The sequence below is a fragment of the Heterodontus francisci genome, unplaced genomic scaffold (genome assembly GCF_036365525.1).
Source record: "Heterodontus francisci isolate sHetFra1 unplaced genomic scaffold, sHetFra1.hap1 HAP1_SCAFFOLD_43, whole genome shotgun sequence".
Lineage (NCBI taxonomy): Eukaryota > Metazoa > Chordata > Chondrichthyes > Heterodontiformes > Heterodontidae > Heterodontus > Heterodontus francisci.
The window spans coordinates 17,775,608-17,919,786 of NW_027141852.1; the positions used below are offsets into that span (position 1 = coordinate 17,775,608).

General features: G+C 46.2%; 6 non-coding genes across 6 annotated transcripts; 3 read left to right on the forward strand and 3 right to left on the reverse strand.

Annotated features, from left to right (window-relative positions):
• Positions 1-8,271: 8,271 nt before the first annotated feature.
• Positions 8,272-8,354, reverse strand: trnal-uag (transfer RNA leucine (anticodon UAG)). The gene has a single exon. It is a non-coding gene; the product is annotated as a tRNA-Leu (tRNA).
• A 33,237-nt stretch (positions 8,355-41,591) lies between these two features.
• On the reverse strand, positions 41,592-41,673 carry trnas-gcu (transfer RNA serine (anticodon GCU)). Its single transcript has one exon. It is a non-coding gene; the product is annotated as a tRNA-Ser (tRNA).
• A 24,287-nt stretch (positions 41,674-65,960) lies between these two features.
• Positions 65,961-66,033, reverse strand: trnaf-gaa (transfer RNA phenylalanine (anticodon GAA)). The gene has a single exon. It is a non-coding gene; the product is annotated as a tRNA-Phe (tRNA).
• Positions 66,034-72,381: 6,348 nt separating this feature from the next.
• Positions 72,382-72,472, forward strand: trnar-ucu (transfer RNA arginine (anticodon UCU)). The gene is given in 2 exon segments: positions 72,382-72,418; positions 72,437-72,472. It is a non-coding gene; the product is annotated as a tRNA-Arg (tRNA).
• Positions 72,473-100,382: 27,910 nt separating this feature from the next.
• On the forward strand, positions 100,383-100,465 carry trnal-uaa (transfer RNA leucine (anticodon UAA)). The gene has a single exon. It is a non-coding gene; the product is annotated as a tRNA-Leu (tRNA).
• A 3,715-nt stretch (positions 100,466-104,180) lies between these two features.
• On the forward strand, positions 104,181-104,263 carry trnal-uag (transfer RNA leucine (anticodon UAG)). Its single transcript has one exon. It is a non-coding gene; the product is annotated as a tRNA-Leu (tRNA).
• Positions 104,264-144,179: the final 39,916 nt, after the last annotated feature.

Here is a 144,179-nt window from a genome sequence, read left to right on the forward strand (position 1 = left end):
CCCACCCGGGACAGTTTGAAAGCGATTGTCGAATGAGTCACAATTTAAATAACATTTTACAAGTTGAATAAAACAAAATCAAGAGATGGGACTTTAAATCTTTGACTAAGGATGACATTTATTTTAATCCGCTCCTTTCCGACAATGAAATTGGCGGGCTTTTTGAAATTGACAAATTCTCTGCTTCTGATGTCGTGGCGGGTAAATCCCGCCCTTTTGTGTTGGTCAGTGACCTGATTGGTGAAGAAAATAGGCAAATAGAATTAAGTACCGACCATTGAGGAGAGTTCTCAGTCTTTAAGTAAAGTAAATGCTGCGTAAATTATCCATTTGTGAAAGTATTTGTGAGATTGTGGAAATGTCTGGAGGAAAGACCGGCGGGAAAGCTCGGGCCAAAGCCAAGTCTCGCTCCTCCCGGGCTGGACTGCAGTTCCCGGTGGGCCGTGTTCACAGGCTCCTGAGAAAGGGCAACTATGCTGAGCATGTGGGTGCTGGAGCCCGGGTCGATCTGGCTGCTGTGCTCGAGTATCTGACCGCTGAAATCCTCGAGCTGGCCGGTAACGCGGCCCGGGACAACAAGAAGACCCGCATCATCCCCAGACACCTGCAGCTGGCCGTCCGCAACGAGGAGGAGCTCAACAAGCTGCTGGGAGGGGTGACCATCGCTCAGGGCGGGGTGCTACCCAAGAAAACCAGCGCTCAAAGCTCCCAGAAAATGTAAAGCAGACAAAATGTCATCTAATAAACCAAAGACTCTTTTCAGAGCCACCCACAGTCTCTGAAAGGGCTGATTACTGTCTGATTCAAGCATGTCAGTAACAGAACAGAATAGGAACTATTTAAAATGTTTATGAGCAACTATTTCAGTGGCTTCTCTCTGTCCCCCTGATCCCTGTGTGAAGGGGAATTACCAATAGTCTAATTTATTCCTTTCCACACCGAGTTTGAGTTATTGGTCCCTTAAGGATTGCTGAATGGAGTCTTCCACCGCCGGTTACAGATAAGAAGTGGGGGAAAAAATGACAGGTTAAAGCTGTGCGTAAAATAGCGCCAGGAATTTGTGGCGATAATAGCGGAAAAAAGAAAGGTTTTTAAAGGTTGGTGGAAAATATTTTACGAACAACTTTAAATAGATTTTCCAGTAATTCGCTTTTTGCCGACACTGAAATTGGCGCCTTTTTCGAATTCAAACGTTCTGCCAATTTCGACAATTTAAGCCAATGATTTGCTGCATTTTCCCCAATTCGAGGCTCTGCGATTGGTTAAGAAATGTGAATGGGAAGAGGGTGACCAAGCAGAAGTGAGCGCGGGCTCAAGCTGTGGGAATTCCAGGTCCCTGAATGATTGAGCTGAAACTGACCAGTTTCACAAACCCTGTCAGTTTCAGTGCAGGAAACACCGTCTCGGGGGAAATAACATCACAAGTGGGTCTGGTTCCAGTGACCGATTCAACGGCTGCTGCAAAATTCCCGGATTCCCTCATTGCAGCGAAATCATTTTGAAATTCTATGAAAACAATGAGTGATTCTGGAGGAGTGATGTGGCTTTTCACTGAGGGCATGTGTGGACTGGGGAAATAACTAATTGTAGAGTCTCGGGCACTGTTTACACAGCCCGTTTAGAAAATCAAATCCACTGCACATCCTTGCTGCAACTGAAATGTCAATTTCGGGGATTCCAGTTTTCTACCCGAACACAGCACAGATTTATTCCAGTCAGTTCTGAACAGCCTATCCCATCGGGATTTTCGCTTGTCTCTTTTACCTTGTTCACCTTCATTGCTTTCTATTTCCCTCCTGGTGTTTGATCAGGTATCTACCAAAACTCGTTTTCACAGCCACATCTCCTTCCTCAGTGATTGCCTGTGCTCCGTGACCTTTTGGTCAGCGATGTGGCCTGGTCCAATCTGCACCTTCTCCTTTGTTATCTCTAGCCCAACCCCCACCTCACTTGTTTATAATCTGTGACTTTTCTAATATTTGTCAGTTCCGAAGAAGGGTCACTGACCCGAAACGTAAACTCTGCTTCTCTTTCCACAGATGCTGCCAGACCTGCTTAGTGAATCCAGCATTTCTTGTTTTTGTTTCAGATTTCCAGCATCCGCAGTATTTTGCTTTTATATTAGCCTATCCCATCTCCCGTTTCCAGCTCACTGCTCTCTCTGTGAGATGGTGGGTGGCTCTTCGAAGAGTGTGTGTTTGCTGGAAAGGGTCGAGTTGTGCGGCCCTGCCGTTTCAGAGCGTACACCACATCCATGGCAGTGACCGTCTTGCGCTTGGCGTGCTCAGTGTAGGTGACTGCATCCCTGATCACATTCTCCAGGAAAACCTTCAACACCCCGCGAGTCTCCTCATAGATCAAACCCGAGATCCGCTTGACCCCGCCACGGCGAGCCAGGCGGCGGATTGCTGGTTTGGTGATGCCCTGGATATTGTCAGGAAGCACTTTGCGGTGCCGCTTTGCTCCGCCTTTGCCCAGTCCTTTCCCTCCTTTACCTCTGCCAGACTTTCTTTTATTAACTTCCAAAATATACTTTATTGATAAAAATCTGTAAAAAAAAAATACATTACAAAACAGTTCCAAAAAGCACCAAGTCAAACAATACAAAGAGTGGAAAGGAGATCAGTTTCCTTCAATCCAGGAGTGAGTTGCCTCACAACCCTTCCATTTCATTTCTCATGCCATGTACATTTGACAGCAAACAAATAATTTCTGGCTACAGTTCGAGGGGTTTCCCATGGATCCAGCCCCTCAGTTCACTATGGTGGGGGGACCTTACACTGTGGTCTTTCCCCATTGAGCCTTTGCTGCAGCTGCCCCAAGCTTTAGTGCGTCCCTCAGCACGTAGTCCTGGACCTTGGAATGTGCCAGTCTGCAACATTCGGTGGTGGACAACTCTTTGCGCTGGAAGACCAGCAAGTTTCGGGCAGAGCAAAGAGCATCTTTCAACGAATTGATAGTCTTCCAGCAGCAGTTGATGTTTATCTCGGTGTGCATCCCTGGGAACAGCCCGTAGAGCACAGACTCCTGTGCTACAGAGCTGCTTGGGATGAACCTCGACAAAAACCATTGCATCTCTTTCCACACCTGCTTTGCAAAGACACATTCCAGAAAGAGGTGGGCAACCGTCTCTTCCCCACCACAGCCACCTCGAGGGCATTGTGCAGAGGGGGTGTGACTTCGGGCATGCAGGAAGGATCTGACGAGGAGGACTCTTCTCACCATCAGCCAACCTACATCTTGGTGCTTGTTTGAAAGTTCTGGTGATGGGGCATTCCGCCAAATGACTTTGGAAGTCTGCTCGGGGAACCATCCGACAGGATCCACCATCTTCTTTTCCCGTAGAGCCTTGAGAACATTCCGTGCAGACCAGTGCCTGATGGATTGGTGGTCAAAGGTGTTTTTCCACAGAAACTTTTCCATGAAGGATAGGTGTTACAGCACAGTCCAACTGGATGGAGTGTTCCACGGCAATATGACCAGGCCCATCCTTCGCAACACCGGGGACAGATAGAACCTCAGCATGGAGTGACACTTGGAGTTTGCGTACTGGAGGTCTACACACAGCTTGATACAGCCACACACAAAGGTAGCCATCAGGATGAGGGCGATGTTGGGTACATTTTTCCCGCCTTTCTCCAGAGGTTTGAACATCGTGTCCCTCGGGACCTGGTCCATTTTGGATCCCCAGATGAAGCGGAAAATGGCTCAGGTGATCACTGCAGTGCAGGAGTGCAGTATGGGCCAGACCTGCACCACGTACTGTAACCTGACACAATGGAGAGAGATTGCTGCTCCCACATGTTCAGCTTATGTTGTACCCTGGCTACTCGTTCCTCCCAGGTTTTGGTGCACGCCCCGGCCCTTCCGAACCATACCCAAGCACCTTCAGGTCGGCTGCCCTAATGGTGAAGGGGACAAAGGATCGGTCAGCTGAGTTCCCACAGAACATGGCCTCGCTCTTGCTGTGTTTAACATTGGCTCCCGATGCCAGTTCGAGCTGGTCACAGATGCTCATCAGTCTGCGCACAGGCAGCGGGTTCAAGCAGAAAACGGCGACGTCATTCATGTACAGGGAGGTTTTAACCTGAGTGCCTCCACTGCCTGGGATTGTTACCCTTCTGATACTCGCATTCTTCTTAATAGACTCAGAAAAGGGTCCAATACGGCAAACAAACAAGACAGGGGAGAGAGGACAGCCCTGTCTGACTCCAGATGGGATTGAGAAACTTTCTGATTCCCACCCATTGATTGAGACTGCGCTACTGATGTTTGTGCAGACCAGTTTGATGCAATTGCAGATTCCCTCCCCAAACCCCATTTTGGAAAGTACGTCCATCATGTAGGTGTGCGATATCCTGTCAAAAGCCTTCTCCTGGTCCAGCTGATGAGGCAGGTGTCCACCCTCCTGTCCCGTACATAGGTGATCGTATCCCTGAGTAGCGCGAGGCTATCAGAGATCTTCCTGCCTGGTATAGTACAGGTCTGATCAGGGTCAATCACCAACTCCAGAGCAGACTTGACTCGACTGGCGATGACTTTTGACAGAATCTTGTAGTCGATGTTAAGCAGTGAGATGAGCCGCCAATTTCTGATTTCTGCCCCCTCCCCCTTGTAGATGAGGGTGGTGATGCCTTTCCTCATGGATTCTAATATGCTGCCGGCCAGGACCATACTCTGGGATACTGCCAGACTTTTTTTTTTAATTTCCAAAATATACTTTATTCATAAAAATCTGTAAAAATTACATTCCCAAACAGTTTAAAACAGCATCAAGTCAAAAAATACAAACAGTGCAAAGGTGATCAGTTTCCTTCTATAAAATCACGAGTTGCCTCACAACTCTTCCATTTCATTGTCATGCCATATACATTTCTACATTTACTGCACACAAAATTTTCCATATGCGGTTCGAAGGGTTTCCCATGGATCCAGCCCCTCCGCTCAGCTTGGTGGGGGGACCTTACACCATGGTCTTTCCCCATTGAGCCTTTGCTGCGGCTGCCCCAAGCTTTAGTGCGTCCCTGCCCACGTTGTCCTGGTCCTTGGAATGCGCCAGTCTGCAACATTCGGTGTTGGACAACTCTTTGCGCTGGAAGACCAGCAAGTTTCGGGCAGACTAAAGGGCGTCTTTCACCGAATTGATAGTCCTCCAGCAGCAGTTGATGTTTGTCTCGGTGTGCGTCCCTGGGAACAGCCCGTAGAGCACAGACTCCTGTGTTATAGAGCTGCTTGGGATGAACCTCGACAAAAACCACTGCATCCCTTTCCACACCTGCTTTGCAAAGACACATTCCAGGAGGAGGTGGGCGACCGTCTCTTCTCCACCACAGCCACCATGATAATTCTTGCCTCAAATCAGTGCACAATAAAAGAGACTGATTTCGTCAGCTTCCTTTTTTTTGCAGGCCGCCCGGACCTGGCTGAGAAAGGCAGAGTGAGAGCAGGGAGGGGAGGAGACAAGAGTGAAGATTAAACAGAGAGCGAGAATGAAGGAGACACCCAGAGTGACAGACAGAGAGAGAACGGCACCTTATCTTTCAGCTCCACCTCCAGTTTCCTCCGGGCTGCCAATTTCAAACCCTTTATTAACAGTAGAACCGAAACCCAGCTCTCCACGCAAACCCTTCCAGACTCGACCTTCATAGTCAAGGCTTTCCAGAAAGCCGGAGCTTTTAAATATGATCCTGCTACAATTAACACTCAGTAATATTCCCACCAAAACACAATCCATTCTATAACAAGGAACCTCCTCAGTAACATCACCATTTCCACACACATCCGCTTCCAACAGTTTACAAACACCCTATTGCAGCTGTTTGGGGAATCTCCTGTGTTAAGATTGGAGTTGGAAAGCGGCCTTTACCCGGCAGTGTTATCGTCTCACACTGAATCTGCCAGACATCCTGTTCTCCTTATTGCGAGAGAGAAAGCACGGATTTAGGAAATGTTCATTTGAAATGATCTCTATTGAGAACGAGCCCGGCCGTGGGACAGGTATTCCAGTGCAAAGAGCTGTCGATGACCGAGTGTTGCAGACTGGCACATTCCAACATTCAAGACTATGTGCTGTGGGACGGCATTAAAGCTTGGGGAAGCCACCATGGAGTCTCAATAGAAAGGCGACAGACTAAGGCCCTAGGACAGCGAGAGGCTGGAACCTGTGTAAAACCGCTCGGGCTGTTTGCACCAGAGAATGTTTGATGTGTAATGTAAATACTGTAAATATAACCTGTGCAGGCAGGGATAGTGAGATACCTCATGTACTTTATTGAAGGAAACTGATCTGTATTGTACCTTATGTAATATTAAAATTGAACTGCTTAGCAATGTAATTGCACAAATTATATGAATAAATTACATTTTGTGCAAAAGAAAGCAGCTTTCCTGTCAACACACACCTTGTCTCAGGGCACAACTTTCCTGTGATCTTGTCACACCCAACTTCGCTCTATATCTTCTGACACACACACTTTACAGTCTGTCATTTCCAAAAACAAGCATTCTAAAATCAAAAGACCTTTTGTTTATTTCTCCTTTCTTTTCATTTCTCCTCTATTCTTCTCAATCACTCCCTTCAACAGTCCTATTCAGATCAAGGTGGAATGTGAATAGTGTCACAACTCACCTCTGACACTATTATTACCCTTCTCTTCTCTTGTCTTATTCAATGGGAAAGTTTTATTCACCAGTCTGTTGCTGTTTTACACTCTTGCCATACCATCTGGTATTGCATCCATCTGAATTATGTGCTTTCATGGCCTTATATTTCTTTTCCACTTCTGGATGATTTGTTTGCTTCAGTTCCATTCAACCAGGCTGGACCACAGGGAAGCTTAGAACAAAGAACAAAGAACAGTACAGCACAGGAACAGGCCATTCGGCCCTCCAAGCCTGCGCCGATCTTGATGCCTGCCTAAACTAACACCTTCTGCACTTCCGTGGCCTATATCCCTCTATTCCCTTCCTATTCATGTATTTGTCAAGATGTCTCTTAAACGTCGCTATCGTATCTGCTTCCACCACCTCCCCTGGCAGCAAGTTCCAGGCACTCACCACCCTCTGTGTAAAAAACGTGCCTCGCATATCCCCTCTAAACTTTGCCCCTCGCACCTTAAACCTATGTCCCTTAGTAACTGACTCTTCCACCCTGGGAAAAAGCTTCTGACTATCCACTCTGTCCATGCCGCTCATAACTTTGTAAACCTCTATCATGTCGCCCCTCCACCTCCGTCGTTCCAGTGAAAACAATCTGAGTTTTTCCAACCTCTCCTCATAGCTAATGCCCTCCAGACCAGGCAACATCCTGGTAAACCTCCTCTGTACCCTCTCCAAAGCCTCCACGTCCTTCTGGTAGTGTGGCGACCAGAATTGCACGCAATATTCTCAGTGTGGCCTAACTAAGGTTCTGTACAGCTGCAACATGACTTGCCGATTTTAATACCCTATACCCCGACCGATGAAGGCAAGCATGCCGTATGCCTTCTTGACTACCTTATCCACCTGCGTTGCCACTTTCAGTGACCTTTGCCTTGGGTGGGTCCACGTTGATCCATTACATTCAGAATCACCTCCTTGAAATAACTCCATAGTACAACGACAGTAACCACACAGAATCTGCTTCAAACACTCCTCCACATTTTATCTGTTCTGACTGTCAACACCTCCAGCTCTTTTGTTTAAGTGGAACCCATCAGGTTTGTATAGGCTCCTTCTATTCTGAAAGCTGTAGCACTGGTTCAGGGAATTCAGCCCTGTTTCTCTACTCTCAAGGCTCAGCCATGCTTGATCTGCGTGGTATTTTGCTTTTATTGCAACGTTACAAGACCTCCAATCCTCTCGAAAACGATGGTCAGACCTTCCACTATTTCTTCCCTGGCTTCATTCAACAGCCTGCGGTACATTTCATCTGGTCCTGGTGATTTATCCACATTCAAGGATGCTCATCCCATTAAGACTTCCTCTCTCCTTTGGTTATCACGTCCAATACTTCACACTCCTCCTCCTTCATAACAATATCTGCATCACCCCCTCATTTGAGAAGACAGTAATGTATTCATTAAGGATATTGGCAACATCTTCCACCCCGATACAAAGGTTACATTTTTGATCTTTTATGTGCCCTGCTGTTTGCTTGGTTGCCTCTGACTCGAATGTTTTGATGCAACATCTTTGGGTCCATTGTTATTTTGCTTGTCCATGTTCTTTCCTGTTCTCTCTTTGCTCTTCACCGCTGCTCCCAAACGCCTCCAGTGCAGTCAAAACGCAAGGTGTTAGAAGTGGGAGTCGAACCCACGCCTCCAATAGAGACTGCGACCTAAACGCAGCGCCTTAAACCGCTCGGCCATCCTGACCGCCTACTGGCTATCATTAATGTTAAGGAAATTATTCATTCTTTGTGAAAGTATTTGTGAGATTGTGGAAATGTCTGGAAGAGGAAAGACCAGCGGGAAAGCTCGGGCCAAGGCCAAGTCTCGCTCCTCCCGGACTGGACTGCAGTTCCCGGTGGGCCGTGTTCACAGGCTCCTGAGAAAGGGCAACTATGCTGAGCGTGTGGGTGCTGGAGCCCCGGTCTATCTGGCTGCTGTGCTCGAGTATCTGACCGCTGAAATCCTCGAGCTGGCCGGTTACGCGGCCCGGGACAACAAGAAGACCCGCATCATCCCCAGACACCTGCAGCTGGCCGTCCGCAACGACGAGGAGCTCAAAAAGCTGCTGGGAGGGGTGACTATCGCTCAGGGCGGGGTGCTGCCTCATATCCAGGCCGTGCTGCTGCCCAAGAAAACCAGCACTCGAGCTCCCAGAAAAAGTAAAGCGGCCAAAATGTCATCTCAGAAACCAAAGGCTCTTTTCAGAGCCACCCACTGTCTCTGTGAAAGGACTGGTTACTGTCAGGAGGGAATCAGTGATGGAGTTATTGTAACAGTGGATTGACCTGTTTCACATCTGTCCAGGTGTGTTTTCAGTTCCCTCTCTGGATTTCGCTCTGTTTCTCTGCTCACACATCTCCCCCTCTAGTTAAGTGAAGAACTGAACGACAGGGTGTCAGAATCAACAATTTAATACATCCCGCTGCCTTCGATTTGATAAATCCCGAGATTATCCCGGTACATTAACGGGAACTGGTTCGGAGCTGATGAATTAATTTAATAATGGAAGTGTCCGGGTTAATTCTCTGTTTTTCATTTGGACAGTTTGAATTGTGTTTTTTTTTTTCTCTCCGGTGATCTGAGCGCCGCTTCTCAATGAGAATCTGCTCCCGGAACAGAGTAAATGCAGGAAGGAAGAGGCCATTCTCGGGCTGTGTGTCTCTCTCCTAACCTGATCTGTTTAGACCGCACTGTTCCCAGAGGATGGAATCAGTGAGAGTTGTGCACACACAGGAGCTGAGTCCATTGCAGCGCTTTAATATGTGCCTTCTCCCCGGCCCTCCCTATTCTCCGGACACAGGGCTGTCTGTTTCCCCCGGTGGCGGGATAGAGTCGGGGATTCTCTCCCCGCAGTGTCAGGGTCTGCAACCCCGGGGAACTGGCGGTTTCAGTCAGAGTGACCGAGCTGCCTTTCAGGACTCTCCCCCTGAATTTGTGAACTGAGACTACACCGAACACATCTCCAGTTAGAGTGAGGGCCGGACATCCTTCTGTTTTATTACAGAGAGTGGGGAAAGGGCTGGGTGGAGGGGATGTCAGCGAGTCACCAGGGATCCTGGATTTACTCCAAATCATTTCCATGTGGAATCTGCAGGCGGGGCCGGGACAGGGATCATTTGATCAGGGGATCAGCTCTTTCCTGAGAGATGTGGGTGGCTCTGAGAAGAGCCTTTGTGTTCAGATGTTCACAAGTTTCCCGCGCTCTTTCACTTCTTTCCAGACCCTGCTTTCTGAGCCTTCGCTGCTTTCGGCTTGACCTTGCTCTTCCATGTCTGCACTTTCTTCAGCGCCTTTCCGCCCGCCGCACTCTTACCTTTTTTGACCTTCCTCGCAGGAGACTTTTTCTGAAGCACTGCTTTCTTCACCGCCTTATTTGGCGTTGCCGCCGCCTTGCTGCTCGTTTTCTTGGCTGTTACTTCCTTTGTTGTCACTTTCTTGGCTGCTGGTTTCTTCACCAATGATTTCTTGTCTGCTGGTTTCTAACGAAGGATTTATTGTCTGCTGGTTTCTTCACTAAAGATTTCTTGGCTGCTGATTTCTTCACTAAAGATTTCTTGTCTACTGGTGTCTTCACTAAAGATTTCTTGTCTGCTGGTTTCTTCACTAAAGATTTCTTGGCTGCTGGCTTCTTCATGAAATATTTCTTGTCTGCTAGTTTCTTCATGAAAGATTTCTTGTCTGCTGGTTTCTTCACTAAAGATTTCTTATCTGCTGGTTTCTTCACTAAAGATTTCTTGGCTGCTGGTGTCTTCGCTAAAGATTTCTTGGTTGCTGGTTTCTTCACTAAAGATTTCTTGTCTGCTGGTTTCTTCACTAAAGATTTCTTGTCTGCTAGTTTCTTCACCTTCTTTCCCACTTTTCCCTGGGTTTTCCTTCTTGCTGATTTTTTAAGGAGCCGGAGGCTCCCTGTCCCTTGCTCTGCACCAGGGAGCCTTTGTTCACATTCCTCTTGATACTTTGCTTGATCTGGGTCCTGAGCTTCTCCACATCGACACCGCTGCTACCCAGAGCCTTCTTTATGGCGGCCAGGGACATCCCCTTGCGATCGCTGAAAGCCGGCACAATCTTGAGGATCTGTTCGCCCAACGGGAGACCGGCTGGCTTGTTCCGGGGAGCCGCCTTCTTCTTCTTGGGGGTCTTGACTTGGGCGGCGGCGGCGGCTGGAGGAGCCGTTTGGGCTGCTGCACTATCGGTCATGTCCGGGACTCTGCACAAATTCTCACTGTCAGTGTGAACTGGGTCAGAAATGAAGCCGGTGATGGTGGCACAGAGCAACTTCAAGGCAGAGAGAGGACGGGGCGGAGACAAGCTGCTGTCAGCTCTCGGCCCCTGCTGTCTCTCTGTGTTTCTCTCTCCTCACAAACTCTACAATTCCATTGAAATTCAGAGACTCCAGACTTCCAGACTAGATCTTTCCTGTCTCTCACTCCAGTATGTTTGCTGTTGAAAAGCTTTCACTAGGATTGAGGACTCCATTTTCCATTTAACCTGGTTTTATTGCTGCACTGACCGCCCTCTCTCACCCCCTGCTGACATGTTCTCTACTTTTCAACTGAAATCTTGAAATTAAAAAAAATGATCCCGAATTCCCACTTTGGGGCTGAGCAGGGAGCAGGGCGGTTCTTTGACTTGAAGATCATTTGATTTTACACAAGAATGACTCTGAAATCCGGCGATGAGAGCGGACCCACAAACACAGTGGCTTCAGACTAACCCGCCCTCCCCTTTAATACAATCTCTCTTCCACAATATTCACATCTGCATATTCACAGGACAAACTGTTCCCTGAATGTAGAGTTCCCAGGACAAGTTTTCCCCTCCGCTCGGTCTGTGCTGCGGATTCTCGGGGGTGAGTTGTATTTTCTCAGCTCAGTCAGTGTTAAACAGTCTGGGGCCGGCGCTCCGAATATTGTCTGTTAACCAGAGTCTGCTACAAGAGCCAATCACAATTGTGACTTTTTTTATTCGTTCATGGGATTTGGGTGTGAGTCCAGAACCAGGGGTCATAATCTAAGGATACGGGGTAAACCTTTCAGGTTGTCCTTTCTCTCTCTGCCCCTCTCTCTGCCGACACCCACCCCCGGTCTCCTCTTTCCCTCTTACTCTCCTCTCTCTCTCTCCCTCTCTCTGACAGTTGCAGAGAGCGAGAACTCTCAGCTTTATGGTTAGTCTTTTTTTAAAAATCGCAGCCGTCAGTTTCACAGCTGACAGGTGCTTTGAGCAGAGACAGCACTTCCGAAACTCGGACAAGCTCGGGTTTTTCTGGAGGGCTTTTAAATGAAATCAGAACTGCCGGAAAGCTCCGAACTTGTCCGAGGTTCTGAAACGTTGTCTCTGCTCTCAGGACCTGTCAGCTGTGAAACTGACGGCTGCGATTTGATTGAAAGTCAGACTGGTCTGGAAGAAGAAGCCAATGGGAAATTTCTCATCCCTGAAATTATCAGTCACGGACCGAACTGTTTTAACGTGGACACTGGTGTCCATGTACAGACATGTTGCCAACCCCTGTTCATCACACAGACTTACCAATCACACACTGATCAACGCCAACAAATAATTTGACTTTTTTATTGAAGACTGACAATACTATATACAATTTACAGGAGAGTATTACAGGCACATCTTACCGGGGATCATCCCATCTCCTACTCTGTCACATACTGTATGACATCACTTCCTGAACTGATGATGCACACACGAGTTACCAATTCCTTGAAACAAAGAGTAGGCATAAATGGGCCATTTTCTCATTGGCAGGATGTGACTGGTGGAGTGCCACAAGGATCAGTGCTTGGGGTTCAATTATTTACTATCTATATTAATGACATGGAGGAGGGGGCAGAGTGTAATATATCCAAATTTGCTGATGATACAAAAATAGGTAGGGCATGTTGTCATGAAGACATAAGGAATCTCCGAGGGGATATAGATAGGTTGAGTGAGTGGGCAAAAACTTGGCAGATGGAGTTTAATGTAGGAAAGTGTGAGGTAATATACTTTGGTAGGAAGAATCAAAATGCAGACTATTATATAAATAGACAGAGACTCCAAAAAAGAGGGATCTGGGTGTTCTTGTGATTGAAACACAAAAGGTTAGCATGCAGGTGCAGCAAGTAATTAAGAGGGCAAATGGAATGTTGGCCTTTATTGCTAGGGGGCTGGAGTTTAAAAATAGGGAAGTCTTGTTAAAGCTGTACAGGGTGTTGGTGAGGCCACACCTGGAGTGCTGTGTACAGTTTTGGTCCCCGTATTTAAGAAAGGATATATTGGCATTGGATACAGTCAAAAGAGATTCACTCGGCTGATTCCTGGGAGAAAGGGGTTGACTTATCAAGAATGGCTAACAAGTTAGGCCTTTATACATTAAAGTTTAGAAGAATAAGGGTGATCTTATTGAAATGTATAAGATTCTGAGGGGGCTTGACAGGGTAGATGTTTCCACTAGTGGGGGAATCTCAAACTAGGTGACATAGTTACAGAATAAGGGGACAGTCATTTAAAACTGAGATGCAAAGGAATTTCTTCTCTCAGAGGGTAGTAAATGTCTGGAATTCTCTACCCAGAGAGTTGTGGAGGCTAAATCACTGAAAGCATTTAAAGAGGAGGCAGATAGATTTTTGAAATATTGGGGAGTTGAGGGCTATGAGGAGCTGGCACGAAAGAGGAGTTGAGGTCTGGGGCAAATCATCCCTGATCTTATGAAATGGTGGGGCAGGCTTTGGGGACTGAATGGCCTACTCCTGCTCCTATTTCTTATGTTCTTATAAGGGGGCTACAAAGAGATGTAGATCGGTTTAGTGAGTGGGCAACAACCTGGCAAATGGAGTAAAATGTGGGAAAGTGTGAAATTGTCCACTTTGGCGGGAAGAATAAAAAAGAAGCATATTATCTAAATGGTGAGAGATTGCAGAGCCCTGAGATGCAGAGGGATCTGGGTGTCCTCGTGTATGAATCGCACAAGGTTAGTATGCAGGTACAGCACGTAATTAGGAAAGCTAATAGAATGCTCGTGTTTATCGCGAGGGGAATTGAATACAAAAGTAGGGAGGTTATGCTTCAGCTATACAGGGCATTGGTAAGACCACATCTGGAGTACTGTCTACAGAACTGGTCTCCTTATTTAAGGAAGGATGTGAATGCATTGGAGGCAGTTCAGAGAAGGTTTACTGGACAAATACCTGGAATGGTGGGCTGTCTTACAAGGAAAAATTGGACAGGCTTGGCTTGTATCCACCAGATTTTAGAAGAGTAAGAGGCAACTTGATTGAAACACATAAGATCCTGAGGGTCTTGACAGGGTGGATGTACAAAGGATGTTTCCTCTTGTGGGAGAATCTAAAATTAGGGGTCACTGATTAAAAATATGGGGTCGCCCATTTAAGACAGAGATGAGGAGAATTTTTTTCTCTTAGAGGGTTGTGAGTCTTTGCAGTTCTCTTCCTCAAAACGCAGTGGAAGCAGAGTCTTTGAATATTTTTAAGGCAGATGTAGATAGATTCTTGATAAGCAAGGGGGTGGTCAGGGGTAGCTGGAAATGTGGGTCATCAGTTCAGCTATGAAATTATTGAATGGCGGAGCAGGCTGGAAGGGCCCAGTGGCCTACTCCTGCTCCTAATTCATATGTTCGTATGCTTGTATGTTTGTATAAAGCCCAAGATGCCATATATTTTACTACTACTCTCTCAATATGCCCTGCTACCTGCAAAGATCGATGCACATGCATCTCCAGGTCCCTCTGTCCCTGAACACTCTTTAGAACTGTGCCATTAAGGATACATTGTCTCTCCCTATTCCTTCTGTCAAAATGCATCACCTCACACTTAACAGTATTAAATTCCATCCGTCACCTCTCTGCTCATTCTGCTAGCCTATCTATGTCCTATTGCAGGCGGTTCATATCATCCTCACTGTTTGCCTCACCTCCAAGTTTGGTATTGTCAGCAAATTTTGAGATTCTGTTCCTTATTCCAAGATCCACATATTTTATACATAGCAAGAAAAGCAGTGATTCCAGCACTGACCCTCGGGGAACACCACCGTCGACCATCCCCTAGTCTGAAAAGAAACCTTTTACTACAACTTGCTTGTTTCTGCCCTTAATACTATTTTTTAACCAATTGGACACTGACCCTCCTATTCCATGAGCCTCAATTTTGTTAACCAGCCTTTTATGTGATACCTTATCAAATGCTTTCGTAAAATCCATAGAAACAACATCCACTGCATTTCCTTCATCAAACTTCTCTGCTCCTTCATCAAAAAATTCAATTAGATTAGTGAAGCATGATCTGCCTTTTACAAATCCATGCTGGATATCCTTAATTAACTCAAACCTCTCTAAATGTCCATTGATATTTTCCCTGATTATCATTTCTGAAACCTTACCCAGCATTGATGTTAAATTAACTGGCATGGAGTTGCTTGGACTGTCCTTGCACCCTTTCTTGAATAAGGGTGTCATTTGCCACTCTCCAATCCCCTTATCCAGGGAAGATTGGAAGATTATGGCAAGCCCTTCCTGGAGGAGTCTAGACATGCAAGGACTCAAAAACCAGCAAGCGTAGAAAGCAAGACCCAGGCTCAGGGCTTTCAGTTTCCCCTGGAGGGGAGTCGGAGAGGCAGCGGATCCTGTGAGGAACCACAGTTCAGGAAAGATGAGAAGGTCATTGTGAGGGGACAGAGGAGATTAAGTTCAAGGTTTCCCAGCTTATAAGCAAGTGCAGAGACAAGGAACGGTGCTGGGGCAAATAATAGGAAGCTGTGAACGGTTGGAAGGCAGGAGTGATTAAATGACAGAAGAGATGATGGTGCAAGGCAAAAGTCAGGGAAACAACAAGTAACATTTGGCCGGCACAGATACCAGGAGTGGGGTTTGAACACACACAGACATATATTCATTGGATTTTAAGTCCAACACCTTAACCACTCAGCCCTCCTGGTTCATTAACCCGTTGCTGAAAATGAAATTTAATGTGATCCGGGTGACATCTGGCCTTTTACAATATACAATTATGACTCCTCTCCCATGCCAAATTGGACCCTTCATTACTTATGAACCTCAATTGGATCACCCCTCAATCTAGGTTTCTCTAAGGTGTAGGGTTCCAACTCTTTTAGTCTAACTTGATAACGAAGATGTCATACACTGGGAATTAGTTTAATGTCTCTCCTCTGTATCCTGTCAAAAGCCTCAATAGCACCCATCATGTGAGGAGACCAAGACTGGATACAATATTCCAAGTGAGGCCTGACCAAGGTTTCATAAAAGGACAAATTCCGGACATCTCAGATACTGAAGGAGTCCGTGTCCAGAAGCAGCAAGACCTGGACAACATTCAGGCTTGGCCTGCTAAGTGGCAAGTAACATTCACACCACATAAGTACCAGGCAATGACCATCTCCAACAAGAGAGAATGTAACCATCTCCCTTTGACGTTCAACAGCATTACCATCGCTGAATCCCCCCCACCATCAACATCCTGGGGGTAACCATAGACACAAGCTTAACTGGACCATTCATATAAATACTGTGGCACCAAAGGTAAAACAGACAGTGAGAATTCTGCAATGAATAATTCAGCTCTCGGCACGAGGTGAAATGCTCATTTGGAGAGCTGGAAAAATGGACTGGTCAGGTGTGCAGAAAAGTGGCAAATGGAATTCAACTTGGAGAAGTGTGAGGTGATGCCTTTGGTGAGGTCAAACACGGCAAAGGAATACACAATTAATGGGTGAATACTGAGAGGTCTAGAGGAAGTGAGGGACCTTGAAGTGAATGTCCACAGATCCCTGAAAGTAGCAGGACAGGTTGATAAGTTGGTTGAGAAGGCTTATGGAATCCTTTCCTTTATTAGCCGAGGTATAGAGTATCAGAGCAGGGAGGTTATGTTGGAACTGTATCAATCATTAGTTAGGCCACAACTTCAGTTCTGTGTGCAGTTCTGGTCACCTCATTACAGAAAGGATGTAATTGCACTCGAGAGGTTACAGAGGAGATTTACGAGGATATTGCCAGCTCTGGAAAAATGCAACGATGAGGAAAGATTGGATCGGCTGGGGTTGAATAGAGGAGGCTGAGGGGAGATTTGATTGAAATGTATAAAATTGTGAGGGGTCTGGATAGAGTGGATGGGAAGGGTCTATTTACCTTAGCAGGGAGGTCAATGACTAAGGGGCATAGATTTAAAGTGATTCGTTGAACGATTAGAGGGGAGATGAGGAACCGTTTTTTCACCCAGAGGGTGCGAGGGGTCTGAAACTCACTGCCTATAAGGGTAGTTGAGGCAGAAACCCTCAACTCATTTAAGAGGAGTCTGGATGTGCACCTCAAGTACCTGAACCTGCAGGGCTACGGTCCAAATGCTGGACAATGGGATTCCGCTGGGTTGCCCGATTTTTGGCCTTCCTGTGCTGTAAACTTTCTATGTTCAATGATTCTATGCAGAGACAATGGGCCGAATAGCCTCCTTCTGCACTGTAATAATTTTGTGATTTTTGACTCTCCAAAACTTGTCCACCATCTACAAGGCACAAGCCAGGATGAGTGCAGCTCCAACAATACTCTAGAAACTCGACACTGTTCGGGACAAAGCAGCTGCCTTGATTGTCACCCCATTCACCACCTTAAACATTCACTCCCTTCACCACTGACGCACAGTGGCAGTAGTGTGTCCCATCTACCAGATGCACTGCTGCAACTCACCAAGGCTCCTTCAAAAACACCTTCCAAACCGAAGACCTCCACCACCTTGAAGGACAAGGGCTGCAGATGCATGGAAACACCACCATCTGCAAGTTCCCCTTCAAGTCACACACCATCTGATCTGCAACCATATCGCTGTTCATTCACTGATGTTGGGTCAAAATCCTGGATCTCCCTTCCTAACAGCACTGTGGGTGTACCTACACCACATGGAGTGCAGCAATTCAAGAAGGCAGCTCACCGCCATCTTGTCAAGGACAATTAGGGATGGGTAACAAATTCTGGCCTTGCCAGTGTCGCTCACATCCCATGAAAGAATATGCACCATCTTATATGCAATTATCCTCTGAATGCAGCCCAACCCCCTATTTGCTCCAGCTATCACTTCACAGCATTGCTGCTGTACCTTTCGAGATCTGTGCACTAGAACATCCAGATCTCTGCTCAAAATTATTTTCTTTCTCCACCTGCTTTAATGTTTTTCCCTGAAGGGTGTATGAATGTTGAGCATTCGCCCTGTCCACATGAATAACACTGCACTTACCCAAATTAAACATCATTTACCAGTCCTGAACCCAACCTCCCAACACATTAAGATCAGCCTGAAACAGTCGAGCATCGTCTGCAGTCTGAACACTCGCACAGATCTTCAAATCATCTGTAAATTTACAGATGGTGCCCCCTACACCTACATCCAGATCATTAATAAAAATAATAAAGAGCAACAGACCCAACACCGATCCCTGTGGGACACCACTGGTAACTGGTCTCCAAACAGATCCAGATCCATCTGTAACTACTTTCTGCCTACGTCGTGCCAGTCAGTTCCCAATCCAGATCAATATATTACCACTGATACCAGGGACTTTAATCTTATAGAGAAGCCTCTTGTGTGGAACCTTATCAAAATCTTTTGGCTGAGATCCGCTAATTGAGCACAGGCCGGGGATGAGGCCTAAGCCTGTCCTGCTCTGTGTGTGGGTCTCAGGAAGGCACAAGGTGAGATCAGCTCACTGAGCACAGGCCCTTCCTGCTCTATATAGAGCTCAGTCCCTCACCAAATGAGAATAACTAACACACCACAGGCCAGGGAGCCTCGGCCCATCCTCCCCTGATTGTGGTTCAGTGCCAACCAGGTCAGATCAGCTAATTCAGCACAGGCTGGAGATGGAAGCTGGATCTTTCCTGCTCTGGGGGCTCCGTACCATACCAGGTGTGATGAAGTAAAATACCACAGGCCGGGGATGGAGCCTGGGACTTTCCTGTTCTGTGTGGGGCTCTGTACAACACCGTGTGAGATGAACTATCATCCCTCAGGCTGAGGAAGGAGCCTGGGCCCATTCTGTTCTGTGTGGCTCCTACAACATTGGGTGGGTTCAGTTAACTCAACACAGGCCATGAATACAACCAGGCCCTTTCCTGCTCCATGTGGCTCAGTATCACACCAGGTGGCATCAGCTAACACAGCACAGGCTGGGGCTGGGGCTGGAGCCTGGGCTCGCCCTGCTCTGTGGGCTCAGTAACAACCCGTAAGATGAACTTTTTTCAAAAGACTTCAGTGTATTTAACTCTGTGTCCAACACTGTGTTTATAAAGAGTGTAATTTATTGACTGGTCCCTTGGATCTTGGAGCAAACAGGGTGACAGACAGAGGTCTGTGTGCAGAGGGTTTGGGGGTGAGCTCTGATTCCTAACCCTTTCTGGATTGTGAGGAATAAAGAATGAATGAGAGAGAGAGAATGTGGGAGAAGGGATGATAGAAGAATTTGTCCGTGAACCTGATTAAAAGTGGCTGAAACGCAAAATAATATGAAGATATCAAGAGCAGAACATTCACATAATCTGAGTTCCGCGATCTGGTCGGGTCCCATTCCCCTCAAGTGAGGAATGAACGGGTGGGGAAATTCCGCCTGGGGTTATATTTGTCTCCAATGAAGATGAGCTCACAGTGAGGATGGAATAGCTCAGTTGGGAGAACACTAGATTGAAGAACCAGAATACAATCCCTGGTTTGATCAGTTTTAATTTGGTGTCTCCATCAGCTTAAGTAGAGAGAATCAGAGGGGAGATTTTCCACTCTTGACCCCATGGGCTGAATTTTAAACTAACGGTGCGGCTCTCGGCAGAGGCACCGGAAGCGGGTGTCGTCACCACACGAGTGAAATGTGGACGACCGACTCCGATCACGGAGCAGCCGACAAATTAATGAAGGGGAGGCGTGGGGCCTATGTAAACAAGGACCAGAGGTAGGGAATGAGGTGCCGATGACACTGACATCTGAAAGAACGGCAGGTGCAGGCACCATATTTAAAGGGCTGCCAGCCCTGCATTCACTGCTGCCTGGTTTAAAGGAGTGTCTTCCTGAGAGCCATCTGCTGTCCCAGGACCAGTTCTGCTGCCTCTGATGCCCCAGGACCCGTTCTGCTGCCTCTGTTGCCTGATGGGTAAGGAGCTGAATGCGAGCCTGCAGTGACCATGATGCCACGGTTTAGCGATGCCTCCCTGCAGGTTCTCCTCCAGGTGGCAAGAGAAGGGTGCAAGATCCTCTTCCCCAGGGATGGGAGGTGGAGACCTGTCCACCTGACCAAGCAAAGCTGGCTGGAGATAGTAGGTGAGGTCAGCAGCCATGGGTTCACCCCCAGGACATGGATCCAGTGCAGGAAGTGGGTCAATGACCTGATCCAGGTTGCTCAGGCGACAACTCAAAACACTTTGGACCCTTTGGACATTGCATGTGGCAGAGTGAGAGGGAATGTTTAGTGGAAAGGGAGTGACCACCCAGTCATGTGTATTGGGGAAGGGCAGCAGGAGAGGGACACGTCAGTCATTATATAACCTCACACTGTCCCTCGAGAGGGGCCGCATGCAGGAGGCATATGTGTGTCCACATCATGGACTGCTGGACTATCACCATCAGAGATGTTGGGCTTGTCCCCGCTGGGAGACTAACTTTGTTCATCATTGTGTCTGCAGGAGAAGACATCCCACAATTGGAAAGAGCGTGTCAAGACTGGCGGTGGAGTGCCTTATCTCCGTGTCCTCATCCCGATGGAGGAGGAGGCCATGGAACAGGCAGGGCAGCAAAGCAGCAGCTCCATAGCTGATGGAGAGACAGGGGCATCTACCCAAGCGAGTGAGTGAACATCTCCTGGGGCACAAGTGAGCATCCGCTGCAAAGGAGCCACACTGCTCATCTGTTCACCACTGCATCAATGGAGCTGCACAGTAGGGGTGGTTGGAATGTCACGATGGGCAGACCGTAACCCTTCAATGTCCCTGTTTTCTCATGAAGGCCCGGATGAACGACAAAAGCAAAGCGCTGGAGAGACTGGGAGACAGCCGGACACGTCTGAGGAGGAGGAGGGAGCCTCAGATGGTGCACCATCACATCATTCCCCTGCACCCTCCACCAGAACAGAAACGCTCACGCAAACTGATGAGCACATCACAGACAGGCCTGGGCAGCTGACGGAGGCTGTGACAGCCGAGGCCACTGACAGTTGGTGGTCTGTGGGAGGCCAGGCCCACACTGAGCCTCAGGCTGATGACATGCCTCGGGTGTCACCAGCAACACGGGAAATACCGCAGCTGCAGCGAGAGGTCAGGTAACATCTGGCAGAGTTGCCAGAGGCTATGTGTACCCAAACAAGGATGGTGGAGGAGTCCATCCAGGCCTTGGGTGCTGCACTGTCTCTGATGGGGGTGTGTATGGCTTCCTCCATTGAGAGATTGGTGACTCTCATGGAGAGCCAGATCCAGCCGATCAAGCAGTGGCTGCCAGAGATGTTCGCAGACCTGCACTCCATCACTTTGTCCATGAGCTCCATCCAGCGGTGACAAGGTGAGAGGGGGGACGAGGCACCTGAATTCTCCACCAGGTCCACGTCCCTCTCAGGTCAGCAGGGAGGTACAAGTGTGTCTTATAAGGGGGAGGAGCAGCTGGCTGCTACATCTGGGGTCTCCTCTCAGGGTGCTCCTGGTGTGGACAGTAGCTCGAAAGTCCCTCTGCCAGTGACACCAGTGATGCCAGTGTCTCCATCATCCTCGATGACAGAGGGGGGTCCCTGTACCTGTGCAGGAGGCCCTTAGTGTGCCGGGGCCCTCCAGGCCTCAGGCAGCCAGAGGACGGCCACCAATGTCATCCCAAGCCATGGGGCAGCAAGGTCAGCAGCCTGTCTCCACCTCAGCTGCCAGAGCAGGGGGAGCACCACGTAGGAGCACCCGGAAAAGATTTAAGAAGAGCACCTAGATTCACTGAGGGGTTCACGGGTGAATGTACATTCCAGATGGATAGGGTTGTGTTTGGTGTCACACAGAATAAAGAAATGATGTTCTCTCACTCTGTCTCCTTCTAATTGTTGATGCCCTTTGGGACTTCATTTAAACCCTTCCTCCCAAGGGGCTGGAAGTGAGGGACCAAGCCCTGAGTTCACAAAGCTTCGGCCTTGCCACTGTGCGATGTGTACCTGGGCGCTGTAGTGCAGAAGGAAGGAGGTGACAACAGGGCTGATCAAAGCTAAGACTTTATTGACTTGGTTCCAGAAGGTGGTAAGGCTCAAAGGAAACGTGAATGTATAAGGGTGTCTCATGTCTCCCTTGTGTGTATCTCATGGTGGCTTTCCTGCTGTGCCTGAGGTCCTTCATCTGGCACTGCCTGAGTAGCATCCTCCTCCACATCCTCACCATCAGAGGAGATATCACACTCCATGATCTCCTCACGAGTCAACACCTCACCCCTCTGTAATGCCGCAGTGCACAGCAAACCACCGCGATATACGAGACCCTCGCCGGGACATACTGAAGGACTCCACTGGAACAATCCAGGCGCTTCAATCTCATCTTCAGGAGACCAATGGCCTCCTTGATGGTCACTCGGGTTGACCCGCAGCAGGTTTTGTACCTCTCCTCTGCATCCTTGTGTGGATTCCTAACAGGCGTCAGTACTCATGTCCTCACTGGGTTGCCCTTGTCTCCAAGGATCCATCTCAGAAAGCGCATGGGGCCACGGAAAAGTTCTGGCACCTGCGACTGCCTTGGTATGCAGGCGTTGTGGCTGCTTCCCGGGATTTGTGCACACACCTATAGGATCCATTTGTGATGGTCACAGACCAGTTGCACACTGAGCAAATGGAAGCCCTTCCTGTTGAAGGGTGCTGGCTGGTCTGCAGGAGCCTTGATGGTCACATGGGTGCAGTCAATGACACCCTACATTGAAATCCAGCGATGGCCCTGAATCCTATAGCCCTCTTAGCGTGACTGTTTGGATCGATGTGCACATAGTCACCGGCCCTCCTGAACAGGGCATTGGTGATCTCCTTGATGCACTGATTCACCACAGACTGTGAGATTCCACACATATCTCCAGTGGATCCCCGCAATGATCTGGTCATCGAGAAGTTCAGTGGCACAGTGACCTTCAGTGACACCGGCATCAGGTGCCCACCAAGTCCCATGGGGCACAGCTGCATCATGGCAGAGAGATCAGTGACAACCTCCGTGGAGAGGTGCAGTCTGTGGAGACACTGTCACTCGGACATCTGTAGGTAGTCGAACCTTGGCTGACGTGTTCCTCTGCCTCCTTCTCCAGCCTCCTGTTCGAGGCTGGCCTTCCTGTGGGCACCCAAGCTGCTGTGGTGTCCCTGCTGGTGCCTGCCCTTCCCACCCTCCCTCTCTACTCCTCCTCAATGGGAGCCTCGAATCCAGGGTGAATGAGGCCCATGACAGGTTGCCCCTCCCTGAGTGCAAGGCCTTCACAGTAAACAACACCCAGCCACATTTACCTCACTCTTTACCCACTCACATTTACCCTCATTGAGGTGGCACTGCCTCAATGGCACCCTGGTGTAGCTCCTCCTGCAGAGCTGGCACATTGGCCCCCACTCCTGACAGTGATTCCGGATGCCCTTTCCCCTTCCACCCTTGCTGCCAAGTTACGCTACCTCACCCGACAGCTTCCCAGTGAAGCCAACACTCAGCTCCCACCTCCCAGTCACCTCCTTTAACCAGGCGAGGCTCTGAAGCCCCGTGGTTCCCTTGTGCTATTAGTTCAATTGGATTCAGTGAATAAAATTGCTGACAATTGGACTCATAAATACTTGAAATGCCTTCTTGCCGTGTGGATGTGCGAAGTCTGCCCTCCATGTCAGCCGCCGACAGAAAAATCCATTCCAATGTATTCCATTCCAATTGGCCGTTCTCAATAAAGTGTCAGGAATGAAGGTCAGAGGAACAGACCAGGCTGGAAACACAGAAAGAGCGAGGAGAAGCTGGTGTGAAAAACAGAGATTAAACAACAGGCTTGTTCAGTTGGTTTGGGTCTGGTGTTTAGAATACCCGGAATCTGGGTTCACTTCCCTTCCAACTCAGCGAATTGTATCAACATTATGTTCATAAAACCATAGACTGATACCCAAAGAAGGAGACGATTTGGTCCATTGTGTCAGTGCTGTCTCTTTGGTTGTGCTATCCAATTAGACCTGCTGCTCAGCTTTTTCCTGTAATCCGTACATTTTTCCTTCCAGTATTTATCCCAATTGCTTTTCAAAGTTACTACTGAATCTGCTTTCAAGTCCTGATCAGACAGTGCATTCCAGATCACAACACATCACTGTATAAAAAATCATTCCTCATTTCGCCTCTGGTTCTTTTCTCAATCACCTGATAAATACATCCTCTGGTTACTGACCCTTTTGCCACTGGAAACAATTTCTCCTTATTTAACTTACTGAAAACCTTCTTGATGATGTCACATACTAGACTGCCAGTAAAACTGAAGCCCATGTAATAAAAGGGACAATGACAGCATGCATATGAAGTTAGCAGACTGATAGGAATATAGAAGCAGGAGTAGGCCATTCAGCCCATTGAGACCACCCCGCCATTCAATATGATGATGATTGATCATCCACTTCAATGCCTTTTTCCCACACTATCTCCATATCCCCTATGTCATTTGTATTTAGAAATATGTCAATCTCTGCTTTAAACATACTCAATGACTGAGCTTCCACAGCTCTCTGGGGTAGAGAATTCCAAAGATTCACAACCCTCTGAGTAAAGAAATTTCTCCTGGTCTCTGTCCTAAGTGGCTTTCCCCTTCTGTTGAAATTGTGTCCCCTGGTTCTAGACTCCTCAACAGGAGGAAAAACTTCATCTACCCTGTCTATCCCTTTAAATATTTTGTAAGTTTCAATGAGATCACCTCTCATTCTTTGAAACTCTGGAGAATACAGTACCAGTTTCCCCAATCTCTCTTCATAGGACAGTCCTGCCATCCCGGGAACAAGTCTGGTGAACCTTCATTGCACTCCCTCTATGGCAATGATATCCTTCCTAAGGTAAGGGGACCAAAATTGCACACAGTATTCCAAACTGCAGACCAACCAAGGTTATATACAATTGAAGCAAGACTTCACTATTCCTGTACTCAAATCCTCTTGTGATAGATGCTAACATATCATTCGTCTTCTGAATTGCTTGCTGCACCTGCATGTTCGCTTTCAGTCACTTATTGACAAGGACACCCAGGCCCCTTTGTACATCTACACTTTCTAATCTCTTACCATTTAAGAAATAATCTGCACATCTGTTCCTCCTACCAAAGTGGATAACCTCACATTTTTACACATTATATTCCATGTGCCACTTTCTTGTCCACTCACTAAGTCTGTCCAAATCCCCTTGAAGCCGCTTTGCATCTTCCTCACAACACACATTCCCACCCAGTTTTGTGACATCTGCGAACTTGGAAATACTACATTTGGTCCCCACATCCGAATCATTGGTTTATTTTGTGAACAGCTGGGTCACAGTGTAGTGGTGAACAGTTGTATTTCTGTCTGGAGGAAGGTTTACAGTGGGTTCCCCATGGTTCCTCAGGAACGGTGCATCCGTCTCCAGCTCCTATCAGACCGTGTTAGGGAACTGGAGCTGGAGCTGGATGAACTGAGGATCATTCGGGAAGCTGAGGGGGTGATAGATAGAAGCTACAGGGATGTCGTTACTCCACAAAACAAAGGCAGCTGGGTAACAGTTAGAGGTGGGAAGAGGTCAGTGCAGGGATCTCCTGTGGTCGTTCCCCTCAGCAACAAGTATACAGTTTTAGATACTGTTGGGGGGGACGGCCTATCGGGGGCAGGCTGCAGTGAACGGGCCTCTGGCACGGGGTCCTGCACTGTGGCTCAGAAGGGAAGGAGGGAGAATGGGAGAGCACTAGTCATCGGGGACTCGATGGTGAGGAGTACCGACAGGCGGTTCTGTGGGCGCAAGCGAGACGCACGGATGGTTTGTTGCCTACCTGGTGCCAGGGTCCGTGATGTTTGTGATCGCGTCTTCAGGATCCTTAAAGGGGAGGGGGAGCAGCCAGAGGTCGTGGTGCACATTGGCACCAACGACGTAGGAAGGAAGGGTGGCACAGATGTTAGAAGTGAGTTTAGGGAGTTAGGCTGGAAGCTGAAAGCTCGGACGGACAGAGTTGTTATCTCTGGTTTGTTGCCGGCGCCACGTGATAGTGAGGCTAGGAATAGGGAGAGAGCACAGCTGAACACGTGGCTGCAGGAATGGTGTAGAAGAGAGGGCTTCCAGTTCTTGGATAATTGGAATGCATTCTGGGGAAGATGGGACCTGTTCAAACAGGACGGGCTGCATCTGAACCAGAGGGGCACCAATATCCTGGGAGGGAGGTTTGCTAGTACTGTTCGGGAGGGTTTAAACTAGTTTGGGAGGGGGATGGGAACCGGACTTGTAGTCCAGGGACCAGTGGGTCCACTCAGAAAGACAAAGAGTGTAGTGAGGTATTGGGGAAGGTAGCACTGTCGCAGAGGACAGATGGGCACGGAGAAGGGTTAAAGTGCGTATACTTCAACGCAAGAAGCATCAGGAATAAGGTGAGTGAATTGAAGGCGTGGATGGGCACTTGGGACTACGATGTTGTGGCCATCACTGAAACGTGGATAGGTGAGGGGGAGGAATGGTTCTTGGAGGTACCTGGTTATAGATGTTTTCATAAGATTAGGAATGGTGGTAAAAGAGGTGGGGGGGGTGGCATTGTTAGTTAGAAATAGTGTAACAACTGCTGAAAGAATTTTCGAGGAGGATCTGCCGACTGAGGCACTGTGGGTTGAGGTCAGGAACAGGAAAGGAGCAGTCACCTTGATGGGAGTTTTCTATCGGCCCCCCAATAGCAGCAGGGAGGTGGAAGAGCAGATTGGGAAACAGATTTTGGAAAGGAGCAGAAGTCACAGGGTAGTAATTATGGGGGATTTCAACTTCCCAAATATTGATTGGCAACTCTTTAGATCGAATAGTTTGGATGGGGTAGTGTTTGTGCAGTATGTCCAGGAAGCTTTTCTGACTCAGTATGTAGACTGCCCGACCAGAGGGGAGGCAATATTGGATTTGGTACTAGGTAATGAACCAGGGCAAGTGATAGAGCTGTTGGTGGGCGAGCACTTTGGAGATAGTGATCACAATTCTGTAGCATTCACTGTGGTAATGGAGAGGGATAGGTATGTGCAACAGGGCAAGGTTTACAATTGGGGGAAGGGTAGATATGATGCTGTCAGGCAGGAACTGAGGAGCATAAGTTGGGAGCATATGCTGGCAGGGAAGGGCACGGTCGAAATGTGGAACTTTTTCAAGGAGCAGATAGTAGGGGCCATTGATAAGCATGTCCCTGTCAGACAGGGAAGGGATGGTCATGTGAGGGAACCGTGGTTGACAAGAGAGGTTGAGAGTCTTGTTAGGAAGAAGAAGGATGCGTATATAAGGTTGAGGAAAAAGGGCAAAGGCATAGCTCTGGAGGGATACAAGATGGCCAGGAAGGATCTGAAGAAAGGGATTAGGAGAGCTAAGAGAGGGCATGAAAAATGCTTGGCGGGTAGGATAAAAGAAAACCCCAAGGCCTTTTACGCGTATGTCAGAAATATGAAGATGACTAGGGGGACCGTAGGTCCGGTCAAGGACAATAGCGGGAGACTGTGTGTTGAGCCGGAAGAGATAAGTGAGGTTTTGAATGAGTACTTCTCTTCGGTATTTACGAATGAGAAGGGGTGTATTACTGAAGAGGACGTTGTGAAACAGACTGGTAAGCTCGAGGAAGTGCTCGTTAGGAGGGAAGATGTGTTGGGGTTTTTGAATAACTTGAAGATAGACAAGTCTCCCGGGCCTGACGGGGTATATCCAAGGATGTTATGGGAAGCAAGGGATGAAATTGCAGAGCCGCTGGCAATGATCTTTTCATCTTCTCTGTTGACGGGGGTGGTACCAGGTGATTGGAGGGTGGCAAATGTTGTGCCCCTGTTCAAGAAAGGGAATAGGAACAACCCTGGGAATTACAGGCCAGTTAGTCTTACTTCGGTGGTAGGCAAGTTGATGGAAAAGGTGCTGAGGGATAGGATTTCTGAGCATCTGGAAAGACACTGCTTGATTCGGGACAGTCAGCACGGTTTTGTGAGGGGTAGGTCTTGCCTCACAAGCCTGATTGAATTCTTTGAGCAGGTGACCAAGCAAGTGGATGAGGGTAAACCAGTGGATGTGGTGTACATGGATTTTAGTAAGGCATTTGATAAGGTCCCCCATGGTAGACTTATGGAGAAAGTCAGGAGGCATGGGATAGTGGGGAATGTGGCCATTTGGATTAAGAATTGGCTAACTGATAGAAGGCAGAGAGTGGTCTTAGATGGTAAATACTCAGCCTGGAGCCCAGTTACCAGTGGCGTGCCACAGGGATCAGTTCTGGGTCCTCTCCTGTTTGTGATTTTTATTAACGACTTGGATGAGGAAGTCGAAGGGTGGGTCAGTAAATTTGCAGATGATACAAAGGTTGGTGGAGTTGTGGATACCGAGGAGGGCTATTGTCGTCTGCAAAGGGACTTGGATAGGTTGCAGTGCTGGGCTGAAAAGTGGCAGATGGAGTTTAACCCTGAAAAGTGTGAGGTCGTCCATTTTGGAAGGACAAACACGAATGCAAAATACTGGGTTAACGGTAGGGTTCTTGGGCATGTGGAGGAGCAGAGAGACCTTGGGGTCTATGTGCATAGATCGTTGAAAGTTGCAACTCAGGTGGATAGGGCTGTGAAGAAGGCATATGGGGTGTTAGCGTTCATTAGCAGAGGGATTGAATTTAAGAGCCGTGAGGTGATGATGCAGCTGTACAGGACCTTGGTAAGGCCTCATTTGGAGTACTGTGTGCAGTTCTGGTCGCCTCATTTTAGGAAGGATGTGGAAGCCTTGGAGAGGGTGCAGAGGAGATTTACCAGGATGTTGCCTGGAATGGAGAATAAGTCTTACGAGGAAAGGCTGAACATTCTAGGCCTCTTCTCATTAGAACGGAGAAGGATGAGGGGTGACATGATAGAGGTTTATAAGATGATCAGGGGAATAGATAGGGTAGACAGTCAGAAACTTTTTCCCCGGGTGGAGCAAAGCGTTACAAGGGGTCATAAATTTAAGGTGAAGGGTGGGAGATATAAGGGGGATGTCAGGGGAAGGTTCTTTACCCAGAGAGTGGTCGGGGCATGGAATGCCTTGCCTGGGGAAGTTGTTGAGTCAGAAACTTTAGGGACTTTCAAACGACTTTTAGATAGGTATATGGATAAAGGAGAATGATGGGGTATAGATTAAATTGTCCTTGGCAGAGGACAAAGGATCGGCACAACATCGTGGGCCGAAGGGCCTGTTCTGTGCTGTATTTTTCTATGTTCTATGTTCTATGTTCTAACTTCAGACTGGAAAAGCTGGGGTTGTTCTCCTTGGAGCAGAGCAAGTTCAGAACAACTTTGACAGAGTTAGAATCAAGGAATCAAATGGTTACAGTACAGAAGGAGATCATTCCATGTCCATCATGTCCATGACAGCTCTTTGCAAGAGCAAATCAGCTAATTCCACTCCTCTGCCCTTTCATTGTAACCCTGCAAATATTCTCTATTCAGGTGTTTATCCAATTCCCTTTTGAAAACCACGATTGAATCTGCCTCCAGCACTCTCAGGCAGTGTAATCTAGATCTGAACCACTCACTCTGTCCCGCACCCCTGGTACCATTGCAGAAAATCTCTTCTGTTCATTTCATCCCTCATAAATAATTGTAATGAAATGTTTATTAGGAAATGCACAATATAAAAAAGAGAGAGAAATAAATGCTGAGAAAAATAGAAGTCAATGTTTGGAAGGTAAAAAGAGCAAAAGATGTAACTTTTATTCTGGTTGAGTGAGAGGAATATATCACACTTTGGGGCTTTTTAAGAGGATTTACTGATAAACCTGGGATTTGAGAGGAAGCTGGTTCATGGTTTACAGAACAAATTCAGTCCCTGGGGTGGAGGCAACAGCTGCACCGTCCAATAACAGACAGGACGGGGACACTGTCTCAGGCCTGGTGAGCTCAGTCGATGAAAGCATGAAACTCTGAATCTCAAGTTTTTGAGTTTGAGCCCCACAATGGGTGTTTTTTATTTCCTTTTTAGGCTGATTTTACAGGCATTCTCCAGCTCTGAATTCCTCGGCAGAGAGTTCAAGGAGTGTTTGAAATGAAATTCAACAGCAGTATGAGAAAGTCTCTCCTTGATTCAGGACTCTTACCTCTCTGCAGCAACTCGCTGCTGAAGATTGAAATTTATCTCATTTCATTTTCAGCTCATGGTCAGTGTGAATCAGTGAGACTTCTGGCTGTCTGCCACTTCACAATCCATCAGTGCTGAGAAATCAATGGGGAATATTACTCACATGTTACAATGTTTTATAAATACTTGAATGTATTTCACACTGTGTCTAACAGTGTGAATCTCCCCTGGTATATCAGCTCACCAATACTTCAACAGAACATTCACATAATGTGAGCTCTGAGATCTGTTCAGATCCCATTCCCAAGAACTGGAAAGTGGGATTGGGCTGGATCGCTCTTTTTCAGCTGGCACAGACACGATTGCTAAATGGTCTCATTCTGTGCCATAAATTTACTCCATTTTCTATGTTCTATGAAGTGAGGTGTGATTGGGAGGGGCAATTCCACCAGGGTTATATTTTCTACCAAAACAATGACACAAGGGATACTTCACTTTTTCATTCATTCATTCATGCGATGTGGGCATCGCTGGCGAGGCCAGCATTTATTGCCCATGAGAAAGTGGTGGTGAGCTGCCTTCTTGAACCATTACAGTCCATGTGGGGTAGGTACACCCACAGTGCTGTGAGAAAGGGAGTTCCAGGATTTTGACCCAGCGACAGTGAAGGAACGGCGATATAGTTCCAAGTCAGGATGGTGTATGGCTTGGAGGGGAACTTGCATGTGGTGGTATCCCCTGCATTTGCTGCCCTTACCCTTCTAGGTGGTAAAGGTCGCTGGGTTTGGAAGGTGCTGTCTAAGGAGTCGTGGTGCATTGCTGCAGTGCATCTTGTAGACGGTACACACTCTGCAACTGTGCGTCGATGGTGGAGGGAGTGAATGTTTGCAGATGGGGTGCCAATCATGCGGGCTGCTTTGTCCTGGCGGTGTTGAGATTCTTGAGTTGGAATTGCACCCATCCAGGCAAGTGGAGAGTATTCCATCACACTCTTGACTTGTGCCTTGTGGATGGTGGACAGGCTTTGGGGAGTCAAGAGTCATGGATGAGTGAGAGGAATACATCACACTTTGGGGCTTTTGTAAGAGGATTTATTGATAAACCTGGGATTTGAGAGGAAGCTGCTTCATGGTTTACAGAACAAATTCAGCCCCTGGGGTGGAGCCAACAGCTGCACTGTAATTACTCGCCTCAGGATTCCAAGCCTCTGACCTGCTCTTGTCGCTACGTTATTTGTATGGCTCCCCATGGTAACCCCTATAATGTTGATAGTGCTGGATTCAGTGATTGTAATGCTATTGAATGTCAAGGGGAGATGGTTAGATTCTCTCTTGTTGGAGATATTCATTGCCTGGCACTTGTGTGGTGCGAATGTTACTTGCCACTTATCATCCCAAGTCTGTGTGACTGAAATAGCTCAGTTGGGAGAGTGTTAGATTGAAGATCCCTGGTTCAATCTGGGGTTTTGGCAGTTCTCCTTTATTCTGCATCGCCATTTGGTTTTGACTCTTGAGCTGCACAAAATACACTGAAATTATTTACCCAACTCTGAAGGTTGGATTGGAATAGAGAGATATCAAGGATGGGAAATATTTACATTGTCTGCTGTAGCTTATTCTCTATCTCTCTGTGTCCTTTTCCCCAGTTTTTGACTCTCTCGGGGCCGGGTGAACATTTGATTTGCTGCATTTGTCCCAAACTGAAGCCTTTTCCACATCTCTGGGTGGTCAGACTCGCTCTGTCTGTTTTTGTTGCTCGTGACCATTAACGAGAACAGGCCACGAGTTCAACGTTTATCAGCAAACGGAAGATAATTGGAAAGAATTCTGTGTTACTCCAGACCAGTGACAAAGATACAATGGATGTTATTCAAAATAAGTTTCCTCTGACATTTTATGTAAACTTGTTTGTATCTAAAAGTTGGATTTTAAGTGTAACAAAAATGTGTCAAATTATTGACTGACCATGTGACAGCACACATGGGGATCAAATCCACAGCCTTGTTGTTATCAACACTGCGTCCTAACCAACTGAACTAAGTGGCCTATAGACAGAGCCAGGTATGGGCTTGAGCCGCACGCTGGGCGGTTTGTGTTTTATTTCTCACACTGGGTGACAGAGCAATTGTACAAACAATGGACACATCACATCCCTGGAACATTGTTCTGATATAAAACAGTGTGAAATAAGAACTGAGCATGGAAATGGAACGGAACCAGAAATCAGGACTTTAATCTGTTAAAGTTGATCTTGAAATTCAACCATTCACTGAACATTCCAAAAGATTGAATTCTCTCCTGATATAAAATCCAGGAACTTGAGCTGCTGTAAAACATAACTGAGCCTGATGTGATTTGAACACGCAACCATCTAATCCAGAGTCAGACGCGCTACCGTTGTGCCACAAGCTCACAGACAACGCAAAACATTCCATTCCTGGCAGATTTACTTCTTGTTTAGATTCAGTGATTGAAATTAATTCAATCCTCATCTGACCTCCACTCTGTAAAGGCCTGCCACCCGACCTGAACCCGACGGGACCTGACGACCTGTGTCGGGTTCGGGTCATGTCGGGTCGCTCTTCCGGGTCTGGCTTTTGGACTCGGGTAGGGTCAGGCCAGGTTCAGGTCAGGCTGGGTCCAGGTCGGGCTGAGTCCGTGTCGGACACACACAGTAAGTATTACATTTAACTCTGCTGGGAAGTTGAGTTTAATAAGTGTCAAAAGTTGAAAAGCCAACCAAAGCCGGGAGTCCGGGTCATGAAGGAGGGAAACTCTGAGTCTGCTCAGTGAGCAAGTGAGCATCTCTAGGACGTCATTGCGCTCATGCTGCAGCTTCCTGTGGATTCGAAATCTGGAGGTAGGTCAAGTGAACATTCCGGTGGTCGGGGAAGGCTCGGGTCGGTTTGGGCATGGGAATAAATGGAGATACTCGGGCCGGGTCCAATGTGGTTCTGTCGGGTTCGGGTCGGGTATTTTTTCCTGACCTGAGCAGGCCTTTAGCGCTCTGTCAGTTCAGTGCCTTATTTAAACTATGACTTGGAGTTCTGTTTTACAGGGTCTCGGCTGTTTACGTGTTTCCCAGACCCACTACTCTGATTAATCAGACATTTTGCTGCTAACTGCTGCTGCTACAATTGAAATGTAAAAAAAGAATTTCCAGTGACCTGCAACCAATGGACAAATACATTTCAGAAAGATAAAGCTCATTCACCAATCCACAAATGTGTCTTTCTGCTTATATTTATAAACAACTCCTTCTCTCCACTATGAGAACTAAACAATCACTCCAGTTATTTGAAAGTTAGTACAAGATGTTCCAGTTCATCAATTTTAAAACTGCAGCAGGTATTTTCCAGAAAACTTCTCTGTTGGAACCTCAGTCCCATTTAGATTGAAAGTGGACAATTAATGTATTCACTTGTTCATTGTGGGCAGGTGTCTGACTTTGAATAAATCTCATTAACTTTCAATGAGGTGGCAGTATTTCTGTGCTCCCATTTTACACAGTCTGTCCTGTTCATGCACCATGTTTTTATTCTCCTCTCCCATTCTCCACAGGATACAGATTGCAAGCATCATCAATCTAGCTGTTGAAAAGCATTGGAAGAATCTGGTCACACAGGTATTGAAACATTCATTATCTGCCATTTTACAAGTTGGTTGCTTTAAACACAGTACAATGTGCAATCATCTTGAAAAGAGATTCTCTTCAATATCCAATACAAATTGAATTACAAACCTGACAGACAAACACAGGAGAACAAGTGACTAGTGAACACAAAGCTCATGGTGCTCATTTTCAGATTTCTTGCAGTCCCTTACAAAACAAGTGAAAGAATATTACAGTGAAATGATTTGGAAAGTAGGTGTGACTTTTGTTGGTGCCTTTCTTTGCTCTGTTGGTGAAACTTTATTGCACCTGACTCCTGTTCATGTCTCTGTTTCCTCTATTGAATGAGGAAGGAGGTATTTGATCAGAAATCAACTGGATTGTGTACCTTTGAGAGGGGTTTTCAGCACCGTCAGGGCTGGAAACAGGAGTGAGTGAAAGACAATGTGTGGAGTTTGATTTTGTACAAAGGGAGAGCAGATCTAACAGGACTGTGAGATATTGGCCTGGATTTTGCAGCCCAATAGTGATGAACTCTGAGACTTTCACTGCTATTGAGGGTCTGAACAGCACTGCAACTGCCAGTACATGCACACACTAACACCAGCATCTGGAAGTTGTGGTGGTGAGAAATGTGCTTAGAGGGAGCCTCTGATCATAATCGCACCAGCCCACTCTTTAAAGTGACAGGGACCTGTAGTTCAGCAATTTGGGCTCATTGCCCACAACGGACCCTGATTTTTACCTGGGTTGGATTAGAGCCGGTACCAACAGGCTCAGGGGTGCTCGGGAAGGACTTTTCTGTTGACACAACAGCTCCACTATTCCAGGAAGACACCGGCAGCAGCAGGGGTCAACTTTCAGAGGGAGTTGAGACATTTTAAATGTTGTATTTTGTTTCTTAATTGTATGTAACTTTTTAGCATCGCCTTATCAGAGTTCTAAAATTTACATCTGACTTTTTATGAACAAGATTGAAGGGTTTTTAAAAGATCTCTAAATATATATGACTTTTTATCGAGATTTATCTGGCTTCTTTGTAAAGACTCGAGTAAGATTGAAATGACTTTTAAAAACTACATCTTATCCTTTAAAATCCTGCTTACATGTCGATGACATTGGAAGATGGCTTCAGAATAACTTAGACTATCTTTCTAACAGGTACTGCAACAGCTTCAGTCCTACTTTCTGCAAAAGCTGGTGAATTACAAAGAAACATTGTATTGAGCATTTTATAAACTGTTGATGCAGATGGGATTCAAACTCATACATGTAAAACAGAAGGAATTAATAATCCATCATCTTAACCTCTCAAACACTTCATCACCCAGCTTTGTGCCAGCAACCCATCACATGTCTTTTTTGCCTCTATGGAAATTTGGGCAGGATGGTCACCTTCAGCTCAGATCCTGACTGTGCATCCAGATGTGCAATGATGGAAATGTAGCTTCTTTTAGTAAATGACATTTCCATCACATCAGGTCATGGCCTGTTGGGAATGGAGTGGTGTGAAACATTTCCAGACCATGTCCAACACGTTTCTACTCAGTGTGAAAATCCACCACGGAAAGACTGGAACATACAATCATTTGATCACATCATGATTAACATCACTCAGACACCTGAACCATTAGGTCACTGACGAAGTCATGATGACTTCGAATTTCTCATGAAATGACAACTGAACTAACTGACTGGAAGAATTGCTTTAACTCCACGTGATCAGAGAGGCAAAGCCTCAGACCGACTTGGCAGATGAATATTGATTGAATAATTTCTGTGTGAGGAATGTTCCAGCATCATAAACCAGGGGAACGTGCTGACTGAGCTGTGTCTTCATCTCTTCTGGGCAGTCGGACAGTTCACCCTTCATTCTGCTCTGATTCACTTTCCCAAAGCGGATCTACAGATTCTCAAATCTGGAGACGGGGTTTTCTTATTTTGTTCCTTTTGATTTTTCTTGCTCCTGAATGATAATATATTCTAAACCTCGGATCAACCCTCCCCTTTGCGTCGTGTTATAGTCTTGGTTAAAAGAGACACAAAATGGCACAAACACTCTGAAACATACAACACGGTCACACTTTCCTTCAGTGAGATTAATGTTGAGCTGTTTTCCAGGTTAAATGCAACTGCAAACACATTGCTCTCAAAGAAATTGTAGGGGATTGAGTTGCCGTTGTATTATTAGCACTGGACATCTGTACGAGCAGGAACAGCCATTTCAAACTCACATCCTTCACAAAGGCAAGCACTGAGCTGTTTTCTTTTGTGAATGAAATTCATAAGAAAAGTTAAAGTTCACAAGAAAATGGATGTAAATGATTGATAGCTGAACTTTTGAAGCAAGGATATGAATCCAAGATTTTCTGATTAGAAGACAAACACTCGAACCAATTAAGCTACTGAGCCAGATCACAAGTGCTGTGACAACTAAGGGCAGAGGAGGGCACTCTTTATTCTCATCCCACTTCTCCACAGGTCACAACATCTATGTGAACTTTTCCCACATACTGATACAGTCAATCATGTACTCTATTTTTCCCAGAATAGAAGACACTGACCAGGTTTCTTTAATGAACAACAAAATTATCCATTTATTGTCGAACAAGTTTTAACTAGTCATGAAGTAAAGCAAAAACACACAGGTGGAAATTTTAAAAGTTCCTTTTTCACCTTTACCAACTTTTAAAGTCCTTTTTTTTATCTTCGAGCCACATGCACACACACACACACCGGATAGCTGAAAAAATAAAAGGGATTTTAAAAAAAATTCAGCACTCTGTTACAGACAAAAACAACCTCTTGGGCTGTTTATTTGCTCATTTTTGAAGAAATCATCAGATGAGATATGTTGCTCCAAAACTGGAATACAGTCTAACTTCCGAGTATACGTAGACAGGTCACTAGGGTATTTTAGAACAGTTCTTTTCAGAAGGCATTGAGAATTAATTTTAGCAGGCCTTCTTCAAAGACATGCGACAAGATGAATTAACTCAGTGGACTTCTCAGGGTCTTTTAAAGATTTTCTGGAAAACAAACTGGGTTGTGGTCTTCTCTCCTTCCTTGACGATTCTTCAGGCTAACTTTATCAGCTGCTCACTCCAGCAGGCAAAACACACTGACTGCTACAACCAAAGGTTGTGAGTTTTCTGCCGTCTTAGGTTTGCGCTGCTGCTGCCAAGCTTGTCCAATCAAGGGGCATGACTGACTTCTCTGTCCACATTTCTCCCTGTTACCAGAGTTTCTGTTCTATACTTAACTTGAATCATGTGACAACCAGTAAACATAGTTGCCAAATTGGTTATTTTGGTGCCCTCTTGAAAAAGAACTGGTCCTACACTTATTCAGTTTGATTATGACTTCTTCAAAAAATATTTAACAAAAGAAACAGAATCCCTTCCATAACATCATGTACTTTCCCTGAGCTACAGGTTATTGCAAGTCTCTCTGGCAATGTTTATTTTAGGTGATTTTTTACTCAGGTTCTTTTGGAATCCATGTGTTTGCAGATCTTTGTGAGTGAGAGATGTGGTAATATGTTTAAAAGATTTCCCTGTAAATTATTCATATCTCCATCTTTCCCCGAACTTTGTACAAACACATTAATATGGGAATCACACACATCAGGCCATCAAACCTGTCCGCTAAACATTGAAAGGTGACAGTGTTTATTGTGACGGGGTTCCATTTATGAAGACACATCTTGATGATTCACACATGTAAAAATTTGTATATTATGTTCATGACATAATGACATAAATAAACATTTCCTTGCACTTGCCATGCTTGTTGAACATTTTCTCTGCTGATGCCCCCTGAATATATTAGAGAACATGGTGACGAGGTTGAGATAAAAAACCTGTAAATATAGGCAGCAAACAGCAGCAGGGACTGCAGTGAACAAGATTTACGTGACATATTTGTGCTTCTATTGGTGGGTGAAATAAGATACTAAACACACAAAATCCTACATTTGAGCTTGCGTAAAAGATTGCTCTGTCTATGGAGATAGCATCAAAGAATGCTCAGCAATTTTGTCCTACGCCAGTGATCGTAACACACTTCAGGGGAACTTAAAAAAAATGGTAAAATGGGCTTTCACATAACAGATGAAATTTTACACAGAGAAGTGTGAAGTGATACAATTTGGAAGGAAGAATGCCATATAAATGAGAGGTTACAATTCTAAACTGGGTGCAGGAGCAGAGAGACAATGTACACCAATGTTAGAAGGATTGAAAAGGTTGCTTAGAGCAAACAGGACACTTGGCTTTATTAATAGAGGCATAGAGTAAAAACATATAAATTATGCTAAACCTTTATAAAATACTGGGAATGAATGGCCTCTTCCTGTACCTCCACAGAAAGCTTCCATTCCAGGTTTACAAACACTCGTCAGGATTACTCTCCACAGATCCTGCCACTCCAGGCTCGGACACCCACTTCAGGATCACTCTCCACAGATCCCGCCACTCCAGGCTCGGACTCCCACTTCAGGATCACTCTCCACAGATCCCGCCACTCCAGGCTCGGACACCCACTTCAGGATCACTCTCCACAGATCCCGCCATTCCAGGTTCGGACACCCACTTCAGGATCACTCTCCAAAGATCCCAGCACTACGGGCTTGGAGACCCTCTTCAGAGATCCTAAATCTCCAGACACGGGCATCCTTTGAGGACCACTCTCCACAGATTCTGCCCTCCAGGCTCAGACACCCTCTTCAGAATCACTCTCCATACATCCCGCCGCTCCACGCACGGATATCTCCCTCAGGATCAGATCAAAGAATGTTGCTTGTCACTTATCAGCTCAAGCCTGAATGTTGTTCAGGTCTTGCTGCTTGCAGGCACAGACTGCTTCAGTTTCTGAGGAGTTGTGAATCATCAGCGAACATTCCCACTTCTCACTTATGTTGAAGAGAAAGCCATCAATGAAACAGCTGAGGATGTTTGGGCCTAGGACACTGCCCTGAGAAACTAGGTATCCAGTCATGAATGGTGGTCGACAATTAAATAACGAACCAGATGAGGAGGCTCCAAAAACATCCCTATCCTCAATGTTGGTGGAGCCGAGCACGTCATTGCAAAAGATAAAGCTGAAGCATTTGAAACCGTCTTCAGTCAGAAATTGCTCAGTGGATGATTCAACCTGGCCTCTTGAGTTCCCCAGCATCACCGCTTCCAGTTTTCAGCCAATTTGCTTCACTCCACATAATGGCAAGAAACAGCTGCAGGCACTCGATACAGCAAAGACTATGGGCCCGAACATCATTCCGGCTCTAGTACTGAAGACTTGTGCTCCAGAACTCGCTGCGCCCTCAGCCAAGCTGTTCCAGTAGAGCGACAACACAGGCATCTACTTGCTGCCCCATCAGTCTACTATCAATCATCAGCAAAGCGATGGAAATGTCACCAACAGTGCTATCAAGCACCAGACACTTAGCAATAATCTGATCATCGATGCTCAATTTAGGTTCTGCCAGGGTCTCTCAGCTCCAGGAAATAATTTGGCAGATAGAGGAGAATGTGGGAAAATGTGAGGTTATCCACTTTGGTAGGAAGAATAGAAAAGGAAATTATTATTTAAATTGTGAGAGATTACAGAATGCTGCGGTGCAGAAGGATCTGGTGTCCTCGTGCATGAATCACAAAAAGTTACCATGCAGGTACAGCAAATAATTAGGAAGGCAAATGGAATGTTACCCTTTATTGCAAGGGGGATGGAGTATAAAAGTAGAGAAGTCTTGCTACAAATGTACATGGTGCTGGTGAAACCACACCTGGAGTACTGTGTACAGTTTTGGTCTCCTTATTTAAGGAGGGATATACTTGCATTGGAGGCAGTTGAGAGAAGGTTCATTGGATTGATTCCTGTGATGAAGGTGTTGTCTTATGAGGAAAGTTGAGCAGGTTGGACCGATACTCATTGGAGTTGAGAAAAATGAAAGGTGAACGTATTGAGACATATAAGATTCTGAGGGGGCTTGACAGGGTAGATGCTGAGAGGATGTTTCCTCTCGTGGTGGAATCTAGAACGAGGGGACATAGTTTCAGATTTAGGGGTTTTTCATTTAAGAAGGAATTTCTTCTCTCAGAGGGTCATTAATCTTTGGAATTCTTTACCGCAGAGAGCAGTCATTGAATGTCTTCAAGATTTTAATCTACAAGAGAGCCAAGGGTTATGTGGGCAGGCAAGAAAGTGGGGTTGAGGTCATGATCAGGTCAGCCATGATCCTATTGAATGGCGGAGCAAGCTCGAGGGGCCAAATGGCCTACTCCTGCTACTCGTTCTTCTGATCTTATGTTCGTATGATCTCATTGCAGCTTGGTCCAAACAGAGACGTAAGAGTGGAATTCCAGAGGAGAGGTGAGTGTGATTGCCCTTGAGTGAGTGTGGCATCAAGGATCCCCAGCAAAATTGAAGTCAATGGGAATCAGGGGGAAAACTCTCCACTTGTTGAAGTCATACCTCGCACAAAGCAAGTTGTGGTTAGTGGAGGCCAATCATCTCAGCCCAGGACATTGCCTCAGGAGTTTCTCAGGGTAGTGTCCGAGACACAAACATCCCAGCTGTTTCATTGACGACTTTCTCTTCAACATAAGTCAGAAGTGGGAATGTTAGATGATGATTCACAACTCTTCAGTCTGTGCCTGCAAGCAGCAAGACCTGAACAACATTCAGGCTTGAGCTGATAAGTGACAAGCAACCTTCTGGCCACACAAGTGCCAAGCAGTGAACATCTCCAATGAGAGAGAAAAAAAATCTACCTTTTGATATTCAGAAGCATTATCATCGTTAAATCCCCCACCATCAACATCTTGACCAGAAACGTAACTAGACCAGTCACATCTATGCTGTGGCTATAAGCGCAGGTCAGAGATTACGAATTCTGCAGCAAGTATCTCACCTCCTGACACCCCAAATCCTGTCCACCATCTACAAGGCACAAGTCAGGAGTGTGATGGAATACATCCCACTCAACAACACTCAAGAAGCTCAACACCATCCAGGACAAAGCAGCGCACTTGATCGGCACCTAACCCACCACCTTAAACATTCAATCCCCCCACAACCAGTAAACAGTGGCTGCAGTGTGTACCATTTCCATATGCACTGCAGCAACTCGCCAAATATCCTTCAACAGCACCTTCCAAACTCGTGACCACTACCACCTCGAAGGACAAGGGCAGCAGATGCATGGGAACACACTACCTGCAGGTTCCCCTCCAAGACACTCACCATCCTGACTTGGAACGATATCGCCATTTCTTCACTGTTGTTGAGTCACAATCCTGGAACTCCCTCCCCAATAGCACTGTGGGTGTTCCTGCACCATATGGACTGCATCAGTTCAAGAAGGCAGCTCTCCACCACCTTCTCAACGGCAATAGGAATGGGTAATAAATGCTAGCCTTATCAGCGATACTCACACCCAAGAATGAATAAAAACCAAATCACTCTCCACAGATTCCCCCACAATCTGGGCTTGGACATTTACTTCAGGAGCACAGAGCTTTATATCACTGCAACATGAGTTCCAATCTTCATATTCTGTTCACTTTTCACATTATTTTCTACCAGTCCACTAGCTTTTATTAATTCAGTATTCGGGTCTCTGCTCCTCCGCCGTTTCTAACATCTCACCTCTTACAAAAAAACACTCTGATCTATCGTAGGTAGTAGATGACCCCTCATTTCAAACTCCATCTGCCAAAGCATCGCTCACTCACTTAATCTATCAAGAAGATTTGAAAATAAATTTCTTGCCAAAGGATAATTTTCTGCATCTTCTCCCTCGCCATTTGCTTTTCCCATTTGTCTTTCACTTGGTGCAAATCGAGAGAAAGTAAAGATGGAAGGAAGGAGGGGAGGAAAAATCCTGCTCTGTTTCGTGATCCCTATTTGATCTTCATTCCAGTGCAGTTTGGGTGAAGAATTCCAATTGTCTGTCTCAATTTTAATAAAGTATAACCAATTCTGCAATTACTGTCTGGACATTGACAAGAACAGGTTTCGAGGCTGACTTTAAACATCAACAATACACTAAACAGTTCGTAAACTAGCGACAAGGATGGGATTCGAACCCACGTGTGCAGAGCACAATAGATTAGCAGTCCATCGCCTTAACCTGTCGGCCACCTTGTCAGTTGCAGAAGCGCAGCTGTCACATTCAGCACAGTTTCTGGCTGTGCAGCCAGCTGTGCAATGATGGAAATATATCTTCTGCAAGGAAATGAAGTTGGGAATGGAGCGGTGTGAAACATTTCAAGACCATGTCCAACACATTTCTACTCGGTGTGAAAACCCACCACGGAAAGACTGGAACATACAATCATTTCAACACATCATGATTAACATCACTCAGACACCTGAACCATTAGGTCACTGACGAAGTCATGATGACCGAATTACTCATGAAATGACAACTGAACCAACTGACTGGAAGAATTGCTTAAACTCCACATGATCAGCGAGGCACAGCCTCAGGCCGACTTGTCGGGTGGTGTAAACAGATATCACTGCTTCTGATCTTCACCAGAACAGACAGTGAGATGTAACATTGATCATCAAACAGACTGTGAAAGCAGACAACAGAATAAAACACATGGAGAGACACTGTGGAATAAGAAATAGATTTGTTTGGAATGTTGAAATTTTGATTGGAATGGATAAAACACCAGAAACAGCAGATTAATGTGGGATTCTCATCATTATATTGATCTGGGACAGAAAAGAGAAACTGATGGAAAGAAGAGAAGAAGGAAGAAAAGAAAGGATGGAACTGTTCAATTTTTTCAGTTTTTTCACTCGCCCATCAAAGCTGATACAAAAAGTTGCAAATAACAGAGAATTTCACCAAAAAGGGAGATTAAATGTTGCTGAAACCTTGGATCGAAGGATGCTCCAACAGATCACCTGTTTAACTGTCTCCTCACTAGGGGATTTCAATCAGTCAGCAATATTATTCTCTACTTTTTTTGTTAATTGGTCCCAGAACTGTCACTTGGAATTAATATCTGTGCTCCGACTCCTGAATAATAAAATTGTGAGTTTCTCGATATTTTCTGGACACAGTTCCTGCTGAAAGAACTAAGAACTCTTTTCTAATTTGCACAATACTCGATACACACTCATCAAGCCTGCAAAGCTAGCATCCTTGGTGCTGCTCTCTCTTCTCCCAAACTTCATCTCATGTGACTGTTACATCATCACTCTGACACTGGGAGGGGTTGATCCCACTATCTTCAGCATTAACCCTTTACATCCTTGTACCACACTGTCTGTCCAAAGAAAATGGGTGGAGGGAACTTCCTTCATTTATCAAAACACCAACAGCAGCACAGTGGCACAATGGTTAGCACCGCAGCCTCACAGCTCCAGCGACCAGGATTCAGTTTTGGGTACTGCCTGTGTGGAGTTTGCAAGTTCTCCCTGTGTCTGTGTGGGTTTCCGCCGGGTGCTCTGGTTTCCTCCCACCTCCAAAAGACTTGCAGGTTGGTAGGTAAATTGGCCATTGTAAATTGTCCGTAGTGTAGGTACGTGGTTGGAGAATGGTGGGGATGTGGTAGAGAATATGGGATTAATGTAGGATTAGTATAAATGGGTGGTTGCTGGTTGGCACAGACTCGGTGGGCCGAAGGGCCTGTTTCAGTGCTGTATCTCTAAATAAGAAAAGTGAAATAAAAGCTACCAGTCGTAAATCAACTCAAACCCATCAGAAAGATAGAGGGAGACTGTCAGAGAACTTCCTGCATCCAGTCCGGACCCTGTCACACTCAGCAGCTTCTCACCCAGACCCCACTCTCATCAACACTGAACATTGTTACCAAGACCCTTCAAATACTGTTTATAAAAGGTAGAAAAATTCAAACTTCATCACAGCTCGATTGAATAGAACAAAGTTTAATATCTTCTCGTCATCACTCGGTAACCACATGAGACAGTCCTTAAATCAGTAGCATAAATTATCAGCTGTAAGAATGTTTGTCATTGGGTTGAATCATTTCTGTGTGAGGAATGTTCCAGCATCATAAACCAGGGGAACGTGTTGACTGAGCTGTGTCTTCATCTCTTCTGGACAGTTCACCCTTCTTTCTGCTCTGATTCACTTTCCCAAAGCGAATCTACAGATTCTCAAATCCAGAGACTGGGTTTTCTTATTTTGTTCCTTTTGATTTTTCTTGCTCCTGAATGATAACATATTCCAACCTCGGATCAACCTTGCCCTGTGTCCCAGTCTCGGTTAAAAGCGACAAATAACGGCACCAACATTCTGAAACATACAACACGGTCACATTCTGCTTCAGTGAGATTAATGCTGAGGCAGTTTCCGTGTCGAATGCGATTGTGAACAAATTTCTCTCAAGGAAATTGTGAGTGATCGAGTATTTGCACTGAATTTCTGTGCAAGAAGGGACAGTTTCAAACAGCCATTCCCAAATCACTTCCTTCACAAAGACAAAGACTGTGCTGTCTTAACGTGTGAATCAACTTCACAAACAATTTTGAACTCGAAGTTCAGGAGAAGACAGAGATGTGAATGATTGACAGTGTAATCTTTAAATTATAATTTTCCGTTTCTTCGTTGAAGTGAGGCTCAACCCTCAGCCACTGGAGATCGCGGAAAGCTACAAACTTGGATCCAAAAATCAGAAAAGTAGTGAAACAGTTGGTGAGTACATTGTGACACTGAAGAATTTATCACCACATTGCAACATTGGCACATTCTTAGACCGTACATTATGAGACAGATTTGTGCTTATATTGGTGGATGAGGAAAGATACTAAACACACAAAATCCCAATTTGAGCTAGTGTGTAAGATTGCTCTTTCCACAGAGATAGCATCAAAGAATGCTCGTGAATTGCGTCCTATGCCAGTGACAGTAACACACTTCAGAGGAACTTAATCGCACTGGTAAAATGGGCTTTCACATAACAGATAAAATTTTACACAGAACATTGTGAAGTGATACAGTTTGGGAGGAAGAATGAGACAATGTACACCAATCTTTTTTGATCAAGGTTTGAAAAGGTTGCTAAGAGCAAACAGGACACTTGGCTTTATGAATAGAGGCATCGAGTAAAAGCAAATAAGTTATGCTAAACCTTTATAAAACACTGGGGCTGAATGACCTACTCCTGCACCTCCACGGAAAGCTTCCACTCCAGGCTCAGACACCCTCTTCAGGATCACTCTCCATACATCCTGCCATTCCACGCACGGATATCTCCCTCAGGATCAGATCACAGCTCCACAGTCCTGCCACATCCAGTCGTGAATGGTGGTGGATAATAAAATAACTAACAAGATGAGGAGGCTCCAAAAACATTCACATCCTCAATGATGGTGGTGCTGAGCACGTCAGTGCAAAAGATGAAGCTGAAACATTTGCAACCATCTTCAGTCAGAAATATTAAGTGGATTTGATCTGTGCTAATTTCAGCTCCTCATGCTCGCTGGTGCCTTGGTTCTCTGGTGCTAATTTCAGAGTAAATCATGCAGCTTGACAATTGGAGCCAAAGAAAAAGACACAGGAGAGGTTGAAAGTGCCAAAACCTGGGATTGAACCAAGAACTGTTTAACTGTTGGTGCAGCACGAACTCAACAAAGCTATTTCAACAACACACTAAAGCCACCATTCTGTCACTGCTTTGGAAGACAATATATACATTAAAGTGTTTGTAAAAAGTTACAGAACACAACATGTGAGGAATATTCCCCATTGTTTTCTCAGTACTGATGGATTGTGAAGTGGGACACAGCCAGAAGTCCCACTGTGCCACACTGACCCTGAGCTGTGAGTGAAATGAGATAAAGTTCAATCTTTAGCAGAGAGATTCTGGAGAGAGGTAAGAGTCCTGAATGAAGGAAAGACTTTCTGACACAATAAAAGCAAAATACTGCAGATGCTGGAAATCAGAAATAAAAACAAAAAGTGCTGGAAATACTCAATAGCTCTGGCTGCACCTGTGGAGAGAGAAACAAAGTTAACGTTTCTGGTCTGTGACCTTTCATCAGAACTGACACAGGTTAGAAAAGAATTAGGTTTTAAACAAGTGAAGGGGAGGGGCATGTGGGAGAGAACAAAAGGGAAGGTGTTTGATAGAGCAGAGGGCAGGAGAGATTAAATAACAAAGCTGTCCTGGGATAAAGGCAAAGAGTGTGTTAATGCTTGTGGTTGCCTGACACCAGTCATGCTCTGATGTTATTGAACACAATGTTCAATCCACAAGGCTGTCGAGTGCCGAATCAAAAGGTCGGGTGCTGCTCCTCGAGCTTGGGTTGATTTTCACTGGAACACTGGCGCAGGCCAAAGACAGAAATGTTGACATGAGAGCAGGGGGGAGTGTTGAAATGGCAAGCAACCAGAAGCTCAGGGTCATGATTTCGGCCTGAGCAGAGGTGTTCCGCCTAATCTGAATTTGGTCTCCCCAGTTTAGAGGAGACCACATTGTGAGCAGTGAATCCAGTATACATAATTGAAAGAAGTACAAGTAAATCGCTGCTTCACCTAAAAGGAGTGTTTGGGGCTTTGGATAATGAGCAGAGAGGAGGGAAAAGGGCAGGTATTATATCTCCTGCGATTGCATGGGAAGGTGCCTTGGCAAGGGGATGAGGTATCGGGGGTAATGGAGGAGTGGACCAGGGTGTCGCGGAGGGAACAATCCCTTCAGAATGTTGACAGGGGAGGGGAGGATGCGTTTGGTGGTGGCATCACGCTGGAGGTGGTGGAAATGGTGGCGGATGATCCTTTGGATGTGGAGGCAGGTGGGGTGGTAAGTGAGGACAAGGCGAACCCTGTCGCAGTTCTGGGAGGGAGGGGCAGGGGGAAGGCAGAGGTTGAGAGTCCTGTCAACCACACTGGGAGAGGGTGGGGGCGGAGTAGTCAATTATATCTGAGGGAAGAAATGAACAGAACTGGCAGCTCAAAACTGGACATCCATGAGGCACTGTGGGCCATCAGCAGCAGCAGAATTGTATTTAAACACAATATGTTACCTCATGGCCTGACATATCCCTGACTCTGCCATTACCATCAAGCCAAGGGAGCAATGGTGCTTCAATGAAGTGTGCAGGAGGGCATGTCAGGAGCAGCACCAAGCAGACCTAAAAATGAGTGAAGCTACAACACAGGATTACTTGCATGTCATATAGCGGAAGCAGCATGCAATAGACAGAGCTGAGTGATCTCACAACCAACAGATCAGATCAAAGCTCTGCAGTCCTGCCACATCCAGTCCTGAATGGTGGTGGATAATTAAACAATTAACAGGAGGACGAGGCTCCACAGATATCCCCATCCTTAATGACAGGGGAGACCAGTATATCAGTGCAAAATACAAGGTTGAATCATTTGCAAACATCTTCAGCCAGAAGTGCCAAGTAGATGATCCATCTCGGCCTCCTCCTGAGATCCCCAGCATCACAGGTGCCAACCTTCAGCTAAATCCACTTCACTCCACATGATATCAAGAAATGGCTGAAGGCTCTGGATACTGAAAACATCCTGGCTGCAGTGCTGAAGACTTGTGCTCCAGAACTAGCCACGCCGCCTGCCAAGCTACACCACTGGCATCTACCCGGCAATGTGGAAAATTGCCCAGGTATGTCCTGTACACAAAAAGCAGGACAAATCCAACCCGGTCAATTACTGCCCCGTCAGCCTCCTCTTGATCATCAGTAAAGTGATGGAAGGTGTCGTTGACAGTGCTATCAAGCAGCACTTACACAGCAAAAACCTGCTCACCGATGCTCATTTTGGTTTCCGCCAAGGCCACTCGGTTCCTGACCTCATTATGGCCTTGGTTCAAATATGGACAGAAGAGCTGAATTAAGGAGGTGAGGTGAGGTGACAGTGACTGCTCTTGCCAAGGGCATCAAGGAGCCCTTGCAAAATTGAAGTAAATGGCAATCAAGGAGAAAAACCTCCACTGGTTGGAGGCATACCTCTCGCAAAGGAATATGGTGCTGGTTGTTGGTGGCCAATCATCTCAGTACCAGACATCGCTCAGGAGTTCCTCAGGGTAGTGTCCTAGGCCCCAACCGTCTTCAGTTGCTTCATCAATAAACTTCCTTCCATCATAAGGTCAGAAGTGGAAATGTTCACTGATGATTGCAAAATGTTCAGTTGCATTAGTAACTCCTCAGATACTGAAGCAGTCCGTGTCCACATGTAGAGAGACCTGGGCAAGATTGGGCTTGGACTGATAAGTGGCAAGTAACATGCACGCCACAAAAATGCCAGGCAATGACCATTTCCAACAAGAGTGAATCTAACCATCTTCCCTTGACAGTCAATGACATTACCATTGCTGAATCCTTCACAATCAACATCCGGGGGGTTACCAATGAGCAGAAACTGAATTGGATCAGTCATATCAATACCGTAGCTACAAGAGCAGGTCAGAGGCTGGGAATTCTGCTGCAAGGAACTCACCTCCTGTCCACCATCTACAAGGCACAAGTCAGGAGTGTGATGCAATACTCCCCACTTGCCTGGATGAGTGGAGCTCCAACAACACCAAAGAAACTCAACACCATCCAGGACAAAGCAGATCGCTTGATCAGCACTCCATCCACTACTTTAAATATTCACTTCCTGCACCACCAGTGAACAGTGGCGGCAGTGTGTACCATCTACAAGATGCACTGCAGCAACTCACCAAGCCTCCTTCGACAGCACCTTCCAAACCCCCAACCTCGACCACCTAGAGGGATATTGGATGAATGGGAACACCACCATCTGCAAGCTCCCCTCCAAGTTACACACTGTCCTGACTGGGAACTATATCACCATTCCTTCACTGTCACTGGATCAAAATCTTGGAACTCCCTTCCTAACAGCACTGTGGGTTTACGTACAACACATGGACTGCAGCAGCTCCAAAAAGGCAGCTCACCACCACCTTCTCAAGGGCAATTAAGGATGGACAATAAAGGCTGTGTTTGCTGACAACGCAACCACTAGGTGGCACAACTCGCTTTCTCCCCCTGCTTTGCACCGGCCGCTTCCACCCTCCACAGTCGCTCGCTCCAGACCTCACTGCGCCCCCCCCCCCGCTACTTCCCTGGCCGATTGTCTCCCGATCATGTCACCCCATTCTCCAGTCGTTCGCTCACTCCCCACCCCCCTCCCCTCCAGCCGCTAGCTCTAGGCTGCGCTGCTTCCCTTCTCTCGGCCACTTGCTCCCACGTTTGTCCAGTCTCCACGCGCCGCCCGAAGAAGCAAGGTGGGCTGCAAAGTGTGACGGAGGAGTGAGTAGTGAGTGGCCTAGAGGAGGGAAGTGGCACGGCCTAGAGCTAGCGGCTGGAGCGGGGGTTGGGGGATAGAGAGCAAGCGGCCATAGAGCTGGATGACGCGAGTGGGGAACAATTGTCAAGGGGAGCATCGAGGTGTCGAGCGAGCAGCTGAGGGGATGAAGCGTCGAGGCCTGGAGCGAGTTGCCGAGGGGGGAGAGCTCCAGCCTCAAAGTCTCCTATTCAGCCGCTTCATCCAGCTGAGTGAGGGGCTGGATACCCGATGATGCTTTCGCGCCCGTGTGCGAAGATGGACCAGGCGCGGATATGCGATGATGTTGGCGCTGCGCAATGGCATCATCCTACGCATGTGCCACTTAATCCTGGCAAGATGGAGCTGTGCCGATGCACAGCTTGGCACAGTCCGATGATGTCAGCGGGCCGCTGCGTTGACAGGAATCACATTGTATCAGCAGTGCCCACATCCCATGAAAGAATAAAAAAGAGATTTGCCACAATGGTAGCAGGGTGAGGGATTTCAGTGATGTGGAGAGATTGCAGAAGCTGGGGTTGTTCTCCTTGCAGCAGAGAAAATTCAGAAGAGATTTGACACATTTGTTCAAAATCATGAAGTTCTTCAATCGTTAAATAAGGAGAAACTGTTTCCAGTGGTAAAGGGGTCAGTAAGCAGAGGACACGGATATCAGGTGATTGGCAGAAGAACCATTTTTTACACAGCAATGTGTTGTGATAAAGAAAGAAAAGACTTGCATTTATATAGCACCTTTCAAGACCACCGGACATATCAAAGCACTTTGTAGACAATGAAATACTTTTGAAGTGTAATCACTGTTGTAATGTCAGAAATGCAGCAGCTAATACCCACAAACAGCAATGTGATAATGACCAACTGATCTGAATGAGAGGCAAATATTGATCACAACACCAGGGAGAATTGCTCTTCACTTGTTTGAAATTGCAGCATGGGATCTTTTACATTCACCCAAACATGCAGACCAGGTCTTGGTTTAACATCACACCTGAAAGGCAGCACCTTCAACACCCTCAGTGCTGCACTGGAGTGTCAGCTGTGAAATCTGAACCCAGAAGCTTGTGATTTCGAGGTGAGTGTGACCAACTGAGCCACAGATTTTACCTGAGTCTCAATCCTTCTACCAACAGTTTCTATCGGGTCTGTCACGACCCCTCATGATTGTGAACACCTCTATCAAATCTCCTCTCCAAGGAGAACAACCCCAGCTTCTCCAATCTATCCACATAACTGAAATGCTAACCACACGTTGCAGAAAGGAATTTTTCCTCAAGTTCCTTCTGGTTTTGTGAGTCACCTTAAATCTATAACCTTCGGTTATTGACCTTTCAGCAGTTAGAAACAGTTCTTCAGTATTTACTCTCCCTCAAACCTTCAAGGAAGCTCTGCAAAGTAACTGAAAATCAAGTTGTCAGAAGTGGGATTTAAACACATGCCTCCAGTGAAAGCTGCAACCTGAACCCAGAAGCTGAAACCGCTCAGTCACCTCAACTGTTCAGACCTTTTTGACCTCGTCATCACTTCTGTACTTTGAAAGGTTCACTCAGTTCAGGAACTTGTTCAATGTAACTGGAATGCTCAGTGATTGGGATATTAACTCCCCCGGGTTTTCCTGAGCTTGTTCTCGGTGTATGGGGATGTTTGATGTTTGTCCTGGGCTGTGGAATCTTGCATCACTGTAATGGACATTAACCCACTGATTGAATCTGTATTCACTGGTTTCCACTGGTGCTGGGTAATTGCAGAGTGTGGGGCCGGAATGTTGCTGCTTGTCCCGGCCTCACTCACTCTGGGAAAGAGTGAATAATTGATGCGTCTGTTTCTGTATCTGAAATGTGACTTCGATCTGCTGTTATTAACCGAGGCAGCGCTGCAGAAGGATACGTTAATAATCTCTCACTAATCAACTGCAAACAGTCAGAATGTGTAACTTTGAGCAGCGCTTTCTTCACCGTCAGGGCTGTAAAGTTGAGGGAGGGAGAGACAGTGTCAGTATCTGAGTGTCTACAGCACTGTACACAGAAAGAGCCAATATACCGGGGCTGAGAAACAGTGCATCTTTTCACATTTAATCACAATAATATCCACAGTCAGGAGCTGAAAATGATGAAAAACCAAATAGCAAGAGCAAAAATAAGAAAAGTAAGTAATTATAAATTAGCTGATCAGCTTTCACTGTGTTACCTGGTAGTCTACAGTTTTATATTCAATGCTCTCTCCACTGTGGCCAGGGAATGATTTCTTCTCAAAGGCTGAATATTAACAAAACTGCTTGTAATTTAAAATCTTTTAAAAGTAATTCCATGGAGCGAATGGGGCAAAGTCAAATAACTGCACCAATTGTAGGAGAGCTGGTTGGTGATGACGTGGATGTGTCTGCAGTGTGCAGGACCAGACTGTTTCTGTAGATTCACAATGAATGTTCCACCCTTTATTTATGACAGTAAAACTGATAGTGGACAATGGCTATTCTGGTTGCAGCAACCTGAAGCTTTAACTCATTAACACTCTCCTTTAGGGTAATTTAGAAAGCACAACATGCAGCTCTGTCAGTTAGTGTGTTTGTTTGTTAACCCACAATTTGATGGTTCAAGCACATAAATGGATGAGGCTTTATTAACTTAAACTCTTCTACATCTGCTATATTACTCTTGCTGTTGATTTTTCAATGATAAGGTTAATCAAGTCTTTCTTTGTGAAATCCATGCTGACTGTGTTTTATTATTTTTCATTTCCATCTGTATTTTCTACTTTGGAGGATTACAGGAAATTATCATTTTTTTTATTCATTCATGGGAGGTGGGTGTCGCTGGCTGGGCCAGCATTTATTATCCATCCCTAATTGCCTTGAGAAGGTGGTGCTGTGCTGCCTTCTTGAACCACTGCAGTCCATGTGCTGCTGTAATGAAGAGAATTCCAGGATTTTGACCCAGCAACAGTGAAGGAACGGTGATACAGTTACAATTCAGGATGGTGTGTGGCTTGGAGGGGAACTTGCAGGTTGTGGTGTTCCCATGCATCTGCTGCCCTTGTCCTTCTCGGTGATAAAGGTCGCGGGTTTGGAAGGTGCTGTCTCAGGAGCCTTGGCACATTGCTGCAGTGCATCTTGTGGATGGTACACACTGCTGCCACTGTGTGCCAGTGATGGAGGGCATGAATGTTGTAAATGGGATGCCAATCAAGCGGGCTGCTTTGCCCTGTTGAGTTTCTTGAGTCTTGTTGGAGCTGCACCCAGCCAGACAAGTGGAGAGTATTCCATCACACTCCTAACTTGTGGACAGGCTTTGGGGAGTCAGGAGGTGAGTTACTTGCCGCAGGATTCCTAGTCTCTGACCTGCTCTTGTAGCCATAATATTTATATGGCTACTGCAGTTCAGTTTCAGCTCAGTGGTAACCCCCAGGTTGTTGAGAGTGGGGGATTCAGCGATGGTAATGCCATTGAATGTCAAAGGGAGATGGTTAGATTCTCTCTTGTTTGGGATGGTTATAATCTGGCAGTTGTGTGGTGAGAATCTGATACATCTTTATTGTAGGGTACTCTATTGTACTGTTGAGTGACTACACTTGAAAAGCCCTTCCTTCATTGGCTGGAAAAGGCTTTGCAATGTCCTGTGGTCGTGAAATGCAAGTCTTGCTTTTTCCATTGCTTGCAGTGTCATTGTGATCAAAAGATAGGATTCATGAGCACAAAGTTTAAATCAATTTTGATTAAAATAATGTAAAAGCATCTATATTTTAGCACTGCACTTAATAATCTCCATCTTCCTATCCTTACCAAGTACAATGTCTTTGACCCTGAAATTGATTCCACAATCGCAGTCCCTCAGACAATTTCAGCTCAGTTCTGATGAAAGGTCACAGATCTGAAACGTTAACTTTGTTTCTCTCTCCACAGATGCTGCCAAACCTGCTGAGTATTTCCAGCATTTTCTGTTTTTATTTCAGATTTCCAGTATCAGCATTATTTTGCTTCTGTGTTACTTTGAAAGTTAAAACTGACCCACCTGTCTACAATTCACACTGGGGTCTCCCATGAAATGATTCTGTATCATGTTGATGTACTGAATACAGACTCCGAGCACAGAGCTTCCTGTGGGGAATTGGGGATATGAAAACCAGCAGACTCTGCAGGAATTTCCACTGGGAGCACAAATTCACAAAATCTACCTTTTATATATCGATTCATTTTGATTGTCCTTCTGGAAAATCATTTTGAAACAATTTAAACATCAACCTACAGCTCCATGACTGGGTCAATTATGAGGTCATCCTCTGACAGGTCATGTGACAGCTGGAGCCACAAGACGTCAGAACCAGATTTGTGACTGGATTAAAACCCGGAATCCTGTCCCAATGGCTTTTCAAATAAAGCTGTTGCTGTTTGAAAACACAGCAGTTAAACTTTCTGCCTGACCATGAGGGGAGCTGGGGAGAAATTTACAAAACTAAATCCTTTTACAAAATAGTTCAAAAACCATTCACTGAGAAATCATGTGAGGACTCATATGCAGTAGAGAAACAAGCAGAATACAGAAAGTGCAGAGGAGAGCTGAAAAAGGAAAAGAGATCAGCAAGCTGTATGAGAAAAGATTAGCAGGTCACATAACTGGGAACACTGAAGTCTTTTACCAAACATATGGACAGTCAATGAAAGGGTGGGTCAATTAGGAGATCCTGTGGAGGCAGAGGGTGTGGCTGAGGCACTAATTAAGTACATTTCATCTGTCACAAAACAAACGGGTGCTGCAAATGTCACAGTAAAGGAGGAGGAAGTGGAGAATTTGGAGGGGATGAAAATAGATAAAGAGGAGACAATTACAAGGTTAGCAATGCTCACAGTAGAAAGGTCACCCGGTCTGGATGGGCTGCATCCTGGGTTGCTGAGGGAAGTCAGGGTGGAAATAGCAGAGACTCGAACCACAATCTTTCAATCCTCCTTGAATATGGGAATTATGCCAGAGGACTGGAGGATGGAGGTAAGCTTGGGTAGTTCTATCTCAGTTTAACTTGACCATTTTTATCATGTATCCATTGTCATAACTAACAACGTTAAGAAAGCCATTTTATAATGAACACATGACCAAAGGAACCATTTTGTGTTCAGTACTAACGTTTATATCCTGTATAATTAATGAGTAGCTACCCATCCTGAAACAGATGATTGTAAAAGTAATGAACCTTGATTGAGTTATACTTAATGAATCAATAAACATTTTGGAGAGAATGGGTTTTCATTTCAAGGTAGTTCAATCTAATTACTGTGAGTTTCTGTGTCTGTGTGGGAAAGGACAGTTTCAGCTAAATGTATTCAAACAATGGATCTTTCTCGGACCCCTGATAAAACCCATGGTATGGTACATCGTGACCTTCAAGAGTCTTGATTTAATGAACAGGAAACTTGTTTCAGATCAGATTGGGAGACAGTGTGAAACCACTCCATTGTACTCATGTCTGAGATTCTGAGGACAGGTGACTGTTAGTGGAAGACATTATTAAGAACTAATTAAATGTACCTAGCAACAGCTAGGACCAATTATTATTTTACATGGTGGTGTGATGGCCATCCATGGGTTAAAAGTAGGGAGCTTGTAAGGTTTCAGTGTGCAGGAACACTAGAAGATCTCAGGGGTAAAGGCTCAGATCATCAACCAAGTTCTCCACCTGATGAGGTATCCCGACTGGACAAAGAGGACTGTGACACTCTGAGACCAAGCTCGACCAGTCCCCAGAGCTGAAAAGTTATATTCCCCAAGTTTGTTAAGTATAATTTTACTTTCAATTATTAAGTACTATTTTACTCTCAATAAAAGTTCTGGACTTATTAATCAAGTATCCTGTTGCTTTAATTGGTTAAAGTCATTCCCAAAGTGATTGTCCACAACAGACTTTCCAGAATTAAAAGATAAGTCTGCAAGGATTGTGAATATTACAGCCCTGTTTAAAAAGAGAGATAAACCCAGGAACTACAGACCAATTAGTCTAATGTCGGTGGTGGGGAAACTTTTAGACACAATTATCCAGGAGGAAATTAACTGTCACTTGGTAGAACATGGGCTAATAAATGACAGCCAGTACAGATTGGTTAACAGAAGATTGTGTCTGAAATAATTAATGAATTCATTTCTTTGATGAAGTTTCAGAGAGAGTTGACCAGGGTGGTGAGGTTAATGGTGCGTGTCTGGACATCAAAATTGTGTTTGAAAAGGTACCATAAACTAGACTTGGGGCAGCACAATGGCACAGTGGTTGGCACTGCAACCTCACAGCTCTCGCAACCCAGGTTCAGTTCTGGGTACTGCCTGTGCAGAGTTTGCAAGTTCTCCCTGTGACTGTGTGTGTTTCTGCTGGGTGCTCCGGTTTCCTCCCACAAGCAAAGACTGCAGGTTAATAGGTAAATTGGCTGTTGTAAATTGTCCCTAGTGTAGGTAAGAGAATGGTGGGGATGAGGTAGGGAATATGGGATTATGGTGTAGGATTACTATAAATGGGTGATGGTTGGTCAGCACAGACTCAGTGGGCCAGATGGCCTGTTTCAGTTTTGCATCTCTCTATGACTTGTTAACAAAATTCAAGCAGATGGGATTAAAGGGGCAGTGGCAGTGTGGATCCAAAATTTGCTGCAGGGTAAAAAGTATGGTGAATGCTTGTTTTTCAGAATGGAGGGAGTAATACAGTAATGTCCTTGTTGTTGCAATATGTTCAATGTCAGACCCCGAGCTGTCCGAGGGATGGGGCAATTTGTGATGTTCCTGTGGTTGCAATATTTGCAGTGTCTGACCTTGATCTGTCACAGGGACGTGGCATTTATGAGGTCCCTGTGGGGTGCTGTTTGTTTGGTGTGTCACACTGACCTGTCCCAGAGAGCGGGAAGGTTGTGATGTCCTTGTGGGTTGCAATCTGTTCAGTGTCTGACTCTGATCTGTACCAGGGATGGGGCAGTGTGTGATATCCTTGTGCATGTCATACAGGCCCACTGGTGTGTGGTTCCATCCTGATGCCAAGAAACAGAGCCCCATCTCTGGGCAAAAAGTCTCACTTCTCGATGGGTGTCTCGCGAAAACACAGTGGCGCAGTGGTTAGCACCGCAGCCTCACACCTCCAGTGATCCGCGTTCGATTCTGGGTACTGCCTGTGCAGAGTTTACAAGTTCTCCCTGTGACCACTTGGGTTTCTGCCGGGTGCTCCGGTTTCCACCCACAGCCAAAGACTTGCAGGTTGATAGGTAAATTGGCCATTGTAAATTGCCCCTAGTGTAGGTAGGTGGTAGGGGAATTGAGGGGATGTGGTAGGAATACGGGATTAATGTAGGATTAGTATAATGGGTGGTTGATGATCGGCACAGACTCGGTGGGCTGGAAGGGCCTGTTTCAGTACTGTATCTCGAAATAAATGAATAAGAAGGCAAGGCTGAGGGAGTAGACCTGGAGAGTAAATCCGGAGTGGAGTCCTGGAGGCAGTTACCTGTTACTTATCAGGCAGTTTTCCAGCAACTCCAGCAGCAGAGCTGTTAACAAACAGTACTGGCTTTTCCTTTCCTTTGGACAATACCAGCAATGCTGAGAGGGGGTCCTGATGCTCAGGGTCTCCATACTATTTGCCCAGGCCTGTGCCCTGGAGAGGTCACTCCAGCTTCTTGGTTAAACATTAGCACAACCCGGGAATAAACAGTTACTGATTATAAGCTCTCATTGAATTGGTGTAGAGTATGAGCGCCAGGGGTGACTTCGGACAGTGGGAGAGGTCTTAGTGTCTCATTGGATAGCTACCATTCACTCCAAGCTGGGCAGCCCCCTGTCAGTTAGGTGCTGTCCTGCCACGACCTGCTTGCTTCAATGAGTGCTTGGAGCTTGGAGAGTCATCTCTCAACAGGCGGTTCTATAATCTATGCACCAAGAAAAACAAACTCAACAAAGAAGCCACCAGTCCTTCGCATCACAAGATGGAATGTGAGGACCATGTGTCCTGGCCTTACCGACAACCTTCTGCAGGTTGATGACACACACAAGACAGCTGTGATCGACAAGAAACTCACAAGGCTCAATGTGGACATTGCTGAGCTGCAAGAAACTAGACTCGTTCAAAGTGGATCCCTCAAAGAGAAACACTACACCTTCTTCTGGCAGGGGAAAGCCCAAGAGGCAACTCGTGAGCATGGAGTGGGTTTCACAGTAAAAAACACGCTACTTGAGATGAGTGAACCACCCACAGTAGGCTCAGAGAGACTTCTTACTCTTCACTTGTCAACAAGCGTGGGCCCAGTTAATCTCATGTGCATCTATGTCCCGACACTCACCTCCACCCCAGATGTCAAGGATCAATTCTATGTGACACTTGACACTGCCATCAGTAGAATTCCCAGCACTGAGGGACTGTACCTTCTAGGAGACTTCAACACAAGCTTGGATACTGACTACACAGCTTTGCCAATGTGCATAGAGCACCAGGGGATTTGCAAGATGAACGAAAATGTACAGAGGTTGCTGGAGCTATGCTGTCACCATGGATTCTGTGTGATGAACAGCTACTTCCAGGTCAAGCTGTGCCACAAGGTGTCCTGGAGACATCCGAGATCACGCCACTGGCACCAGCTAGACCTTATCATCACCAGACATACCACCCTCAGCAGTGTCCTCATCACTCACAGCTATCACAGCGCTGACTGTGACACTGACCACTCCCTGGTGTGTAACAAGGTCAGGCTTCAGCCAAGGAAGCTTCATCCATCCATGAAGAAAGGTCGTCCTCTGATCAACACTTGCCGAACCACTGACCCAGGAGTTCCTCAACATCCTCGATCAGGCTCTTTCAGACAACAATGCTCAAGGCCTCAGTGCAGTGTCAAAGTGGAATCATCTGCACGCCACCATCAATAACTCTGCACTCACTGTGTATAGGAAAAGCGATGGGAGGAATGCTGACTGGTTTGAGGCTTATTGGACTGAAATTGAGTCAGTTACTGCAACTAAGAGGAGAGCCCTCATGAACTACAAACAAGTCCCCAGCAAACAACATCTAGATGCTCTCAGAGCTGCCAGAAACAAGTCTCTGCAGACTGCTCAGCACTGCACCAATCAATACTGGTTAAAACTCTGCTGCTGAATCCGGGGATGCTCGAGGGATGTATGAAGGAATTAAGAAAGCAATGGGCCCAGTAGTAACTAAATCAGCACCTTTTGAAGACAAAGACATGGGTGATCATCACTGAACCTAACAAGCAGATGGAAAGGTGAGTGGAGCATTACCTTGAACTCTACATAACGGAGAACATTGTCATTGAAGTAGCTCTCAGTGCCATTCCAGACTTCCCTGTCATGGAGGAACTGGACAGTGAGCCCACCATAGTCGAGCTCAACAAGGGCTCAAAACATGCGTGATACAAACATTGTCACCTTGTACAAAATTAAGGGGGATCGAAGTGACTGCAGCAATTATCGGAGCCAGCTACTCAGTTCCACTCACCTGCTCGATCCCTTTCCTCCTGCAAGTTCCTTTGCTTCAAGTATCCATCCAATTTCCATTTCAAATCATTGATTGTCTCTACTTCCACCACACTCGTGGGTCAGGTCATTACCACTCACGGCATAAAAAAATTCCACCTCACCCAAGGATGGGAAATATTTATATCTTCTATATTTAGCTTATTCTCTATCTCTACGAGAATAGAATGGCAGTCAACATGAAAGGGAACCCAAAAATCTTTGAGCAGTCTTTAAATAATAAGCAGGTAGTAAGCGGTGAAGTGGGCCCCATTAGGGACCAAGAGGGTAATAAAAACTTAGAGCTGCAGGGCAATGTTAATCTAGTTAATGAGTACCTTGTATCAATGATCACTAAGGAAGTGGAATTTCACAAAATATCAGTTGAAGTGGAGAGTGTAGAGGCAATGGAGAGGGTACAAATTGAGAGAGGGAGGTACTGAAAAGGCTGGTTATGCTTCAGGAAGATAAATTACCTGGTCCGTATGGCTTTCATCCCAGATTGCGAAAGGAAATGTGGATGCAGATAACAGAAAGGCTTTCTATAATCTTCCAATCTTCCCTGGATACGGGGAAGGTGTCAGAGGATTAAACAGTGGCAAATGTGACACCCTTATTCAAGAAAGGGTGTAATCACAGTCCGGCTAACAACAGGCCAGTTAGATTAACAGCAGTGGTGGGTAAGGTTTTAGAAAGAACAATCAGGGAATAAATCAACAGTCACTTGGAGAGGTTCGAGTTAATTAAGGAGAGTGAGCATGGATTTATAAATGGGAGTTCATGCTTGACTAATCTAACTGCATTTTTTGATGAACTAACAGAGAAGGTTTATGAAGGGCATGCAGTGGATGTTGTTTATGTGGATTTTAAGAAGCGACACATAAAAGGGTGATTAACAACATTGAGGTTCATGGAATAGGAGGGTCAGTGTCCAATTGGATAGAAAATTGGCTTAAGGACAGAAAACAGCAAGTCGTAATAAATGGTTCATTCTCAGACTGGAAGGTTGTCGACAGTGCTGTTCCCCAAGGGTCAATGCTGGAACCACTGCTTTTTACTTGCGACAGATAAATGACTTGGATCTTGGAATATAGAGTAGAATCTCAAAATATGCCGATAACACCAAACTTGGAGAAGTGGCAAACAGTGAGGATGAAATGAACCACCTGCAACAAGACAGTGATAGGCTCGCAGAATGGGCAGACAGGTCCAGATGGATTTTAATAGTGACTAGTGTGAGGTGATGCATTTTAGCAGAAGGAATAGGGAGAGGCAATATATACTTAATGGCACAGTTCGAAAGAGTGTGCAGGAATAGAGGGACCTGTTCACTGTCACGTGAACAATTACTTCTTGTGTGCTCTCAGATTTGTAACCTTCACTGTTCTGGAGTGAGGTGACATCTACTAGCAGGGAGCAAGAACTGCAATCAAGCAGCAGAAATTCCACCGTCTGTCAGGGTGAAAGAAACATTGCAATGTGAGGAAATAGTGAATGGGTTTGATTGGGTTGATGGAGACATGATTCCACTTGTGGTGGAGTCCAAAGCAAAGGCCAGAAATATAAAATTGTCATTATTAAAAGATATGAGGAATTCATGATAAATGTATTTAGGTAGTGATTGGGTGGAATCTAGACAGAATAGAAAGTGAGATTGGGTGGACAGAAGCAGTGTGAAAGGATGGCTCAAACAAAAGGTAAACGCCCTGCAAGGTTAACTCTGTTTCTCTCTCCACAGATGCTGCCAGAGTTTCTGAACATTTCCAACACTTTCTGTTTTTATTTCAGAATTTGCAAGATGTTGCTTTACTCTGAAAAAAAAAATGGATGATCGGCTTTGGCTGCCAGTGAAATTCCACAGGAGCTAAAAGGAAGTTCTGATATCAGTGGCATGTTGATTCTTGCTTAGGGTGAGTGATTAATTAATGTGTGAGAGATCCTGGGTTCAAATCCTGGACAAGCCCTTCTTCTTTGGCATTTTTAGTTTAAGGTCATTGATTGGTTTCAGCCTTGCAGAAGGCGGAATTGATTTCCATATGGAGCCTGCTTGAGGACCAGAGAGCTGGAGTCAAAGAGCTTGATTAACTAAATGTACAGATAGCCAAGTGGGAATATAAAGTTGTTGCAGTAATTGTGACCTGACTCCAAAAACAACAGGACTGGGTTCTGGACTGGAATGGAATGGAATTCTTCAGTGTTTCTGTTGTTTGGCTTGCATTGACTCATCGATTTTCTTGTTTTTCACTTTGTCGATGCCTTTGAATAATTGTGGATCCTTCTTCAGAGTGTCTTCTTTCACCAGGTAGTTCTGACCTCTGATGATGATGATCGTGATGAGCTTCAATTCGCTGATAGTTTTGGAACTGAACAGATTTCCTTTGCTTGAGTCTACAACATGGAACTCAGTCTGACATGTGGACCCATGGGAGGATTTGAATGCCACCCCTGCATTGAAGAATACAGTTGCATCCATCCAATAAGAGAGCGAGTAGAAGTGACAGTTCAGTCAGTCAAACATGAAACTTTTAATTTCAGGGTGGTGAGTTTGAGTGCCATTTTGTTTTTCCCTTTTTTAAGGCTTCATTAGCAGAGAGTACAAGGAGTGTTTGAAATGAAATTCAGCAAAAGTATGAGAAAGTCTCACTTTGATTCAGGACTCATCTCTCTGCAGCATCTCGCTGTGAAAGATTGAACTTCATCTCATTTCATTTCCAGCTCGGGGTCAGTGCGGCTCAGTGGGACTTCTGGCTGTCTCCTGCTTCACAATCCATCAGTGCTGAGAAAGCAATGGGGAATATTATTCACGGCTCTGTAACCAGAGGACACCAATTTAAGGTGAATGGCAAAAGAACCAAAGGCAACATGAGGAAAAACTTCTTTTGCACAGCGAGTTGTTAAGATCTGATATGCACTGTTTGAGAGTGTGATGGAGGCTGATTCAACCATGGTTTTCAAAATGGTATAAAATAATTATCTGAAGTGAAAAAAATTGCATGTTTTCATGGAATACATGAGTCTGTGGCATGAGCTGAGTTGCTCGTGCAGAGAAGCAGCACAAGTACAATGAGCTGAATGGCTTCCTTTTGTTCTGTAACTATTCTATGATCTATGATTCTTTTCAGAGTGAATTCAACACTCACACACACGAAACTGACAGGTACAATGTAAACCCCACACTAACATACCAGCGAATGCTAGGGACAGAGTAAAACCAATCAGTCCTGGACTAGAAACTGACAGGTACACTGTAAACTTCGCATTACCAGACAAGAAATTGACAGATACAGTGTGAAACCCACAGTTACGTTGCAGCAGTTGGCAGGTAACGTGTAAAATTCTTTCTTTCATATCCCAACTGCAAGGTACAAAGGAAATTAGGTACAAACCCAGGCTCACACTTCAAAGACTGAGAGATACAAAGCAAACCACATACTCACCTACAAGTACAGAGACGAAGACACACTCAGAGGAGGTGCAGATTCAAGACACATGCATGTAACAGAAACTGATAGGCATAGAATCAAACCCTTTCTCACTTCTCAGAAACTGATAGATATAGACAAAAGCTGATGCTCACATACAAGTTGTTGAAAGATATGTGGTGAAACTCACAGAGCAATAGCAGAAACAAACAGGTACTGAATAATACCCACAGTCACAGACCAAAAACTGAAATATACTGAGTTAAACATCACTTTCTCACACCAGAAACTCATGGCTACAAAGTGAAGCTGACTCTATCCTTCCAGGCATTGACAGGTGCAAAAGAAAACACTCACGACGATTCCAGGTCATGAAATGTACGTAATAAAACCTTTCAGCTGAAAGAATAGCATTAATGACAGGTGTGGTACCCAGAATGCTCAGCGGCCTAGAATCCGCCCGATCTGTGACAGGAGCGGGGCGCGCAGGCGCAGTAGAGACAGCTCTGTCAGCAGCTGGAGCTGCGGGTTCGGAGTTGGAGCGGAATATTCACAAAGTGCGAGAAGACTTTGTTGGCTCACACAGCTGGAGCAGGGCCTCAGGGCCACAATAACATGGAACAATCCCATCTGTATCCCTGCGGATGGCAGTGGTGAAGCTTTTCCCGGTGAGGCTTCCCGAAACGGCGTCGAGAAATGGATAAGAATTGGGGACTGGGCAGGGAGCGTCTCTAAATGAATAAAATTTGGGTACTGGTCAGGGAGCATCTGTAAATGGATAAGAATTGGGGACTGGGCAGGGAGCGTCTCTAAATGAATAAAATTTGGGTACTGGTCAGGGAGCGTCTCTAAATGAATAAGATTTGGGTACTGGTCAGGGAGCGTCTGTAGATGGGTAAGAATTAGGGACTGGGCAGGGAGTGTCTCTAAATGAATAAAATTTGGGTACTGGTCAGGGAGCGTCTGTAAATGGATAAGAATTGGGGACTGGTCAGGAAGCGTCTGTAAATGGATAAGAACTGGGGACTGTGCAGGGAGTTTGTAAAATTGAATACGAGTTGGAGACTGGGCAGGGAGCGTTTCTAAATGAATAAGATTTGGGGACTGGGCAGGGAGCGTCGATAAATGCTTAAGAATTGGGGACTGGTTAGGGAGTGTTTTATTATTCGTTCGTGGGATGTGGGCGTCGCTGGCTCGATCTCAGCTCGAGTAATGTGTCCAGTTCTGGACACCAGGCTTTAGAAAGGACATCAAAGCTTCTGAGACAGTTCAGAGGAGATTTACTAGAATGATACCAGAGATGAGGGGTGTCAGTTCTCTGGACAGGCTGGTGAAGCTGGGATTGTTCTCCTCAGAGTAGAGAAAGTTAAGGGAAGATTTAATAGAGGTGTTCAGAATCATGAAGGATTTTCATAGGGTCGAGAGGGAGAAACTGTTTCCACTGTCCTGGGGGTCAGTAACCAGAGGACACAGATTTAAAATAATCGGCCAAAAATGTCAAGGGGAGGTGAGGAGAGATCTTTTTACCCAGTAACTGATTCGGATTTGGAATGAATTGTCTGACAGGGTGGTGGAAACAGATTCAATTATAACTTTCATGAAGGAATTGGACAAATATTTCAAAGTGAAATTCTCCAGGATTATGGGGAAATAGGCAGGGGGTTGGACTAATTGCATCTTTTTGTTAGAGAGTCAGCAGAGGCACAATGGGGCCGAATGGCCTCCTGTGCTGTATGATTCGATGAACATAAGAACGAGGAGCTGGAGTCGGCAAGTCAGCCACTCGAGCCTGCTCTGCCATTCAATACAATCATGGCTGATCTCATCACGGCAGTTCTTGTTTCTTGCCAGTAGATGTCACTTCACTCCAATGCAGTGAAGTTTACAAATCTGAGAGAGACACAACAGGAAATAATTGTTCCCATGATAGTGAATGTGTGGGATTTAGAAATACCAGGAGTGGAGACGAGTTATTACTTGTCTGCTCGATCCCCATAGCCCTGTAAAATTATTTCCTTCAAGTGCCCATTCAAATTCCTTTTGTAATCCTCGATTGTCTCCATTTCCAACGCCCTCGTGGGCAGCGAGTTACAGATCATCACCAATCAGTGTAAAAAAGTTATTGCGCACATTCCCCCTGTACCTCCTGTCCAAAACCTTTAATCTGTGTCCCCTAGTCCTTGTAGCCACTCCAGGCGCTGCTTCACAAACCACTGACCACCTCCAGGCGCGTATCCATTGTCTCTCAAGATAAGGAGGCCCAAAAGAAAAAAAAAAAGAAAGAAGAGTCCTTGTACCAATAGTTAACGGGAACAATGTTTCCTTGCCAACTTAATTAAAACTGTCACAGCCGAAAACACATCCATCAATTCTCCCCTCACTCTCCTTTGACACAGGCAGAACAGCCCTAGCTTTTCCAACCTAACCTTGTAACTAAAATCCTCCATCCCTGGATCCATTCTGGTGAATTTCCTCTGCATCCTCTCAAGGACGCTCACATTCTTTCTTAAGTGTGGTAAGCAAAACTGGAAGCAACACTCCAACTGGGGCCTAACCAGAGCTTTATAATGGTTCAGCATAACTTCCCTGCTTTGTACTCAATGCCTCTATTTATAAAGCCCAAGATCCCATATGCTTTGCTAACCACTCTCGCCATATGTCTTGCCACCTTCAAAGATTGATGCACATGAACCCCAAGTCCCTCTATTCCAGCACACTCTTTAGAACTGTGCCATTAAGTAAGTATTGCCTCTCCCTATTCCTTATGCCAAAATACATCACCTCACACTTGTCACTATTAAATTCCATCTGCCACCTGTCTGCCCATTCTGCTAGCCTATCATTGTCCTGTTGCAGGCAGTTCATATCATCCTCACTGTTTGCCACTCCTCCAAGTTTGTTGTCATCGGGATATTTTGAGATTCTACTCAATATTCCAAGATCCAAGTCATTTATCTTTAGCAAAAAAAGCAGTGGTTCTAGCACTAACTCTTGGGGAACACCACTGTCGACTATCCTCCAGTCTGACAAAGAATTATTTCATAAGACTCGCTGTTTTCTGTCCTTCAACCAATTTTCTATCCAATTGGACACTGACCCTCCTGTACCACGAACCTCAATTTTGTAAACCCCCTTTTTATGTGGTACCTTGTCAAACGCTTCCTTAAAATCCATATAAACAACATCCACTGCATTCCCTTCATCAACCTGCTCTGTTAGTTCATCAAAAAAAGCAGTTAGATTAGTCAAGCATGAACTCCCATTTATAAATCCATGCTCACTCCACTCAATTAACTCGAACCTATCCAAGTGACTGTTGATTTTTTACCCTGATTATTCTTTCTAAAACCTTACCCACCGCTGCTGTTAATCTAACTAGCCTGTAGTTAGCCGGACTGTCCTTACACCCTTTCTTGAATAAGGGCGTCGCATTTGCCACTGTTTAATCCTCTGGCACCTCCCCCGTATCCAGGGAAGATTGGAGGATTATGGCAAACTCTTCCATTATCTGCATCCGCATTTCCTTTCGCAACCTGGGATGCCAGCCGTCCAGATCAGGTGATTTATCTACCCTAAGCACAGCCAGCCTTTTTAGTACCTCCCTCTCTCAATTTGTACCCTCTCCATTGACTCTGCTCTCTTCACTTCGACTGATATTTTGTCAAATTCCACTTCCTTAGTGATCACTGATACAAAGTACTCATTAAGTAGATTAACATTGCCCTGCACCTCTAAGCTTATATTATCCTTTTTGTCCCGAATAGGCCCGACTGAACCTCTTACTACCCACTTATCATTTACATGCTGCTCGAAGATTTTTGGGTTTCCTTTCATGTTGACTGTCAGTCTATTCTCATAGAAATAGAGAATAAGCAAATATAGAACATGTAAGTATTTCCCATCCTTGATGAGGTGGAATTTTTTATGTTGTGGGTGATAATGTCTTGGCCCACGAGTGTGGTGGAAGCAGAGACAATCAATGATTTGAAAAGGAAATTAGATGGATACTTGAAGGAAAGAAACTTGCAGGAGGAAAGGGATCGAGGTGGTGAGTGGAACTGACTAGATTGCTCCGGGGAGAGCCAGCATGGACGTGAAAGGCCAAATGACCACCTTCTGTGCTGTAAATGACTCTGTGTTGTTTCTCAAATTCAATCCACTGGTGCTTGGTAAATAATTTCAAAGTAAATTGTGCAACCGGAAAATCAGAACCAAGGCAATGGACGCATAAGGAAGCGAAATTGCTGAAACCCGGGATTGAACCAGGGACCTTTAGATCTTCAGTCTAACGCTCTCCCAGCTGAGCTATTTCAGCCCTACATTAACAGTGGCTTGGTGTCCTTGTTTTGGATGAAAATACATACATTCAAGTTTTCCAAAAAATTAAGGAACACAACATGTGAGTAATATTCCCCATTGCTTTCTCAGTACTGATGGATTGTGAAGCGGGAGACAGCCAGAAGTGCCACTGAGCCCTACAGACCCCGAGCTGAGAATGAAATGAGATCAAATACAATCTTTCATAGTGAGATGCTGCTGAGAGGTAAGAGTCCTGAATCAAAGTTAGATTTGCTCATTTCAAACACTCCTGTACTCTCTGCTCATGAAGCCTTACAAAAGAGAAAAACAGAATGGCACTCAAACTCACAACCCTGCCATTAAAAGTCTCATATTCGACTGACAGAACTGTCACTTCTACTCGGTCTCTTATTGGATGGATGCAACTCCAACGCAGGGGTGGCATTCAAATCCTCCCATGGGTCCACATGTCGGACTGAGTTCCATGTTGTCGACTCAAGCAAAGGAAATCTGCTCACTTCCAAAACTATCAGCGAATTGAAGCTGATTACAATCAACATCATCAGAGGTCAGAACTACCTGGTGAAAGAAGACACCCTGAAGAAGGATCCACAATTATTCAAAGGCATCGACAAAGTGAAAAACAAGAAAATCGATGAGTCAATGCAAGCCAAACAACAGAAACACTGAAGAATTCCATTCCATTCCAGTCCAGAACCCAGTCCTGTTGTTTTTGGAATCAGGTCACAATTGCAGCAACAACTTTACATTCCCACTTGGCTATCTGGACATTTAGTTAATTACAATTTTGTCGACAAGCTCTTTGAATCCAGTTGTCTGGTCCTCAAGCCAGCTTCGCATGGAAGTCAATTTCACCTTCTGCAAGGCTGAAACCAACAGATAACCTTAATCTAAAAATGCCAACAGACCATGGCTCGTCCGGGACTTGAACCCAGGATCTCTCGCATGTTAATTAACCATACTACCAAAGCGAGAATCATACCCCGAGACCAACGAGCCACTGACAGTTCAGGCTTTATTAGCTGCTGTGGAATTTCACTGGAACCCCCCAGCCAATCATCCATTTTTTTTCCGATCAAAGCAACATCCTGCAAATGCTGAAATAAAAACAGAAAGTGCTGGAAATGTTCAGCAGCTCTGGCAGCATCTGTGCTGTGAGAAACACAGTTAACGTTTCAGGGCACTCACCTTTTGTTTCAGCCATCCTTTCAGACTGCTTCTGTCCATCCAATCTCACTTTCTATTCTATCCACATTCTAACCATTCACTACGTTGCTACATTTTTCATGAATTCCTCATTTCTTTTATTAATGACAATTTTGTATTTCTGGCCTTTGCTTCAGACACCACCACAAGTGGAATCATGTCTCCATCTACCCAATCAAACCACTTCGCTGTTTCCTCACATTGCAATGTTTCTTTCACCCTGACAGACTGTGGAGTTTCTGCTGCTTGATTGCAGTTCTTGCTTCCCGCCAGTAGATGTCACCTCACTCCAATACAGTGAAGTTTCCAAATCTGAGAGAGACACAACAGGAAATAATTGTTCACATTATAGTGAATGTGTGGGATTTAGAAATACTAGGGGTGGAGACGAGTTATTATTGCACTCTGCTATTACATCTTTTATAATGGACTCCAGCATTTTCCCCACGACTGATGTCAGGCTAACCGGTATATAATTCGCTGTTTTCTTTCTGCCTCTCTTTTTTAAATAGTGGAGTTACATTAACTACCGTCCAATCCATTGGAACTGTTCCAGAGTCGATAGAATTTTGAAAAAAGACCAGAAATGCATCTGCTATTTCAAGGGCCACTTCCTTAAGTACTCTGGGATGTAGATTATCAGGCCCTGGGGATTTATCGGCCTTCAATCCCATCAATTTCCCAAACATTCCCTACTAATACTGATTTCATACAGTTCCTCCTTCTCACTAGACCCTATGTTCCCCAACATTTCTGGGAGATAATTTGTATCCTCCTTTGTGAAGACAGATCCAAAGTATGTATTTAATTGGTCTGCCATTTCGTTGTTCCCCATTATAAATTCCCCCGTTTCTGACTGTAAGGGGCCCACATTTGTCTTCACGAATCGTTTTCTCTACACATACCTATAGAAGCTTTTACAGTCAGTTTTTATGTTCTCTGCTAGCTTACTCTCGTACTCTATTTCCCCCTTCTTAATCAATCCTTTTGTCCTCCTCTGCTAAATTCCAAACTGCTCACAATCTTCAGGTTTGCTGCTTGTTCTGGCCATTTTATATTTCTCCTCCTTGGATCTAATACTTTCCTTAATTTCTTTTGTAAGCCACAGTTGAGCCACCCTTCCTGTTTTACTTTTGCACAGACAGGAATGAACAATTGTTGTAATTCATCCATGCGCTCTTTAAATGCTAGCCATTGCCTGTCCACTGTCAACCCTTTAAGTAACGTTCCCCAATCTATCATAGCCAACTCCCGCCTCATACCTTCATAGTTTTCTTTGTTTAGATTCAGGACCCGAGTCTCGGAATCAACTCTCTCACTCTCCATCTTAATGAAGAATTTTATCATATTATGGGCGCACTTCCCCAAGGGACCCCACACAACAAGATTGTTAACTAATCCTTTCTCATTACACAATACCCAGTCTCGGATGGCCTGTTCTCTAGAGGTGTTATACAGCTCTATCAATTCTCCACTCAATCTCCTTTGAGAAAGGCAGAATAATCCTAGCTTTTCCAACCTAACCTTGTAACTAAAATCTCCCATCCCTGGATCCATTCTGGTAAATCGCCTCTGCATCTTCTCAAGGACCCTCACATTCTTTCTAATGTCTGCTGAGCACAACTAGAAGCAACACTCCAATTGGGGCCTAACCAGAGTTTTATAATGATTCAGCATAACAACCCTGCTTTTGTACTCAATGCCTCTATTTATAAAGCCCAAGATCCCATATGCTTTGCTAACCACTCTCGCAATATGTCTTGCCACCTTCAAAGATCGGTGCACATGAACCCCAAGTCCCTCTATTCCAGCAGACTCTTTATAACTGTGCCATTAAGTATATATTGCCTCTCCCTATTCCTTATGCCAAAATACATCACCTCACACTTGTCACTATTAAATTCCATCTGCCACCTGTCTGCCCATTCTGCTAGCCTATCACTGTCCTGTTGCAGGCAGTTCATATCATCCTCACTCTTTGCCACTCCTCCAAGTTTGGTGTCATCGGCATATTTTGAGATTCCGCTCTGTATTCCAAGATCCAAGTCACTTACCTTCAGCAAAAAAAGCAGTGGTTCTGGCACTGACCCTTGGGGAACACCACTGTCGACTATCCTCCGGTCTGACCAAGAACCATTTAATATGACTCGCTGTTTTCAGTCTTTAAAACAATTTACTATCCAAATGGACACTGACCCTCCTAATCCATGAACCCCAATTTTGTTAACCACCCTTTTATGTGGTACTTTATAAAATGCTTTCGTAATATCCATATAAACAACATCCACTGCATTCCCTTCATCAGTATTCTCAGATAGTTTATCAACAAATGCAGTTCGATTCGTCATGCATGAACTCCCATTGATAAATCCATGCCCACTCTCCTGAATTAACTCAAACCTCTCCAAAGGACTTGATTTTTTTCCCTGACCTGTTGATCTCATGCTGATAGCAAGCTCACCATAGAGCATGTTTTTGGCAATGTGACCGTCATCCATTTGGCCCAGTCAACAGAGTCAGCGCTGACTCAAGAGGGCAAACATGCTGCGGATCCCTGCACGCTGGTGTACTTCCGCATTCGGCACTCTGTCCTGCCAGGAGATGCCCAGTCTCCATCTGAGGCAGTGGAGGTGGAAGCTGTTCAGCCGCTTTTTTTGGCTTGTATAAGTTGTTGATGCTTCTCTACAATAAAGGAGGGTGCTGAGAACACAAGCCTGGTACACGTGGAGCTTTGTATTTTCGGTCAGTTTGCTGTCGGTTCACACTTGTCTTCTCAACTTTGACATGACAGCTGCAGCATTGGCAATCCTGGTGCTGATTTCAGCATCAAGGGCCAGATTGCTGGTGATTGTTGATTGAAGGCATGTGAAGCTGTTGACAACCTACAAAGTGAGGTTGCAGATGTTGATGGAAAGTGGAGTCTCTACGTCCTGGCCTGTAACTTTCATCTTCCTGATGCTGATTGTCAGTCCAAACTCTTTGCAGGCCAGGGAGAACCGATCTACAAGCTGCTGTGACTGAACTTCATTATGGGATGTCAGCACAGCATCATCAGCAAATAGCAACTCACAGACTAGGAATTTACCCACTTTGGTCCTGGCGCACAGTCTTGCCAAGTTGAACAGCTTGTCGTCAGCTCTGATGTGCAGGTGAACACCTATATCTGAGTAATTGAAAGTGTACAATAGCAGCATGGAGAAGAATATGCCAATTATAAAGGATGTGATAACTAGACAGTTCGAAAATGATGACATGATTGGGCAGAGTCAACATAGATTTATGAAAAGGAAAACAGGTTTGAAAAACCTGTTGAGATTTTTGAGGATGTTACCTATAGAACAGATAAAGGAGAACCAGTGGATGTGTGGTATTTGTATTTTCCTTTGGTAAGGTCCCACACAGGAGGTGAGTAAACAAAATTAGAGCACATAGGCTTGGGGATAATATACTGATATGGATTGAGAATTGGTTAACAGACCGAAAACAGAGAGCAGGAATAACGGGTCCTTCTCGGGATGGCAGGCTGTTACTATTGGGGTACTGCAAGGATCAGTGTTGGAGCCACAGCTGTTAACAACCTATATAAATGATTTGGATGTGGGGATTAAATGTAATATTTCCAAGTTTGCAGATGACACAAAGCTCGGTGAAGTGTGAGTTGTGAGGAGGATGCAGAGAGGCTTCCAGGGGACCTGGAGAGGCTAAGTGAATGGGCAAGAACATGGAATATAATGTGAATAAGTGTGAAGTTATTCACTTTGGTAGAATAAACAGAAAGACAGAGTATTTCTTAAATGGTGAGAGGTTGTGAAGTGTCGATGTCCAAAGGGACCTGGGTGTCCTTGTTCCTGAGACACTAAAAGCTCTTGTGCAGGTGCAGCAATCAATTAGGAAGGCAAATGGTATGTTGTACCCACACGAGGGGTCATGAGTACAGGAGTAAAGATGTCTTGCTGCAATTGTCTAGAGCCTTGGTGAATCCGCACTGTAATATTGTGTACAGTTTAGCCTCCTCATCTTATGAAGGATACACTTGCCATAGAGGGGGTGAAACAGAGGGTCAACAGACTAATCTTTTTTTTGCATTTATTTCATTTCATCTCAGTTTGTTCAGTTTGCTTACCTACTGTTTTTTTCAGGTTTGTACTTCCTGCTGTTCAATATTCAGTCCATTACACCTAATCTGTACTAATGCTTTGTCTTTCAGCACACCATTAACATATTGTTTGCCTTTGCTGCATGGCCTTTTGGTCAGCTATGTGGCCTTGTCCAATCTACACCTTCTCCTTTGTTATCTCTTGCCCCACCCCCACCCCACTTGCTTATAACCTGTGACTTTTCTAATATATGTCAGTTCCGAAGATGGGTCACTGACCTGAAACGTTAACTCTGCTTCTCTTTTCACAGATGCTGCCAGACCTGCTGAGTGGTTCCAGCATTTCCTGTTTTTATGTCACCAGACTAATCCCTGGGATGGTGGGATTGTCTTATGAGGAAACTGGGCCTGTATTCCTTAAAGTTTCGAAGAATGAGAGGGGATCTGATTGAAACTGACAAAATTCTTACAGGGCGTGACAGTGTGGATGTAGACAGGATGTTTGCCCTGGTTGGTGAGTCTAAAACCAAAGGACATCGTCTCAGAATAAGGAGTAGGCCATTTAAAACTGAGATGGGTGGAATTTCTTCACTCAGACGGTGGTGAATCATTGGAATACTGTGCCCCAGAGGGCTGTGGCAGCTCAATCATTGAGCATGTTCAAGACAGAAATTGATAGAAATCTTGATACTCATGACATCAAGGGATATGGGGATAGCATGGGAAAGGGGCTTTGAGGTAGGTGATCAGCCATGATCGAATTGAATGACAGAGCAGGCTCGACGGGCTGAATAGCTTACTCCTATGTTCCTCTGTTCCTAAGAGAGTTGGCGCCAGCGCGCAGCCCTGCTTTACCCCACTGCTGATCTTGAAAGCGTCTGATGTTGCTCCATTGTAACTGATGGAACTGTGCATGTTCTCGTGGAAAGAAGAGATGATGCCCAAGAGGTCAGGAGGGCAGCCTGTGTTCCATTGCAGTTTGAAGAGGCCGTCTCTGCTGACAAGATCAAAGGCCTTAGTGATGTTAACAAAAATGTGTGAGGCTCTGTGGCGCAATGGATAGCGTGTTGGGCTTCTAAGTAATGATTGAGACGATATTCAAAGGTTGTGGGTTCAAGTCCCACCAGAGTCAGATTTTGGACCAGAAACAGAGGAGCACAACGGAACAACAAATGAAGAAATGGGCCAAAAGCACAGACTCGGAGACAGAGCGAGAGAGACAGGAGCAGAGCAGGGGAAAAAAAATCGAGGAGTGACGTCACAATGGAGAGTGAGAGCAGGGAAACAGAGAGCCGCTGGGGTGAGGATACAGGATTTGGTTCTTGCTTCGGTGCAGTGGAAGGAGCTGTTTGGTGAGGATCTGGTAAGCTGTGACATCACAGGCAAGCAGGCAGTTGATTGGTTTGGAAGAACCGACCTGCTTGATGCGCATCTGGTAAGTGATTAAGATCCATTTTAGTCCTAACGTTTAAAATAGTAAACACACTAGTGGTAAGTTTAATAAAATATGCAATAAAATTAATAATTGAATAAAATATTTAAGTAGTTAATTGAAACACGTTAAGGATGACAGGACAGGTGATGTGTCACAGCTGCAGCATGTGGGAGTTCCTGGATGCCAGTGTGATCCAGGGCAAACACGTCTGCAGTAAGTGTTTGCGGCTCAAAGAGGGAGAAAAAAGGAATGTAGTGGTAGGAGGGGACAGTATAGTAAGGTGGATTGACTCTGTTCTCTGCAGCAAAAGCAAGAGTCCAGACGGCTGTGTTGCCTGCCGGTGCCAGGATTCAGGACATCTGCTCAGGGCTGGAGCGAAACATACAATGGGAGGGGGAGTATCCAGTCGTCGTGGTCCATGTCGGTACCAAAGACATAGGCAGGACAAGGATAGAGGTTCTGCAAAGTCAGTATGAGGAACTAGGCACCAAATTAAGAAGCAGAACCTCAAAGTTAATCATCTCTGGATTATTACCTGAGCCATGTGCAAATTGGCATAGGACAAATAAGATTAGAGAAAGTAATGTGCGGCTGAAAGACTGGTGTGGTAGTAGTGGGTTCTGGTTCGTGGGGCATTGGCACCAGTACTGGGGAAAGAGGTGGCTGTACCGTTGGGACGGTCTACACCTGAACCGTGCTGGTGCCGGTGTTCTCGCGAGCCACATAACGAGGGACGTAGAGACGGTTTTAAACTGAATAGTGGGGGCAAGGGATCAAATTTGGGAAGATATGGTGAATCAAGGAGGAGAGGCAAGGCAAGAGAGAAAGGTATAAATATGGGAAATGATAAACAGACTGTGACAGGAAGGGACAGAATGTACAAATCTAAGAGTAAATCGACAGATAAGGCTAGAGGTGACAAAAATAATAAAAGGACAAAACTAAATGCTCTGCATCTGAATGCATGGAGCATTTGAAACAAAACAGATGAACTGGGAGCACAAATAGAATAAATAAGTACGATCTGATAGTCATTACAGAGACATGGCTGCAGGGCGACATAGATTGGGATGTGAATATTGGAGGTGACATGGCATTTTGGAAGGACAGGAAGCTAGGAAAAGGTGGCGGGGTAGCTCTGTTAATTAATGATGGTATTAGCGTAACAGAGAGGAATGACCTGAGTTCTGGAGATCAGGATGCAGAAGCAGTTTGAGTACAAATGAGAAATCATAAAGGCAAGAAGTCACTTGTGGGAGTGGTGTACAGGCCACCTAACATTAACCACACTGTCGGATGGGATATAAAGGAATAAATAATGGCAGCTTGTCAGAAAGGTACTGTGATAATTATGGGGGATTTTAATCTACATATAGATTGGAAAATTCAGATGGGCAGAGGTAGCCTAGATGAGGAATACATAGAATGTTTTGGGGATAATTTCTTGGAACAATACATTCTGGAGCCAACCAGAGAGCAGGCTATACTAGACCTGGCATTGTGCAACTAGATAGGATTAATTAATGACCTCATAGTTAAGGTGCCCCTAGGTAGTAGCAATTATAATATGATTGAATTTTACATTCAGTTTGAGGGAGAGGAGAGTGGGTCCCAGACTAGTATTTTAAATTTAAATAAGGGCAATTATAAGGTCATGAAAGCAGAGCTAGCTAAAGTGAACTGGCAAATTAGGTTAAGGGATAAGTCAATAGAGATGCAGTGGCAGACATTTAAGGGGAAATTTCAGAATACACAGAATGGATACATTTCAACGAGAAAGAAAAGTTCCAAAGGTGGGACTCACCATCCATGGTTCACGAAAACAGTTAAAGATACTATCAAACTTAAAGAAAAAGCCTATAATTGTGCAAAGGTGGGAGGCAGGTCAGAAGATTGGAAAGAATATTTAAAAAAACAGCAAAGAATGACTAAAAGATTGATAAGGAAGGTAAAATTAGAGTATGAGAGAAAGCTCGCAAGAAATTTCAAGACAACTAGTAAGAGTTTCGATAGATATTTTAAAAAGAAAAGAGTTAACAAAGCGACTGTTGGTCCAATAGAAAGTGTGTCTGGGGAATTAATAATGGATAATTAAGAGATGGCAGATGAATTGAACAGATACTTTGCATCGGTCTTCACTATTGAGTGTACAAATAACATCCCAGTATTAGCTGTATATCAGGAAATTGAAGGGATGGAGGAACTCAAGAAAATTACAATCACCAGGGAAGTGGTACTAAACAAATTGTTGGAGCTGCGGGTTGACAAGTCGCCAGGTCCTGAATTGGCTAGTGAGATAGTTGATGCGCTGGTTTTAATATTCCAAAATTCCCTAGATTCGAGAAGGTTCCGTTAGATTGGAAAAGAGTGAATGTAACTCATTTATTCAAAAAGGGAGGGAGACAGAAAGCAGGAAACGACAGGCCAGTTAGCTTAACATTTGTCTGAGGGAAAATGTTTGGAGCTATTACAGAGGATGTTATAGCAGGGCATTTAGAAAAAATTAAGGTAATCAGGCAGAGTCAACATGGTTTTTTGAAAGGGAAATCATGTTTAACCAATTTATTGGAGTTCTTTGAGGGAGTTACATGTGCTGTGGATAAAGGGGAACCGGTGGATGTATTGTATTTCGATTTCCAGAAGGATAAGGTGCCATATCAAAGGTTATTGCAGAAAATAAAAGCTCATGGTGTCGGGGATAACATATTGGCATGGATAGAAGATTGGCTAGCTGACAGGAAACAGAGAGTCAGCACAAATGGGTCATTTTCTGGTTGGCAAGAAGTAACGAGTGGTGTGCCACAGGGATCTGTGCTGGGGCCTCAACTTTTTACAATTTATATAAATGACGTAGATGAAGGGACCGAAGGTATTGTTGCTAAATTTGCTGATCACAAAGATAGGTAGGAAAGTAGGTTGTGAAGAGGACATAAGGAGGCTACAAAGGGATATAGATAGGTTAAGTGATTGGGCAAAGACCTGGCAAATGGAGTATAATGTGGGAAAGTCGGAAATTGTCCACTATGGCAGGAAGAATAAAAAAGCATATTATCTAAATGGTGAGAGATTGCAGAGCTCTGAGATGCAGAGGGATCTGGGTGTCCGAGGGCATGAATTGCAAAAGGTTAGTATGTAGGTCCAGCACATAATTAGGAAAGCTAATAGAATGTTATCATTTATCACCATGGGAATTGAATACAATAGTAGGGAGGTTATGCTTCAGCTATACAGGACATTGGTGAGACCTCTTCTGCAGTACTGAGTACTGTACTGGTCTCCTTATTTGCGGAAGGATGTAAATGCATTGGAGGTAGTACAGAGAAAGTTTACGAGACTAATACATGGAATGGGCGGGCTGTCTTACGAGGAAAGATTGGACAAGCGAGGCTTGTCTCCGCCAGAGTTTAGAAGAGAAAGAGGCGACATGATTTGTTATTTAATTTATTAATTAACAAATTAGCTATCCTCCAGTCTTCCGGTACCTCACCCGTGGCTAACGATGATACAAAAATCTCTGCCAGCGCCCCAGCAATCTCCTCCCTTGCTTCCCATAGCATCCTAGGATACATCTGATCAGGCCCTGGGGATTTATCCACCTTAATGCGCTTCAAAACCTCCAACACCTCCTCCTTTGTAATGTTGATATGCTGCAGGATATCGCTGTTCCCTCCCTTGAACTCACTAGCTTCCATGACCTTCTCCACGGTAAATACAGACGAGAAATATTCATATAAGACCTCGCCCATTTCGCGTGGCTTCACACATAGATTGCCACACTGATCCTTAAGGGGACCTACTCTCTCCCTAGCTACCCTTTTACTCTTAATACACTTATAGAATCTTTTAGGATTCTCCTTTATCTTATCTGCCAGGGAAATCTCATGGCCCCTTTTCGCCCTCCTAATTTCCTTCTTAAGTATACTCCTATATCCCCTATACTTCTCGAGGGACTCGCTCGATCCCAGCTGCCTATACCTGACGTATGCCTCCTTCTTTGTCCTGACCAGACCCTCAATATCCCTCGTCAACCAAGGTTCCCTAAACTTGCCAGCCTTGCCCTTCCATCTAACAGGAACATGCTGGCCCTGAACTCTTCCTATCTCACTTTTAAAAGCCTCCCACTTGCCAGAAGTCCCTTTACCTGTAAACAGCCTCTCCCATTCAACTTTTGAGAGTTCCTGTCTGATGCCATGGAAATTAGCCTTCCCCCAATTTAGTACTTCAACCTGAGGACCAGTCCTATTCTTTTTCATAACTATCTTGAAGCTAATAGAGTTATGGTCACTGGTCCCAAAGTGCTCCCCCACTGCCATATCAACCACCTGCCCATCCTCATTTCCTAAGAGGAGATCGAGTGTAGCCCCTTCTCTAGTCGGGCCATCCACGTACTGCTTCAGAAAACTATCCTGGACTCACTTAACAAATTCTTCCCCATCTGATCCCTTAGCACTAAGGCAGTCCCAGTCAATATTAGGGAAATTAAAATCACCTACTATTACAACCCTATAATTCCTATACCTATCTGTGATTTCCCTACATATATGCTCCTCCACTTCCCTCTGACTATTGGGAGGCCTATAGTATAATCCCATCAAAGGGATCACCCTTTTATTATTTCTAAGTTCTACCAGTATGGCCTCACTGGACATTCACCCCGGAATATCCTCTCTAAGTACTGCCGTGATGTCCTCCCTAATCAATAGTGCAACTCCCCCTCCTCTCTTACCTCCACCTCTGTCACGCCGGAAGGATCGGTACCGCGGAACATTGAGCTGCCAGTCCTGCCCATCCCTCAACCACGTTTCCGTCATAGCTACAATACCACATTCCCATGTACCGATCCATGCTCTGAGTTCATCTGCCTTTCTTTCTTTCTTTTTTTTCTTTTGGGCCTCCTTATCTCGAGAGACAATGGATACGCACCTGGAGGTGGTCAGTGGTTTGTGAAGCAGCGCCTGGATTGGCTATAAAGGCCAATTCTGGAGTGACAGGCTCTTCCACAGGTGCTGCAGAGAAATTTGTTTGTTGGGGCTGTTGCACAGTTGGCTCTCCCCTTGCGCCTCTGTCTTTTTTCCTGCCAACTACTAAGTCTCTTCGACTCGCCACAATTTAGCCCTGTCTTTATGGCTGCCCGCCAGCTCTGGCGAATGCTGGCAACTGACTCCCACGACTTGTGATCAATGTCACACGATTTCATGTCGCGTTTGCAGACGTCTTTATAACGGAGACATGGACGGCCGGTGGGTCTGATACCAGTGGCGAGCTCGCTGTACAATGTGTCTTTGGGGATCCTGCCATCTTCCATGCGGCTCACATGGCCAAGCCATCTCAAGCGCCGCTGACTCAGTAGTGTGCATAAGCTGGGGGTGTTGGCCGCTTCAAGGACTTCTGTGTTGGAGATATAGTCCTGCCACCTGATGCCAAGTATTCTCCGAAGGCAGCGAAGATGGAATGAATTGAGACGTCGCTCTTGGCTGGCATACGTTGTCCAGGCCTCGCTGCCGTAGAGCAAGGTACTGAGGACACAGGCCTGATACACTCGGACTTTTGTGTTCCGTGTCAGTGCGCCATTTTCCCACACTCTCTTGGCCAGTGTGGACATAGCAGTGGAAGCCTTATTCATGCGCTTGTTGATTTCTGCATCTAGAGACAGGTTACTGGTGATAGTTGAGCCTAGGTAGGTGAACTCTTGAACCACTTCCAGAGCGTGGTCGCCAATATTGATGGATGGAGCATTTCTGACATCCTGCCCCATGATGTTCGTTTTCTTGAGGCTGATGGTTAGGCCAAATTCATTGCAGGCAGATGCAAACCTGTCGATGAGACTCTGCAGGCATTCTTCAGTGTGAGATGTTAAAGCAGCATCGTCAGCAAAGAGGAGTTCTCTGATGAGGACTTTCCGTACTTTGGACTTCGCTCTTAGACGGGCAAGGTTGAACAACCTGCCCCCTGATCTTGTGTGGAGGAAAATTCCTTCTTCAGAGGATTTGAACGCATGTGAAAGCAGCAGGGAGAAGAAAATCCCAAAAAGTGTGGGTGCGAGAACACAGCCCTGTTTCACACCACTCAGGATAGGAAAGGGCTCTGATGAGGAGCCACCATGTTGAATTGTGCCTTTCATATTGTCATGGAATGAGGTGATGATACTTAGTAGCTTTGGTGGACATCCGATCTTTTCTAGTAGTCTGAAGAGACCACGTCTGCTGACGAGGTCAAAGGCTTTGGTGAGATCAATGAAAGCAATGTAGAGGGGCATCTGTTGTTCACGGCATTTCTCCTGTATCTGACGAAGGGAGAACAGCATGTCAATAGTCGATCTCTCTGCACGAAAGCCACACTGTGCCTCAGGGTAGACGCGCTCGGCCAGCTTCTGGAGCCTGTTCAGAGCGACTCGAGCAAAGACTTTCCCCACTATGCTGAGCAGGGAGATTCCACGGTAGTTGTTGCAGTCACCGCGGTCACCTTTGTTTTTATAGAGGGTGATGATGTTGGCATCGCGCATGTCCTGGGCTACTGCTCCCTCGTCCCAGCACAGGCATAGCAGTTCATGTAGTGCTGAGAGTATAGCAGGCTTGGCACTCTTGATTATTTCAGGGGTAATGCTGTCCTTCCCAGGGGCTTTTCCGCTGGCTAGGGAATCAATGGCATCACTGAGTTCCGATTTGGTTGGCTGTATGTCCAGCTCATCCATGACTGGTAGAGGCTGGGCTGCATTGAGGGCAGTCTCAGTGACAGCATTCTCCCTGGAGTACAGTTCTAGGTAGTGCTCAACCCAGCGGTCCATCTGTTTGCGTTGGTCAGTGATTATGTCCCCCGATTTAGATTTGAGGGGGGTGGTCTTCTTGATGGTTGGCCCAAGAGCTCTCTTCATGCCATCATACATTCCTCTGATGTTTCCGGTGTCTGAGGCCAGCTGAATATGACAGCATGGGTGTTGCCAGTAGTCGTTTGCGCAACGCCTAGCTGTTCTTTGTGCAGTACTTCTGGCTGCTTTAAGTGCTGCGGATGTTAAATCGCTGGGGGCTTTCTTGTAGTTCAACAGTGCAATGCGCTTAGCGGCTATGACAGGTTCCAGCTCTTCATTATGAGATTGAAACCAGTCTGCATTTCTCTTCGCACTTTTGCCGTAGGTGGTCAAAGCTGACTCATAGATGGCGTCTCTGATGTGGGCCCACTTGGTCTCAGCATCCCCTGTGGGAGTGTTTTGAAGGGCTGTTACAAGTGAATTTAGAAATTTTTGTAACAGCTGTGGGTGAGAAATTCTGCTCGTGTTGATGCGCGGGTGGCCCTTCTGCTTGGAATGATGCAACTTCTTTGGTCTGAGTCTAACCTTGCTGCACACCAGGGAGTGGTCGGTGTCGCAGTCCGCACTGTGGAAGCTGCGTGTGATTTGAACACTGTTTAAGGCGGCTCGCCTTGTGACAATGAAGTCCAGCTGGTGCCAACGACGTGATCTTGGGTGCCTCCATGAAACCTGGTGACAGGGTTTAGTGTGAAAGAACGAGTTGGTGATGCAGAGGTTATGATAGGTACACAACTCAAGCAGTCTCTGCCCGTTCTCATTCATCCTTCCAACGCCATAGCGCCCAAGGCAGGAGGGCCATGAGTCATGGTCGGCCCCAACCCTGGCATTAAAGTCCCCCAGCAGGAATAGGTGTTCGGTGTTGGGGATGCTGCTAATGATGTTATGGAGTTGTTCATAGAACTGGTCTTTAGCTTCAGGTGCGGAGCAGAGTGTTGGAGCATAGATGCTGAGTAGGTGTACTGGACCAGAGGTGGTGAGCAGTCGGATGGACAGTATGCGTTCCGAGCCATTTGAGGGAGGCTCTATCATGCTGAGCAAGGAGTTTCTGATGGCGAAGCCCACTCCATGCTGTCTTGGTTTTTCAGGATCCCAGCCCTGCCAGAAGAAGGTGTAGTCTTGCTCTGCTAGAGAGCCACTCGCGGGGAGGCGAGTCTCCTGAAGTGCTGCAATGTCCACATTGAATCTACTGAGCTCGTTGTTAATGATGGCGGTCTTCCGAGAATCGTTGATTTGTGTAAGGTCTTCCGACAGGCCAGGACACATAGTTCTGACGTTCCAGCTTGCAAAGCGAAGGGCTGGTACCTTCTTTCCTTTTTTCATGTTGTTTGGTGCGGTGTATCAGTCCACCTTTCGGGCAATGACCCTGAGCTCCAAGCACCCATTGAAGCAGGCAGACTGTGGCGGGACAGAACCTTATTGACCGGGGGCTGCCCGGTTTGATGCGGGCGGTAGCTGTCCAGTGAGGTGCAATGACCTCTCCCACCGACAAAGGCAACCCGTGGCGCCCAGTTTCTACGCCAATTTATCTGGACTTATAACCCGTAACTGCTGCCTTCTGTGTTGTTTTAGTCGCTGTGAGGCAACTATGGAGTGACCTCTCCATGGCGCATGCCTGGGCAAATTTATGGAGGTTGAGAGTTGCCCAGTCGTCAAAACCCCCCTCTCGGCCTTTCTGGTGGGGTCCAAAGGAGTGCAGGACACGACGTTTGGCACCAGTATGGCTGCAGGAACTGCCGGAAACATGCCAAAGGTGACACATGACCGCCTACGGGGTTCCGCTCCGGATTTTCTGTTAGGGTTTACTCCCTTAGCCTTGGTCTCTCCCGAGACGCCCACAAGGCAGTGGGGTTGTTGGGGCCCCTACACAGGTGTAGGATGGTGCCGGTGGGAGGAGGGGATGAAAGGGGGAGGGGTAGAGGGAGGGGGTGGGGGGGGTGCAGGGGAAGGGGGTGCGGGGTGAAGATGGTGCGAGGGGGGGCGGGCTGGGACGGGGTTGTGAGGGGGTGAGCTGAGAGGGTGGAGCAGGGAAGGGGACGGGGGTGGGGGGGGTGGAAGGGGGGTAAAGGGGGGGGAGGGGGGGTGGAATCTGGTGCAGGTAATAAGCCATTTCCTCAGTGCCCACCATCGACGTCCGGAAAGCTCATCCACTTCCTTCGGGAGGTGAAGCATCATTTGGCAGACTTAGAGGTGATTACATTTGCTCAGGGTTTTTTTTTTTTGCAGTGGTTTAAATAAAGGCATGCAGCATTGCCGACAGTGCGCTGCAGATGCTCTCCGAGCCATCTCCCGCGGGCGCTTTGAAGTTGCGGCCGGGGGCGCCGTTCGTGGATGTTTTGGGTGTTCGGGGCACCTTTTCTCAGGACTTCTCTCGGGTCCCGCAGCTCCTTCTTCACCTCAATGGACTTACCGCATGCCGTGGCTGCAGACACTCTGGACTGTGAAGACAGCAGGATCGGAGATTGAAGTATCGGCAGCTGTGCTCGTCAGTTTCATCCGGATCAATTTCATTGAGAAAACAAAGAGCAGGTGTGGCTGGGGGAGGGCAGTGGGTAACATACACTAAACTAACTGTTAGCCTTTAGATAGGACTAAAATGAACTGATTTAAAGAGCCAGGGGAATTTAAACAGTTTAAGAGGGCAGATTGGGGGAGAAAACGTTAGGGATGGGAGCAGATGGCCATGGATAGAGTTGAACAGCAAGGGAGCTTCCTAGGGAGCTTCCAGCCCAGGAGCCATCTTGGACAACATCTGCCTTACCTGTAAGGATACTTGCATTAAAGTAAATGCGGTTTAGCCCACCAGACCTTCCACGCTCCCTGTCCTGCCCCTGCCTGGCCTGCCTACTGGACTTGCTTGCTTTAACCTCTCCATTTGCCTCAACTATCTCATCGGAGAGACTACTACTTTGGGTCCCACCCCCGCTGCAAGACTAGTTTAAACCCTCCAGAGTATTACTATAAAATCTCCCTACAAGGATATTGGTCCCCTTCCAGTTCAGATGCAACCCGTCCCTCTTGTACAGGTCACCTCTGCACCAGAAGAGATCCCAATGATCCAAGTACCTGAAGCCCTCCCGCCTACGCCAGTCTTCAGCAATGCATTCATTTGCCTAATCCTCCTATTCCTACCCGCACTAGCACGTGTCACAGGGAGTAATCCTGAGATTACAACCCTAGAGGTCCTGCTCTTTAACCTTCTGCCTAACTCCCTATATTCACTTTGCAGAACCTCATCTCTCTTCCTGCCTATGTCGTTCGTACCAATATGGACCATGATCTCTGGCTGCACACCCTCCCCTTTCAGAATTTCCGGCAGCTGCTCCGAAACATCCTTGACCCGAGTATTAGGGAGGCAACATATCATCCTGGAGTCTAGTTTGTGGCCACAGAAACGCCTATCTGCACCACTTATGATAGAATCCCCTATCACAATAGCTCTTCCTCCCCTTTTCCTCCCCTGCTGTGCAGCAGAGCCCTCCGTGGTGCCACGGACCGCGCTGTTGCTCTTTTCCCCTGGGAGGTCTTCCCCCCAACAGGAAACAAAGCGGTGTATCTGTTTGAGAGGGGGATGGCCACAGGGGACTCCTGCACTACCTGCCTGCTCCTACTATTCCATCTGGTGGTCACCCATCCCTTTTCTGCCTGTGCATCCATTACCTGCAGTGCGACCACCTCACTAAACATGCTATCCATGACGCCCTCAGCTTCGTGGATGCTCCACAGTGAAACCACCTGCAGTTCAAGCTCCATAATGCGAGTAGCCAGTAGCTGCAGCTGGATACACTTCCTGCACACATGGTCGTCATGGAGACTGGGAGGGTTCCTGAATCCCCACATAGCACAGGAGGAGCATATCACGGGGCTGAGCTCTCCTGCCATGACTTACCCTTAGATTAATTAGTTACTCCCTTAATTAAAAAATACTAATGACACTAGGGGCCTTGTTCTACCCACTACAATCTAAAGTCCTTCAGAAGCTACACTGAATAAAAAAAACACTTTAGTAGTACTCATCTTATCAGCAGAGGTTTTTTTTTGAAGTAAAAAACTTTGCCCTTTTCTTTAAGATATTTAAATACACGAACAGCAGTGACTCACCAACCAATCACCTTGCAGCCCTCCTCTGACATCACAGTTGGCTTCTTTTCTTTCAAAACTCCAGCACACTGGAAGAGCTCCACTCCACTCCTGGAAGGTAAGAGACTGGGCCTCGATCCTCGGATTGGATTTATAGGCTCCGCTCTCGGCGTTCTCCTCATATCGGTCCATATAGGTCTGCTCCGCTCCGCTCCTCTCCGCTCCCGGAAGGTAATTCACCAGCTTTTGCAGAAAAGTAGGTCTTAAGCTGTTGCAGTACCTGTTAGAAAGATAGTCTAAGTTATTCTGAAGCCATCTTCCAATGTCATCTACATGGAAGCAGGATTTTAAAGGATAAGATGTAGTTTTTAAAAGTAACTTCAATCTTGCTCAAGAGTCTTTACAAAGAAGCCAAGTAAATCTTGATAAAAAGTCATATACATTTAGAGATCTTTTAAAAGCACTTCAATCTTGTTAATAAAAAGTCAGATGTAAATTTAAGAACTCTGATCAGGCGATGCTAAAAAGTTACATGCAATTAAGAAATAAAATACAACATTTAAAATGTCTGAACTCCCTCTGAAAGTTGACAACTGCTGCTGCCGGTGTCTTCCTGGAATAGTGGAGCTGTTGTGTCAACAGAAAAGTCCTTCCCGAGCACCCCTGAGCCTGTTGGTACCGGCTTTAATCCAACCCAGGTAAAAATCAGGGTACATTGTGGGCAATGAGCCCAAATTGCTGAACTACAGGTCCCTGTCACTTTAAAGAGTGGGCTGGTGCGATTATGATCAGAGGCTCCTTCTAAGCACATTTCTCACCACCACAACTTCCAGATGCTGGTGTTAGTGTGTGCATGTACCAGCAGTTGCAGTGCTGTTCAGACCCTCAATAGCAGTGAAAGTCTCAGAGTTCACCACTATTGGGGCTGTAAAATCCAGGCCAATATCTCACAGTCCTGTTAGATTTGCTCTCCCTCTGTACAAAATCAAACTCCACACATTGTCTTTCACTCACTCCTGTTTCCAGCCCTGATGGTGCAGAAATCCCCTCTCAAAGGTACACAATCCAGTTGATTTCTGATCAAATACCTCCTTCCTCATTCAATAGAGGAAACAGAGACATGAACAGGAGTCAGGTGCAAGAAAGTTTCACCAACAGAGCAAAGAAAGGCACCAACAAAAGTCACCCCTACTTTCCAAATCATTTCACTGGAATATTCTTTCACTTGTTTTGTCGGATGACTGCAATAAATCTGAAAATGAGCACCATGAGCTTTGTGTTCACTAGTCACTTGTTCTCCTGTGTTTGTCTGTCAGGTTTGTAATTCAGTTTGTATTGGATAGTGAAGAGAATCTCTTTTCAAGATGATTGCACATCGCACTGTGTTTAAAGCAACCAACTTGGAAAATGGCAGAAAATGAATGTTTCAATACCTGTGTGACCAGATTCTTCCAATGCTTTTCAACAGCTAGATTGATGATGCTTGCAATCTGTATCCTGTGGAGAATGGGAGAGGAGAATAAAAACATGGTGCATGAACAGGACAGACTGTGTAAAATGGGAGCACAGAAATACTGCCACCTCATTGAAAGTTAATGAGATTTATTCCAAGTCAGACACCTGTCCACAATGAACAAGTGAATACATTAATTGTCCACTTTCAATCTAAATGGGACTGAGGTTCCAACAGAGAGGTTTTCTGGAAAATATCTGCTGCAGTTTTAAAATTGATGAACTGGAACATCTTATACTAACTTTCAAATAACTGGAGTGATTGTATAGTTCTCATAGTGGAGAGAAGGAGTTGTTTATAAATATAAGCAGAGAAACACATTTGTGGATTGGTGAATGAGCTTTAACTTTCTGAAATGTATTTGTCCATTGGTTGCAGATCACTGGAAATTCGTTTTTACATTTCAATTGCAGCAGCAGCAGTTAACAGCAAAATGTCTGATTAATCAGAGTAGTGGGTCTGGGAAACACTTAAACAGCCGAGACCCTGTAAAACAGAACTCCAAGTAATAGTTTAAATAAGGCACTGAACTGACAGAGCGGTAAAGGCCTGCTCAGGTCAGGAACCTGACAGAACCACATTAGACCCGAGCCCGACCCGGCCCGAGTATCTCCATTTATTCCCACGCCCAAACTAACCCGAGCCTTACCCGACCACTGGAATGTTCACTTCATCTACCTCCCGATTCCGAATCTACAGGTAGCTGCAGCATGAGCGCAATGACGTCATAGAGATGCTCACTTGCTCACTGAGCAGACTCAGAGTTTCCCTCCTTGATGACCCGGACTCCCAGCTTAGGTTGGCTTTTCAACTTTTGACACTTATTAAACTCAACTTCCCAGCAGAGTTAAATGTAATACTTACTGTGTGTGTCCGACACGGACTCAGCCCGACCTGGACCCAGCCCGACCCGAACCTGGCCCGACCTGACCCGAGCCCGAAAGCCAGACCCGGAAGAGCGACCCAACACGACCCGGACCCGACACAGGTCGTCGGGTCCCGTCGGGTTCAGGTCGGGTGGCAGGCCTTTCCAGAGCGGAGGTCAGATGAGGATTGAATTAATTTCAATCACTGAATCTGAACAAGAAGTAAATCTGTCAGGAATGGAAGACTTTGCTTTATGTGTGAGCTTGTGGCGCAACGGTAGCGTATCTAACTCCAGATCAGAAGGTTGTGTGTTCAAATCACGTCAGGCTTAGTTATGTTTTCCAGCAGCTCATGTTCCTGGATTTTATATCAGAAGAGAGTTCGTTCTCTTGGAATGTTCGTGCATGGCAGAATTTCAAGATCAACTTTAATGGATTAAAATCCTGATTTCTGGTTCCGTTCCATTTCCATGCGCAGTTCTTATTTCACACTGTTTTATATCAGAACAATGTTTCAGGGATGTGATGTGTCCATTGTTTGCACAATCGCTCTGTCACCCAGTGTGAGAAATAAAACACAAACCGCACAGCGTGCGGCTCAAACCCATACCTGGCTCTGTCTATCGGCCGCTTAGTTCAGTTGGTTAGGACGCAGTGTTGATAACAACAAGGCTGTGGATTTGATCCCCATGTGCGCTGTCACATGGTCAGTCATTAATTTGACACATTTTTGGAACACTTAAAATCCAACTTTTAGATGCAAACAAGTTTACATAAAATGTCAAAGGGAATTTATTTTGAATAATATCCATTGCATCTTTGTCACTGGTCTGGAGTAACACAGAATTCTTTCCAATTATCTTCCGTTTGCTGATAAACATTGAACTCGTGGCCTTTCTCGTTAATGGTCACGAGCAGCAAAAACAGACAGAGCAAGTCTGACCGCCCAGAGATGTGGAAAAGGCTTCAGTTTGGGACAAATGCAGCAAATCAAATGTTCTCCCGGCCCCGAAAGATTCAAAAACTGGGGAAAAGGACACAAGGAGATAAAGAATAAGCTAAAGCTGACAATGTAAATATTTCCCATCATTGATATCTCTCTATTCCAATCCAACCTTCAGAGTTGGGTAAATAATTTCAGTGTAAATTGTGCAGCTCAAGAGTCAAAACCAAAGGGCGATGCAGAATAAAGGAGAACTGCCAAAACCCCAGATTGAACCAGGGATCTTCAGTCCAACACACTCCCAACTGAGCTATTTCAGTCTCACAGGCTTGGGATGATAAGTGGCAAGTAACATTCGCACCACACAAGTGCCAGGCAATGACCATCTCCAACAAGAGAGAATCTAACTATCTCCCCTTGACAGTCAATAGCACTACAATCACTGAATCCCCCACCATCAACATCATGGAGGTTACCATGGGTAGCCATACAAATAATGTGACTACAAGAGCAGGTCAGAGGCTTGGAATCCTGAGGTGAGTAATTACAGTGCAGCTGTTGGCTCCACCCCAGGGGCTGAATTTGTTCTGTAAACCATGAAGCAGCTTCCTCTCAAATCCCAGATTTATCAATAAATCCTCTTACAAAAGCCCCAAAGTGTGATATATTCCTCTCACTCATCCATGACTCCTGACTCCCCAAAGCCTGTCCACCATCTGCAATTCACAAGTCAAGAGTGTGATGGAATACTCTCCACTTGCCTGGATGGGTGCAATTCCAACTCAAGAATCTCAACGCCGTCCAGGACAAAGCAGCCCACTTGATTAGCACCCCATCTACAAACATTCACTCCCTCCATCATCGGCACACAGTGGCAGCAGTGTGTACCGTCTACAAGATGCACTGCAGCAATGCACCAAGACTCCTTAGACAGCACCTTCCAAACCCAGCGACCTTTACCACCGAGAAGGGCAAGGGCAGCAAATGCAGGGGATACCACCACCTGCAAGTTCCCCTCCAAGCCACACACCATCCTGACTTGGAACTATATCGCCGTTCCTTCACTGTCGCTGGGTCAAAATCCTGGAACTACCTTTCTCACAGCACTGTGGGTGTACCTACCCCACATGGACTGCAGCGGTTCAAGAAGGCAGTTCACCACCACCTTCTCATGGGAAATTAGGGATGGGCAATAAATGCTGGCCTAGCCAGCGATGCCCACATCGCATGAATGAATGAATAAAAATGTGAAGTATCCCTTGTGTCATTCTTTTGGTATAAAATATAACCCTGGTGGAATTGCCCCTCCCACTCACACCTCACTTCATAGAACATAGGAAATGGAGAAAATTTATGGCACAGAATGAGACCATTTAGCAATCGTGTCTGTGCCAGCTGAAAAAGAGCAATCCAGCCCAATCCCACTTTCCAGGTCTTGGGAATGGGATCTGAACAGATGTCAGAGCTCACATTATGTGAATGTTCTGTTGAAGTGTTGGTGAGCTGATATACCAGTGGAGATTCACACTGTTGGACACAGTGTGAAATACATTCAAGTATTTATAAAACATTACAACATGTGAGTAATATTCCCCATTGATTTCTCAGCACTGATGGATTGTGAAGTGGGAGACAGCCAGAAGTCCCAGTGATCCACACTGACCCTGAGCTGAGAATGAAATGAGAAAAAGTTCAATCTTCAGCAGCGAGATGCTGCAGAGAGGTAAGAGTCCTGAATCAAGGAGAGACTTTCTCATACTGCTGTTGAATCTCATTTCAAACACTCCTTGAACTCTCTGCCGAGGAATTCAGAGCTGGATAACGCCTGTAAAATCAGCCTAAAAAGGAAATAGAAAACACCCACCGTGGGCTCAAACTCAAAAACTTGAGATTCAGAGTTTCATGCTTTCATCGACTGAGCTCACCAGGCCTGAGACAGTGTCCCCGGCCTGTCTGTTATTGGACGGTGCAGCTGTTGGCTCCACCCCAGGGGCTGAATTTGTTCTGTAAACCATGAAGCAGCTTCCTCTCAAATCCCAGGTTTATCAGTAAATCCTCTTACAAAATCCCCAAAGTGTGATATATTCCTCTCATTCATCCAGAATAAAAGTTACATCTTTTGCTCTTTTTACCTTCCAAACATTGACTTCTATTTTGCTCAGCATTTATTTCTCTCTCCTTTTTATGTTGTGCATTTCCTAATAAACATTTCATTTCAATTATTTATGAGGGATGAAATGAACAGAAAAGATTTTCTGCAATGGTACCGGGGTGTGGGACAGAGTGAGTGATTCGGATCTGGAATACAGTGCCTGAGAGTGTGCTGGAGGCAGATTCAATCGTGGCTTTCAAAAGGGAATTGGATAAACACCTGAATCGAGAAAATTTGCAGGGCTACAATGAAAGGGCAGAGGAGTGGAATTAGCTGATTTGCTCTTGCAAAGAGCTGTCATGGACATGATGGACTGTATGGTCTCCTTCTGTACTGTAACCATTTGATTCCTTGATTCTAACTCTGTCAAAGTTGTTCTGAACTTGCTCTGCTCCAAGGAGAACAACCCCAGCTTTTCCAGTGTCTGCACATAACTGAAGTTATGAGGAACCATGGGGAACCCACTGTAAACCTTCCTCCAGACAGAAATACAACTGTTCACCACCACACTGTGACCCAGCTGTTCACATGATTTGGATGCGGGGACCAAATGTAGTATTTCCAAGTTTTCAGATGACACAAAACTAGGTGGGAATGTGTGTTGTGAGGAAGTTGCAAAGCGGCTTCAAGGGAATTTGGACAGACTTAGTGAGTGGACAAGAAAGTGGCACATGAAATGTAATGTGTAAAAATGTGAGGTTATCCACTTTGGTAGGAGAAACAGATGTGCAGATTATTTGTTAAATGGTAAGAGTGTGAATGTACAAAGGGGCCTGGGTGTCCTTGTCAATAAGTGACTGAAAGCTAACATGCAGGTGCAGCAAGCAATTAGGAAGGCTAATGATATGTTAGAGGATATGCAAGAGGATTTGAGTACAGGAGTAGTGAAGCCTTGCTTCAATTGTATATAACCTTGGTTGGTCTGCACTTTGGAATACTGTGTGAAGTTTTGTTCCCCTTACCTTCGGAAGGATATCATTGCCATAGAGGGAGTGCAACGAAGGTTCACCAGACTTGTTCCCGGGATGGCGGGACTGTCAAATGAAGAGAGATTGGGGAAACTGGGCCTGTTTTCTCTAGAGTTTTGAAGAATGAGAGGTGATCTCATTGAAACTTACAAAATATTTAAAGGGATAGACAGGTAGATGAAGCTCAGATGTTTCCCCCGGTTGAGGAGTCTAAAACCAGGGGATACAATTTCAACGTAAGGGGAAAGCCACTTCGGACAGAGATGAGGAGAAATTTCTTTACTCAGTGGGTTGTGAATCTTTGGAATTCTCTACCTCAGAGGGCTGTGGAAGCTCAGTCATTGAGTATGTTTAAAGCAGAGATTGACAGATTTCTAAATACAAATGACATAGGGTAGATGGAGATAGTGTGGGAAAAAGGCATTGAAGTGGACAATCAGTCATCATCATATTGAATGGCAGGGTGGGCTCGACGGGCTGAATGGCCTACTCCTGCTCCTATGTTCGTATCAGTCTGCAAACTTCATATGCATGCTGTCATTGTCCCTTTTATTCCATGGGCTTCAGTTTTACTGGCAGTCTAGTATGTGACATCATCAAGAAGGTTTTTAATAAGTTAAATAAGGAGAAATTGTTTCCAGTGGCAAAAAGGTCAGTAACCAGAGGATGTATTTATCAGGTGATTGAGAAAAGAACCAGAGGCGAAATGAGGAATGATTTTTTATCCAGTGATGTGTTGTGATCTGGAATGCACTGTCTGATCAGGACTTGAAAGCAGCTTCAGTCGTAACTTTGAAAAGCAATTGGGATAAATACTGGAAGGAAAAATGTACAGATTACAGGAGACAGCACTGACACAATGGACCAAATGGTCTCCTTCTTTGGGTATCATTCTCTGGTTTTATGAACATAATGTTGATACAATTCGCTGAGTTGGAAGGGAAGTGAACCCAGATTCCGGGTATTCTAAACACCAGACCCAAATCAAATGAACAAGCCCGTTGTTTAATCTCTGTTTTTCACACCAGCTTCTCCTCGCTCTTTCTGTGTTTCCAGCCTGGTCTGTTCCTCTGACCTTCATTCCTGACACTCTATTGAGAATGGCCAACTCACTGCACCTCTCACTTACACCGTCATTCCACCCCTTCACCCACTTCCAAACCTCTCTGTTCAACAGTACCTCACATCTGCTCCTCTGCTCCATTAATATAACAGGAAAACATTTTCAAACAGACATTTCCAGACAGTGAACGTTCCAGTAAGACAAGGTAAAGATCAGATTCATTCACTTTAAACACAGAGAGAGCAGCTCTCCCTGTTCAGTCTAAGGAGCAGATGTGGTTTCACTCCCATTAGTCTTAGAGACATGGGCCAGAATTTTAAGGGACCGTTGGAGACGGGAATGGAGGCCGGGGAGGGGGAGCGGGGTGGGGGGAGTATAAAATAGGGATGGAAGACGTTGGACCGGATTTTTCTGTCGGCGGCTGACATGGAGGGCAGACTTCGCACATCCACACGGCAAGAAGGCATTTAAAGTATTTATGAATCCAATTGTCAGCAATTTTATTCACTGGATCCAATTGAACTAATAGCACACGGGAACCACGGGGCTTCAGAGCCTCGCCTGGTTAAAGGAGGCAACTGGGAGGTGGGAGCTGAGTGTTGGCTTCACTGGGAAGCTATCGGGTGAGGCAGCGTCACTTGGCAGCAAGGGTTGAGGGGGAAAGGGCATCGGGAAACACTGTCAGGAGTGGGGGCCAATGTGCCAGCTCTGCAGAGGGAACAACACCAGGGTGCCATTGGGGCAGTGCCACTTCATTGAGGATGACAAATGAGGTAAATGTGGCTGGGTGTTGTTTACTGTGAAGGCCTTGCACTCAGGGAGGGGCAACCTGTCATGGGCCTCATTCGTGGCTCCCATTGAGGAGGAGGAGGAGGAGTAGAGAGGAAGGGAGGGAGGCGCAGGCACCAGCAGGGGCACCACAGCAGCTTGGGGGCCCACAGGAAGGCCAGCCTCGAACAGGAGGCTGGAGAAGGAGGCAGAGGAACACGTCAGCCGAGGTTCAACAACCTGCAGATGTCCGAGTGACAGTGTCTCCGCAGACTGCACCTCTCCACGGAGGTCGTCACTGATCTCTCTGCCATGATGCAGCTGTGCCCCATGCGAGTTGGTGGGCACCTGATGCCAGTGTCGCTGAAGGTCACCGTGCCACTGAACTTCTGCACCACCAGATCATTGTGGGGATCCACTGGAGATATGTGTGGAATCTCACAGTCTGTAGTGAATCAGTGCATCAACGAGGTCACCAATGTCCTGTTCAGGAGGGCCGGTGACTATGTGCACATTGATCCAAACAGTCAAGCTGAGAGAGCTATAGGATTTGGGGCCATCGCTGGATTCCACCAGGTGTAGGGTGTCATTGACTGCACCCATGTGACCATCAAGGCTCCTGCAGACCAGCCAGCAGCCTTCAACAGGAAGGGCTTCCACTTACTCAGTGTGCAATTGGTCTGCGGCCACTGCAAATGGATCCCATAGGTGTGTGCACAAATCCCGGGAAGCAGCCACGACGCCTGCATACCAAGGCACTCCCAGGTGCCAGAACCTTTCCGCGGCCCCATCCGCTCACAGAGATGGATCCTTGGAGACAAGGGCTACCCACTGAGGACATGACTACTGACGTCTGTGAGGAACCCACGCACGGATGCAGAGGAGAGGTACAACACCTGCTGCGGGTCAACCCGAGCGACCATCAAGGAGGCCATTGGTCTCCTGAAGATGAGATTCAGGTGCCTAGATCGATCCAGTGGAGCCCTTCAGTTTGTCCCGGCGAGGGTCTCGCATATCGTGGTGGTTTGCTGTGCACAGCACAATCTGGCATTACAGAGGGGTGAGGTGTTGACTAGTGAGGATATCGTGTAGTGTGATGTCTCCTCTGATGATGAGGATGTGGAGGAGGATGCTGCCCAAGCAGTGCCAGATGAAGAACCTCAGGCACAGCAGGAAAGGGGCCCACAAGGGAGACATGAGACACCCTTATACATTCAAGTTTCCTTTGAGCCTTACCACCTTCTGGAACCACAGCAATAAAGTCTTAGCTTTAAACAGCCCTGTTGTCGCCTCCTTCCTTCTGTACTGCAGCGTCCAGGTACACATCGCACAGTGACAAGGCCGAAGCTTTGTGAACTCAGGGCTTGGTCCCTCACTTCCAGCCCCTTGGGAGGAACGGTTTAAATGAAGTCCCAAAGGGCATCAACAATAGGAAGGAGACATAGTGAGAGAACATCATTTCTTTCTTCCGTGTGACAACAAACGCAACCCTATCCATCTGGAATGTACATTCACCGTGAACCCCTCAGTGAATCTAGGTGCTCTTCTGAAATCTTTTCCGCGTGCTCCTACGTGGTGCTCCCCCTGTTCTGTCAGCTGAGGTGGAGACAGGCTGCTGACCTTGCTGCCCCATGGCTTGGGATGACATTGGTGGCCGTCCTCTTGCTGCCTGAGGCCTGGAGGGCCCCAGCACACTGAGGGCCTCCTGCACAGGTACAGTGACCCCCCTCTGTCATCGAGGGTGATGGAGGCAGGCACTGGCATCACTTGTGTCACTGGCAGAGGGGCTTTGGAGCTACTTTCCACACCAGGAGCACCCTGAGAGGAGACCCCAGATGTAGCAGCCAGCTGCTCCTCCCCCTTATAAGACACACTTGTCACTCGCTGCTGACCTGAGAGGGACGTGGACCTGGTGAAGAGTTCAGGTGGCTCGTTCCCCCCTCTCGCCTTGTCACCGCTGGATGGAGCTCATGGACAAAGCGATGGAGTGCAGGTCTGCACACATCTCCGGCAGCCACTGATTGGTCGGCTGGATCTGGCTCTCCATCAGAGTCACCAATCTCTCAAGGAAGGAAGCCAGACACACCCCCATCAGAGACAGTACAGCATGCAAGGCCTGGATGGACTCCTCCATCATCCGAACTTGGGTACACATAACCTCCGGCAACTCTGCCAGATGTTGCCTGACCTCTTGCTGCAGCTTCAGCATTTCCCGTGTTGCTGGTGACACCAGAGGCACGTCATCAGCCTGGGACTCAGCATGGGCCTGGCCTCCCACAGACTTCCAACTGCCAGTGGCCTCGGCTGTCACTGCCTCCGTCATCTGCACGGGCCTGTCTGTGACGTGCTCACCAGTTTGTGTGCCCAAATCTAACAGCGAGTGGATACCCACCGAGTGAGAGTTTCTGTGCTGGTGGAGGGTGCAGGGGAATGATGTGACGGTGCACCCTCTGAGGCTCCCTCCTCCTCCTCAGAGGTGTCTGGCTGTCCCCCAGTCTCTCCAGCTCTTCGCTCTTGTCTTTCATCCTAGCCTGCATGTGAAAACAGGGACATTGAAGGGTTAGGGTCTGCCCATCGTGACATTCCAACCACCCCTACTGTGCAGCTCCATTGATGCAGTGGTGAACAGATGAGCAGTGTGGCTCCTTTGCAGCAGATGCACCCTTGTGCCCCAGGAGATGTTCATTCACTCTCTTAGGTAGGTGTCCCTGTCTCTCCATCAGCTATGGAGCAGCTGCTTTGCTGCCCGGCCTGTTCCATGGCCTCCTCCTCCATCGGGATGAGGACATGGAGATAAGGCATCCACTGCCAGTCTTGACATGCGATTTCCGATTGTGGGCTGTCTTCTCCTGCAGCCACTATGATCAACAAAGTTAGTCTCCCAGCGGGGACAAACCCAATATCTCTGATGGTGATAGTCCAGCAGTCCATGATGTGGACACACATATTCCTCCTGCATGTGGCCCCTCTCGAGGGACTGTGTGAGTTTATACAATGACTGACGTGCACCTCCCACCGAGATGCAGCCAAGCCTCAGGCAGCATATCCTGCTGCCATTCCCCAATACACATGACTGGGTGGTCACTCCCTTTCCACCAAACACTCCCTCTCACTCTGCCATGCGCAATGTCCAAAGGGTCCAAAGTGTTTTGAGTTTGCGCCTGAGCAGCCCGGATCCGGTCATTGACCCACTTCTTGCACTGGATCCATGTCTTGGGGGTGACCCCACGGCTGCTGACTTCACCTACTATCTCAAAGCAGCTTTGCTTGGTCAGGTGGACAGGTCTCCACCTCCCATCCCTGGGGAAGAGGATCTTCCACCTATCTGTTGTCACCTGGAGGCGAACCTGCAGGAAGGCATCGCTAAACTATTGGACCATGGTCACTGCAGGCTCGCATTCAGCTCCTTACCTATCAGGCAGCAGAGACAGCAGAACGGGTCCTGGGGCATCAGTGACAGCAGAACGGGTCCTGGGGCATCAGTGACAGCAGAACGGGTCCTGGGACAGCAGAATGGGTCCTGGGCAGCAGAGGCAGCAGAACAGGTCCTGGGGCAGCAGATGCAGCAGAACAGGTCCTGGGGCAGCAGAGGCAGCAGAACAGGTCCTGGGGCAGCAGATGCAGCAGAACAGGTCCTGGGGTAGCGGAGGCAGCAGAACAGGTCCTGGGGCAGCAGATGCAGCAGAACGGGTCCTGGAGCAGCAGAGGCAGCAGAACGGGTCCTGGGGCAGCGGAGGCAGCAGAACAGGTCCTGGGGCAGCAGATGCAGCAGAACAGGTCCTGGGGTAGCGGAGGCAGCAGAACGGGTCCTGGAGCAGCAGAGGCAGCAGAACGGGTCCTGGGGCAGCAGAACGGGCCCTGGGGCAGCAGAGGCAGCAGAATGGGTCCTGGGGCAGCAGAACGGGTCCTGGGGCATCAGAGGCAGCAGAACGGGTCTTGGGGCAGCAGAACGTGTCCTGGGGCAGCAGATGCAGCAGAACGGGTCCTGGAGCAGCAGAGGCAGCAGAATGGGTCTTGGGGCAGCAGAACGGGTCCTGGGACAGCAGAACGGGACCTGAGGCAGCAGAGGCAGCAGAACGGGTTCTGGGACAGCAGATGCAGCAGAACGGGTCCTGGGGCATCAGAGGCAGCAGAATGGGTCTTGGGGCAGCAGAACGGGTCCTGGGACAGCAGAACGGGACCTGGGGCAGCAGAGGCAGCAGAACGGGTTCTGGGACAGCAGAGGCTGCAGAACGGGACCTGGGGCAGCAGAAGCAGCAGAACGGGTTCTGGGACAGCAGCGGCAGCAGAACGGGTTCTGGGACAGCAGAGGGCTCTCAGGAAGACACTCCTTTAAACCAGGCAGCAGTGAATACAGGTCTGGCAGTCCTTTCAATATGGTGCCAGCACCTGCCGTTGTGCCAAATGTCGGTGCCATCGGTGCCTCGTTCCCTACCTCTGGTCCTTGTTTACATGGGCCCCACGCCTCCCCTTCATTAATTGGTCAGCTGCTCCGTGATCGGGGTCGGCCGGCCACATTTCACTCGTGTGGTGACGGCACCCACTCACGGTGTCTCTGCCGAGAGCCGCACCGTTAGTTTAAAATTCAGCCCATGGGGTCAAGAGTGGAAAATCTCCCCTCTGATTCTCTCTACTTAAACTGATGGAGACACCAAATTAAAACTGTTGAAACCAGGGATTGTATCCTGGTTCTTCAATCTAGTGTTCTCCCAACTGAGCTATTCCAGCCTCACTGTGAACTCATCTTCATTGGAGACAAATATAACTCCAGGCGGAATTTCCCCACCCGTTCATTCCTCACTTCAGGGGAATGGGACCCGACCAGATCGCGGAACTCAGATTATGTTAATGTTCTGCTCTTGATATCTTAATATTATCTTGCGTTTGAGCCACTTTTAATCAGGTTCACGGACAAATTCTTCCATCATCCCTTCTCCCACATTCTCTCTCTCTCATTCATTCTTTATTCCTCACAGTCCAGAAAGCGTTAGGAATCAGAGCTCACCTCCAAACCCTCTGCACACAGACCTCTGTCTGTTACCCTGTTTGATCCAAGAGACCAGTCAATAAATTACACTCTTTATAAACACAGAAAGCTGCCTCAGAATGTTGGACAGAGATAAATACACTGAAGTCTTTTGAAAAAAGTTCATCTTACGGGTTGTTACTGAGCCCACAGAGCAGGGCGGGCCCAGGCTCCAGCCCCAGCCCCAGCCTGTGCTGTGTTAGCTGATGCCACCTGGTGTGATACTGAGCCACACGGAGCAGGAAAGGGCCTGGTTGTATTCATGGCCTGTGTTGAGTTAACTGATCCCACTCAGTGTGGTAGGAGCCACACAGAACAGAATGGGCCCAGGCTCCTTCCTCAGCCTGAGGGATGATAGTTCTTCTCACACATTGTTGAACAGAGCCCCACACAGAACAGGGAAATCTCAGGCTCCATCCCCGGCCTGTGGTATTTTACTTCATCACACCTGGTATGGTACGGAGCCCCCAGAGCAGGAAAGATCCAGCTTCCATCTCCGGCCTGTGCTGAATTAGCTAATCTGACCTGGTTGGCATTGAACCACAATCAGGGAAGGATGGGCCGAGGCTCCATGGCCTGTGGTGTGTTAGTTATTCTCATTTGGTGTGGTACTGAGCACTATATAGAGCAGGATGGGCCTGTGTTCAGTGAGCTGATCTCACCGTGTGTGGTTCTGAGACCCACACACAAAGCAGGACAGGCCTAGGCCTCATCCCCAGCCTGTGTTCAATTAGCTGATCACATCCAAAAGATTTTGATAAGGTTCCACACAAGAGGCTTCTCAAAAAGATTAAAGTCCCTGGTATCAGTGGTAATATATTGATCTGGATTGGGAACTGACTGGCAGGACGTAGGCAGAAACTAGTTACAGATGGATCTGGATCTGTTTGGAGACCAGTTACCAGTGGTGTCCCACAGGGATCGGTGTTGGGTCTGTTGCTCTTTATTATTTATATTAATGATCTGGATGTAGGTGAAGGGGGCACCATCTGTAAATTGACAGATGATTTGAAGATTTGTGCGAGTGTTCAGACGTTACTCGACTGTTTCAGGCTGATCTTAATGTGTTGGGAGATTGGGTTCATGACTGGTAAATGATGTTTAATTTGGGTAAGTGCAGTGTTATTCATGTGGACAGGGCGAATGCTCAACATTCATACACCCTTCAGGGAAAAACATTAAAGTAGGTGGAAAAAAGAAAATAATTTTGAGCAGAGATCTGGATGTTCTCGTGCACAGATCTCAAAAGGTACAGCAGCAATGCTGTGAAGTGATAGTTGGAGCAAATAGAGGGTTGGGCTGCATTCAGAGGACAATTGCATATAAGATGGGGCATATTCTTTCATGGGATGTGAGCGACACTGACAAGTCCAGAATTTGTTACCCATCCCTAATTGTCCTTGACAAGGTGGCAGTGAGCTCCCTTCTCGAATTGCTGCACTCCATGTGGTGTAGGTACACCCACAGTGCTGTTAGGAAGGGAGATCCAGGATTTTGACCCAGCATCAGTGAATGAACAGCGATATATTTGCAGATCAGATGGTGTGTGACTTGGAGGGGAGCTTGCACATGGTGGTGTTTCCATGCATCTGCAGCCCTTGTCCTTCAAGGTGGTGGAGGTCTTCGGTTTGGAAGGTGCTGTCTGCGGAGCCTTGGTGAGTTGCAGCAGTGCATCTGGTAGATGGTACACACTACTGCCACTGTGCGTCAGTGGTGAAGGGAGTGAATGTTTAAGGTGGTGAATGGGGTGACAATCAAGGCGGCTGCTTTGTCCTGAACAGTGTCGAGTTTCTAGAGTATTGTTGGTGCTGCACTCATCCTGGTTTGTGCCTTGTAGATGGTTGACAAGTTTTGGAGAGTCAAAAATCACAAAATTATTACAGTGGAGAAGGAGGCCATTGGGCTCATTGTGTCTGCATAGAATCATAGAACATAGAAAGTTTACAGCACAGGCAGGCCAAAAAACGAGCCACCCAGCTGAATCCCATTGTCCAGCATTTGGACCGTAGCCCTGCAGGTTCAGGTACTTGAGGTGCACATCCAGACTCCTTTTAAATGAGTTGAGGGTTTCTGCCTCAGCTACCCTTACAGGCAGTGAGTTCCAGACTCCCACAGCCCTCTGGGTGAAAAAACCTTTTCTCATCTCCCCTCTAATTGTTCAACACATCACTTTAAATCTATGCCGCCTAGTCACTGACCTCCCTACCAAGGTAAATAGACCCTTCCCATCCATTCTATCCAGACCCCTCACAATTTTGTACATTTCAATCAAATCTCCCCTCAGCCTCTTCTATTCCAAGGAGAACAACCCCAGTCTATCCAATCTTTCCTCATAGCTGCATTTTTCCAGTCCTGGCAACATCCTCGTAAATCTCCTCTGTAACCTCTCGAGTGCAATTACATCCTTTCTGGAATGAGGTGACCAGAACTGCACACAGAACTCAAGTTGTGGCCTAACTAATGATTTATACAGTTCCAGCATAACCTCCCTGCTCTTATATTCTATACATTGGCTAATAAAGGAAAGGATTCCATAAGCCTTCTCAACCAACTTATCAACCTATCCTGCTACTTTCAGGGATTAGTGGACATTCACTTCAAGGTCCCTCACTTCCTCTAGACCTCTCAGTATTCACCCATTAATTGTGTCTTCCTTTGCTGTGTTTGACCTCACCAAAGGCATCACCTCACACTTCTCCAAGTTGAATTCCATTTGCCACTTTTCTGCCCACCTGACCAGTCCATTTCTCCAGCTCTCCTAATGAGCATTTCACCATGTGCCTTGAGCTGAGTTACTCATCACAGAATTCCCACTATCTGATTTACTCTTGTCGCCAGAGTATGTATATGAATGGTCCAGTTAAGCTTTTGTCAATGGTAACCCCCAGGATGTTGATGGTGGGGGGATTCAGCGATGGTAATGCTGCTGAACGTCAAAGGGAGATGGTTACATTCTCTCTTGTTGGAGATGGTCATTGCCTGGTACTTATGTGGTGTGAATGTTACTTGCCACTTAGCAGCCCAAGTCTGAATGTTGTCCAGGTCTTGCTGCTTCTGGACATGGACTCCTTCAGTATCTGAGATGTCCCGAATTTGTCCTTTTATGAAACCTTGGTCAGGACTCACTTGGAATATTGTATCCAGTCTTGGTCTCCTCACATGATGGGTCATATTGAGGCTTTGGAAAGGGTACAGAGGAGAGACATTCGACGAATTCCCAGTATAAGACATCTTGGTTATCAAGTTAGACTAAAAGAGTTGGGACCCTACACCTTAGAGAAACCTAGACTGAGGGGTGATCCGATTGAGGTTCATAAATAATGAAGGGTCCAATTCAGCATGGGAGAGGAGTCAGAACTTTATATTGTGAAAGGCCAGATGGCACCCGGATCACATTAAATTTCATTTTCAGTGGTTGGCTCATGTACCAGGATGGCCGAGTGGTTAAGGCGTTGGACTTAAGATCCAATAGACATGTGTCTGCGTGGGTGCAAACCCCACTCCTGGTATCTGTGCTTACAAAATGTTACTTTTTCTTTCCCTGACTTTTGCCTTGCACCATCATCTCTTCTGTCATTTCATCACTCTTGCCTTCCAACTGATCACAGCTTCCTATTATTTGATCTGCCCCAGCACCGTTCCTTGGCTCTGCGCTTGCTTATAAACTGGTAAATCTTTAACTTAATCTCCTCTGTCCCCTGACAATGACCTTCTCATCCTTCCTGGATTGTGGTTCCTCACAGGATCCGCTGCCTCTCCGACTCTCCTCCAGGTAACTGAAGGCCCTGAGCCTTGGTCTCTCTTTATATGCTAGCTGGTAGTTGATTCCTTGCAGGTCTGCCACCGCTCAGGAGAAGCTCAAAACCCAGATCAAGCAAAGTATCAAGAGGAATGTGAACAAAGGCTCCCTGGTGCAGAGCAAGGGACAGGGAGCCTCCGCCTCCTTCAAAATCAGCAAGAAGGAAAACCTAGGGAAAAGTGGGAAAGAAGGTGAAGAAACCAGCACACAAGAAATCTTCAGTGAAGAAACCAGCAGACAAGAAATCTTTAGTGAAGAAACCAGCAGACGTGAAAGTGACAACAAAGAAAGTAACAGCCAAGAAAACGAGCAGCAAGGCGGTGGCAACGCCAAATAAGGTGGTGAAGAAAGCAGCGCTTCAGAAAAAGTCTCCTGCGAAGAAAGTCAAAAAAGGCAAGAGTGCGGCGGGCGGAAAGGCGCTGAAGAAAGTGCAGACATGGAAGAGCAAGGTCAAGCCGAAAGCAGCGAAGGCTCAGAAAGCAGGGTCTGGAAAGAAGTGAAAGAGCGCGGGAAACTTGGAAACATCTGAACACAAAGGCTCTTCTCAGAGCCACCCACATCTCTCAGGAAAGAGCTGATCCCCTGATCAAATGATCCCTGTCCCGGTCCCGCCTGCAGATTCCACATGGAAATGATTTGGAGTAAATCTAGGACCCCTGGTGACTCCCCTCCACCCAGCCCTTTCCCCACTCTCTGTAATAAAACAGAGGGATATCCGGCCCTCACTCTAACTGGAGATGTGTTCGGTACAGTCTCAGTTCACAAATTCAGGGGGAGAGTCTGTAAGACAGGAACACTGGCGGAGAAACCCCACCTCACAACTCAAACCCCAACACATGAGTTTCTCCAATTCAGCTGGAGTCGGGTGACAACAGGAGCTGGGATAGGCTGTGATCGGGAATGTGAGGAATGGATTTGTTCAGGGAGGAATGAACCTGGAATCTCCGAAAATAACAGTTGCTTATTTCCCCAGATGACACATTCTGCAGTGAGAGTGAAAAGTCTCTTCACTGCTTCACATTTACTAATTGTTTGGTTCTAGATGAATAATGAGTCAGAGAGTAATGACAGGATCTGAAGCTTCTCTCACACCAGCCCTTGAATGACTCAGTGTGAAGTGTCCAATGTGTGAAGCTACTGCCAGGGTTTGTCAATCTGAACAGTTTCAGCTCAGTTACTGGGGGCCTGGAATCCCCGCAGTTTGACTCTGTCTCTGATTGGTCACCCGCTTCTCAATCCAATTCTTAACCAATAGGAGAATCACATATAAGTAAATAGAAGTTCTCATTGGCTTAAATTTTCCAATTGGAAAAAGCCTGGCAATTCCAGAGCAGGAAGGAATTGAAGTGATGGAAAATTTCAATTTTCAGGCAACAATTTTAAAACCTCTCATTTTATGTTCTGTTTTACTGTGTTTACCGTCACAAAATCCTGACGCGATTTTAGGAATCGTTTTCATTTGTCAATCTGTTAACTGTAAGCGGCGGGAGGAAGGTCCGGTTCAGCAATTTAAAACGGGACAAATATCAGCTTCCTCTCTGTAAAAGGAACAAATTAGCGACTAACCGCTTCTCACAGGCTTCTCGGGGACTGACAGAAACGAGCGGTTTCTGATCTTTTCTCCTGAAAGAGGCGGATAATGCTGCAGGGAGCAATGAACCGCCCTTCACTTTCTGGCTGCTAATACACCCCTGACTTTAAACAGTTCAAACAGCGACTGATGCTTCTGCCGGAAAATGAGCAGATTCACCAGAATGATCCCGGTCCATCATGGCCAAAGACATCCAGCTGGCCCGCCGCATCCGCGGGGAACGCACCTTAAACCCAGCTTCAGTAACAAGTGTAACAAGGGCTCTTTTCAGAGCCACCAAATCAGCAAAGGAAAGAGCTGCCATCTCTGTTCATCATCAAACCCATTAGATTGGAGGGGCGGCCACATGGTTTCTGTTTTGTCACATCACTTTCCAGAAAGGCCTGTCGGACTGAGAGCTGGTCTGGAATTTAGAAAGCAGCATTACCGGAGACTCATTGCTGCTCAGCACAATCTCAACCCGCTCCTGGGATCCGTTAGCTGGCATTTGGGGAAAAGAAATGGATCCCAGTTTTATTTGGAAGGCATTAATGGAGCCGGGTCCGTTCACATGAGGGTTATTTACAAACATTACCCAATGAGTTCACAAATATTTGAATCCATTGGAGATCAGTACACAGGATATGTAAGTTAGCTCGGTCACTCTGACTGAAACCGCCAGTTCCCCGGGGCTGCAGACCCTGACACTGCGGGGAGAGAATCCCCGACCCTATCCCACCGCCGGGGGGAACAGACAGCTCTGTGTCCGGAGAATAGGGAGGGCCGGGGGGAAGGCACATATTAAAGCGCTGCAATGGACTCAGCTCCTGTGTGTGCACAACTCTCACTGATTCCGTCCTCTGGGAACAGTGCGGTCTAAACAGATCAGGTTAGGAGATAGACACACAGCCCGAGAATGGCCTCTTCCTTCCTGCATTTACTCTGTTCCGGGAGCAGATTCTCATTGAGAAGCGGCGCTCAGATCACCGGAGAGAAATAAAAACACAATTCAAACTGTCCAAATGAAAAACAGAGAATTAACCCGGACACTTCCATTATTAAATTAATTCATCAGCTCCGAACCAGTTCCCGTTAATGTACCGGGATAATCTCGGGATTTATCAAATCGAAGGCAGCGGGATTTATTAAATTGTTGATTCTGACACCCTGTAGTTCACTTCTTCACTTAACTAGAGGGGGAGATGTGTGAGCAGAGAAACAGAGCGAAATCCAGAGAGGGAACTGAAAACACACCTGGACAGATGTGAAACAGGTCAATCCACTGTTCCAATAACTCCATCTCTGATTCCCTCCTGACAGTAACCAGCCCTTTCACAGAGACTGTGGGTGGCTCTGAAAAGAGCCTTTGGTTTATTAGATGACATTTTGGCCGCTTTACTTTTTCTGGGAGCTCTGAGCGCTGGTTTTCTTGGGCAGCAGCACGGCCTGGATATTAGGCAGCACCCCGCACTGAGCGATGGTCTCCCCTCCCAGCAGCTTGTTGAGCTCCTCGTCGTTGCGGACGGCCAGCTGCAGGTGTCTGGAGATGATGCGGTTCTTCTTGATTTCCCGGGCCGCGTTGCCGGCCAGCTCGAGGATTTCAGCGGTCAGATACTCGAGCACAGCAGCCAGAAAGACCGGGGCTCCGGCACCCACACGCTCAGCATAGTTACCCTTTCTCAGGAGCCTGTGAACACGGCCCACCGGGAACTGCAGTCCAGCCCGGGAGGAGCGAGACTTGGCCTTGGCCCGAGCTTTCCCGCCGGTCTTTCCTCTTCCAGACATTTCCACAATCTCACAAATACTTTCACAAAGAATGAATAATTTCCTTAGCATTGATCGTATATCGCCGGCAGTCAGGATGGCCGAGCGGTCTAAGGCGCTGCGTTTAGGTCGCAGTCTCCATTGGAGGCGTGGGTTCGAGTCCCACTTCTGACAAGTTGCGTTTTGACTGCACTGGAGGCGTTTGGGAGCAGCGGTGAAGAGCAAAGAAAAAGCAGGAAAGAACATGGACGAACAAAGTAACAATGGACCCAAAGATGTTGCATTAAAACATGAGAGTCAGAGGCAACTGAGCAAACAGCAGGGCACATAAAAGATCAAAAATGTAACCTTTGTATCGGGGTGGAAGATGTTGCCAATATCCTGAATGAATACTTTACTGTTTTCCCGAATGAGAGGGTGATGCAGATATTGTTATTAAGGAGGAGGAGTGTGAAGTATTGGACGTGATAACTTAAGGAGAGAGGAAGTCTTAATGGGATGAGCATCGTTGAATGTGGATAAATCATCAGGACCAGTTGAAATGTACCCCAGGCTGTTGAAAGAAGCCAGGGAAGAAATAGTGGGAGGTCTGACCATCATTTTCCAATCCCTCACTGGATGCAGGTGTGTGCCAGAGGATTGGAGGTCTTGTAACGTTGCAGTAAAAGCAAAATACGAGGCAGATCAAGCATGGCTGATCCTTTCGAGTAGAGAAACAGGGCTGAATTCCCTGAACCAGTGCTACAGCTTTCAGAATAGAAGGAGCCTATACACACCTGATGGGTTCCACTTAAACAAAAGAGCTGGAGGTGTTGACGGTCGGAACAGATAAAATGTGGAGGAGTGTTTGAAGCAGATGCTGTGTGGTTACTGTAGTTGTACTATGGAGTTATTTCAAGGAGGTGATTCTGAATGTAATGGATCAACGTGGACCCATCCAAGGCAAAGGTTCTAAGCTTCCCTGTGGTCCAGCCTGGTTGAATGGAACTGAAGCAAACAAATCATCCAGAAGTTGAAAAGAAATATGAGGCCATGAAAGCACAGAATTCAGATGGATGCAATACCAGATGGTATGGCAAGAGTGTAAAACAGCAACAGACTGGTGAATAAAACTTTCCCATTGAATGAGACAAGAGAAAAGAAGGGTAATAATAGTGTCAGGTGAGTTGTGACACGATTCACATTCCACCTTGATCTGAATAGGACTGTTGAAGGGAGTGATTGAGAAGAATAGAGGAGAAATGAAAAGAAAGGAGAAATAAACAAAAGGTCTTTTGATTTTAGAATGCTTGTTTTTGGAAATGACAGACTGTAAAGTGTGTGTGTCAGAAGATATAGAGCGAAGTTGGGTATGACAAGATCACAGGAAAGTTGTGCCCTGAGACAAGGTGTGTGTTGACAGGAAAGCTGCTTTCTTTTGCACAATATGTATTTTATTCATATAATTTGTGCAATTACATTGCAAAGCAGTTCAAATTTAATATTACATAAGGTACAATACAGATCAGTTTCCTTCAATAATGTACATTATGTATCTCACTATCCCTGCCTGCACAGGTTATATTTACAGTATTTACATTACAAATCAAACATTCTCTGGTGCAAACAGCCCGAGGGGTTTTTCACGGGTTCCAGCCCCTCACTGTACTATGGCCTACTAGGGCCTCAGACTGCAGCCTTTCCCCATTGAGTCTCCATGGTGGCTTCCCCAAGCTTTAATGCCGTCCCACAGCACATAGTCTTGGACGTTGCAATGTGCCAGTCTGCAACACTCGGTCATGGACAGCTCTTTGCACTGGAATACCTGTCCCACGGCCGGGCTCGTTCTCAATAGAGATCATTTCAAATGAACATTTCCTAAATCCGTGCTTTCTCTCTCGCAATAAAGAGAACAGGATGTCTGGCAGATTCAGTGTGAGACAATAACACTGCCGGGTAAAGGCCGCTTTCCAACTCCAATCCTAACACAGGAGATTCCCGAAACAGCTGCAGTAAGGTGCGGTGAACTGCTGGAAGCGGATGTGTGAGGAAATGGTAATGTTACTGAGGAGGTTTCTTAGTATAGAATGGACTGTGTTTAGGTGGGAATATTACTGAGTGTTAATTGCATCGGGACCATATTTAAAAGCTCCGGCTTTCTGGAAAGCCTTGACTATGAAGGCCGAGTCTGGAAGGGTTTGTGTGGAGAGCTGGGTTTTGGTTCTACTGTTAATAAAGGGTTTGAAATTGGCAGCACGGCGGAAACTGGAGGTGGAGCTGAAAGATGAGGGGCCGTTCTCTCTCTGTCTGTCACTCTGGGTGTCTCCTCCATCTAGCTCTCTGTTTAATCTTCACTCTTGTCTCCTCCCCTCCCTGCTCTCACTCTGCCTTTCTCAGCCAGGTCCAGGTGGCCTGTATAAAAAGGAGCCTGACAGAATCAGTCTCTTTTATTGTGCACTGATTTGAGGAAAGAATCAACATGTCTGCCAGGAAACAAGAGTATGCTCCAGGCTGGCAGCATGTTAGAATCCATGAGGAAAGGCATCATCACCCTCATCGACAAGCAGAAGGGGGAGAGGACAAAAATCAGAAATTGGTGGCCCAATTTCTGCTTCATGCTGACTACAAGATTCTGTCAAAAGACATAGCCAGTCGATTCAAGTCTGCTCTGGAGTTGGTGATTCACCCTGATCAGACCTATACTATACCAGGCAGGACAATCTCTGATAGCTTTGCGCTACTCAGGGATATGATCACCTATGTACGGGACAGGAGGGTGGACACCTGCCTCATCAACCTGGACCAGGAGAAGGCTTTTGACAGGATATCGCACACTTACATGATGGATGTGCATTCCAAAATGGGGTTTGGGGAGGGAATCTGCAATTGGATCAAACTACTCTACACAAACATCAGTAGTGCAGTCTCAATCAATGGGTGGGAATCAGAAAGTTTCCCGATCCAATCTGGAGTCAGACAGGGCTGTCCTCTCTCCCCTGTCTTGTTTGTTTGCAGTATTGAACCCTTTGCTGAGTCTATTAGGAAGAATGCGAGCATCAGAGGGGTGACAATCCCAGGCAGCGGAGGCACTCAGGTTAAAACCTCCCTGTACATGGATGACGTCGCCGTTTTATGCTCGGATCCACTGTCTGTGCGCAGAGTGATGAGCATCTGCGACCAGCTCGAACTGGCCTTGGGAGCCAATGTTAAACACGGCAAGAGCGAGGCCATGTTCTTTGGGAACTCGGCTGACCGATCCTTTGTCCCCTTCACCGTTAGGTCAGATTACCTGAAGGTGCTGGGGATATGGTTTGGAAGGGCTGAGACGTGCACCAAAACCTGGAAGTAGCGAGTAGCCAGGGTACAACATAAGCTGAGCATGTGGGAGCAGCGATCTCTCTCCATTATGGGTAAGAACCTGGTCATCAAGGGCGAGGTGCTCACATTGCTGTACGTGGTGCAGGCCTGGCCCATACCGCATTCCTGCGCTGTGGCGATCACCTGAGCCATTTTCCGCTTCATCTGGGGATCCAAAATGATCCGAGTCCGGAGGGACACGATGTTCAAACCTCTGGATAAGGGCGGGAAAAATGTACCCAACGTCGCCTTCATCCTTATGGCTACCTTTGTGTGCGGCTGCATCAAGCTGTGTGTAGATCCCCAGTTTGCAAACTTCAAGTGTCACTACGTGCTGTGGTTCCATCTGTCCCCAGTGTTGCAAAGGATGGGCCTGGTTATATTGCCGCGGAATGCTCCATCCAGTTGGACTGTGCCGTACTGCCTATCCTTCCTGGAAAAGTTTCTGTGGAAAAACACCTTTGACCACCAATCCATCAGGCAGTGGTCTGCACGGAATATCCTCAAGGCCCTACGGGAAAAGGAGATGGTGGATCCTGTCGGATGGTGCCCTGAGCAGAAGTCCAAAGTCATTTCACAGAATGCCTCATCACCAGAACTTTCAAACAAGCACTAAGATGTAGCCTGGCTGATGGTGAGAAGAGCCCTCCCTGTCAGATCCTTCCTGCACACCCGAAGTCTCACCCCATCCACACGCGGCCCTCGAGGTGGCTGTGGTGGAAAAGAGACGTTGCCCACCTCTTTCTGGAATGTGTCTTTGCAAAGCAGGTGTGGAAGAGATGCAGTGGTTTTTGTCGAGGTTCATCCCAAGCAGCTCTGTAGCACAGGAGTCTGTGCTCTATGGGCTGTTCCCAGGGACGCACACCGAGATAAACATCAACTGTTGCTGGAGGACTATCAATTCGTTGAAAGACGCTCTTTGGTATGCCCGAAACTTGCTGGTCTTCCAGCGCAAAGAGTTGTCCACGACCGAATGTTGCAGACTGACACATTCCAAGGTCGAGGACTACATGCTGAGGGACGCACTAAAACTTGGGGCAGCTGCAGCAAAGGCTCAATGTGGAAATACCACTGTGTAAGGTCCCCTCACCAAGCTGAACTGAGGAGCTGGATCCATGGGAAACCACTCGAACTGCAGCCAGAAAATATTGGTTTGCTGTAAAATGTACATGGCATGACAATGAAATGGAAGGGTTGTGAGGCAACTCACTCCTGCATTGAAGGAAACTGATCTCCTTTGCACGCTTTGTACTGTTTGACTTGGTGCTTTTTGGAACTGTTTTGTAATGTATTTTTTTTTACAGATTTTTATGAATAAAGTATATTTTGGAAATTAGTAAAAGAAAGTCTGGCAGAGGTAAAGGAGGGAAAGGACTGGGCAAAGGCGGAGCAAAGCGGCACCGCAAAGTGCTTCGTGATAATATCCAGGGCATCACCAAACCAGCAATCCGCCGCCTGGCTCGCCGTGGCGGGGTCAAGCGAATCTCGGGTTTGATCTCTGAGGAGACTCGCGGGGTGTTGAAGGTTTTCCTAGAGAATGTGATCAGGGATGCGGTCACCTACACTGAACACGCCAAGCGCAAGACGGTCACTGCCACGGATGTGGTGTACGCTCTGAAACCGCAGGGCCGCACTCTCTACGGATTCAGCGGCTGAACACTCGACCCTTTCCAGCAAACACAACAAAGGTTCTTCTCAGAGCCACCCACCGCCTCACAGAGAGAGCAGTGACCTGGAAACGGGAGCTGGGATAGGCTGTTTAGAACTGTCTGGAATAAATCTGTGCTGTGTTCGAGATACAAAACTAGAATCCCCAAATTTGACATTTCATTTGTAGCAAGGATGTGCAGTGGATTTGATTTTCTAAACGGGCTGTGTAAACAGTGCCCGAGGCTCTACACTTAGTTATTTCCCCCGTCCACACATGCCCTCAATGAAAAGCCACATCACTCCTCCAGAATCACTCATTGTTTTCATAGAATTTCAAAATGATTTCGATGCAATGAGGGAATCCGGGAGTTTTGCAGCAGCCGTTGAATCGGTCACGGGAACCAGACCCACTTGTGATGTTATTTCCCCCGAGACGGTGTTTCCTGCACTGAAACTGACAGGGTTTGTGAAACTGATCAGTTTCAGCTCAATCATTCAGGGACCTGGAATTCCCGCAGTTTGAGCCCGCGCTATCCAGAGCCCACTAAAATAAAAGCAAAATACTGCGGATGCTGGAAATCTGAAACAAAAACAAGAAATGCCGGATTCACTCAGCAGGTCTGGCAGCATCTGTGGAAAGAGAAGCAGAGTTAACGTTTCGGGTCAGTTCCGAAGAAGGGTCACTGACCCGAAACGTTAACTCTGCTTGTCTATCCAGAGCCCACTTCTGATTGGTCACCCTCTTCCCATTCGCATGTCTTAACCAATTGCCGAGCCTCGAATTAGAAAATACAGCAAATCATTGGCTTAAATTGTCGTCCTGGCAGAAAGGTTGAATTCAAAAAAGCCGCCAATTTCAGTGTTGGGCAGAATCGAATTACTCAACGAATCTCAATAACGAAATTGGCGGCACATTTTATACTTTCCCCGATTTTCCTTTCCATCGATTGGGGTGCTAATTCACTCAGGTGCGTTTCCTAATACTAACTGTAATCCTCAGATCCATTTAACATTTCAGTAATCCAATTAAATACAAAAGGAATTTTATGATTGAATTTCCATTGGAAGAAAGTGAATTAGCACCCCGATCGATGGAAAGGAAAATCGGGCAGAGGATAAAATGTGCTGCCAATTCGTTATTGTGATTTGTTTATATAACTGACCAGGATTGACTTCACCCGAACGCAGCTACTAACTCCCACCTCACTGACCGATCTCCCCCCTCTGCAACTCGCTTTCTCCCCCTCCTCCCTCCTGGCGAAATTCCGCACTCTGGCTGTTCGCTCTCCGCACCCCCACCCCCCACCCTGTCCCAGCCCAGCCCACAGCTGCTAGCTCTGGCCGTGACACTCGCTCCCACATTTCTTCACCAGGCGCCACCTGTAGAAGCAGGAGGGCCTCAAGGGGTGACGGGGCGACGTAGGAGTGAGTGGCTGAGAGGAGGGAAGCGGCGCGGCCTGGAGCGAGTGGCCAGAGAGTGGGGTGGTGCGAAGCGAGGAACAACTAGCCAGGGGAGTGGGGGGGTGGGGGAGCAGCGAGGTCTGGAGCGAGCGGCTGAGGGGGGGAATCGTCGAGGCCTGGAGTGAGTTGCCGAGGGGGGAGAGCTGCAGCTTCAAAATCTCCCATTCAGCCACTTCCTCCAGCCAAGTGGTGGGGGGATCGGGTGGCTAGATACCCAATGACGCTTTATCACGCATGCACGAAGATGGATTTGTTGCGGAAATGTGATGACGTTGGCGCTGCAAAATGACATCATCCCGTGCACGCGCCACTCAATCCTGGCAAGATGTCAAAAATCACTGTGATTTTTTGGTCTTTTCAGTGCACTCCTCTTTCTTTAGTTGCCTCTTACTCTAATGTATTGAAGAAACATCTTTGGGTCCATTTTCATTTTACTTGTCAATATTCTTCCATGTTCTCCCTTCACCGCTGCTCCCAAATCCCTCCAGTTCAGTCAAAACACAACTTGGCAGAAGTGGGATTTGAACACACGCCTCCAGAAAACACTACGACCTGAACACCGCCCCTTAGACCACGCGGCCATCCTAACTGCTTCATGCTTATGACAAAAGCTGAGAAATTATCCATTCTTTGTGAAAGTATTTGTGAGATTGTGGAAATATCTGGAAGAGGAAAGCTCGGTCCAAGGCCAAGTCTCGCTCCTCACGGGCTGGACTGCAGTTCCTGGTGGGCCATGATCACAGGGTCCTGAGAAAGGGTAACTATGCTGAGCGTGTGGTTGCCGGAGCCCCGGTCTATCTGGCTGCTGTGCTCGAGTATCTGACCGCTGAAATCCTCGAGCTGGCCGGTAACGTGGCCAGGGACAACAAGAAGTTTTTAGTTTTCGAGATACAGCACTGAAACAGGCCCTTCGGGCCACCGAGTCTGTGCCGAACATCAACCACCCATTTATACTAATCCTACACTAATCCCATATTCCTACCAAACATCCCCACCTGTCCCTACATTCCCTACCACCTACCTATACGAGTGACAATTTATAATGGCCAATTTACCTACCAACCTGCAAGTCTTTTGGCTTGTGGGAGGAAACCAGAGCACCCGGAAAAAACTCATGCAGACACAGGGAGAACTTGCAAACTCCACACAGGCAGTTCCAGGATTGAACGCGGGTCGCTGGAGCTGTGAGGCTGCAGTGCTAACCACTGCGCCACTGTGCCGCCACTGGAACGTTGCAGAAGACCCGCATCATCCCCAGACACCTGCAGCTGGCCGTCCACAACAACGAGGAGCTCATCAAGCTGCTGGGAGACGTGACCATCGCTCAGGGCGGGGTGCTGCCTGATATCCAGGCCTTGCTGCTGCCCAAGAAAACCAGCGCTCAGAGCTCCCAGAAAAAGGAAAGCGGCCGAAATGACATCTAATAAACCAAAGGCTCTTTTCAGAGCCACCCACAGTCTCTGTGAAAGGGCTGGTTACTGTCAGGAGGGAGTCAGTGATGGAGTTATTGTAACAGTAGATTGACCTGTTGCACATCTGTCCAGCTGTGTTTTTTAATTTGCTCTGTTTTTCTGCTCACACATCTCCCCCTCTAGTTAAGTGAAGAACTGAACTACAGGATGTAGAATCAACAATTCCCAGGAGCGGGGGGTGAGATTGTGCTGAGCAGCAATGAGCCTCCAGTAATGCTGCTTTCTAAATTCCAGACGAGCTCTCAGTCCGACAGGCCTTTCGTATTTTAAATATCACAACAGAGCTGAGCGGGGGTGAGCGCAGCCTCAGCTGCACCGAGTCTCAGGGGCTCTCAGGACCCCAATCAGAGCCACTGGGCCTGGCGGACGTGCAGCAAGGACCCCGGGGGAGGGAGGGTGCACCATTAAAGTGATGGTGCAGCACCTCCCTCATCCTCGCCGCCACTTACCGGTTTCTTCTCCCGTTTATCTCAACATTAAGAAGACGCTTTTGCTCTGGACTACACTGGTTCTAAAGTAAGACCCAACTTTGTCTCTGAAAGTGATGAATAGCAGCAACAACAGCAGAATCCAACCCCTGCAGTTACATGTGAACTTGCTGATGTTGCAGCAGATTGAATGACTGAGTGAATCCCTTCCCACACACATGGCAGGGGAACGGCCTCTCCCCAGAGTGAATGTGTTGGTGTTTCAGCAGATCATTACTGCTTTTCAAGCTCTTCTCACAGTCAGGACATTGAAAAGGTCTCTGATCAGTGTGAACAAGTTGATGTTCAGTGAGGTTGGATGACTGAGTGAACCCCTGCCCACACACGGAGCAGGTGAATGATCACTCCCCAGTGTGAACTCACTGGTGTTTCAGCAGGTTGACTCTGGCTGGGTTCAGTTCTACACTCACTGGTTCCTCTCTCTCTCCTCCCCTGAATGTGCTGATTCTGACTGTATGTACGTGCTCTCTCCCCCTCCGACCCTCCCTGTCCAATGTAGTATCTCCCAGTTTTGGTGATGTGCTCTCCCTGACCGGTCTCCATTTCTCCTTCTTATACAGACTTGCCCTGACTGTCACTATTTCATAGAATCATACAGCACAGAAGGAGGCCAATCGGTCTTTTGTGCCTGTGCTGAATCTGTGAAAAAAATGATGCAATTAGTCCAACCCACTGCCTATTTCCCCATAGTCCTGGAGAAATTCACTTTGAAATATTTGTCCAATTCCTTTATGAAAGTTATAATTGAATCTGTTTCCACCACCCTGTCAGACAATTCATTCCAAATCCGAATCAGTTACTTCTTAAATGTTGTGAGGGTTCCGGCCTCTACCACCTCTTCAGGGAGTGCGTTCCAGATTCCAACCACCCTCTGGGTAAATTTTTTTCCTCAAATCCCATCTCAACCTCCTGTCCCTTACCTTAAATCTATGCCACCTGGTTATTGACCCCACCGCTAAGGTAAAATGTTTCTTCCTATCTAACCCATCAATGCCCCTCATAATTTTGTAAACCTCAATCTTATCTCCCCTCAGCCTTCTCTGCTCTAAGGAAAACAACGCTAGCCTTTTCAGTCTCTCTTCATAGCTGAAATGCTCCAGCCCAGGCAACATCCTGGTGACTCTCTTCTGTACCCTCTCCAGTGCAATCACATCCTTCCTATAGTGTGGTGCCCAGAACAGTACACAGTACTCCAGCTGTGGCCTAACTAGCATTTTATACAGCTCCGTCATAACCTCCCTGCTCTTATATTCTCTGCCTCGGACGATCTATATTGGCCTGTAATCTAAGGCTTTCCTCCTCACTATTTACGACACCACCAATTTTCGTGTCATGTGTGAGAAAGGGTTTGATTCTATCCCTATCAGTATCCGTTACATGCATGTGTTTTTAATCTGCACCCCCTCTATTTTATTCTCTGTACTTGTCAGCCTCTTGTAGGTGAGTCTGTGTTTTGCTCTTTATCTCTCAGTCTTCGAAGTATGAGCCTGGGTTTGGACCTAATTTTCTTTGTACCTTGCAGGATGGATATTGAAGAGAGGTTTTTACACATTAACTGCCAAATCCTGATAAGTGATTTTTGGGTTTCACACAGTATCTGTCAGTTTCTTGTCGAGGACTGTTGGTTTTACTCTGTCCCTGGCATTTGCTGGTTTGTTAGTGTGGGGTTTACACTGTACCTGTCAGTTTCTCAGATGTGAGTGTTGGTTTCACTTTGTATAGAATCATAGATCACAGAATACTTACAGCACAAAAGGAGGTTTCAGCTCATCGTGCTTGTGCTGCCTCTCTGCACAAGCAACTCAGCTCATGCCACATCCTCATGTATTCCATGAAAACCTGATTTTTTTTTCCCTTCAGATAATTATCATATATCCTTTTGAAAGCTATGGTTGAATCTTCCTCCGTCCACTCTCAGGCAGTACATATCAGATCTTAACCATTTGCTGCATAAAAAAGGTTTTTCCTCATGTTGCCTTTGGTTCTTTTCCCATTCACCTTAAATCGGTGTCCTCTGCTTGCTCAGCCATGAGTAATATTTCCCATTGCTTTCTCAGCACTGATGGATTGTGAGGTGGGAGACAGCTAGAAGTCCCACTGAGCCGCACTGACTCCCAGCTGAAAAAGAAATGAGATAAAGTTCAATCTTTCACAGCGAGATGCTGCAGAGAGTTATAGAACATAGAACATTACAACGCAGTACAGGCCCTTCAGCCCTCGATGTTGCGCCGACCTGTGAAACCATCTGACCTACACTATTCCATTTTCATCCATATGTCTATCCAATGACCACTTAAATGCCCTTAAAGTTGGCGAGTCTACTACTGTTGCAGGCAGGGCGTTCCACGCCCCTACTACTCTCTGTGTAAAGAAACTACCTCTGACATCTGTCCTATATCTATCACCCCTCAACTTAAAGCTATGTCCCCTCGTGTTTGCCATCACCATCCGAGGAAAAAGGCTCTCACTGTCCACCCTGTCCAGCCCTCTGATTATCTTATATGTCTCTGTGAAGGCACCTCTTCTCCTCCTTCTCTCTAACGAAAACAACCTCAAGACCCTCAGCCTGTCCTCGTAAGACCTTCCCTCCATGCCAGGCAACATCCTAGTAAATCTCCTCTGCACCTTTTCCAGAGCTTCCGCATCCTTCCGATAATGCGGTGACCAGAACTGCACGCAATACTCCAGGTGCGGCCGCACCAGAGTTTTGTACAGCTGCAGCATGACCTCGTGGCTCCTAAACTCGCTCCCCCTACTAATAAAAGCTAACACACCATATGCCTTCTTAACATCTCTATTAACCTGGGTGGCAACTTTCAGGGATTTATGTACCTGGACACCAAGATCTCTCTGCTCATCTACACTACCAAGAATCTTCCCATTAGCCCAGTATTCTGCAATCCTGTTAATCCTTCCGAAGTGAATCACCTCACACTTTTCCGCATTAAACTCCATTTGCCATCTCTCAGCCCAGCTCTGCAGCCTATCTATGTCCCTCTGTAACCTACAACATCCTTCGGCACTATCCACAACTCCACCGACCTTCGTGTCATCCGCAAATTTACTAACCCACCCTTCTACACCCTCATCCAGGTCATTTATAAAAATGACAAACAGCAGTGGCCCCAAAACAGATCCTTGCGGTACACCACTAGAAACTATACTCCAGGATGAACATTTCCCATTAACCACCACCCTCTGTCTTCTTTCAGCTAGCCAATTTCTGATCCAAAGCTCTAATTCACCTTCAATCCCATACTTCCGTATTTTCTGCAATAGCCTACCGTGGGGAACTTTATCAAACGCCTTACTGAAATCCATATATACCACATACACGGCTTTACCCTCATCCACCTGTTTGGTCACCTTGTCAAAAAACTCAATAAGGTTTGTGAGGCACGACCTACCCTTCACAAAACCGTGCTGACTATCTCTAATGAACTTATTCTTTTCAAGATGATTATAAATCCTATCTCTTATAACCTTTTCCAACATTTTACCCACAACCGAAGTAAGGCTCACAGGTCTATAATTACCAGGGCTGTCTCTACTCCCCTTCTTGAACAAGGGGACAACATTTGCTATCCTCCAGTCTTCCGGCACTATTCCTGTCGACAATGACGACATAAAAATCAAGGACAAAGGCTCTGCAATCTCCTCCCTGGCTTCCCAGAGAATCCTAGGATAAATCCCATCTGCCAAGGGGACTTATCCATTTTGACACTCTCCAAAATTGCTAACACCTCCTCCTTGTGAACCTCAATCCCATCTAGCCTAGTAGTCTGTATCTCAGTATTCTCCTCGACAACATTTTCTTTCTCCACAGTAAATACTGACGAAAAATATTCATTTAACACTTCCCCTATCTCTTCCGATTCCACACACAACTTCCCACTACTATCCTTGTTTGGCCCTAACCTATCTCTAGTCATTCTTTTATTCCTGATATACCTATAGAAAGCCTTAGGGTTTTCTTTGATCCGATCCGCCAATGACTTCTCGTGTCCTCTCCTTGCTCTTCTTATATCTCCCTTTAGATCCTTCCTGGCTAGCTTGTAACTCTCAAGCGCCCTAACTGAGCCTTCACGTCTCATCCTAACATAAGCCTTCTTCTTCCTCTTGACAAGCTCTTCAACTTCTTTAGTAAACCACAGCTCCCTCGCTCGACAACTTCCTCCCTGCCTGACAGGTACGTACTTATCAGGGACACACAGTAGTTGCTCCTTGAATAAGCTCCACATTTCGATTGTTCCTATCCCCTGCAGTTTCCTTCCCCATCCTACGCATCCTAAATCTTGCCTAATCGCATCATAATTTCCTTTCCCCCAGCTATAATTCTTGCCCTGCTGTATATGCCTGTCCCTGCCCATCGCTAAGGTAAACCTAACCGAATTGTGATCACTATCACCAAAGTGCTCACCAACTTCTAAATCTAACACCTGGCCGGGTTCATTACCCAGTACCAAATCCAATGTGGCATCGCCCCTGGTTGACCTGTCTACATACTGTGTCAGAAAACCCTCCTGCACACACTGGACAAAAACAGACCCATCTAAAGTACTCGAACTATAGTATTTCCAGTCAATATTTGGAAAGTTAAAGTCCCCCAAAACCACTACCCTGTTACTCTCGCTCCTGTCAAGAATCATCTTTGCTATCCTTTCCTCTACATCTCTGGAACTATTTGGAGGTCTATAGAAAACTCCCAACAGGGTGACCTCACCTCTCCTGTTTCTAACCTCGGACCAGACTACCTCTGTAGACGAGTCCTCAAACGTCCTTTCTGCCGCTGTAATACTTTCCTTGATTAACAATGCCACACCCCCCCCCTCTTTTACCCTCTTCTCTGTTCTTAGTGAAACATCTAAATCCCGGAACCCGCAACATCCATTCCTGTCCCTGCTCTCCCCATGTCTCTGAAATGGCCACTACATCGAGATCCCAGGTACCAACCCATGCTGCAAACTCACCCACCTTATTCCGGATGCTCCTGGCGTTGAAGTAGACACATTTTAAACCAAGCTCTTGCTTGCCAGTGCCCTCTTGTGTCCTTATAACCTTATCTCTGCCCTCACTACTCTCAACATCCTGCACACTGGAACTACAATTTAGGTTCCCATCCCCCTGCTGAATTAGTTTAAACTCCCCCGAAGAGCACTAGCAAATCTCCCCCCCAGGATATTGGTACCCCTCTGGTTCAGGTGAAGACCATCCTGTTTGTAGTGGTCCCATCTACCCCAGAAAGTGCCCCAATTATCCAGGAAACCAAAACCCTCCCTCCTACACCATCCCTGCAGCCACGTGTTCAACTCCTCTCTCTCCCTATTCCTCACTTCGCTAGCACGTGGCACGGGCAACAACCCAGAGATAACAACTCTGTTTGTTCTCGCTCTAAGCTTCCACCCTAGCTTCCTGAATTTCTGCCTTAAATCCCCATCTGTCTTCCTACCGATGTCGTTGGTGCCTATGTGTACCACGACTTGGGGCTGCTCCCCCTCCCCCTTGAGGATCCCAAAAACACGATCCGAGACATCACGTACCCTGGCACCTGGGAGGCAACACACCAACCGTGAGTCTCTCTCGTTCCCACAAAACCTCCTATCTGTTCCCCTAACTATGGAGTCCCCAATGACTCATGCTCTGCTCCTCTTACCCCTTCCCTTCTGAGCAACAGGGACAGACTCTGCGCCAGAGACCTGTATCCCATTGCCTACCCCTGGTAAGTCGTCTCCCCCAACAGTATCCAAAACGGTATACCTGTTGTTGAGGGAAACGGCCACAGGGGATCCCTGCACTGCCTGCTGGTTCCCTCTCCTTCCCCTGACAGTAACCCATCTACCTTCTTCTTTTACCTGAGGTGTGACTGCCTCCCGATAACTCCTCTCAATAATCCCCTCCACCCCCCGAATGATCCGAAGTTCCTCCAGCTCCAGCTCCAGTTCCCTAACGCGGTCCTCGAGGAACTGGAGCTGGGTGCACTTCCTGCAGATGCAGTCAGCAGGGACACCCTTGGCGACCCTTACCCAAGTTTTTAACCAATCACACGATAAAACAAGAAGAGAAATAGAAAAAGCCTCACCTTACCTACACACAACCGAGTCCTTTTTTTTGGTAAGAGGAGGAGGGCGGGTGGGAGACACTACAAGAGTAGTGTCTCGGGTTCAGAAACAGCTCAAATATGTAGGTTTCTACTTACCCAGCAGTCCCTGCTCCACCGAAACTCCCGATGAAATTGACTTCCCAGCTGTTCACTCTTCGCTCGCAATGCCTGTGCTCCTGGAAAAGCTGCACAACGAAAAGGTAAGAGAATTTACACAGCCCAAATATATAGGTTTCTACTTACCCAGCAGTCCCTGCTCCACCGAAACTCCCGATGAAATTGACTTCCCAGCTGTTCACTCCTCGCTCGCAATGCCTGTGCTCCTGGAAAAGCTGCACAACGAAAAGGTAAGAGAATTTACACAGCCCAAATATATAGGTTCTACTTACCCAGCAGTCCCTGCTCCACCGAAACTCCCGATGAAATTGACTTCCGAGCTGTTCACTCCTCGCTCGCAATGCCTGTGCTCCTGGAAAAGCTGCACAACGAAAAGGTAAGAGAATTTACACAGCCCAAATATATAGGTTTCTACTTACCCAGCAGTCCCTGCTCCACCGAAACTCCCGATGAAATTGACTTCCCAGCTGTTCACTCTTCGCTCGCAATGCCTGTGTTCCTGGAAAAGCTGCACAACGAAAAGGTAAGAGAATTTACACAGCCCAAATATATAGGTTTCTACTTACCCAGCAGTCCCTGCTCCACCGAAACTCCCGTTGAAATTGACTTCCCAGCTGTTCACTCCTCGCTCGCAATGCCTGTGCTCCTGGAAATGCTGCACAACGAAAAGGTAAGAGAATTTACACAGCCCAAATATATAGGTTTCTACTTACCCAGCAGTCCCTGCTCCACCGAAACTCCCGATGAAATTGACTTCCCAGCTGTTCACTCTTCGCTGGCAATGCCTATGCTCCTGGAAAAGCTGCACAACGAAAAGGTAAGAGAATTTACACAGCCCAAATATATAGGTTTCTACTTACCCAGCAGTCCCTGCTCCACCGAAACTCCCGATGAAATTGACTTCCCAGCTGTTGACTCCTCGCTCGCAATGCCTGTGCTCCTGGAAAAGCTGCACAACGAATAGGTAAGAGAATTTACACAGCCCAAATATATAGGTTTCTACTTACCCAGCAGTCCCTGCTCCACCGAAACTCCCGATGAAATTGACTTCCCAGCTCTTCACTCCTCGCCCGCAATGCCTGTGCTCCTGGAAAAGCTGCACAACGAAAAGGTAAGAGAATTTACACAGCCCAAATATATAGGTTTCTACTTACCCAGCAGTCCCTGCTCCACCGAAACTCCCGATGAAATTGACTTCCCAGCTGTTCACTCTTCGCTCGCAATGCCTGTGCTCCTGGAAAAGCTGCACAACGAAAAGGTAAGAGAATTCACACAGCCCAAATATGTAGGTTTCTACTTACCCAGCAGTCCCTGCTCCACCGAAACTCCCGATGAAATTGACTTCGCAGCTGTTCACTCCTCGCTCGCAATGCCTGTGTTCCTGGAAAAGCTGCACAACGAAAAGGTAAGAGAATTTACACAGCCCAAATATATATGTTTCTACTTACCCAGCAGTCCCTGCTCCACCGAAACTCCCGATGAAATTGACTTCCCAGCTGTTCACTCCTCGCTCGTGAGAGTCCCGAATGAAAGAGAGCGTTTCTCATACTGTTGTTGAATTTCATTTCAAACACTCCTTGTACTCTCTGCTAATGAAGCCTAAAAAATGGAAAAACTAAATGGCGCTCAAACTCACAACCTTAAGATTAAAAGTCCCATGATCGACAGACTGAACTAAATATATCACTTCTACTGTACCTCTGTTTGGATGGATGCAACTGTATGCTCCAATGCAAGGGCAGCTTTCAAATCCTCCCATGGGTCCATACGTCAGACTAAATTCCATGTTGTAAACTCAAGCAAAGGAAATCTGCTCACTTCCAAAACTATCAGCAAATTGAAGCTGATTACGATCAACATCATCAGAGGTCAGAACTACCTGGTGAAAGAAGACACCCTGAAGAAGGATCCACAATTATTCAAAGGCATCGACAAAGTGAAAAACAAGAAAATTGATGAGTCAATCCAAGCTAAACAGAAACACTGAAGAATTCCATTCCAGACCAGAACACAATTAGAGGCATTTTTTGTATTCAAAGCTGGGCATTAGTATTTAATAGTTGATATATAATTTTGAATATATTTGAATTTCTTTATTCATTTGGCACTGCTGAACATGAAGCAGTCTTAAATCATTGAATTTTTTTTTGTAAAATCTGACTTACCAGATTAAAATATTAGATCAAGGGAGAAATTTCAAAGATTACTGGACCAGTAATCCAGAGGCCTGGACTCAAGATCCAGTGACAGCCAGGACGTCAAGGCGGGAAACACTCCGCACTAGTCTGCAGTGAGCGATTCCATCGAAGGTAGAGCACAATCTCTTTAATATAAGAATGTATATTTTATAATAATTAATCACTCAAGAGCTTCCTGGTCTCTGCATCTCAGCTGCTCTCTGGATAAACTTGCAGAAAGTATTTCAACCTGTAAAGCAGGAGTCTAGGGAATGTATAATGATATTTTCTATCCTTCGGGCAATATTTTAATCAATACAGTGTGAGACAAACTGTCTGGGCACAACTCCATGAGTTTCTCTTTAACTAGTGACCTAACAATCACTAAATTCTATGGTAACAATCTTCAGCTCATCACCTCCGGTACGTAGCTCTAATCTTAATGTACATTGAAACAACCTTTCAAGTCCAGTTACAGTTTTTGTTGCCTTACCTGCTCAAGCTTAAAAAGTGAAAAACGGAAGCAAGTTTAACTGAACATTCTGGTGGTCAGTTCGGGCACGGGAAAAAAATGAAAGGACTCGGACCAGGTCGGATGTGGTGCTGTCAGGCTTGGGTCGGGTTTCATTTGCTGACCCGAGCAGGCCTTTAGTTACTGTTGCAACCTTATATTCCCACTTGACAATATGTATATTTTGTTCATTTCAATTTTGTCGACAAGCTCTTTGAATCCAGTTCCCCGGTCCTCAAGCAGGCTCAGTTTGGAAATCGATTCCGCTTTCTGGAAGGCTGAAAGCAATCGATGACCTTAAACTAAACATGGCAACAGAGAAGGGCTCGTCTGGGATTTGAACCCAGGACCTCTCACATATTAATCACTTATATACCCAAAGAAAGAATCATATCCCTGGACCAACGAGCCACCGTTGGCATGGTTTTTATTCGCTCCTGTGGAATTTCACTGGCACCCACAGCCGATCATGCATTTTTCTCAGATCAAAACAATATCCTACAAAGCTGAAATAAAAACAGAAAGTGCTGGAAATACTCAGCACCTCTGACAGCATCTGTGGAGAGAGAAACAGAGTTAACATTTCAGGGTTTTCACCTTTTGTTTGAGCCATCTTTTCAGTCTGCTTCTGTCCATCCAATCTCACTTTTTACTCTATCCACATTCTAAGGGTGGTGCAGTGGTGAGCACTGTAGCTTCACAACTTCAATGACCCCGATTCAGTTCTGTATACTGCCTGTGTGGAGTTTGCAAGTTGTTTATGTGGGCTTCCACAAGGTACTCTGGTTTCCTCCCACAACGAAAGACTTGTGGGTTGATAGATAAATTGACTGTTGTAAATTGGCCCCAGGGTAGGTGATAGGAGAAATGTGGGGATGTGGTAGGGAATTCTGGCTTAACATAGGATTAGTATAAATGGGTGGTTGATGGTCAGTGCAGACTCAGTGGGCCAAAGGGCCTTTATCAGTGCTGTATATCTCTATAACCATTCTCTAAGCAAATGCATTTTTCATGAATTCCTCATTTCTTTTATTAACGACAATTTTATATTTCCGGCCCTTGCTTCATACGATACCACAAGTGGAATCATGTTTCCATCAACCCGATCAAACCCCTTCACTATTTCCTCATATTGCAATGTTTCTTTAAGCCTGACAGACTGTGGAGTTTCTGCTGCTTGATTGCAGTTCTTGCTTCCCGCCAGTAGATGTCACCTCACTCCAAAATAGTGAAGTTTACAAATCTGAGAGAGACACAACAGGAAATAATTGTTGACATTATAGTGAATGTGTGGGATTTAGAAATACTAGGAGTGGAGACGAGTTATTATTGAATTTGTCAAACAAAACATATGTTATAATGTTGTGTTAAATCTGTCACTCTGTTGTCTTGATTCTGAGAGTGACATAGACTCATCGAGTCATTGGGTCATTTGTGGTATGGAAGGAGGCCATTTGCCCCATCGAGTACAGGCCAGCTCTCCATGGAGCGATCCAGTCAGTCCCACTCGTCTGCTCGATCCCCCTAGCCCTGTAAATTTATTTCCTTCAAATGCCCATCGAAATTCCTTTTGTAACCAACGATTGTCTCCACTTCCTCCGCCCTCGGGGGCAGCGAGTTACAGATCATTACCAATCACTGTGTAAAAAAGCTCTTCCGCACATTCCCCCTGCATCTCTTGTCCAAAACCTTCAATCTGAATCCCCTAGTCCTTGTACCAATATTAATGGGAACAATTTTTCTTTGCCAACTTATCTAAAACTGTCATAGCCTTCGACACCTCTATCAATTCTCCCCTCAATCTCCATTGATACAGGCAGAAAAAACCCTGCTTTTCTAACCTAACCTTGAAACTAAAACCCTCCATCCCTGGAACTATTCTGGTAAATATCCTCTGCATCCTCTCAAGAATCCGCACATCCTTTCTAAAGATTGGTGAGCAGATCTGAATGCAACACTCCAATTGGGGTCTAACCAGAGTTCAGCATAACAACCCTGCTTATGTACTCAATGTCTCTATTTATAAAGCCCAAGATCCCACATGCTTTGCTAACCACTCTCGCAATATGTCTTGCCAACTTCAAAGAATGATGGACATGTACTCCAGGCCCCTCTATTCCAGCACACTCTTCAGAACTGTAGCATTGAGTATATATTGCCTCTCCCTATTCCTTCTGCTAAAATGCATCACCTCACACTTGTCACTATTAAATTCCATCTGCCACCTGTCTGCCCATCCTGCTAGCCGATAACTATCCTGTTTCAGGCAGTTCATATCATCCTCACTGTTTGCCACTCCTCCAAGTTTGGTGTCATCGGCATATTTTGAGATTCTACTCGATATTCCAAGATCCAAGTCATTAATCTGTAGCAAAAAAAAAGCAATGGTTCCAGCACTGACCCTTGGGGAACACCACTGTCGACTATCCTCCGGTCTGACCAAGAACCATTTCATATGACTCGCTGTTTTCTGTCCTTAAAACAATTTCCTATCCAAATGGACACTGACCCTCCTAATCCATGAACCTCAATTTTGTTAACCACCCTTTTATGTGGTACTTTATAAAATGCTTTTGTAAAATCCATATAAACAACATCCACTGCATTCCATTCATCAACTTTCTCAGATAGTTTATCAAAAAATGCAGTTAGATTCATCAAGCATGACCTTTCATTTATAACTCCATGCCCACTCTCCTGAATTAACTCAAACCTCCCCAAATAACTTGATTTTTTCCCTGACCTGTTGGTCTTGTGCTTATAGCAAGCTCACCACAGAGCATGTATTTGGCAATGTGACTGTCATTCATTTGGCCCAGTCAACAGAGCCGCCTCTGACTCAAGAGGGCAAACATGCTGTGGATCCCTGCACGCTGGTGTACTTCCTCATTCGGCACTCTGTCCTGCCAGGAGATGTCCAATATCCATCTGAGGCAGTGGAGGTGGAAGCTGTTCAGCTGCTTTTCTTGGCTTGCATAAGTTGTTGATGATTCTCTACGATAAAGGAGGGTGCTGAGAACACAAGCCTGGTACACGTGGAGCTTTGTATTTACGGTCAGTTTGCTGTCGGTTCACACCCGTCTTCTCAACTTTGACATGACAGCTGCAGCATTGGCAATCCTGGTGCTGATTTCAGCATCAAGGGACAGATTGCTGGTAATTGTTGATCCAAGGTATGTGAAGCTGTTGACAACCTCCAAAGTGATGTTGTCAATGTTGATGGAAAGTGGAGTCTCTACGTCCAAGTCTCTACGTCCAAGTGGAGTCTTGCCAAGATGAACAGCTTGTCGTCAGCTCTGATATACAGGTGAACACCCCCATCTGAGTCACTGAAAGTGTACAATAGCAGCATGGAGAAGAATACACCAATTATAAAGGATGTGATAACTAGACAGTTAGAAAATAATGATATGATTGGGCAGAGTCAACATAGATTTATGAAAAGGAAAACGGGTTTGAAAAAACCCGTTGAGTTTTTTGAGGATGTTACCTGGAGAACAGATAAAGGAGAACCAGTGGATGCTTTGGTAATGTCTCACACAGGAGGTGAGTAAACAAAATTAGAGCACATAGGATTGGAGATAATATACTGGTATGGATTGAGAATTGGTTAACAGACCGAAAACAGAGAGCAGGAATAACGGGTCCTCCTCAGGATGGCAGGCTGTTACTATTGGGGTACTGCAAGGATCAGTGTTGGAGCCACAGCTGTTAACAACCGAAATAAATGATTTGGATGCAGGGATTAAATGTAATATTTCCAAGTTTGCAGATGACACAAAGCTAGGTGAAGTGTGAGCTGTGAGAAGGATGCAGAGAGGCTTCCAGGGAACCTGGAGAGGCTAAGTGAATGGGAAAGAACATGGCAGATGGAATATAATGTGAGTAAGTGTGAAGTTCTCCACTTTGGTGGAATAAACAGAAAGACAGAGTATTTCTTAAATGGTGAGAGGTTGGGAAGTGTTGATGTCCAAAGGGACCTGGGTGTCCTTGTTCATGAGACACTAAAAGCTCTTGTGCAGGTGCAGCAATCAATTAGGAAGGCAAATGGTATGTTGGCCTTCACACGAGGGGTCATGAGTACAGGAGTAAAGATGTCTTGTTGCAATTGTATAGAGCCTTGGTGAAACCGCGCTGGAGTATTGTGTATAGTTTGGTCTCCTCATCTAAGGAAGGATATACTTGCCATAGAGGGAGTGAAACAGAGGGTCACCAGACTAATCCCTGGGATGGTGGGATTGTCTTGTGAGGAAACTGGGCCTGCATTCCTTAAAGTTTCGAAGAATGAGAGGTGATCTCATTGAAACTGATAAAATTCTTATAGGGCGTGACAGTGTGGATGTAGATAGGATGTTTGCCCTGGTTGGTGAGTCTAAAATCAGGGGACCAAGTCTCAGAATAAGGAGTAGGCCATTTAAAACTGAGATCGAGTTGAATTTCTACACTCAGACGGTGGTGAATCATTGGAATTCTCTACCCCAGAGAGCTGTGGCAGTTCAATCATTGAGCATGTTCAAGACAGAAATTGTTAGAAATCTTGATACTCATGACATCAAGGGATATGGGGAGAGCACGGGAAAGGGGCGTTGAGGTAGATGATCAGCCATGGTCGAATTGAATGGCAGAAAAGGCTCGACGGGCTGAATGGCCTACTCCTATGTTCCTCTGTTCCTAAGAGAGTTGGCGCCAGCACGCAGCCTTGCTTTACCCCACTGCTGATCTTGAAAGTGTCTGATGTTGCTCCATTGTAACTGATGGAACTGTGCATGTTCTCGTGGAAAGAAGAGATGATGTCCAAGAGTTCAGGAGGGCAGCCGAGTTTCCATCGCAGTTTGAAGAGTCAGTCTCTGCTGACAAGATCAAAGGCCTTGGTGATGTTGATCAAAATATGTGCGGCTCTGTGGCGCAATGGATAGCTTGTTGGACTTCTAAATAATGATAAAGAAGGCATTCAAAGGTTATGGGTTCAAATCCGACCAGAGACAGAAGAGCACGACGGAACAGAGAGTTTACAAGTGTGTCAAAAGCACCGACTCAGAGACAGAGTGAGAGAAAGAGGAGCACAGCAGGAGCAAAGCTGGGGTAAAAAAATCAAAAAGTGACAGAACAATGGAGAGTGAGAGCAGGGAAACTGAGAGCCGCTGGGGTGAGTTTACAGGATTTGGTTCTTGCTTCGGTGCAGTGGAAGGAGCTGTTTGAAGAGGATCTGTTGAGCTGTGACATCACAGACAAGCAGGTAGTTGATTGGTTTGGAAAAAGCTGCTGTTTGATGAGTATCTGGTAAGTGATTAAGGTCCATTTTAGTCCTAATGTTTAAAATAGTAAACAAACTAGTGGTGAGCTTAATAAAATATACAACAAAATAAACAATTGAATAAAATAATTAAGTAGTGAATTGAAACACGTTAAGGATGACAGGACAGGTGATGTGTCACAGCTGCAGCATGTGGGAGCTCCTGGATGCCAGTGTGATCCAGGGCAAACACGTCTGCAGTAAGTGTTTAGTTTCTGCGGCAAAACACCTTTGACCACCGGTCCATCAGGCAGTGGTCTGCACGGAATGTCCTCAAGGGCCTACGGGAAAAGGAGATGGTGGATCCTGTCGGATGGTTCCCCGAGCAGACCGTCAAAGTCATTTGGAGGAATGCCTCATCACCAGAACTTTCAAACAAGCACCAAGACGTAGCTTGGCTGGTGGTGAGACGGGCCCTTCCCGTCAGATCCTTCCTGAACACCCGAAGTCTCGCCCCCTCCGCACAGTGCCCCCGCGTTGGCTGTGGTGGGGAAGAGACGGTCGCCCACCTCCTCCTGGAATGTGTCTTTGCAAAGCAGGTGTGGACAGAGATGCAGTGGTTTTTGTCGAGGTTCATCCCAAGCAGCTCTGTAACACAGGAGTCTGTGCTCTCAGGGCTGTTCCCAGGGACGCACACCGAGACAAACATCAACTGCTGCTGGAGGACTATCAATTCGGTGAAAGACGCCCTTTGGTCTGCCCGAAACCTGCTGGTCTTCCAGCGCAAAGTGTTGTCCACCACCGAATGTTGCAGACTGGCACATTCCAAGGTCCAGGACTCCGTGCTGAGAGACGCACTAAAGCTTGGAGCAGCCGCAGCAAAGGCTCAATGGGGAAAGACCACAGTGTAAGGTCCCCCCACCAAGCTGAACTGAGGGGCTGGATCCATGGGAAATCCCTCGAACTGTATCGTTGATATTTTCTTTTGCTGTAAATGTAAAACTGTAATTGGCATGACAATAGTGAAATGGAAGGGTTGTGAAGAAACTCATGATAGGAGAGAAGGAAACTGATCTCCCTTGCAATGTTTGTATTTTTTGGTGCTGTTTGAAACTGATTGGCAATGTAATTTTTGCAGATTTGTATGAATAAAGTATATTTTGAAAATAAAAAATGTGTTTGCGGCTCAAAGAGAGAGAAAAAAGGAATGTAGTGGTAGTAGGGGACAGTATAGTAAGGTGGATTAACACTGTTCTCTGCAGCGAAGAGCAAGAGTCCAGACGGCTGTGTTGCCTGCCGGTGCCAGGATTCAGGACGTCTGCTCAGGGCTGGAGCGAAACACACAATGGGAGGGGGAGGATCCAGTTGTCGTGGTCCATTTCGGTACCAACGACATAGGCAGGACAAGGATAGAGGTTCTGCAAAGTCAGTATGAGGAACTAGGCACCAAATTAAGAAGCAGAACCTCAAAGGTAATCATCTCTGGATTATTACCTGAGCCATGTCCAAATTGGCATAGGACAAATAAGATTAGAGAAAGTAATGTGCGGCTGAAAGACTGGTGTGGTAGTAGTGGGTTCTGGTTCGTGGGGCATTGGCACCAGTACTGGGGAAAGAGGTGGCTGTACCGTTGGGACGGTCTACACCTGAACCGTGCTGGTGCCGGTGTTCTCGCGAGCCACATAACGAGGGACGTAGAGACGGTTTTAAACTGAATAGTGGGGGCAAGGGATCAAATTTGGGAAGATATGGTGAATCAAGGAGGAGAGGCAAGGCAAGAGAGAAAGGTATAAATATGGGAAATGATAAACAGACTGTGACAGGAAGGGACAGAATGTACAAATCTAAGAGTAAATCAACAGATAAGGCTAGAGGTTACAAAAATAATAAAAGGACAAAACTAAGTGCTCTGTATCTGAATGCATGGAGCTTTCGAAACAAAACAGATGAACAGAGAGCACAAATAGAATAAATAAGTACGATCTGATAGTCATTACAGAGACATGGCTGCAGGGCGACAGAGATTGGGATGAGAATATTGGAGGTGACATGGCATTTCGGAAGGACAGGAAGCTTGGAAAAGGTGGTGGGGTAACTCTGTTAATTAATGATGGTATTAGCGCAATAGAGAGGGATGACCTAAGTTCAGGAGATCACGATGAAGAAGCAGTTTGAGTTGAGATGAGAAATAATACAGGCAAGAAGTCACTTGTGGGAGTGGTGTACAGGCCACCGAACATTAACCACACTGTAGGATGGGCTATAAAAAAAGAAATAATGGCAGCTTGTCAGAAAGGTACAGCAATAATTATGGGGGATTTTGATCTCCATATAGACTGGAAATTCTGATGGGCAGAGGTAGCCTAGATGAGGAGTACATAGAATGTTTTTGGGATAATTTCTTGGAAAAATAAGTTCTGGAGCCAACATGAGAGCAGGCTATACTAGACCTGGCATTGTGCAACGAGATAGGATTAATTAATGACCTCATAGTTAAGGTGCCCCTAGGTAGTAGCGATCATAATATGATTGAATTTTACATTCAGTTTGAGGGAGAGAAGAGTGGGTCCCAAACGAGTATTTTAAATTTAAATAAGGGCAATTATAAGGGCATGAAAGCAGAGCTAGCTAAAGTGAACTGGCAAATTAGGTTAAGGGATAAGTCAATAGAGATGCAGTGGCAGATATTTAAGGAAAATTTCAGAATACACAGAATAGATACATTTCAACGAGAAAGAAAAATTCCAAAGGTGGGACTCACCATCCATGGTTCACTAAAACAGTTAAAGATACTATCAAACTTAAAGAAAAAGCCTATAATTGTGCAAAGATGGGTGGCAGGTCAGAAGATTGGACAGAATATAAAAAACAGCAAAGAATTACTAAAAGATTGATAAGGAAGGTAAAATTAGAGTACGAGAGAAAGCTAGCGAGAAATATAAAGACAACTAGTAAGAGTTTCGATAGATATTTTAAAAAGAAAAGAGTTAACAAAGTGAGTGTTGGTCCTATGGAAAGTGTGTCTGGGGAATTAATAATGGATAATTAAGAGATGGCAGATGAATTGAACAGATACTTTGGATTGGTCTTCACTATTGAGGATACAAATAACACCCCAGTATTAGCTGTAAGTCAGGAAATGGAAGGGAGGGAGGAACTCAAGAAAATTACAATCACCAATGAAGTGGTACTAAACAAATTGTTGGAGCTGCGGGCTGACAAGTCGCCAGGTCCTGAAGTGGCTAGTGAGATAGTTGATGCGCTGGTTTTAATTTTCCAAAATTCCCTAGATTCGAGAAGGTTCCATTAGATTGGAAAAGAGTGAATGTAACTCATTTATTCAAAAAGGGAGGGAGACAGAAAGCAGGAAACGACAGGCCAGTTAGCTTAACATTTGTCTTAGGGAAAATGTTTGGAGCTATTACAGAGGATGTTATAGCAGGGCATTTAGAAAAAATAAAGGTAATCAGGCAGAGTCAACATGGTTTTGTGAAAGGGAAATCATGTTTAACCAATTTATTGGAGTTCTTTGAGGGAGTTACATGTGCTGTGGATAAAGGGGAACCGGTGGATGTATTGTTCTTCGATTTCCAGAAGGATAAGGTGACATATCAAAGGTTATTGCAGAAAATAAAAGCTCATGGTGTCAGGGGTAACATATTGGCATGGATAGAGGATTGGCTAGCTGACAGGAAACAGAGAGTCAGCATAAATGGGTCATTTTCTGGTTGGCAAGAAGTAACGAGTGGTCCACAGGGATCTGTGCTGGGGCCTCAACATTCTACAATTCTCGAAATGACTTTGATGAAGGGACCAAAAGTATGGTTGCTAAATTTGCTGATCACAAAGATAGGTAGGAAAGTAGGTTGTGAAGAGGACATAAGGGGGCTACAAAGGGATATAGATAGGTTAAGTGACTGGGCAAAGACCTGGCAAATGGAGTATAATGTGGGAAAGTGGGAAATTGTCCACTTTGGCAGGAAGAATAAAAAAGCATATTATCTAAATGGTGAGAGATTGCAGAGATCTGAGATGCAGGGGATCTGGGTGTCCTAGTGCACGAATCGCAAAAGGTTAGTCTGCAGGTACAGCACGTAATTAGGAAAGCTAATAGAATGTTATCATTTATCGCCAGGGGAATTGAATACAATAGTAGGGAGGTTATGCTTCAGCTATACAGGGCATTGGTGAGACCTCTTCTGCAACACTGAGTACAGTACTGGTCTCCTTATTTATGGAAGGATGTAAATGCATTGGAGGTAGTACAGAGAAGGTTTACTAGACTAATACATGGAATGGGTGGGCTGTCTTACGAGGAAAGATTGGACAGGCTAGGTTCGTATCCACTAGAGTTTAGAAGAGAAAGAGGCGACATGATTGAAACATACAAGATCCTGAGGGGTTTTGACAGGGTGGATGTGGAAAGGATGTTTCCCCTTGTGGGAGACTCTAGAGCTTGGGGTCACTGTTTAAAAATCAGGGGTCACCCATTTAAGACAGAGATGAGGAGCAATTTTCCCCCTCAGAGGGTCGTGAGTCTTTGGAATTTTCTTCCTCAAAAGGCGGTGGAAGCAGAGTCTTTGAATATTTTTAAGGGAGAGATGGATAGATTCTTTATCTGCAAGGGCTGAAAGGTTATCGGAGGTAGATGGAAATGTAGAGTAATCAGTTCAGCCATGAGCTTATTGAATGGTGAAGCAGGCTCGAAGGGACGAGTGGCCCACTCCTGCTCCTAATTCGTATGTTCATATGTAAAGACCATGTAGAGTGGTCTGTACTGTTCACAGTACTTCTCCTGTAACTGCCGAAGTGAGACAATCATGTCGACTGTCGATCTACCAGCTCTGAAGCTGCACTGAGACTCAGGATAGATGTGTGATGCCAGGGTCTGCAATCTGGTCAGAGCAATGCGAGCAAAGACTTTCCCCACAATACTTAGCAAGGAGATGCCTCGCTAATTGCTGCAGTCACTGCGATTCCCCCTTATTGCTGCACAAGGTGACAATGTTTGCGTCACGCATGTTTTGAGGTGCAGATCTTTCCTTCCAACAGAGACACAGAAGTTCATGAAGATGCTGCAGTAGAACCGCTTTTCCACTCTTGATGATTCCAGGTGGAATACCATCATTTCCCGGGGCTTTACCACAGGCAAGATGGTCAATGGCTTTGTTGAGCTCCACTATGGTGGGGTCACTGTCCAGCTCCTCCATGACAGGGAAGTCTGGAATGGCACTGAGAGCCACTTCAATGACAATATTCTCCGTTATGTAGAGTTTAAGGTAATGCTCCACTCACCTTTCCATCTGCTTGTTAACAGATGATTCCACTTTGACACCGCACTGAGACCTTGAGCATTGTTGTCTGAAAGAGCCTGATCGAGGATGTTGAGGAACTCCTGGGTCCGTTCTGGATCAGTGGTTCGTCAAGAGTTGATCTGAGGACGACGTTCTTCTTGGATGGATGAAGCTTCCTTGGCTGAAGCCTGACCTTGCTACACACCAGGGAGTGCTCAGTGTCACAGTCAGCGCTGTGATAGCTATGAGTGATGAGGACAATGCTGAGGGTGTTTGCACTGGTGATGATAAGGTCTAGCTGGTGCCAGTGGCGTGATCTCAGATGTCTCCAGGAAACCTTGTGGCACAGCTTGACCTGGAAGTAGCTGTTCATCACACAGAATCCATGGTGACAGCATAGCTCCAGCAAACTCTGTCCATTTTCATTCATCTTGCCAATCCCCTGGTGCTCTATGCACATTGGCAAAGCTGTGTAGTCAGTACCCAAGCTTGTGTTGAAGTCTCCTAGAAGGTACAGTCCCTCAGTGCTGGGAATTCTACTGATGGCAGTATCAAGTGTCACATAGAATTGATCCTTGACATCTGGGGTGGAGGTGCGTGTCGGGACATAGATGCACATGAGATTAACTGGGCCCACGCTTGTTGACAAGTGAAGAGTAAGAAGTCTCTCTGAGCCTACTGTGGGTGGTTCACTCATCTCAAGTACCGTGTTTTTTACTGTTAAAACCACTCCATGCTCACGAGTTGCCTCTTGGGCTTTCCCCTGCCAGAAGAAGGTGTAGTGCTTCTCTTTGAGGGATCCACTTTGGACGAGTCTAGTTTCTTGCAGCACAGCAATGTCCACATTGAGCCTTGTGAGTTCTTTGTCCATCACAGCTGTCTTGTGTGTGTCATCAACCTGCAGAAGGGTGTCAGTAAGGCCAGGACACATGGTCCTCACATTCCAGCTTGCGATGCGAAGGACTGGTGTCTTCTTTGTTGAGCTTGTTTTTCTTGGTGCATTGATTATCGATCCGCCTGTTGAGAGATGACTCTCTCAGCTCCAAGCACCCATTGAAGCAAGCAGGTCGTGGCAAGGCAGCACCTAACTGATTGGGGGCTGCCCAGCTTGGAGTGGGTGGTTGCTATCCAATGAGATGCGATGATCTCTTCAACTGTCAGAAGTAACCCCTGGCGCTCATACTCTGCACCAATTGAGTGAGAGCTTATAATCGGTAACCGTTTCTTCCCGTGTTGTGCGAATGTTTAAGCACAAATATTGTCCTCTGCACGGCACGTTCGGACTGAACACAAAATGGCTCCTTTGGTCATGTGTTAATTATAAAATAGCTTTCTTGACCATGTTCGTTATTACAATGGATACATTATAAAAATGGTCAAATTAAACTAAGACCGAACGACCCAAGCTTACCTGCATCCTCCAGTCCTCTGGCAACATTCCCATATTTAAGGAGGATTGAAAGATTGTGGTTCGAGTCTCTGATATTTCCACCCTTACTTCCCTCAGCAACCCAGGATGCAACCCATTCTAACTGGGTGACTTTTCTACTGTGAGAGCTGCCAACCTTGTAATTGTCTCCTCTTTATCTATTTTCATCCTGTCCAATTTCTTCACTTCCTCCTCCTTTACTGTGACATTTGCAGCATCCGCTTATTTTGTGATACTTAATTAGTGCCTCAGCCACACCCTCTGTCTCCACAGGATCTCCTAATTGATCCCCCCTTTCACTGACTGTCCATATGTTGGTAAAAGACTTCAGTGTTCCCAGTTATGTGACCTGCTAATCTTTTCTCATACATTCTCTTGCTGATCTCATTTCCTTTTTCAGCTCTCCTCTGTACTTTCTGTATTTGCTTGTTTCTCTACTGCATATGAATCCTCACATGATTTCGATATGAATGATTTTTGAACTATTTTGTTGAAGGATTGAGTTTTGTAAATTTCTCCCTAGCTCCCCTCATGGTCAGGCAGAACGTTTAACTGCTGTGTTTTCAAACAGCAACAGCTTTATTTGAAAATCTATTGGGACAGGATTCCGGGTTTTAATCCAGTCACAAATCTGGTTCTGATGTCTTGTGGCTCCAGCTGTCACATGACCTGTCAGAGGATGACCTCATAATTGACCCAGTCATGGAGCTGTGGGTTGATGTTTAAATTGTTGCAAAATAATTTTCCACAAGGACAATCAAAATGAATCGATATATAAAAGGTAGATTTTGTGAATTTGTGCTCCCAGTGGAAATCCCTGCAGAGTCTGCTGGTTTTCATATCCCCAATTCCCCACAGGAAGCTCTGTGTCAGAATCTGTATTCATTATATCAATATAATACAGAATCATTTCATGGGAGACCCCAGTGTGAATTGTAAACAGGTGGTTCAGTTTTAACTTTCAAATTAAAACAGAAGCAAAATACTGCAGATGCTGGAAATCTGAAATAAAAACAGAAAATGCTGGAAATACTCAGCAGGTCTGGCAGCATCTGTGGAGAGAGAAACAGAGTTAACGTTTGTGGTCTGTGACCTTTCATCAGAACTGGGCTGAAATTGTCTGAGGGCCAAGTGGCCTCTTTCTGTGCCTTAAACTTTCTATGATTCTAAGATTCTATGAGATTCTGGAATCAATTTCAGGGTCGATGACATTGCACTCTGTAAGGATAGGAAGATGGAGATTATTAAGTACAGTGCAAGAATATAGATGCTTTTACATTATTTTAATCTAAATTGATTTAAACTTTGTGTTCACGAATCCTATCTTTTGATCACAATGACACTGATGACAATGGAAAAAGCAAGACTTGCATTTCACGACCACAGGACATTGCAAAGCCTTTTACAGCCAATGAAGGACTTTCCAAGTGTAGTCACTGTAGTCATGTAGGAAACATGGTGGCCAATGTGCGCACAGCAATCTCCCAGAAACAACAACGTGATAAAAACGAGATAATCTGTTTTGAAGTGATGTTGATTCAGGGTTAAACAATGACCAGCATCCCAGAAATAATTCCCCTTCTATTCTCTGAAATAGTGCCATGGTACCTTTAACATCCACCTGAGAGGGCAGAGGGATCCTCAATTTTCTGTCTCACCTGAAAAACAGCATTTCTAATAGTGCAGCACTGCCTTAGTACTGAACTGGAGTGTCAGCCATTTTTAAAGGGCTGTTAGTCCTACTGGAAAATATTTAAAGGAAGATTAAATGAAATGAAATAAATACATTGCTTTTGCCTCTGTCCCATCCCCCCAATAACAGTTAAATTAATTATTTGCCCTTCCCTCCCAAAACCTATCTTTACCATCTGACCTTCCGCCCAAAGCTGCACAAACTGTAAACTATAACCCTTCCCACCATCCCCTACACCCATGACATTAATTTGACTCCGTCCCCCCACCCCCACACTGAGAAACTTACCTTCTCCCCCCTCCCCACCAGTGTTGCACCTCATTTGCCCGGGTGGGGCTCCGAAGGCACGGCAGTGCCGGCCACTGGGCTGAAGATCGCAGCGGAACATCAGGAAGTGATGGGATAATAATTAATGCAGGTTTGTGGTCCCGTTGCCGAGCGGTGGAGGTCCCCCACAAGGCCTCGCCGTCGCCGGCAATATCGAGCCAGGCCCTGCCGGCGTTGAGGTCCGTGGCGGGTCTCATCCGGGGCCATCTTCAGGCGGCCCCCACCCCACCCCCACCACAGATCTCGACGTCGAGGGCTCTATAGAATCCAGCCCATTGTTTCTCTCAATCTCAACTCCACAAGGATTTGCCTGTTAATTGTAGAAAAATTAAAGCTCTATAACCTTTTGATAAAAGGGTTCAAATCCATTTCCAAACAAATGATAGTTCGCATTGTATCTAGAACATGTTTTCTTACATACAAACATACCAATTAGGAGCAGGAGTAGACCACTCGGCCCCTCGAGCCTGCTCCACCATTCAATAAGATCATGACTGACCTGATTTTAACCTCAACTCCACATTTCCACCTGCCCCCAATAACCTTTCACCCCCTTGTTTATCAAGAATCTATCTACCTCTGTCTTAAAATATTTCAGAATTTCTGTCGTCCAGCAACTCTCACTTTATTTCCTGGATTTCACCTAAAAAATGTATTTCCACACTTTGGATATCCTGTACTTCATTAATGTTTTTGCTCTCTGGGGATTTCCCTTTAATTATATTCAGTGCTGGTATTTTACTGCCACACACTGACTGAAAGTGTCCCATCTTTCTGCAGGAAAAACACTCAGCTTCTTTGGCGAGGCAGTTTTCCCACTTGTGTCTCTCTCGGCCACACCTACTGCAATTGGTTGCAGCTACCACTAGATGCTCTTCCCGTCTTTCTTGTCTTTTACCACTAATTTTTCCTTTTGTTTTCTTAACAAATTCAATTGAGTCTGCTACTCTCGAGATCAGACTCTCCCTGTCCCCTCGAACAACGGATTGGTTAAACTTTCTAACCTCTGTTTGTCTGCTCAATTGATACTCTTTCGTTAATGTGAGATCAGCCCTGGACTGTAGATGATCTGAAAGGGTGTTGTCTAATACCCCGAACACAATCCTGTCTCCATTCAGCTCTTCTCTTAAGTTGCGGTATTCACAATCCTCCGTGAGTTTGTACAAGTCATTGATAAATGAGTGAATACTCTCCCCTTTCTGTTTTGTACGCTTATTAAATTCAAAGTGATTCCTGACAATGCAGCAGCCAGCCGACGTCATCAGAGTGCTCCAAGCTCGCACATGCACAAACAGTCTCCTGCGCTCTGAGATGCAGCGCATGCCCTGCCTACGTCTTCCAGGACGAAGTGGCGCATGCGCGGGAAAACTCTCTACCTCCTCTCAGCCACTCACTCCAGGCCGCTCACAGCCCGCTCCTCGCTACCCCGCTCCCCCGCCCTCCGGCCGCTTGCTACCACCCCCACCCCCGGACTGCCCTCTCTCCGTCCACTCACGCCCCGCTTCCCCCCCACGTCCCTCCAGACATTAGCTCTAAGCCATGCTGCTTCCCTCCTCTCGGCCTCTCGCTCCAACATGCGATCATTCTTCACCGCATCACCCGATAAAGCAAGGCGAGCCTCGAGGGGAGATGGGGCAATGTTGGAGCGAGTGGCCGAGAGGAGGGAAGCGGCAGAGCCCATGGCCTGGAGTGTGAGCGGCCATAAAGCAGGATGGGGGTGGTGGTGGGGGAAGCGGGGAGTGAGCAGTCAGAGAGTGGGATGGGGGGAAGCGGGGAATGATCGTCCGGAGAATGGGATGGCACTGTTTAGAGGGGACTTGAGGAAAAAATGTTTCACCTCGAGGGTGGTTGGAATCTGGAACACATTGCCTGAAGGAGTGGTGGAGGCAGGAACCCTCACAACATTTAAGAAGTATCTGGATGAGCACTCAAAACGCCACAGAATACAAGGCTACGGCCACGTGCTGGAAAATGGAATTAGAATAGATAGGTACTTGATGGCCGGCACGGACATGATGGCCGAAGGGCCTGTTTCTGTGCTGTATAACTCTATGACTCTATGAAACCTCACTGAATTACAGAAGGTGTGCAGCACTGTCAGAGGTGCTGTCCTTCTAATGAGACTTCAAATAGCGCAACGTTCTCCGAGTATCAACCAAAACATGTCCATTGTGTAGATATGTGCCATATTTGCTTATGAAACGACAGTCACTGCTCCTAAAGTAATTCACTTTCGGTGAATTAAGATGACTTGGTACTATATAACTGGCGAATGAGCAAGAGGTAGCGGGGGACTGTTGGGGTGGGACGGAGGCGGTGATGGCAACCTTTGAGGGGATTTTTGGGTCGAAGTTGTTTTCTGTGAGAAATTGAGTAGCTCCATCTTTAATCCTGGCAGCTGCCTGAATGTCACAGACAGTGACGTTTCAGTGGAAGAGGCTGCATTTGCGCATGTGCTAGTACAGCGTCACCTGGTGGTTGCGTTGTCAACAAATGCAGCGTTTTAACTTTGGCTCCACGATGACATTTTTTTCCTCAATTAAAATAGGTCTTGAGTGCCTTAATAACTTCTTCACATGTAGCCTTCTGTTCTTCATGAGGATGTTGCCTGCACACTCCCTCCATTGCAGACAATAGCGTACTGACCTGCTCCATGTCTGGCTTCTGCACGAGACCCGATGCAGTACGATACCTTGCAAACCTCTGGAACCATCTCGGCCACTCCTCGGCTTGGTTCAGTCCAGTGACCTTTTCAAAGGTGCAGGCAAAGATTTCTCCATCTTCGCTTTGGTTTACTGTGGCCCCCATATAATATTCTGATATCTGTCAAGGCTTAGTACACAATTTATAAGAATCTGACGGTTAAAATAACCTGAGTTTACTCTGCACATCTTGCATTGAAGGTTTCATCGACAACTCTCCATGAGGTGCTGTACAGATTATATTACATCACTTCCTGTGATGATGCACATAGTCTATTTATATAATCTGCCAAGTAACAACACAATGTCCACTCTTACATTATTGTACAGATGTGAGAAAAGCTGAGGATGGGAATGGAACGTCTGAATGAAGATTTCATAATGCTGATGATGTAAATGAGGCTGATCTGTTTCCCATTCCACAATCCCTCTTTATTTCTGTGCATGTTTCTCGATGCTGTTTCAACCAAATTGAAAAAGAATCACAAATCCTCCTCTGGAGCCTCAGATGTCCATTAAGAAAAGGCATGGTGGCCAAGTGGTAAGGCGTCAGTCTTGTAAACTGAAGATTACAGCTTCAATCCCCGTACGTGCCTTCTGATTAGTTTCTCACTTTAAATGTGATGTTTCCAGAAAAGATGTCTGTTGCATTTGTGTCGGCCATCTGGAAATCAGTGTCATGTTACACTTTATCCTGGACACTGGGAAGAACATGAGGAGTAGCCACATGGTCCCTCGAGCCTTCTCTGCCATTGATAGAGTGAAAATATCTGAGGTCCAAGCACTGAACCTTATTACTGTGCATTTGCTGGATATTTAACAGAGCTATTCTATTAATCCCACATCCCGCTCTCCGGTCCTTTCCCCCATTGCCCTGTTATATTTTCCATGTCAGGTACATATCCAATTCCATTTAGAGTTAACATTGAATCTGCTTCCACTGACCTTTCAGGATTGCATTCCAGACCAGAACAACACACTGCTGAAAAAACAATCTCCTCATCACAACTCGAATTCTTTTGTCAATTACTTTAAATGTGTTTCCTCTGGTTACTGACCCTTCTGTCACTGGCAACACTTTCTCCTTCTTTACTCTTTCAAAACTCTTCAGGATTTGCATTTCCTGCTGCCTTTGCTGATTTAACAAGGCTGAGCACACATCACCAAAAGGAATATAAAAGCAAAATACTGCGGATGCTGTAAATCTGAAACAAAAACAAGAAATGCTGGATTCACTCAGCAGGGCTGGCAGCATCTGTGGAAAGAGAAGCAGAGTTAACGTTTCGGGTCAGTGACCCTTCTTACAAGAAATACTGGATTCACTCAGCAGGGCTGGCAGCATCTGTGGAAAGAGAAGCAGAGTTAACGTTTCGGGTCAGTGACCCTTCTTTGCAGAGTTAACGTTTCGGGTCAGTGACCCAGGAATATGATTGGCTCTGAATCACATTTATCCTTCCTGTCAATCTGATGTGGACCTTGTATTTTCCCGGAACCAAACAATCTGAGCAGCAAGTGTGGGTTCCAGTGATTCCCACCGCGCTGAGAGAGAGAGGATGTGATAATGAGCCAGATAGAAGAAAGGAGTGATATAGAGAGTAAAATAGCCCTGGTCTGTTTCTACTAACCCCCGGCCCCCTACTTAAAATGGCATCATTTTCTCCTGCCTCTCCACATTCTAATCCATTGATTAATGCAATCCTTTCATCTGGAACATAGAACATAGAACAGTCCAGCACAGTACAGGCCCGTCGGCCCACGATGTTGTGCCGAAACTTTAACCTACTCTAAGATCAAACTACCTACATACCCTTCATAGAACATACATAGAACATAGAACATACAGCACAGAACAGGCCCTTCGGCCCACAATGTTGTGCCGATCCTTTGTCCTCTGTCAAGGACAATTTAATCTATACCCCATCATTCTCCTTTATCCATATACCTATCCAAAAGCCTTTTGAAAGTCCCTAAAGTTTCTGACTCAACAACTTCCCCGGGCAAGGCATTCCATGCCTCGACCACTCTCTGGGTAAAGAACCTTCCCCTGACATCCCCCTTATATCTCCCACCCTTCACCTTAAATTTATGACCCCTTGTAACGCTTTGCTCCACCCGGGGAAAAAGTTTCTGACTGTCTACCCTATCTATTCCCCTGATCATCTTATAAACCTCTATCATGTCACCCCTCATCCTTCTCCTTTCTAATGAGAAGAGGCCTAGAATGTTCAGCCTTTCCTCGTAAGACTTATTCTCCATTCCAGGCAACATCCTGGTAAATCTCCTCTGCACACTCTCCAAGGCTTCCACATCCTTCCTAAAATGAGGCGACCAGAACTGCACACAGTACTCCAAATGAGGCCTTACCAAGGTCCTGTACAGCTGCATCATCACCTCACGGCTCTTAAATTCAATCCCTCTGCTAATGAACGCTAACACCCCATATGCCTTCTTCACAGCCCTATCCACTTGAGTTGCAACTTTCAATGATCTATGCACATAGACCCCAAGGTCTCTCTGCTCCTCCACATGCCCAAGAACCCTACCGTTAACCCAGTATTTTGCATTCATGTTTGTCCTTCCAAAATGGACGACCTCACACTTTTCAGGGTTAAACTCCATCTGCCACTTTTCAGCCCAGCACTGCAACCTATCCAAGTCCCTTTGCAGACGACAATAGCCCTCCTCGGTATCCACAACTCCACCAACCTTTGTATCATCTGCAAATTTACTGACCCACCCTTCGACTTCCTCATCCAAGTCGTTAATAAAAATCACAAACAGGAGAGGACTCAGAACTGATCCCTGCGGCACGCCACTGGTAACTGGGCTCCAGGCTGAGTATTTACCATCTAAGACCACTCTCTGCCTTCTATCAGTTAGCCAATTCTTAATCCAACTGGCCACATTCCCCACTATCCCATGCCTCCTGACTTTCTCCATAAGTCTACCATGGGGGACCTTATCAAATGCCTTACTAAAATCCATGTACACCACATCCACTGGTTTACCCTCATCCACTTGCTTGGTCAACTGCTCAAAGAATTCAATCAGGCTTGTGAGGCAAGACCTACCCCTCACAAAACCGTGCTGACTGTCCCGAATCAAGCAGTGTCTTTCCAGATGCTCAGAAATCCTATCCCTCAGCACCTTTTCCATCAACTTGCCTACCACCGAAGTAAGACTAACTGGCCTGTAATTCCCAGGGTTGTTCCTATTCCCTTTCTTGAACAGGGGCACAACATTTGCCACCCTCCAATCACCTGGTACCACCCCCTTCATTCACCTTCATTCCACTATCATCCATGTACCTATCCAAGAGTCGCTTAAATGTCCCTAATGTATCTGCTTCTACTACCACCGCTGGCAGTGCATTCCACGCACCCACCACTCTCTGTGTAAAGAACCTACCTCTGACATCTCCCCGAAACCTTCCTCCATCACCTTAAAATTATCTCCCCTGGTGATAGCCCTTTCTGCCCTGGGAAAAAGTCTCTGGCTATCCACTCTATCTATGCCCCTCATCATCTTGTACCCCTCTATCAAGTCACCTCTCATCCTTCTTCGTTCCAATGAGAAAAGCCCGAGCACCCTCAACCTTTCTTCGTAAAACATACCCTCCAGTCCAGGCAGCATCCTGGTAAATCTCCTCTGCACCTTCTCTAAAGCTTCCACATCCTTCCTATAATGAGGCGACCACAACTGAACACAATATTCCAAGTGTGGTCTAACCAGGGCTTTATAGAGCTGCAGCATAACCTCGCGGCTCTTAAACTCAATCCCCCTGTTAATGAAAGCCAACACACCATATGCCTTCTTAACAACCCTATCAACTTGGGTGGCAACTTTGAGCGATCTATGGACATGGACCCCAAGATCCCTCTGTTCCTGCACACTACCAAGCATCCTGTCTTTAAGCCTGTATTCTGCATTCAAATTCGACCTTCCAAAATGAATCACTTCACACTTTTCCAGGTTGAACTCCATCTGTCCCTTCAATTCCTGTTTCCTAATCCATTGATGTTTCACAATGTACTGAACTGTCCCAATCCATTGATATAACTCAGTCCATAGAATTTCCCAATCCACTGATATTTTCCAGTCCATTGACTTTCCCAATCCATTAATGGTTCCTGACCATTGACATTCCCAATCCATTTCTATTGCCTGTGATTTCAAAGCAACTGTGGAATACAAATAGTATCAGTATTATCAGATACATCGAGACGAGGTGCAATAGCCAAGTGGACAGATGTGGGGTTTATAAAGAAAAAAGCATTGGCTCGATATTTGTCCAGTCTATCACTGGATCTGAACTCTCAACCAACTGTTTTTCTGTGTGTCTGCTGACTTGTATATGTGAAGAACCATTGGATGTTTCTCAATCCTCTGACTTTTCTCATTCTTGTGCCAGATTTGTTCTTTTGGGTTCACCAGTGAAGAAAATTATTCCCTATTACATTTGGTGAAGACTTTAATAACCTCACATCCTTGTGTCTCACCATCTCAGGTCAAACTCCCTACAGAAACTTTAAACATTTAACTATTCTGCTGGAAACATTTTCAAGGGCGCAGCCATTCCTTCATTACGCTTCCTTCTTTGACATGTGATTGACAAATATGTGTGTAATGGAGAGAGAGAGAGAGTGAAAAAAAAAAGAGAGAGAGAGTGCGATAGAAAGTTAGAGGACCAGCTAAAGACAGATAGAGAGAGAGAGGCAGAGAGAGGTAAATCGATAGACAGAGAGAGAGAGAGAAGGAGAGAGAGTCATTGAGTCATGGAGTCACTACAGTACAGTAAGTCATTTTGCCCATCAAGCCCATGTAAATCAATCCATTCAGTCCCATTCCCCCGCTCTATCCCCATAGCCCTGTAAGTTATCTAAACCTGTCATATTTATCATAATCTTGTACATGTCTATCAAATCTCCCCTCAATCTCCTTTGCTCCAAGGAGAACAACCCCAGCTTCTCCAACCTAACCTTACAGCTAAAATCGCTCATGTCTGGAACCATTCTGATAAATCTCCTCCACCCTCTCTCGGACACTCACATCCCTCCAAACGTGCGTTGACTAGAACTGGATGCAATTCTCTGGTTGTGGCCCAACTCGAGATTTATACAGGTTCAGCATAACTTCCCTACTTTTGTACTCAGTACCTCTATTTATGAAGCCCAAGATCCCATATGCTTTGCTAACTACTTTCTCAATGTGTCCTGCCACCTTCAAAGAACTATGCATATGAATCCCCAGGATTTTATTCCTAAAAATATGCTTTCTTCATATAAATCGGTAAAAAATGCATTATACAACAGTTCAAAACAGCACCAAGTTGACATTCCAAAAAGTGCAAAGGAAATCAGTTTTCTTCAATACAGGAGTGAGTTGCCTCACAACCCTTCCACTCCGTTTTACCTGACATGGACATTTTACAGCAAACCCATATCTGGTGTCTTCAGCACGAGGGGTTTCCAATGGGTCCAGCTGCCCAGTTCACTATGGCAGGGGGACCTTACACAGTGGTCTTTCCCCATTGAGCCTTTGCAGTGGCAACCCCAAGCTTTAGTGCGTACCTCAGCACGTAGTCCCGGACCTTGGAATGTGCCAGTCTGCAAAACTCGGTCGTGGACAACTCTTTCCGCTGCAAGACCAGCAGGTTTCGGGCAGACCAAAGAGTGTCTATCACCAAATTGATGGTCCTCCAGCAGCAGTTAATGTTTATCTCGGTGTGTATCCCTGGGAACAGCCAGTAGAGCACAGACTCCTGTGTTACAGAGCTGCTTGGGATGAACCTCGACAAAAACCACTGCATCTCTTTCCACACCTGCTTTGCAAAGACACATTCCAGAAGGAGGTTGGCAACTGTCTCTTCCCCACCGCAGCCACTTCGAGGGCCGCGTGTGGAGGTGGCGAGACTTCGGGCATGCAGGAAGGATCTGACAGGAAGGGCTCTTCTTACCACAAGCCAAGCTACATCTTGGTGCTTGTTTGAAAGTTCTGGTGATGAGGCATTCTGCCAAATCACCTTGGCAGTCTGCTCGGGGAACCATCCGACCGGATCCACCGTTTCCTTTACCCGTAGGGCCTTCAGGACATTCCGTGC